This window comes from Salvelinus alpinus, chromosome 8 (assembly GCF_045679555.1).
Source record: "Salvelinus alpinus chromosome 8, SLU_Salpinus.1, whole genome shotgun sequence".
NCBI classification, from domain to species: Eukaryota; Metazoa; Chordata; class Actinopteri; order Salmoniformes; family Salmonidae; genus Salvelinus; species Salvelinus alpinus.
The window spans coordinates 42,376,081-42,478,694 of NC_092093.1; the positions used below are offsets into that span (position 1 = coordinate 42,376,081).

Genomic DNA, 102,614 nt, shown 5'->3' on the forward strand with positions numbered 1-102,614 from the left:
GCTGGACCAGACAGGACTGGCAAAAAGTGCTCTTCACTGACGTGTCACGGTTTTGTCTCACCAGGGGTAATGGTCAGATTCGCATTTATTTCATCGAAGGAATGAGCGTTACACCGAGGCCTGTACTTTGGAGCATGATTGATTTGGAGGTGGAGGGTCCATCATGGTCTGGGGCGGTGTGTCACAGCATCATCGGACTGAGTTTGTTGTCATTGCAGGCAATCTCAACGCTGTGCGTTACAGGGAAGACAGACTCCTCCCTCATGTGGTCTGCCATGGCCAGTGAAGAGCCCGGATCTCAATCCCATTGAGCACATCTGGGACCGGTTAGATCAGAGGGTGAGGGCTAGGGCCAATCACCCCAGAAATGTCCGGGAACTTGAAGGTGCCTTGGTGGAAGAGTGGGGTAACATCTCACAGCAAGAACTGGCAAATCTGGTGCAGTCCATGAGGAGTAGATGCACTGCAGTACTTAATGCAGCTGGTGGCCACACCAGATACTGACTGTTACTTTTGATTTTGACTCCCCCTTTGTTCAGGGACACATCATTCCATTTATGTTAGTCACATGTCTGTGGAACTTGTTCAGTTTATGTCTCAGTTGTTGAATCTTGTTATGTTCATACAAATATTTACACATGTTAAGTTTGCTGAAAATAAACAGAGTTGACAGTGAGAGGGCGTTTCTTTTTTTGCTGAGTTTGTGACGTAGTCAGTACATTCTCTTTCTCTATGTCTGTCTTTCAAACCAAAGATAAAAGATAATTCTCCAAACTGACATCATTCCTTCCTTTCACTTACCTTACCTGTACCGTTTGTGAGTGCGTGCATGCGTGTGACCTCACAAGCAGTACCCATAAACACGGGAGAAGATAAGCTTTCAAAGGAAGTCTTTCACCTGTGTAGTTGTGAAGTTTTGTTTACTATAATACTGTCCCTTTTCTGCTCACCTCCTTCAGCGGGTATGGCGTAAGATTGTAAGTAACCCGAGTGCCCCTCTTACCCTTTTCAACACGCTCAATTCTAACAATGACAAACTTCCCCTCGTCTCAGGAAGAGAGGCAAGCACTAATCCTTTCTTTCTTCTGAGAGAAATGTACGTCTGAAATTAATACTGTGTGCCATAAAAATGCTGTGCTGAAAAATAATAGTTGAAGTCAACACAAAACAATACCACTCTAAATTCCTCATGCCCAGAGTGGTGTAAGATGCTTTCAGCAACATTTAGGTCATATCATTATCCAACATGCCTGTGTATTTCACCTATATCTAATTATTCTCAGTCGGTATATCTCATTCGCACCAATGAGATCAGGAATCACTCAAATTGAGGCTAAAATGAGACAAACATACACGGATGATGACAACACACTTTACACTTCCTGCAATTTGCACACCAGTCATGGCGGGTCCTTTTCCTTGGGCACTGTAATAAGGACAGTGAAGACAGACACTATTAGTCTGTCCTGAAAAAATAACACCTGAATGGAGGGAAAACGGCAGGAAAGTGTGGTATTTCTTTGGTCTCTTCTGTAAAAGAACCAGCAAGGTTCTGCTTTTCTTTTCTTAGTCAACCTTGTGTTTTCTTTGTGTTCCTGAACGTAGCCCTGTTTCTTTGTGTTCTGGAACGTAGCCCTGTCTTTCATTTTTGTTCATGGATTTCACCTGTGTTGGTTTCCCACCTGGTCTCATCAGCTCCCTATTTAGTTCAGTTCTTTCTTTTTGCATGGTTGTGAGGTATTGTTTGTTTTTGACTGCCTCCCTGTGTTTGACCATTGCCTGCCTGTGATCACGATTCCTGCCTTCTCTGAAGGCTTAATAAACATCTGCCGCACTCTGGGCGTGAATCTGTACCTTTTTCTCCCTGACTATTCATTGCAGCACTGTTGTTATTGTTTGTCAGCTTGAGATCCCTCAAAACAACCACTTTTAGAAGCAGCGGGATGATGACACTGGTTCTGCCATTTAATGGTTCCGCAAGGCGCTACAGAGGGTAGTGCGTACAGCCCAGTACGTCACTGGCACCCAAGCTTCCTGCCATCCAGGACCTATATACCAGGCGGTGTCAGAGGAAGGCCCTACAAATTGTCAAAGACTCCAGAGGCCATAGTCATAGACTGTTCTCTCTGCTACCGCATGGAAAGCAGTACCAGAGCGCAAAGTCTAGGTTCAAAAGGCTCCTTAACAGCTTCTACCGTGAAGCCATTAGACTGATAAACAATTAATCAAATTGCTACCCAGACTATTTGCAGTGACCCGTTTTTTTACGCTGCTGCTACTCGCTGTTTATTATCTATGCAGTCACTTTACCCCTACCTACATGTACATTTTACCTCGATAACTTGTACCCGCGCACACTGACTCGGTACCTGTACCCCCTGTATGTAGCCTCCTTATTGTTATGTTATTGTGTTTTTTGTCAATAGTTTATTGGATTTTTTATTTTATTTTTTAGCAAATATTTTTTTGAAAAATTCTGCATCGTTGGTTATGGGCTTGCAAGTAAGCATTTCTCGGTAAGGTTTAAACCTGTTGTATTCGGTGCGTGTGACAAATACAATGTTATTTTATTTGCTATACAATTATTATTTTAGTTTTACAATGAACTTTTGGTCAACCTACATTATTTTGTGATCCGTTGCCATTAATGTCATAAGAATAATTGTATTGTCCATCCGAGGATGGACATGTGCCTTTTGCCTCAACTCACCAGTATTAGTATACAAGCATGTATGGTATAAGGTCTAGTTTAACTGGTAAGAATCTTAGAGCCATGCACAATATTGTGGTTGCAACTAAAAGGAAAGAGGACACCAATGAATAAAAAACCCATTCTGACACAAGTTGGTGACTTAACCTGTTAACTCACCCACCACAATGGACCAGAGATTTATGTTCAAGCTGACCCACTGACCTTCTGCAGGGAAGAAGGCAGGTGGTCATCCCTCATCCAGCCACACAACAGACAGACAGGTGCTTCCTGCGAGGGTGTGTACAGGTCACTCTGTTGGTCTGGACAATGGAGAATGTGGCTACTCATTCAGAGTAATAGACACACCCACACACCCACACACATGCATGCATGTATACACATACACACTCTTTCTCTGACTAGCATACACACACAAATCATATACTCTCTGTTGTGCACAGACACACACTTACTCACACGGTTTCTTACACAAGCGCACTCTCTCTCTCTCTCTCACACACACCAGTCTGCTTAGGACACAGACGCAGGGAACAACAATAGCTCTGTGACTGACTATCTAGAGTTGACATAAGCAAACAGGAAAAGATCCCCCTTTTGTGGAGGAGGGTATTCCTGACATGAGGTCATTTAGGGAAAGAGAGATAGGGGGTAGGGTGGAAGAGAGTAGGATATAGGGGTTGTAACATCCCCTAGGGGGTAATAACCAGCAAAACACTGCTTAGTAGGTGAAGAAACTCGCAACGACCCAAAACGACCAAACACAAACAACTCGGACACCTCCTGTCCATCGCTGGCCAATCAGGAAGGACCAGAAAGCCAGCCCCCATAGCAGAGGAACAGAAATGGTGTGACCCGAGACAATAAACAAAAACACCTGTGACACCTAGGCCATTACCTGCAGGTCAAAAGTTTCTTGTTTTTTAACAACACCTTGCTTTCACCTCATCTCTCCACTTTCACTGTGCATTTTACCATAAGTGGGTGTCATAAGGTAAGTTGTCTATTGTTCTGCTTGTCAACTTTGAAAAGTGTGTCTTGGTCCATCATGACAGTTCTGATATTAGGGAACTCTGTGACAGGATTCAAATGAAGGCTTTCAATTGGAGGTTAAGCATTTGAAGTTATTGCTTATTTTTTTTTTTTTTTACTTCTAAATGGCTATTCTGCTAAAAATATATAATTCCTTGAGCAAAACTCCAGTATGCAATTAAATCTGTATCTGTGTCTTATTACCATCTCTGAAGAATGAATCAAAGTCACATTCTTACAGGTGTCGCAGTTAAATAACAAGAAAATCTAAGTTGTATAAAGCAAATCATTTGCATGATACAACTACTATTATTCAAACACAGACACACACGCACACACACATAAACACCAATACACCACACCGGTCGATGGATGATGAGGAAGGGGAGGAAAAGGAAGGGAAAATAAGACTGGAGCAGGAAAGAAGGGAGGATGAGGGATGGACAGATCCCCCTCTCTCCTCCCTGATGTGAAAGAGGTCGTGATGGAGTTTATCTGATGACACAGGGGGAGGGGAGAGCTGGAGGAGGGGAGGGAGGGCACAGAAGGACACTGGAGTATCAGACAGTGGGTGTCTTTATCATTGTGTGTGTGTGTGTGTGTGTGTGTGTGTGTGTGTGTGTGTGTGTGTGTGTGTGTGTGTGTGTGTGTGTGTGTGTGTGTGTGTGTGTGTGTGTGTGTGTGTGAGTGTGAGTGTCAGGGCCATGCACAGACCTTTCAGGGGCAGGTGCTCAAAACGAACAAAAGCCACCCCCCCCTTTTGTTTTTGCATAGGTCTATTTATTTCTGCAACAACAAACACTCATCACAAACTGTAAGCAAGTTAGTTACAGTGCCTCCTAAAGATGATGTAGATGATTCATGTGAGTCCGCTAGTTATCTAGCTCAATAATTTTTTTTATTGATTGTGATTTATCTTCAATGCTCTTAAATAATAGCTCATAATATAGCCTAATATTCATCATCTTTTAACTCATAATATATGTTTGGCTGGCTAATGGCTTGTGTGGATATTTTAGTATATACAGTATATGGTGGTTAGGTAAAGTCTGTGCTATCTGTGCTTGGTGCTTAATTTGTAAATCGGGAGGGGCAGGAATAAAAAGTGAGCGTTAGAGGGGGGTGACCTTGGGAGCTCTGAGGTACCGGAACGCATGATATATAAAATAAAATAAACATTTTAATAAAGCATTGCATGCATATCATTGTATTTGCATAGTGGCATAGAGCAGAAGTTACACACAAGTACAATTTTTTGTAGCCTATGGTCTGGGAGAAATGTGGCCTTTTATAAACGCATTTCATGCAATTCTATGTCATTTTACATGACTGGAGACTGCCAGAAACTTTAGTAAATACCATACAAACGATCGAAATGACAGGCTACTTTGACACTGACAAACTGAGAATCTGAGATCAATAAAAAACGACCTTGTCTTCAACCTATCAATATTATAGGCCTGTACTGTACAATATGAGGAGGAAATTATAGTCCTAAAAAAGCTTTCCAGTTTCATTGACTCACCCGATGATGTGCAGCTCACCAATGTGCTTGTGCCAAAAGCCTACCTCTTTCATAAAACAATGTTTGCTCAAAAGGCCTATTTGGCGTTAGTTCGTTGGCGGCCGTTGGAGCAAACAAAGGCAGGACAAAGAAGCTATGAAGAGCAGGAAAAAACGTGATTGTGGGCTCTGTTCCAAGCAGAATATCGTGCGGATAGACAAAGATTTCAAGTCCGCCCATGCTCTTAAGTATGGGACTATCAAATGGAAGCAAGCTATGCAAGCTAGCCAGCATTCTACCGCCAGACAGCAAGCCGAATCAGGGCAGCCTAGGGAACCACGTTTGGAACCGATGGAACTTCAACAAACAGCGAGAGTGATGAATTTGCCTCTGAATCGTCCAGATTTGACGGTTGAGCAATTGACAATACTTGCACCAGTCTATCCCGAGTACAGGAACTCCTCCGTGTTATGTCAGAGGGCAAGGCCGATGAAGGATTGTGTTCCCTGGATAATTACAGACGTGTTACTGGGTGGTATAGCCAAGTTGAAGACCGTGGTTTGGTTCCATCCACATTAAAAATCTACCGGGCCGATGTTTGAAGTTTCCTGAAATATCTTATTCAGTTTAAGCCGAACAGTCTGCGGGCTAAAGCCAGTGGAATTAGATCGGTGTTACTCTACTTGGCAAAGATGGATCGTGATTCCCGGCAGACCCAGGCAAAGTACAGGGCGAAATTTCGCAGGCGCTGCAGAGACGAGGTGCTCAGCGCTGCAGAGTTAAGCCGGTTTGTCGAGCTAAGTGCTCAAGCTATTCCTTCGGTTCTCAGCAGACTGGAGGTCCGAGCAACTTGCTCTCACAGACGTAGGTTTGCGGCTCTCATGACCAGCAGGTTGGCCGTATTTAATGGCACTAGACGATCCCCAGTCACGATGTTCAGTGAGAGGGATTTTCTGGAAGTAACCCAGGAAAGTGGGGGTTTTCAGCTCTGTGTTGCAAGTCACAAAACGAACTATAGCTTCGGGGAGTGCAGAATTGTGATATCGGAGGAGGAATACACTTGGCTTAAACGATTCCATCAGATCAGGCCTCATCTGAGTGGAATCTGCTCAGACACAGAAGCATTCTTTTTCACGGCCTGCGGCAAAACGTACAATAATCTCGGTCAGGATGTGGGCCAGATATTTGCCGAGTTTGGCATTGGAAGTAAAGTGACTTTCGGTACACTTCGACGAAGCGTTGCTACAATTAACTTAAATCAAGATTAGGTTACAGACTGTGGATCCGTGGCCAGCCATATGTGCCATTCCCTTGAAACACAGGCAAGGCACTACTGGTACCATAATTTGCAACATAACGCCAGCCGGGTGCTCCCATAGCGGGCATGGAGGTCTGGAACACCCCTAAATGCATTTAAAACCATTTTGAAAATATGGGCTTGGTATTCCAAAAATAATACCAGGTGCCCGAAAAACATAGTGCAATGAACAGAGATGTCTGGACTTAGTCGTTTTTCTGAAGATTTTTAAAAAACCTCCATAAATCAATAAGAGCAGCCCCCATTGATTTGGACCAGTAGTGGGGTGCTCCCATAGAGGTCTGGATCCCCCCTAAATGGATTAAAAAGCATTTTTTAAATATGGGCCTAGTAACCCATTCAATCACCAGGCCCACAGCTAGACTTAGTCTCTGGAGCGAAAGGAAAAAGTGGGCACTGTCACTTTTTCGATCAATTTCAGAATTTAAAAAAAAATTATTAAAAATACTTCCCGGGGCTCGAGGTCCCAAATGTTGCCTATAACCCTCTCTCGTGATGGGCAACAATTACCCTCGGTTTAAAAAAGTTTGCATCCATAGGAAGCTATAGGCCCCGCCACCTACGCATTTTTTCACCAACTTAAAACACGATTTTCTTTCATACATTTTTATTGAAAAACGGTTTTGATTCGATGGAAATGCTTATCTATGTGTGCCCTTTTGTGCAAAAAAAACCCAATCCAGATTGGAGTTGTACTTTTTTAGTTATTAAAGATGAAAGTTTATTTCGGTGTGCCGGGATTTGACCCCTGACGGTGGAACAAAACTGCAACTCTGTTCATATCGATAACGCGGCCTGTCCGGGCTGTACACACTCAGGCCCGGGTGGACCAGACATGTACCGGCGCGATATCAGTAACCTGGTTTTCGACAACAAGAGATCCATGTCCTAGAGAGACGGGGGTGGTGGAAAACTGCTCGGCCCGTGCAGATATTGAGAAACGGACACTTTTGAGGGTTGTGTGCCCCTCAGAACCATGGTACTTTGGAACATATCCCTTCGGCGACCGATTTGGTGGTTGTACAGCCCCAGGGAGGTCCTGACTTTTGATCCCAGTTTCCCAGCTTGGTGGTGGACGGATATTGAGCTCTGTCCTGGGCAGATGCTCTATCCCAGCTATCACCTTGTGGGTTTTGGGTCCTCCATGACCATGGTTCTAGTCCTATGAAGTAGAGGTCGACCGATTAATCGGGGCCGATTTTAAGTTTTCATAACAATCGGAAATCGGTATTTTTGAGCGCCGATTTGGCGTTTAAAAAAAATATATATATTTTTTTTTTACACCTTTATTTAATCTTTATTTAACTAGGCAAGTCAGTTAAGAACACATTCTTATTTTCAATGACGGCCTAGGAACGTTCTGCCTCGTTCAGGGGCAGAACGACAGATTTTTAACCTTGTCAGCTCGGGGGATCCAATCTTGCAACCTTACAGTTAACTAGTCCAATGCTCTAACACCTGATTACATTGCACTCCACGAGGAGCCTGCCTGTTAGCGAATGCAGTAAGCTAAGGTAAGTTGCTAGCTAGCATTAATCTTATCTTATAAAAAACAATCAATCAATGACTGTCATTGCTCCAATGTGTACTTAACCATAAACATTAATGCCTTTCTTAAAATCAATACACAAGTATATATTTTTAAACCTGCATATTTAGCTAAAGGAAATCCAGGTTAGCAGGCAATATTAACCAGGTGAAATTGTGTCATTTCTCTTGCGTTCATTGCACGCAGAGTCAGGGTATATGCAACAGTTTGGGCCGCCTGGCTCTTTGTGAACTAATTTGCCAGAATTTTACGTAATTATGACAACATTGAAGGTTGTGCAATGTAACAGGAATATTTAGACTCATGGATGCCACCCGTTAGATAAAATACGGAACGGAATAAACGTTTTGTTTTCGAGGTGATAGTTTCCGGATTAGTCAAAGGTATATGGTTTAGAGAGAAATAGTTGACGCGTTATAATTCCTGTAATAACTTGCGGCTGAATTTGAAAGGGGTTCCTTCGTTATTTTACCGTTCATGTCTTCTATAGAGAATGTCTTGATCTACTTCAAATAAGGTCTGTGTTTCGTGCAGGCTTAAACCGCCTCGACGTTTTGATACCTGTGTAAATCTCACTAGGATAAGGTAACGTTTGTCAACATATTTTCATAAATCCACTCTACAAAGAAAATGATCTTCGCTTATATTTAGCTAATATTGATCAGAGTTACCTTGTCCTATGGATATCTACACAGTTATAAAATTGGCACGGTGATGTAAGCCTACACGAAACACAGACCTTATTTTAAGTGAATCTAAAAATATCCTATGGAATAAATGAAGGAACCGCTTTTCAGATTTTGCTAGAAGGTGTCATGGGAATTATGACTCGCACTTTGGTTGTCAATTCTTACCATGCCCATTATTAAAATAGGATTTCCTGCATATAGAAATGACAGTTTTTGTTTTCAACATTCATCACAGGTAACTTAAACTCTATTTTTATTCAAACAGTTCAGAGTATTTGTCTCCTAAGCAGACTCTTCAGTATCATTGTCACTTCAGAGCTGTGTGCGTGTGTGTGTGTATTTATGTATTATATTAAGTTAAAATAAAAGTGTTCATTGTTCATTCAGTATTGTTGCAATTGTCATTATTACAAAAATGTGTGTGTGTGTATGATATATATACAGTGGGGAGAACAAGTATTTGATACACTGCCGATTTTGCAGGTTTTCCTACTTACAAAGCATGTAGAGGTCTGTAATTTTTATCATAGGTACACTTCAACTGTGAGAGACGGAATCTAAAACAAAAATCCAGAAAATCACATTGTATGATTTTTAAATAATTAATTTGCATTTTATTGCATGACATAAGTATTTGATCACCTACCAACCAGTAAGAATTCCGGCTCTCACAGACCTGTTAGTTTTTCTTTAAGAAGCCCTCCTGTTCTCCACTCATTACCTGTATTAACTGCACCTGTTTGAACTCGTTACCTGTATAAAAGACACCTGTCCACACACTCAATCAAACAGATTCCAACCTCTCCACAATGGCCAAGACCAGAGAGCTGTGTAAGGACATCAGGGATAAAATTGTAGACCTGCACAAGGCTGGGATGGGCTACAGGACAATAGGCAAGCAGCTTGGTGAGAAGGAAACAACTGTTGGCGCAATTATTAGAAAATGGAAGAAGTTCAAGATGACGGTCAATCACCCTCGGTCTGGGGCTCCATGCAAGATTTCACCTCGTGGGGCATCAATGATCATGAGGAAGGTGAGGGATCAGCCCAGAACTACACGGCAGGACCTGGTCAATGACCTGAAGAGAGCTGGGACCACAGTCTCAAAGAAAACCATTAGTAACACACTACGCCGTCATGGATTAAAATCCTGCAGCGCACGCAAGGTCCCCCTGCTTAAGCCAGTGCATGTCCAGGCCTGTCTGAAGTTTGCCAATGACCATCTGGATGATCCAGAGGAGGAATGGGAGAAGGTCATGTGGTCTGATGAGACAAAAATAGAGCTTTTTGGTCTAACTCCACTCGCCGTGTTTGGAGGAAGAAGAAGTATGAGTACAACCCCAAGAACACCATCCCAACCGTGAAGCATGGAGGTGGAAACATCATTCTTTGGGGATGCTTTTCTGCAAAGAGGACAGGACGACTGCACCGTATTGAGGGGAGGATGGATGGGGCCATGTATCGCGAGATCTTGGCCAACAACCTCCTTCCCTCAGTAAGAGCATTGAAGATGGGTCGTGGCTGGGTCTTCCAGCATGACAACGACCCGAAACACACAGCCATGGCAACTAAGGAGTGGCTCCGTAAGAAGCATCTCAAGGTCCTGGAGTGGCCTAGCCAGTCTCCAGACCTGAACCCAATAGAAAATCTTTGGAGGGAGCTGAAAGTCCGTATTGCCCAGCGACAGCCCCGAAACCTGAAGGATCTGGAGAAGATCTGTAGGGAGGAGTGGGCCAAAATCCCTGCTGCAGTGTGTGCAAACCTAGTCAAGAACTACAGGAAACGTATGATCTCTGTAATTGCAAACAAAGGTTTCTGTACCAAATATTAAGTTCTGCTTTTCTGATGTATCAAATACTTATGTCATGCAATAAAATGCAAATTAATTACTTAAAAATCATACAATGTGATTTTCTGGATTTTTGTTTTAGATTCCGTCTCTCATAGTTGAAGTGTACCTATGATAAAAATTACAGACCTCTACATGCTTTGTAAGTAGGAAAACCTGCAAAATCGGCAGTGTATCAAATACTTGTTCTCCCCACTGTATATATTGATATGCTCTTACTCAATGCTCTTACTGAGGTTTCGGGGCTGTCGCTGGGCAATACGGACTTTCAGCTCCCTCCAAAGATTTTCTATTGGGTTCAGGTCTGGAGACTGGCTAGGCCACTCCAGGACCTTGAGATGCTTCTTACGGCGCCACTCCTTAGTTGCCCTGGCTGTGTGTTTCGGGTCGTTGTCATGCTGGAAGACCCAGCCACGACCCATCTTCAATGCTCTTACTGAGGGAAGGAGGTTGTTGGCCAAGATCTCGCGATACATGGCCCCATCCATCCTCCCCTCAATACGGTGCAGTCATCCTGTACCCTTTGCAGAAAAGCATCCCCAAAGAATGATGTTTCCACCTCCATGCTTCACGGTTGGGATGGTGTTCTTGGGGTTGTACTCATCCTTCTTCTTCCTCCAAACACGGCGAGTGGAGTTTAGACCAAAAAGCTCTATTTTTGTCTCATCAGACCACATGACCTTCTCCCATTCCTCCTCTGGATCATCCAGATGGTCATTGGCAAACTTCAGACGGGCCTGGACATGCGCTGGCTTGAGCAGGTGGACCTTGCGTGCGCTGCAGGATTTTAATCCATGACGGTGTAGTGTGTTACTAATGGTTTTCTTTGAGACTGTGGTCCCAGCTCTCTCCAGGTCATTGACCAGGTCCTGCCGTGTAGTTCTGGGCTGATAACTCACCTTCCTCATGATCATTGATGCCCCACGAGGTGAGATCTTGCATGGAGCCCCAGACCGAGGGTGATTGACCGTCATCTTGAACTTCTTCCATTTTCTAATAATTGCGCCAACAGTTGTTGCCTTCTCACCAAGCTGCTTGCCTATTGTCCTGTAGCCCATCCCAGCCTGTTGCATGTCTACAATTTTATCCCTGATGTCCTTATACAGCTCTCTGGTCTTGGCCATTGTGGAGAGGTTGGAGTCTGTTTGATTGAGTGTGTAGACAGGTGTCTTTTATACAGGTAACGAGTTCAAACAGGTGCAGTTAATACAGGTAATAAGTGGAGAACAGGAGGGCTTCTTAAAGAAAAACTAACAGGTCTGTGAGAGCCGGAATTCTTACTGGTTGGTAGGTGATCAAATACTTATGTCATGCAATAAAATGCAAATTAATTACTTAAAAATCATACAATGAGATTTTCTGGATTTTTGTTTTAGATTCCGTCTCTCACAGTTGAAGTGTACCTATGATAAAAATTACAGACCTCTACATGCTTTGTAAGTAGGAAAACCTGCAAAATCGGCAGTGTATCAAATACTTGTTCTCCCCACTGTATATAAAAAAATGTTTTTAAATAAATCGGCCGATTAATCGGTATCGGCTTTTTTAGTCCTCCAATAATCGATATCGGTATCGGCATTGAAAAATCATAATCGGTCGACCTCTACTATGAAGGTGACCATCCCTTCGGCGACCGATTAGTGGTTGTTTAGCTCCGGTGAGGGCTGGCTCTCCAGTCCAGTCCCCAGCTTGGTTCACCTTGCGTCTCCATGGTTTCCCTCTGTTGTCCAGCCGGTTGAATATCTTCTGACCGATTTGCATTTGTTTTCCACCTGGGAGGGCCCCTGTCGGCCGGCCTTTGGCCGGTGTTCAGACGGACGGTTCCTCCCGCCCCATGTGGAATTGCCTCTATCGGGGGAGGCCCTGTCGGAGATGGTTATCCCCATTTCAATGATAAGCTCCAGCCGCGCCCCGTCCGTGCGAGATCCAGCCGACCCGTCTGACCCAGTGGTCGATTCTGGTATGCACAACCATGAATATCTCGGAAACAGAACCAGATAGAGACAGCCCATCTTTTTCCGTCCGACCCAGTGGCCCTACAGTGGGAGTGGTTCACCCAAGCAGCGACCCAGCGGCCAGTTCTGGTCGGTTCTGGTATACAGATCCTTAAATATCTTGGAAACGGAACCAGATAGAGACATCCCGTCTTTTTCTGTCCGACCCAGTGGCCCTACATTGTGAATGGTTCACCCAGGCAGCGACCCAGCTGGTTCTGGTCAGTTTTGGTGTACAGAAGCACAAATATCTCGAAAACGGAATCAGATAGAGACATCCCGTCTTTTTCCGTCTGACCCAGTAACCCTACATGGGGAGTAGTGCACCCAGGCAGCAACCCAGTTGCCGGTTCTGGTCGGTTCTGGTGTACAGAACCACAAATATCTTGAAAACGGAATCAGATAGAGACATCCCGTCTTTTTCCGTCCGACCCAGTGGCCCTACATGGGGAGTGGTGCACCCAGGTAGCGACCCAGTGGCCAGTTCTGGCTGGTTCTGGTGCACAGAACCACAAATATCTCAAACGGAATCAGATAGAGACATCCCGTCTTTACGTCCGACCCAGTGGCGCTACATGCGGAGTGGTGCACCCAGGCAGCGACCCAGTGGCTGGTTTTTGGCTGGTTCTGGCATACAAAACCATGAATATCTCGAATATTGAACCAGATAGAGACTACACGTCTCTTCCCCATGTGGGGGGGGGGGGGGGGTTGGTGGAGGGCAGCCACCCTAGAGTTAATGTGGTAGGCAACTCCTGGTTCCCATCCCGGTTTGGGCCACAACCCTCCGGTTACCGGTTCTGAGGGTTAGCTTGAAGCTGTGCCTTTAAGAGAAAGAGAAAAAAATCCCAGGTGGCACTCGAGCCCAATTAGCCCTGCCTTGGCCCACACCCAGGGCTCATTAAGCCCTTAATAGGGCTCCTTTTTTCTCCACTTCCTGTCTGAATGACGTGCCCAAAGTAAACTGCCTGTAGCTCAGGCCCTGAAGCCACGACATGCATATAATTGGTACCATTGGAAAGAAAACACTTAATTTGGAAAAAAAACTAATAATGTAGGAGAATATAACACAATAGATATGGTAGGAGAAAATCTAAAGAAAAAACAACCAGAACTTTTTTTTTGAGAGACCATCCTCTTAGAAATGCAAAAGAAAGGTCATATTGAAAATTAGCTCCCGGGATGCAATTCCTATGACTTCCACAGCGTGTCAGCAGTCTATGTTCAAGGTTTCAGGCTTGTAACTTCAAAAACGAATAAGAAATATCAGTTTTAGTAGAAGGACACAGTCTCGAAAATGTGTGTTTGCGTGCCATGAAGACATTACGCACCTGCTAAAATCGGTTTCCTATTGAACATACTTCTTTCCAAAATAAATATTATAGTTTGATTACATTTTAGGGTATCTGAGGAGTAAATAGAAACGTATTTTGACTTGTTGAAACAAAGTTTAGGGGTAGATTCCTTTCTCTGCATGTTGAACGAGTGGATTACTCAAATCGATGGCGCCAACTAAACTGACTTTTTGGGATATGAGGAATGGTTTTATCTAACAAAAGGACACTACATGTAATGGCTGGAACCCTTGGGGGGACTACTGTATGTACAAAAAGTGTTTTCACTTCTAAACGGGTACCCTGACATGGATTTAATACCCTGAAATTAAAATTAAGTCTGCACTTTAACCTCATAGTCATTTTATCATTTAAAATCCAAAGTGCTGGAGTACAGAGCCAAAACACTTTTGAAGCTCACTGTAAGTAATTGCTATGACATTAATGCTTTCAGAGTGAGTTAGGATCTTGTGTTTAGTTTCAACTCTTGCGTGTAAATATATCGCCTCAAATCATTATCGATTGAAATTTAGCCTGCCAAAACCCACTCTTCCATCCAGAAATCGACTAATAGACAGTGCTCTCAAGACTCTGGAGGTTGTCTTGGAAGTGATTGTGTCCAGCTAAACCAGGCTGGAGCTTAGACCCATACCACAGAGTTGCTTTGCCCGTACAGTCAGTGGCTTCAAAATTCAAGTTGATGTTTGGGAGGGCATGAGAGACAAAGTATTGTGTAGTACCCTATCGGTAGAAAGAGTTGTGTGTGTTAACGGTAGCCATGGTGCTGGAGATCAGGACTGTCTGAGAAAGTCAGGTTGAGGTTGCCAGGATCACAGCAGTACAGAAGTTGTCGTATGCTGAGGCAGTGAATAGAGTAGTAGAAGAAAATAGGTCCATGGCGAGGGATCCTGAGAGGCTCCCTGTGAGTAGGCCGAGGCCAATAGAGAGTGATAGGAATAACATGTGTTTCAGTAAGGTTGGTTTATTAGCTATCATAGCCATGGTTATCAACTGTACTGCTGAAATGGAATGTAAATCACAGAAAATAGATGTTCTGGTGACAGCTGCAGAGAAGCACTTGGGCGTACAAGATTTTACGGCAAAAAAGTTACAAGGTGTGTTGAATGATATCATCCCGTCCTCCCAGGATTTCAGCCTGGTGTAGGATCAGATAGGGCCAAGTAGTGGAATGGTAGTGAGGTTTTTTAATTGGTGTACGGTTAGTTGGTAGGGACCTTTCCCTGTCCTTTTCTTTTCCCTTTTTGTGTCACAAAATGTCATGAATTCATACTCCAGAATAGAATGTGGAAAAACACAGGGCTAGATAACGAGAATATGCTTAGCAGGGAGGCCTCATGCTCCAGTACAGTAGGCGGTGGTGTATGCACCTTTCAGTTGTTTGCGATGGGCCAATAGGTATTTTAAGAAGGTGGGCGCTTCAACAATTCGATTGGGAGTGCAATGACGAAAGCAGAAGCAATGCTTGATTCTGTTGGTGCGAGTGAAGGTAGACGAAATGAGTGGAATACTGTAACATCTAAGAATGGAGCTAAAAGGGCTAAAGTTTTAAATCAAGATAAGCCTCGGTACAATAATAACTCCAATCCTTGTTGGAGTGCGATTCATGAGCAAGGATGTTTTGCGGTCACAAAGATGGCGAACGATGCATTGGGATAAGTGGAGTCAGAGTGACCAGGAGTGCTATGATGTTGATTTCATGTGTGTCGAAAGAACAAAAGGAGAAAGACCTGTGGATGTACAAATTATCGACACATGAAGTGGAATGCTATTATCCGAGTAGGGCACCAATAAAAGGTGTCATATCTGGCGCCTCGATGGATATTGAGGCTTCATGGTTTAAGATGAACGTGCCAGGAATAGTTCATTCACGTCACTTAACCCGCACTGTGAATGGAAAGAAGAAGGAAAGCCTTTCTGTATTATTGATGTTTGCTGAAGAAGTTCTCCCGACCCATGTAAAACTGAGATATATGACCTATGCGGTGCGAGCTCATGTACAAAAGCCACTTCAATGTCATGAATGTAAAACGTTTGGCCACGTATCAAGTGTTTGCAAACGGAATATCATTGTTGACAAGTTTGAGGATGAACGGTGCTGCAATTGTGATGGGAATCACATTCCAGATTTTCCTGAGTGCCCTGTTAAGGGTGAAGGTGGTCAAAGTAGGAAGGATCGAGGCTGTCGAGAAGGTCTCCTATGCAGAGGCAGTGAAAATTGTTGAAGCAGCGAGTAGAGATGATGAAGCTATGGTAGTGGATGATGCCCAACAGTCTGTGGATGTCAGTCAGTGGAGAGATCCTAAAATACTAATCCTGAAGAAGGTTGATTTTGTAACATTTATTGCGCAGGTGATTAATTGTACAAGACAAACTAACAAAAAAATGTAAGAAACTGGACATCATTGTGAAAGTGGCTAAAAGGTTCTTGTATCTCCAGGATTTCACAGCTGAAACATTGCAGGCAATACAAAGATGGCGTCGAAGAACATGGCTGACGTTTTTTCATTCTCCCAACCAATTGTGCAATTTTGTTATTTTTTGGCATTTTGTTTAACTTATTTTTTTAACTTTTTGTGTACATAATGTTGCTGCTACCGTCTCTTATGACAGAAAAGAACTTCTGGACATCAGAAAAGCGATTACTCACCGCGGACTGGAAGAAACGTTTTCCTTTAACGAGTCCTACGAGAAGGATTTCCTGCGTTCACTGGAACAGGCCCAGATCCATGCCTTTTGCGTGAAGAAAAGACGCAGATCGGTGATCCTTCTGAGAATCCGGAGACGAGCGAGTAAACTCGCAATGCATTCCATTTTCCTTGCTAACGTGCAATCGTTAGAAAAGAAAATTGATGACCTACTATTAAGATTATCCAACCAACGAGACATTAAAAACTGTAACATCTTATGTTTCACCGAGACGTGGCTGAACGAAGAAACGGACAATATAGAACTGGCGGGATTTTCCATGCACCGGCAGAACAGAGACGCTACCGCTGGTAAGACAAGGGGTGGGGGTGTGTGTCTTTTTGTCAATAACAGCTGGTGCGTGATGTCTAATATTAAAGAAGTCTTGAGGTATTGCTTGCCTGAGGTAGAGTACCTTATGATAAGCTGTCGGCCAAACTATCTACTAGAGGTCGACAGATTAATTAGGGCCGTTTTCAAATTTTCATGACAATTCATGACAAAAAAAAAATGCCAACCATAATTGGCATTTTTGGATGCCGATTATGGCCGATTACATTGCATTCCACAAGGAAAATGCATGGCAGGCTGACCACCTGTTACGCGAGTGCAGCAAGGAGCAAAGGTAAGTTGCTAGCTAGCATTAAACTTATCTTATAAATAACAATCAATCTTCACACAATCACTACTTAACTACACATGGTCGATGATATCACTAGGTTAACTAGCTTGTCCTGCATTGCATTTAATCAATGCGGTGTCTGTAAATTTATAATTTAATCACAGCCTACTTCGCCAAACGGGGGATGATTTAACAAAAGCGCCTTCGCGAAAAAAGCACAATCGTTGCACGAATGTACCTAACCATAAACATCAATGAATTTCTTATAAATCAATACACAGAAGTATATATTTTTTAACTAGTTAAATATTTAGTTAAAAGAAATTCATGTTAGCAGGCAATATCAACTAGGGAAATTGTGTCACTTCTCTTGCGTTCATTGCACGCAGAGTCAGAGTATATGCAACAGTTTGGGCCACCTGGCTCGTTGCGAACTAATTTGCCAGAATTTTACATAATTATGACATAACATTGAAGGTTGTGCAATGTAACAGCAATATTTAGATTTAGGGTTGCCACCCGTTCGATAAAATACGAAACGGTTCCATATTTCACTGAAAGAATAAACGTTGTGTTTTTGAAATGATAGTTTCCAGATTTGGCCATATTAATGACCAAAGGCTCGTATTTCTGTGTTTAATATATTACAATTAAGTCTATGATTTGATATTTGATAGAGCAGTCTGACTGAGCGGTGGTAGGCAGCAGCAGGCTTGTAAGCATTCATTCAACATTTTCTGCGTTTGCCAGCAGCTCTTAGCAATGCTTGATCACAGCGCTGTTTATGACTTCAAGCCTGTCAACTCCTGAGATTAGGCTGGCAATACTAAAGTGCCTATTAGAACATCCAATAGTCAAAGGTATATGAAATACAAATGGTATAGAGAGAAATAGTCGATGCGTCATAATTCCTATAATAACTAAAACCTAAAACTTCTTAACTAGGAATATTGAAGAACTGGGAATATTGAACCACCAGCTTTCATATGTTCTGAGCAAGGAACTTAAACGTTAGCTTTTTTACATGGCACATATTGCACTTTAACTTTCTTCTCCAACACTGTGTTTTTGCATTATTTAAACCAAATTGAGAATGTTTCATTATTTATTTGAGCCTAAACAGATTTTATATCTGTATTATATTAACTTAAAATAAAAGTGTTCATTGTTCATTCAGTATTGTTGTAATTGTCATTATTATAAATATTCTATATATATTTTATATATATATATATAAAAATCGGCCGTTTAATTGGTATCGGCTTTTTTGGTCCTCCAATAATCGGTTTCGGCATTGAAAAATCATAACCGGTTGACCTCTACTATCTACCAAGAGAGTTCTCATCTGTATTATTCGTAGCCGTCTATTTACCACCACAAAGCAAAGCTGGCACTAAGACCGCTCTAAACCAATTCTAAAAGGCCATAAGCAAAGACGAAAATGCTCACCCAGAAGCGGCGCTCCTAGTGGCTGGGGACTTTAATGCAGGCAAACTTAAATCAGTTTTACTTCATTTTTACCAGCATGTCACATGTGCAACCAGGGAAAAAAACATCCTAGACCACCTTTACTCCACACACAGAGATGCATACAAAGCTCTCCTCCGCCCTCCATTTGGCAAATCTGACCACAATTATATCCTCCTGATTCCTGCTTACAAGCAAAAACTAAAGCAGGAAGTACCAGTGACTCGCTCAATACGAAAGTGGTCAGATGAAGCGGATGCTACACTACAGGACTGTTTTGCTAGCACAGACTGGAATATGTTCCGGGATTCATTCAATGGCATTGAGGAATACACCACCTCAATCATCGGCTTCATCAATAAGTGCATCGATGACGTCGTCCCCACAGTGACTGTACATACATATCCCAACCAGAAGCCATGGATTACAGGCAACATCTGCATCGAGCTAAAGGCAAGAGCTGCCGCTTTCAAGGAGCGGGAGACTAATCTGGACGCTTATAAGAAATCCCGCTATGCCCTCAGAGTAACCACCAAACATGCAAAGCATACGGAACTAAGATTGAATCCTACTAAACTGGCTCTAACGCTCGTCGGATGTGGCAGAGCTTGAAAACTATTATGGACTACAAATGGAAACCCAGTCGCGAGCTGCTCAGTGACGAGAGCCAACCAGACGAGCTAAAAGCCTTTTATGCTCGCTTCGAGGCAAGTAACACTGAAGCATGCACGAGAGCACCAGCTGTTCCGGATGACAGTGTGATAACGCTCTCGGTAGCCTATGTGAACAAAACCTTTAAACAGGTCAACATTCACAAAGCTGCTGGGCCAGACAGATTACCATTACCAGGTCTTCACTGACATTTTCAACCTCTCCCTGACCGAGTCTGTAATACCTACATGTTTCAAGCAGACCACCATAGTCCCTGTGCCCAAGGAAGCAAAGGTAACCTGCCTAAATGATTACTGCCCCGTGGCACTCACATCAGTAGCCATGAAGTGCTTTGAAAGGCTGGTCATGGCTCACATCAACAGCATCCTCCTGGACACCCTAGACCCACTCCAATTCGCATACCGTCCCAACAGATCCACAGATGACGCAATCTCAATCGCACTCCACACCGCCCTTTCTCACCTGGACAAAAGGAACACCTACAGTGGGGAGAACAAGTATTTGATACACTGCCGATTTTGCAGGTTTTCCTACTTACAAAGCATGTAGAGGTCTGTAATTTTTATCATAGGTACACTTCAACTGTGAGAGACGGAATCTAAAACAAAAATCCAGAAAATCACATTGTATGATTTTTAAATAATTAATTTGCATTTTATTGCATGACATAAGTATTTGATCACCTACCAACCAGTAAGAATTCCGGCTCTCACAGACCTGTTAGTTTTTCTTTAAGAAGCCCTCCTGTTCTCCACTCATTACCTGTATTAACTGCACCTGTTTGAACTTGTTACCTGTATAAAAGACACCTGTCCACACACAATCAAACAGATTCCAACCTCTCCACAATGGCCAAGACCAGAGAGCTGTGTAAGGACATCAGGGATAAAATTGTAGACCTGCACAAGGCTGGGATGGGCTACAGGACAATAGGCAAGCAGCTTGGTGAGAAGGAAACAACTGTTGGCGCAATTATTAGAAAATGGAAGAAGTTCAAGATGACGGTCAATCACCCTCGGTCTGGGGCTCCATGCAAGATTTCACCTCGTGGGGCATCAATGATCATGAGGAAGGTGAGGGATCAGCCCAGAACTACACGGCAGGACCTGGTCAATGACCTGAAGAGAGCTGGGACCACAGTGTCAAAGAAAACCATTAGTAACACACTACGCCGTCATGGATTAAAATCCTGCAGCGCACGCAAGGTCCCCCTGCTTAAGCCAGTGCATGTCCAGGCCTGTCTGAAGTTTGCCAATGACCATCTGGATGATCCAGAGGAGGAATGGGAGAAGGTCATGTGGTCTGATGAGACAAAAATAGAGCTTTTTGGTCTAAACTCCACTCGCTGTGTTTGGAGGAAGAAGAAGGATGAGTACAACCCCAAGAACCCATCCCAACCATGAAGCATGGAGGTGGAAACATCATTCTTTGGGGCTGCTTTTCTGCAAAGGGGACAGGACGACTGCACCGTATTGAGGGGAGGATGGATGGGGCCATGTATCGCGAGATCTTGGCCAACAACCTCCTTCCCTCAGTAAGAGCATTGAAGATGGGTCGTGGCTGGGTCTTCCAGCATGACAACGACCTGAAAGACACAGCCAGGGCAACTAAGGAGTGACTCCGTAAGAACCATCTCAAGGTCCTGGAGTGGCCTAGCCAGTCTCCAGACCTGAACCCAATAGAAAATCTTTGGAGGGAGCTGAAAGTCCGTATCGCCCAGCGACAGCCCCGAAACCTGAAGGATCTGGAGAAGGTCTGTATGGAGGAGTGGGCCAAAATCCCTGCTGCAGTGTGTGCAAACCTGGTCAAGAACTACAGGAAACGTATGATCTCTGTAATTGCAAACAAAGGTTTCTGTACCAAATATTAAGTTCTGCTTTTCTGATGTATCAAATACTTATGTCATTCAATAAAATGCAAATTAATTACTTAAAAATCATACAATGTGATTTTCTGGATTTTTGTTTTAGATTCCGTCTCTCACAATTGAAGTGTACCTATGATAAAAATTACAGACCTCTACATGCTTTGTAAGTAGGAAAACCTGCAAAATCGGCAGTGTATCAAATACTTGTTCTCCCCACTGTATGTGAGAATGCTGTTCATCGACTACAGCTCAGTGTTCAACACCATAGTGCCCACGAAGCTCATCACTAAACCAAGGACTCTGGGATGAAACACCTCCCTCTGTAACTGGATCCTGGACTTCCTGACGGGCCGCCCCCAGGTGGTAAGATTAGGCAACAACACGTCTGCCAAGCTGATCCTTAACACTGGGGCCCCTCAGGGGTGTGTACTTAGTCCCCTCCTGTATTCCCCGTTCACCCACGACTGCGTGGCCAAACACGACTCCAACACCATCATTAAGTTTGCTGACGACACACCAGTGGTAGGCCTGATCACCGACAACAATGAGACGGCCTATAGGGAGGAGGTCAGAGAACTGGCACTGTGGTGCCAGGACAACAACCTCTCCCTCAATATGAGCAAGACAAAGGAGCTGATCGCGGACTACAGGAAAAGGCGGGCCGAACAGGCCCCCATTAACATCGATGGAGCTGTAGTGGAGCGAGTCGAGAACTTCAAGTTTCTTGGTGTCCACATCACCAACGAACTAACATGGTCCAAACACACCAAGACAGTCGTGAAGAGGGAACAACAACCTTTTCCCCCAAAAGAGACTGAAAATATTTGGCATGGGCCCCCAGATCCTAAAAAGGTTCTACAGCTGCACCATCGAGAGCATCCTGACCGATTGCATCACTGCCTGGTATGGCAACTCCTCGCCTGGTAAGGGGTGCTAAAGAGGGTAGTTCGAACGGCCCAGTATATTACTGGGGCCAAGCTTCCAGCCATCTTGGACCTATATAATAGACGTGTCAGAGGAAAGCCCATAAAATTGTCAGACTCCAGTCACCCAAGTTATAGACTGTTTTCTCTGCTACCGCACGGCAAGCGGTACCGGAGCCCCAAGTCTTGAACCAAAATGCTCAACAGCTTCTACCCCCAAGCCATCAGACTGCTGAACAATTCATAAAAATCGCCCCCTAGTAATTTCGCACCCACCTACATGTACAGATTACCTCAACTAGCCTGTAACCCTGCACACTGACTCGGTACCAGTGCCCCCTGTATAAAGACTCATTATTGTTATTCTTATTGTGTTACTTTTTATTATACATTTTTATTGTAGCCTACTTGGTAAATATTTTCTTCTTCTTGAACTGCTCTGTTGGTTAAGGGCTTGTAAGTAAGCATTTCACGGTAAAGTCTACACTTGTTGTATTCAGCACGAGGCAAATAAAGTTTGATTTAATTTGATTTGAAGATGCTTCCCCCTCTCAGGCCCCAGAGCCTGTGTAGGGATCTGACTACATTTGACTAAGTGAAGGAGTACATTGACCTTTTTAGTTTTTTGAGGATAATATGAGGAAATTATTAGAATTTTTTGTTGTTATATTATTATTATTTTGTATATATTTTTGTTAAAGTAGTTACATTTTTACCCCACCCAATAGGTGGCGGCAATACACATTTTGGGATGTAGTCTGTCAATAAATCCTTGAAGAAGAGTAAGACATTTTAAGAAGAAGTTGATGTTTGGACGGATGCAGAAAGTCATATCCAAACAGTTATTTAAGTCTTTGACACAACTTTTCTTATTACGGAATTCAAGAACAGTCACTTCTAAAATGTCTTTCCAGTACCCAAATGCTTACCGTGACGAGGCAGTTGTAAGTAACAGGCTAGCTTGTCATGTCGCTTCCAAGTGAATGGGGAGGAGCTAGCCACTTGCTAGCTTGCCATGTACCGGTACTTGCTAACTAGCTAGCGCTCTTTGTTTATTTGGATAGTTTGAGGCTACTAAAATAAGTTGGCATTTGAACACATGCACATTGCTAGCTATGAACCGAGTTCGCGAGCTAACAAATGAACATTAGCTAGCTAGCTGTTAGCTTGTAGCCTAATGTTACCGGCATGGATAACCAAACCTCAAATGAATGAATGAATGAATGAGTCAGCCAGCCAGCTAGCTAGGCTTCGTTCGCCTTTTGTTGGCTTTGTCTCATGTTAGCTAGCTGCTAGCAAAGCTTTTGCATAGGCTGGCTAGCTAGCAAGCTAACCTTAGCGCTGTCATGTTATCGCATAACATCCAGCAGCAAATGATCAAAGTTGTTGGGTGACTGCTGCCGCACATTATGGATTTCACCTGCTTGTTATTTATCACAGATGGATGACTACCATGGCAATACGATTCCAGACCCGTACAGTTGGCTGGAAGACCCAGACAGCGAAAAGACGCAGGTAAACGCCCATTTGCCATTCATTCAACACTGGTTGAAGGAATGTTATCGCAACGTTACCAGTTGATTTCGGTCAGGGAGTCCTTAGTCGGGGGCAATATTTTCAATTCTGATGAAATTCACATTAATTTGTATGTTATTACTTTTATCAATTGATAATAAAGTTAGCTGAGTTGGTCACTGTAGAATGTGCCACTGCCAACTCCTCCCCACAATCAAAGGGGAAAAAAACAAATTAAATTTGAGTCACCAACTTAGCACATCTACCTAAAATGTCCAACCAGTATTGATAAAGGCTACTGACACAGTAGGTACAGTTGCAACCAGCACCACCACCTGTGAATTAGTGGTCGATGCATTGATGTTGATATGTCTTGTTTCTTCCCAGGCTTTTGTCAATGCTCAGAACCAGCTGACACTGCCCTACTTGGAGCGCTGTGAGGTGCGGGACCTGTTCAAGGAGCGCATGACGGAGCTCTACGACTACCCCAAATACAGCTGCCCCTTCAAGAGGGGGAGCAGGTGAGAGGAGTAGGGCTGGGGTTGGGTCAAGGTTAGCGAGCACATCCGACCCGCTTGCTTACAGCTACACTAGGGTCAGACAGCCATCCTTTGTAAATTAAGAAACTGCGGATATGGCTCGGAAAATGTCCCTCATTCCAGGGATGAGAAAGGTGTCCCATTATCCCAACTGTTACACTGAGAATATTGAATGACTGTTAAGTGTTCTGGAAAAATGGCCACAGCAGTCATTCCGACCCTAGTGCAGCTGTAAGCAAGCAGGTCGGATCTGCTGGCTAGGTCAATTTGTGGGAGTTTTGAGGAGTTTTGCTGCACCCAAAAACACAGGGGCATGTAACAGAAAATGTCTTAAATGTTCTGCAACAGAAAAATAAAAATTAGCATTTCTTATTGGACAGCTCCAGAGGTGTATTCACTAGAAACCCAACAGAAGCAAACTATCAAATGGCGGAGGGACCTAGCTGCATTTGTCAAATAGAAAAATGATTCTGCTTCAAAATGTTTTTCGTTAAGAAAAGTAATGACTACACCCCAAGTAGGCCCTCCCGGTTTGGTTTCTTGTGAACACGATTTAGCTGCTCCTTGAAGGGGGCAAACCAATTTCCATCAAATTGGTTTGGTGCATTTTTTCCCCAGAGCTCTTACCCCCTTATTTTGCTTTGTTTGGACTGGTGTGAACACTGCACTCAGGAACGCACTAAACGATCCACCATGGTTCGCTCAAAAAGGGTAGTAGTGGTCCGATTCAATTCGAACCCTGGTGCAGTTCGCTGCAGGTGAAAAAGAAAAATAACCAGAGTCGAGCACTATTATTGGTTGTTTGACTGCGAGCATTTGATGAAATGCACACAGCATCATAACTTGAGATCTCTGAAACATTCTGTGAGTAGCAGCGCATTTATGAGAGCATCCTATGCAGATTAGGGGAGACGAGGGCTACACCAGGGTTATAGGCTTTTGAATATAGCCTATTCACGTCGGAGTTAGAGCATCTATTTCCCTGTTTCCTGCTGCATGTTGGAAGATCAAAGTGAAAGTAATATGAAGATTGGGACAAGTGATGCTTCATGATAATCATAAATGGATTTAACAAAAGACGTGCATGGACACGTGGTTTTGTTTAGACATTTTAGTTTGTTTGACCTTTTTTAGCAATGTGAAACCTACCAGACTAAAATGTAAATAATACAAAATAACAAGTAGGTGATCTCTGATTCGAACTGTAGCTCAAAACTGTGTGAAAATGCCCTGAGAGGCTCAGGGGGACTTGTCTCTTGGGAATACTGGGTAGTGCGGTTCCGTTGATGTCTGGCTTACATTCCTGGCCCCCTTTGCAGGTATTTCCACTTCTACAACACGGGTCTCCAGAACCAGAGTGTGATGTATGTTCAGGAGAGCCTGGAGGCAAAGCCCACAGTCTTTCTGGACCCAAACACTTTCTCTGAGGACGGGACTGTTGCTTTACAAGGTGGGGGACTGAAATGTGTACAAACAATATTAATATTTAAAACACATTTGTGTAGAATACTTTCTTTATTGACAATACTACACAGATGGCCATTGTCTTCATGATACATTCTCTATTAACAATCAATGTGTGTCGCTGACTGTATTAGAGGTCGACCGATTATGATTTTTCAACGCCGATACCGATTATTGGAGGACAAAAAAAGCCGATACCGATTTTAATCGGCCGATTTATATAATAATAAAAAAAACGTTTTTATATATATATATATATCATACACACACACACACACACACACACACACACACACACACACACACACACATATTTTCGTAATAATGACAACTGCAACAATACTCAATGAACACTTTTATTTTAACTTAATATAATATACTGCTCAAAAAAATAAAGGGAACACTTAAACAACACAATGTAACTCCAAGTCAATCATACTTCTGTGAAATCAAACTGTCCACTTAGGAAGCAACACTGATTGACAATAAATTTCACATGCTGTTGTGCAAATGGAATAGACAAAAGGTGGAAATTATAGGCAATTAGCAAGACACCCCCAATAAAGGACTGATTCTGCAGGTGGTGACCACAGTTCTCAGTTCCTATGCTTCCTGGCTGATGTTTTGGTCACTTTTGAATGCTGGCGGTGCTCTCACTCTAGTGGTAGCATGAGACGGAGTCTACAACCCACACAAGTGGCTCAGGTAGTGCAGCTCATCCAGGATGGCACATCAATGCGAGCTGTGGCAAGAAGGTTTGCTGTGTCTGTCAGCGTAGTGTCCAGAGCATGGAGGCGCTACCAGGAGACAGGCCAGTACATCAGGAGACGTGGAGGAGGCCGTAGGAGGGCAACAACCCAGCAGCAGGACCGCTACCTCCGCCTTTGTGCAAGGTGGAGCACTGCCTGAGCCCTGCAAAATGACTTCCAGCAGGCCACAAATGTGCATGTGTCAGCATATGGTCTCACAAGGGCTCTGAGGATCTCATCTCGGTACCTAATGGCAGTCAGGCTACCTCTGGCGAGCACATGGAGGGCTGTGCGGCCCCACAAAGAAATGCCACCCCACACCATGACTGACCCACCGCCAAACCGGTCATGCTGGAGGATGTTGCAGGCAGCAGAACGTTCTCCACGGCGTCTCCAGACTCTGTCACGTCTGTCACATGTGCTCAGTGTGAACCTGCTTTCATCTGTGAAGAGCACAGGGCGCCAGTGGCGAATTTGCCAATCTTGGTGTTCTTTGGCAAATGCCAAACGTCCTGCACGGTGTTGGGCTGTAAGCACAACCCCCACCTGTGGACGTCGGGCCCTCATGGAGTCTGTTTCTGACCGTTTGAGCAGACGCATGCACATTTGTGGCCTGCTGGAGGTCATTTTGCAGGGCTCAGGCAGTGCTACACCTTGCACAAAGGCGGAGGTAGCGGTCCTGCTGCTGGGTTGTTGCCCTCCTACGGCCTCCTCCACGTCTCCTGATGTACTGGCCTGTCTCCTGGTAACGCCTCCATGCTCTGGACACTACGCTGACAGACACAGCAAACCTTGCCACAGCTCGCATTGATGTGCCATCCTGGATGAGCTGCACTACCTGAGCCACTTGTGTGGGTTGTAGACTCCGTCTCATGCTACCACTAGAGTGAGAGCACCGCCAGCATTCAAAAGTGACCAAAACATCAGCCAGGAAGCATAGGAACTGAGAAGTGGTCTGTGGTCACCACCTGCAGAATCAGTCCTTTATTGGGGGTGTCTTGCTAATTGCCTATAATTTCCACCTTTTGTCTATTCCATTTGCACAACAGCATGTGAAATTTATTGTCAATCAGTGTTGCTTCCTAAGTGGACAGTTTGATTTCACAGAAGTGTGATTGACTTGGAGTTACATTGTGTTGTTTAAGTGTTCCCTTTATTTTTTTGAGCAGTGTACATAAATACACACACACAGCTCTGAATTGACAATGATACTGAAGAGTCTGCTTAGGAGACAAATACTCTCAACTGTTTGAATAAAAATAGAGTTTAAGTTACCTGTGATGAATGTTGAAAACAAAAACTGTCATTTCTATATGCAGGAAATCCTATTTTAATAATGGGCATGGTAAGAATTGACAACCAAAGTGCGAGTCATAATTCCCATGACACCTTCTAGCAAAATCTGAAAAGCGGTTCCTTCATTTATTCCATAGGATATTTTTAGATTCACTTAAAATAAGGTCTGTGTTTCGTGTAGGCTTACACCACCTTGCCAATTTTATAACTGTGTAGATATCCATAGGACAAGGTAACTCTGATCAATATTAGCTAAATATAAGCGAAGATCATTTTCTTTGTAGAGTGGATTTATGAAAATATGTTGACAAACGTTACCTTATCCTAGTGAGATTTACACAGGTATCAAAACGTCGAGGCGGTTTAAGCCTGCACGAAACACAGACCTTATTTGAAGTAGATCAAGACATTCTCTATAGAAGACATGAACGGTAAAATAACGAAGGAACCCCTGTCAAGTTCAGCCGCAAGTTATTACAGGAATTATAACGCGTCGACTATTTCTCTCTAAACCATATACCTTTGACTAATCCGGAAACTATCACCTCGAAAACAAAACGTTTATTCCGTTCCGTATTTTATCTAACGGGTGGCATCCATGAGTCTAAATATTCCTGTTACATTGCACAACCTTCAATGTTGTCATAATTACGTAAAATTCTGGCAAATTAGTTCGCAAAGAGCCAGGCGGCCCAAACTGTTGCATATACCCTGACTCTGCGTGCAATGAACGCAAGAGAAATGACACAATTTCACGTGGTTAATATTGCCTGCTAACCTGGATTTCTTTTAGCTAAATATGCAGGTTTAAAAATATATACTTTTGTATTGATTTTAAGAAAGGCATTGATGTTTATGGTTAAGTACATATTGGAGCAATGACAGTCATTGATTGTTTTTTATAAGATTAATGCTAGCTAGCAATTTACCTTAGCTTACTGCATTCGCGGCACAGGCAGGCTCCTCGTGGAGTGCAATGTAATCAGTGTTAGAGCATTGGACTAGTTAACTGTAAGGTTGCAAGATTGGATCCCCCGAGCTGACAAGGTTAGAAATCTGTATAGTCAAAGGTCCTCAGCTGTCCAATCCATGTCCCTTTTGCAGAATATCAGTCTGTCCCTGATGTTTTTCCTGGAGAGAAGTGGCTTCTTTGCTGCCCTTCATGACACCAGGCCATCCTCCAAAAGTCTTCGCCTCTCTGTGTGTGCAGATACACTCACACCTGCCTGCTGCCATTCCTGAGCAAGCTCTGTACTGGTGGTGCCCCGATCCCGCAGCTGAATCAACTTTATTAGACGCTCCTGGCGCTTGCTGGACTTTCTTGGGCACCCTAAAGCCTTCTTCACAACAATTGACCTGCTCGCCTTGAAGTTCTTGATTAACCGATAAATGGTTGATTTAGGTGCAATCTTACTGGTAGCAATATCCTTGCCTATGAAGCCCTTTTTGTGCAAAGCTATGATGACGGCACGTCACTTTGCAATTCATCTGATCACTCTTCATAACATTCTGGATTATATGCAAATTGCCGTCATACAAACTGAGGCAGCAGACTTTGTGAAAATTAATATTTGTGTCTTTCTCAACTTTTGGCCACGACAGTACTTTGCTCCGTTCATCTTTCCCTCGATCCTCCCTAGTCTCCCTGTCCCTGCCGCTGAAAAACATCCCCACAGCATGATGCTGCCACCCATGCTTAATCGCAGGGATGGTGCCAGGTTTCCTCCAGATGTGATGCTTGGCATTCAGGCCAAAGAGTTCAATCTTGGTTTCATCAGACCAGAGAATCTTGTTTCTCATGGTCAGATGCCTTTTGGCAATCCCCAAGCGGGCTGTTGTGGCTTTTACTGAGGAGTGGCTTCCGTCTGGCCACTCTACCATAAAGGCCTGATTTGGTGGAGTGCTGCAGAGATGGTTGTCCTTCTGGAAGGTTCTCCCATCTCCACATCGGGTTCTTGGTCACCTCCCTGACCAAGGCCCTTCTATCCCGATTGCTCAGTTTGGCTGGGCAGCCAGCTCTAGGTAGAGTCTTGGTGGTTCCAAACTTCTTAAATTTAAGAATGATGCTGGCCACTGTGTTCTCGGGACCTTCAATGCTGCAGAATACTTTTTTTGTACCCTTCCCCAGATCTGTGGTTCAACACAATCCTGTCTCTGAGCTCTACGGACAATTCTGTCGACCTCATGGCTTGGTTTTTGCTCTGAGATGCACTGTCAATTTTGAGACCTTTTTATATAGACAGGTGTGTGCCTTTCCAAATCATGTCCTATCAATTGAATTCACCACAGGTGGACTCCAAGTTGTAGTAACATCTCAAGGATGATCAATGGAAACAGGATGCACCTGAGCTCAATTTTGAGGCTCATAGCAAAGGGTTTGAATACTTATGTAAATAAGTTATTTCTGGTTTTTATTTTTAATACATTTGCAATAATATCTAAACCTGTGCACTTTGTCATTATGGGGTATTGTGTCTAGTGTGATGAGAAAAACATTTAATTCATTTTAGAATGAGGCTATAATGTAACAAAATGTAGAAAAAGCCAAGGGTCTAAATACTTTCCGAATGCACTGTGTGTGTGTGTGTGATATAGTACCAGTCAAAAGTTTGGACACGTACTCATTCCAGGTTTTAAAAAATTATAATTTTAACTATTTTTTACATTCTAGAATAACAGTGAAGACATCAACTATGAAATAACACACGGAATCATGTAGTAACCAAAAAAACTGTTAAACAAATAAATATTTAACATCTAAGTTTCTTCAATGTAGCCACCCTTTGCCTTGATGACAGCTTAGCACACTCTTGGCATTTTCTCAACCAGCTTTACCTGGAATGCTTTTCCAACTGTTTGCTGCTTTTCCTTCACTCTGCGGTCCAACTCATCCCAAACCATCTCAATTGGGTTGAGTTCGGGTGATTGTGAAGGCCAGGTCATCTGATGCAGCACTTCATCACTCTCCTTCTTGGTCAAATAGCCCTTACACAGCCTGGAGGTGTGTTTGGTCATTGTCCTGTTGAAAAACAAATGATAAGCGCAAACCAGATGGGATGATGTATCGATGCAGAATGCTGTGGTAGCAATGCTGGTTAAGTGTGCCTTGAATTCTAAATAAATCACTGACAGTTCCACCAGCAAAGCACCCACACGCCATCACACCACCACCTCCATGCTTCACGGTGGAACCACACATGCGGAGATCATCCGTTCACCTACTCTGCGTCTCAGAAAGACATGGCGGTTGGAACCTAAAATCAAATTTGGACTCTGCAGACCAAAGGACAGATTTCCACCAGTCTAATGTCCATTGCTCGTGTTTCTTGGCCCAAGCAACTCTCTTCTTATTATTGGTGTCCTTTAGTAGTGGTTTCTTTGCAGCAATTCGACCATGAAGGCCTGATTTCATGCAGTCTCCTCTGAAAATTTGATGTTGTGTCTGTTACTTGAACTCTGTGAAGCAATTATTTGGGCTGCGATTTCTGAGGCTGGCAACTCTAATGAGAGGTAACTCTGTCTTCCTTTCCTGTGGCAGTCCTCATGAGAGCCAGTTTCATCATAGCGCTTGATGGTTTTTGCGACTGCACTTGAAGAAACTGTCAAAGTTCTTAATTTTCCAGATTGATTGACCTTTAATGTCTTAAAGTAATGATTGACTGTCATTTCTCTTTGCTTATTTGAGCTGTTCTTGCCTAAATTTGGACTTGGTCTTTTACCAAATAGGGCTATCTTCTGTATACTACCCTACCTTGTCACAACACAACTGATTTGGCTCAAACACTTTAAGAAGGAAAGAAATTCCACAAATGTACTTTTAACAAGGCACACTGTTAATTGAAATGCGTTCCAGGTGACTACCTCGTGAAGCTGGTTGAGAGAGTGCCAAGAGTGTGTAAAGCTGACATCAAGGCGAAGGGTGGCTACTTTGAAGATTAAAAAAATATATATATATATATTTTGATTTAACACTTTTTGTTTACTATATGATTCCATATGTTGTTTCATAGTGTTGATATCTTCACTATTATTCTACATTGTAGAAGTAAAGAAACCCTGTAATGAGTAGGTGTGTCCAAACTTCTGACTGGTACTGTATGTCGAGAGAACTTCACCTGTCGGCCAAATTGTCTGTGGACCATAAGTCGGAATCTTGGCATAGCTTAACTCATTGTGCTCTCCAGTGTCTCCTGTTATGTCTTCACTATAAAAGTCTTACTTGGTTAAATAAAGGCTTTAAATCAGCTTCTGTCAATCCTCAGGCTATGCGTTCTCAGAGGATGGCGAATACCTGGCGTATGGTACCAGCGCCAGCGGCTCGGACTGGGTGGAGATGCACTTCCTGCAGGTGGAGGGGGCTGTGGCCCTCAAGGACAAACTAGAGAGGGTTAAGTTCAGCTGCATGTCCTGGACCCACGACGGCAAGGGCCTCTTCTACAACTCCTACCCCATGCAGGAGGGCAAGAGCGATGGTGAGCATCCTGGCTACGTAGACACACACTGAACAAAAATATAAACGCAACATGTAAAGTGTGGGTCCCATGTATCTTGACTTGAAATAAAAGATCCCAGAAATGTTCAATACTCACAAAGCTAATTTCTCTCAAATTTTATGCACAAATTATTTTGCATCCCAGTTAGTGAGCATTTATCCTTTTCCAAGGTTATCCATCCACCTGAGAGGCGTGGCATATCAAGAAGCTGATTAAACAGCATGATCATTGCACAGGTGCACCTTGTGTTGGGACAATAAAAGGCCACTAAAATGTGGGAGCATGCAATTGGTATGCTGACTGCAGGAATGTCCACCCAAGCTGTTGCCAGAGACTTGAATGTTAATTTCTCTACAATAAGCCGCCTCCCAAGTTTTTTTTGTTTGGCAGTACATCCAACTGGCCTTACAATCGCAGACCACTTGTATGGCCTCGTGTGTGTGCGAGCGATTTGCTGATGTCAACGTTGTGAACAGAGTGCCCCGTGGTGGGGATATGGGCAGGCATAAGCTACAGACAATGAACACAATTGCATTTTATTGATGACAATTTGAATGCACAGAGATACCGCAACGAAATCCTAAGGCTCATTGTCTTACCATTCGTTTGCAGTCATCACCTCCATGTTTCAGTATGATAATGCACGGCCCCATGTCGCAAGGATCTGTAGACAACTCCTGGAAGCTGAAAATGTCCCATTTCTTCCTTTGGCTGCATACTCACCAGATTGAGTATGTTTGGGATTCTCTGGATCGACGTGCACGACAGCGTGTTCCAGTTCCCGCCAATATCCAGCAACTTTGGACAGCCATTGAAGAGGATTGGGCGACAATCAACAGCCTGATCAACTCTATGGGAAGGAGATGTCACGCTGCATAAAGTAAATGGTCACACTAGATACTGACTGGTTTTCTGATCCAAGCCTCAACTTAAAAAAAAAAAAAGGTAATCTGTGAACAACAGATGCATATCTGTATTCCCAGTTGTGATTAGGGCCTAATTTATTAATTTCAATTGACTGATTTCCTTACAAGGACTGTAACTCAGTAAAATTGTTGCTTGTTTATAATATGTTAGGGTCCTCCCATTGCCACAATGCGGCAGACATGGTACATTGACGTCTCTCTCTCCTCTAGGCACGGAGACGTCCACCAACCTGCACCAGAAGCTCTACTTTCACGTTCTGGGGACCCCCCAGTCCCAGGACTGCCTATGTGCTGAGTTCTCCGACCACCCCAAGTGGATGAGCGGTGTCGAGGTAGGATGGAGTCACTATTACTTAAACGCTCCTCAACAGACAGGTTGAGTGCTTGACTTGGTTCTAAGCTTAAATAGGCACCGAAGCAGAAATTACATTATTTGAGTAATGTTATCTTTAATGTAAGTAATATTTTCAGTTCATTTCGCATCTATGCCAATCCTGTTCTCCTCTACACACAGTTTTGCTGTTAGCAATTTCTCTGGTATTTTGTTAGGGTTAGCCGAAGAGTTTTGTGGTCAGAGTGCTTGACCAGTGTCGCTCTCTCCAGGTGTCCGATGACGGGCGCTACGTCCTGCTGTCCATCAGGGAGGGCTGTGACCCGGTCAACCGGTTGTGGTACTGCGACCTCCAAACCACTCCACAGGGCATCACAGGTACCCCTTGCCTTCATAATATATTATAATAATCACAAGTACCCTCGCCCAAAACTATGGTTCCACTGAAGCTTTCTGTAGCTTCTGAATTTGACGACCCCCCCCCCCCCCGCCATATTTGTTTTAGAGCATGGCTTTTCAGTTAAAATATTGTCAAATTGTATTTGTCACATGCGCCGAAGACAACCTTACCGTGAAATGCTTACTTACAAGCCCTTAACTAACAATGCAGTTCAAGAAATAGTTATAAAAATATTTACTAAATAAACTAAAGTTTTTATAAATAAAAAGTAACAATAAAATAACAACGAGGCTATATACAGGGGGTACTGGTACGGAGTCGTGCGGGGGTACAGGTTAGTTGAGGTAATTTGTACATGTAGGTAGGGGTAAAGTGACTGCATAGATAATAAACAGCGAGTAGCAGCAGCGTTAAAAAAAACAGGTCAATGCAAATAGTCTGGGTAGCAATTTGATTAATTGTTTATCAGTCTAATGACTTCACGGTAGAAGCTGTTAAGGAGCCTTTTGAACCTAGACTTTGCGCTCTGGTACTGCTTTCCATGCGGTAGCAGAGAGAACAGTCTATGACTAGGGCCTCTGGAGTCTTTGACAATTTTTTGTGCCTTCCGCTGACACGCCTAGTATATAGGTCCTGGATGGCAGGAAGCTTGGCCCCAGTGACGTACTGGGCCATACGCACTACCCTCTGTAGCACCTTGTAGTCAGATGCCGAGCAGTGTCACCATACCATACTGCTCTCTGGTGCAGCTGTAGAACTTTTTTAGGATCTGGGGACACATGCCAAATCTTTTCAGTCTCCTGAGGGGGAAAATGTGTTGTCGTGCCCTCTTCACAACTGTCTGCGTGTGTTTGGGCCATTATAGTTTGTTGGTGATGTGGACACCAAGGAACTTAACTCTCGACCCGCACCACTACCTCCACGTTGATGTGAATGGGGTTGTATTTGGCTCTCCTTTTCCTATAGTCCACCATCAGCTCCTTCGTCTTACTCACTTTGAGGGAGAGGTTGTTGTCCTGACACCAGGTCTCTGACCTTCTCCCTATAAGCTGTCTTATTGTTGTCGGTGATTAGGTCTACCACTTGTCGTCAGTAAATGTAATGATGGTGTTGGAGTTATGCTTGGCCACGCAGTCGTGGGTGAATAGGGAGGACAGGAGAGAACTAAGCACGCACCCCTGAGGGTCTCCAGTGTTGAGGATCAACGTGGCAGATGTGTTCTTGCCTACCCTTACCACCTGGGGGCGGCCCGTCACAGGGAAGTGTTTAGTCCTAGGATCCTTAGCTTATCGATGAGCTTTGTGGCTACTATTGTGTTGAACACTGAGCTGTAGTCAATGAACCACACACTTACATAGGTGTTGCTTTTATCCAGGTGGGAAAGAGCAGTGTGGAGTGCGATTGGCCCTGTGACCTTGTGAATGTTGACCTGTTTTAAAGGTCTTGCTCACATCAGCTACGAAGAACTTGATCATGCAGTCATCCAGAACAGCTGGGGCTCTCATGCATGCTTCAGTGTTGTTTACCTCGAAGCTAGCATAAAAGGCATTTAGCTCGTCTGATAGGCTTACGGCACTGGGCAGCTCGCGGCTGTGCTTCTCTTTGTAGTCTGTAATATTTTGCAAGCCCAGCCACATCTGACGAGCGTCAGAGCCGGTGTAGTAGGAATGATGCTTTGCCTGTTTGATGGTTTGTCTGAGGGCATAGCGGGTTTTCTTAAGTGTCCAGATTAGTGTCCCGTTCCTTGAAAGCAGCAGCTCTAGCCTTTAGCTCGGTGCGGATCTTGCCTGTAATCCATGGCTTCTTGTTGGGATATGTACGTACGATCACTGTGGGGACAACGTCGTTGATCCGCCTATTGATGAAGCCGGTGACTGAGGTGATATACTCCTCAATGTAATTGGATGAATCCTGGAACTTACTCCAGTATGTGCTAGCAAAACAGTCCTGTAGCTTAGATTTCGCATCATCTGATCACTTCCATATTGAGCGAGTCGCTGGTACTTTCTGCTTTAGTTTTTTATTGTAAGCAGGAATCGGGAGGATAGAATTATGGTCAGATTTGCCAAATGGAGGGCGCGGGAGAGCTTTGTTATACGTCTCTAAATAGCAGCCTCTCTGTGTTAGTGATGGCTGTTTAATAGTCTGATGGCCTTGAGATAGAAGCTGTTTTTCAGTCTCGGTCCCAGCTTTGATGCACCTGTTCTGACCTCGCCTTCTGGATGATAGCGGGGTGAACAGGTAGTGGCTCGGGTGGTTGATGTCCTTGATGATCTTTTTGGCCTTCCTGTGACATCGGGTACTGTAGGTGTCCTGGAGAGTGGGTAGTTTGCCCCCGGGCAGACCGCACCACCCTCTGGTGAGCCCTGCGGTTGTGGGCGGTGTAGTTGCCGTACTAGGCGGTGATACAGCCCGACAGGATGCTCTCAATTGTGCATCTGTAAAAGTGTGTGAGGGTTTTGGGTGACAAGCCGAATTTCTTCAGGTTCTTGAGATTGAAGAGGAGCGGTTGTGCCTTCACCACACTGTCTTTATGGGTGGACCATTTCAGTTTGTCAGTGATATGTACGCAGAGGAACTTTAACTTTCCACCTTCTCCACTGCTGTCCCGTCTGTGGATAGGGGGTGCTCCCTCTGCCGTTTCCTGAATTCCACAATCATCTTAGTTTTGTTGATGAGTGAGGTTATTTTCCTGACACCACACTCCCAGAGTCCTCCCCTCCTCCCTGCAGGCTGTCTCGTTGTTGGTAGTCAAGCCTACTCCTTTTGTGTCGTCTGAGTTGGAGGCATGCATGGCCACGCAGTCATGGGTGAACAGGAAGTACAGGAGGGGGCTGAGCATGCACCCTTGTGGGGGGTCACTGGGGTGGAGATGTTGTTTCCTAGCTTCACCACCTGGGGGTGGCCCGTCAGGAAGTCCAAGACCTAATACCCAGGGTCTCCAGCTTAATGATGAGCTTGGAGGGTGCTATGGTGTTGACTATAGCTCAGCATTCAATCTTACATAGGTCTTGCTCTTGTCCAGATGGATAGGACAGTGCATTGACACAGATGTCACGTTTTGAGGAAGTGTGCAATTGGAATGCTCACTGCAGGAATGTCCACCCAAGCTGTTACCAGAGAATTGAATGTTCATTTCTCTACAATAAGCTGCCTCCAACACCGTTTTAGAGAATTTGGCGATACGTCCAACCGGCCTTACAACCTCAGACCTTGTGTAACCACGCCAGCCCAGGACCTTCACATCTGGCTTCTTTACCTGCGGGATTGTGTAAGACCAGCCACCTGGACATTTGATGAAACTGGGGAGTATTTCTGTCTGTAATAAAGCCCTTTTGTAGTGAAAAATGTATTATGATTGGCGGGTCCTGGCTCCGCGGTGGGTGGGCCTTACTCCCAAGTTTGGTGGACCTATTCTCTCCCTGGCCCACCCATGGTTGCACCCCTGCCCAGTCATGTGAAAGCCGGGCCCGCAAGCAGATCTGTTTTATATCATGTGCTTTCTCATCTGCTGCATACCGACACAGCTTGGCTAAATTGTAACCATGAAGCGGCCATGGTGTGCTCGCATAGCCTGTGGGGCTCAGCCAGGACTGTTGCTTTTGTAACTGAATGAAAACATTTTAACAATGCGATTTAACCTATTTGAAGTTTGGAAAATAGATGGCAAAAATTGTTAAATGCTTGTAAACTGCTTACGAGCTACTCCTTGACCGCTGGCAAGATACCCGACGTGCAGGTTTCTGCTAAGGTGCAACCTTTGGTAGGTTGATGACAGCGTCGGTCTGCTATACAGCGACGCCTAATCAGACATGCCCATGCTCATTATGGTTCTTACAGGGAAAATGAAATGATCCATATAATTTGCTTGTGGTTCACGCAGCTCAAATTATACTGTATGTAACAATTCCATTGGACTTGAAACAGTGATACAAATGTAACAGTACAACAAAATAGATTTTAAAATGTTCATTTTAAACTTCAGTGGTGCAGCTAGTGCTATGAACCAAAACATTCATCTTGAGGCGACGGGTGGAGGGGGTGTAAAATGCAATCTGTTGTTATATCATATATAACATGGACATGCTGTGTTTATTTTATTACAGACTACCTCAAAACATTACTTATCATTGAAAGTGACAAATTACCCAATGGATCATGATCATTTTCTGGTAAAAAAAAGAGCATTAGGCTAAAGCGTAGGCTGCTGATGTGATTAATTGTCAGCAAACATTTTAATTTGAAGTCAATCTACATGGTGGGGAATTTATTTTGGACTAATTGGTTAATTATGTTAGATTCAGGCCTGGACAATTCCATTCCTCTGGGGCCTGATTTGATATCACACTTTCCCCCCATCACTAGCAAACACACCTGATTTTTAAACTAATTGCATTTTTAACTGAATCTGTTTAGTTAATTATTGGAGTCAGGTGTGTTAGCTGGGGCAAAAGTGTGACACCAATCAGGCCCCCAGAGGACTGGAGTTGCCCAGGCCTGCATCATGGTATGCACACGTGACAATTAATTCACACATGGTGCCATCTTGGCTATAGAAATAAAATAACTTGGCCAAATCTCCCTAGATTTCTTTCTTCATTTGAGCTCAATGGGAAAACCTGGTTAAATGGGCGAAATCCATCCATAAGCAGATCTTTTGATTGGCCCTCTGTGTGCATCGCATTAGAGCACTCATTGTATCCCCTTGTATCTCTTTCTTCTCCAGGCCTGTTGCCGTGGGTGAAGCTGATAGACAACTTTGATGCGGAGTACGAGTACGTGACCAATGAGGGCACGGTGTTCACCTTCAAGACCAACCTGGAGGCCCCGCGCTACCGCCTCATCAACATAAACTTTGCCCAGCCTGCCCAGGCCAACTGGAAGGAGCTTATCCCCCAGCACGACAAGGACGTCATCGGTAGGTCACAGACAATGAAAAGAGAGGGTTTTACGCAAATAAAATACTTTATACAGAAGCTAGACAAAAATATATACTAAAGAGGAAAACATTATTTTCATCCACTGCTTGCTACTACCAACAAGTGATCTTTAAAAGGCAGCCTAATAAAGATATTTTGATTAGGTCGAAGTAATTGTCCGTAGAGCTCCGAGACAGGATTGTGTCGAGGCACAGATCTGGTGAAGGGTACCAAAACATTTCTGCAGCATTGAAGGTCCCCTAGGTCACAGTGGCCTCCATCATTCTTAACCTGATGAGGACAGAGGGCGCTGTTTTCACTTTGGGGGAAAATCGTGCCCAATTTAAACGGCCTCGTACTCAATTCTTGCTCGTACAATATGCATATTATTATTACTATTGGATAGAAAACACTCTCTAGTTTCTAAAACCGTTTGAATTTTGTCTGTGGGTAAAACAGAACTCATTTGGCAGCACACTTTCTGACCAGGAAGTGGAAAGTCTGAAATCGATGTTCTGTTCAAGGACCTGCCTATAAATGGGCATGATACGTATGACTATACGTGCACGTCATACACCTTCCCCTAGATGTCAAGAGGAAGTGAGAGAAGAAATTAGCTGATTATCTCGGTCTGAGATGGAAAGAAACCTCTTGGAACGACGTGTCCTCCATTTTCTGTTTTCTGCAAGGTGCATGGAGGGACCTGTTATTGCCTTCTGAAAAACTGTCGTTATAGGCGAATACTATCTCCGGCTTTGATTTTATTTGATACATGTCACAATATCATCGTAAAGTATGTTTTTTCAATATAGTTTTATTAGATTATTGAAAATTTTTTCGGGACGTTAGGCGTGTTGCTTTGTCTGCATATGTTCAGGAAGGATAGCTTCGCGCCACTAGGCCAGTGTGCTTGCTAATTCAAGAGGGAAAAAGAACGTTCTAATACCAAACAAAGACGGTTCTGGACAAAGGACCCCTTGTACAACATTCTGATGGAAGATCAGCAAAAGTAGGAACCATTTTGTGATGCTATTACATATATCTGTCGAACTGTGTACTAGTAGCTTTGCGCTCAGGTTTTGGGCATTCCCTTACCATAACTAAGTCTTATGTCGTAATGAAGATATTTTTAGAATTCTAACACTGCGATTGCATTAAGAACTAATGGATCTATCGTTTCCTATACAACATGTATTTTTTTGTAATGTTTATGAATGGCTATTTGGTCAGAATAGGTGAGAGTCTAATAGAAATATCCGCACATTCTGGGAAAAAGATGCTACGTTAGCACATTGTATAACTACTGATTTCAGCTCTAAATATGCTCATTTTCGAACAAAACATAAGTGTATGTATAACCTGATGTTATAGGACTGTCATCTGAGGAAGGTTTATGAAGGTTAGTGAAAATTAATATCTTTTGCTGGTTTATTCGCTAACGCTAACGTGCCTATTGCTATCGCTAACGTGCCTTGATGAATGAATGCGGTAGTGTGGTAGGCTATTGTAGTAAGCTAATATAATGCTATATTGTGTTTTTGCTGTAAAACACTTAAAAAATCGGAAATATTGGCTGGATTCACAAGATGTTTGTCTTTAATTTGCTGTACACCATCGATTTTTCAGAAATGTTTTATGATGAGTATTTAGGTAATTCACGTTGGTCTCTATAATTACTCTGGCTGCTTCGGTGCTATTTTTGACGGTAGCTGTGATGGTAGCTGAAATGTAAAACTGATTTATACCTCAAATATGCACATTTTTCGAACAAAACATCGATTTATTGTGTAACATGTTATAGGACTGTCATCTGATGAAGTTGTTTCTAGGTTAGTTTGGTTGGATCTTGGTTAGTTATGTTGGTTTTGTGCATGCTACCTGTGCTGTGAAAAATGTCTGTCTTTTTTTGTATTTGGTGGTGAGCTAACATAAATATACGTGGTGTTTTCGCTGTAAAACATTTAAAAAATCGGACATGTTGGCTGGATTCACAAGATGTGTATCTTTCATTTGCTGTATTGGACTTGTTAATGTGTGAAAGTTAAATATTTCTAAAAAACATTTTTTGAATTTCGCGCTCTGGCTTTTCAGTGGAATGTGGGAGGAGTTCCGCTAGCGGAACCCCAGAGTCAGACAGGTTAAAAGGAAGAAGTTTGGAACCACCAAGACTCATCCTAGACCTGGCTACCCGGTCAAACTGAGCAATCGGGGGAGAAGGGACTTGGTCAGGGAGGTGACCAAGAACACTGATGGTCACTCTGACAGAGCTCTAGATTTCCAATGTGGAGATGGGAGAACCTTCCAGAAGAACAATTATCTCTGCAGCGCTCTACCAATCATGCGTTGATGGTAGTAAAAGGCACATGACAGTCCGCTTGGAGTTTGCCAAAAGGCAACTAAAGAGAAACAATATTCTCTGGTCTGATGAAACTAATATTGAACTCTTTGGTCCGAATGCCAAGCATCACGTCTGGAGGGACCTGGCACCATCATGTTTTTCAACTGCAGGGACTGGGAGACTAGTCAGGGTCGAGGGAATTGTTAACGGAGCAAAGTAAAGAGCCTTAATGAAAACCTGCTACAGAGTGCTCAGGACATCAGACTAGGGCGAAGGTTCGCCTTCCAACTGGACAACGACCCTAACCACACTGCCAAGACAATGCAGGAATGGCTTCGGGATACGTCTGAATGTCCTTGAGTGGCCCAGCCAGAGCCTGGAATTGAACCCAATCGAACACCTCTGGAGAGACCTGAAAATAACTGCAGCAATGTTCCCCATACAACCTGACAGCGCTTGAGAGGATCTGAGAAGACGAATGGGAGAAACTCCCCGAATACAGATGTGCCAAGCTTGTAGCGTCATGACCAAGAAGACACTGTAATCGCTGCCAAAGGTGCTTCAACAAAGTACTGAGGAAAGGGTCTGAATACTTTTGTAAATATCCGTTTTTTTATTTGTAATACATTTGCAACTTTTTCTGAACCTGTTTTTGCTTTGTCATTATGGGGTATTGTGTATTGATCGATTGGGGGGGGGGGGGATTTAATACAATGTAGAAAACTTTAACTTAACAATGTTGAAACAGTCAAGGGGTCTGAATACGTATCGAATGCACTGTAGGTTTTTATCAAAATAACACTTTTTGGCTGCAGCCAACAGTGATGACAACTTTTTTTTTAATAATAATAAATATTTGTATAGCGCTTTTCAATACAAGTAACAAAGTGCTTTACATCATAAAATAAAAGTACTAACAAAGACAGGATGAAGGAGAATTTAAAATAATACAATTAAAACATCTTTAAGTGTGTCTTCAGCAGGGTTTTAAGAGGCACTGAATCTACAAGTCTGATCTCCTCTGGCAGATCATTCCAAAGTCTAGGGGTCCTAGTGGTAAATGCCCAGTCTCCTTTAGTTTTCAACCTAGACTTTGGAGTGGTCTACAGAGCCCTGTCAGAGGATCTCAGGCTGCGTTCTGGCTCGTGGATATTCAAGATCAGAGATATAGGATGATTTAATAAAACATTTAAATCTATTCTCAAAGTGAAGAGCCAGTGTAGAGAAGCTAAAATAGGTGTGATATGGGTACATTTTTCTTTTGCCTGTTAAAAGCTGAGCTGCAGCATTTTGAACTAACTAGACCAGGGATGTCAAACTAATTTTGCCCCGTGGGCCGCATTCTATCGTTAACGAGGTCCGAGCTGAAAGTTGGTTATATTTCCTTGCTGTCAAAATTTGCAAAAAGTGGTCCTCACAGTTAAAAATATATAATGTTTACTCCAACCAACTACGGGCTGGATTGAACCCCTTTTTAGGCCTAATGTTTGACACCCCTTAACTAAACATTGCAGTGATTTCTGGCAGACATTTATACAGAGTTAATTTTATTCCCTCACGCCTAGATTACTGTATGTATAACTTTCTCCAGATCAGTGACTAAAATAAATACTTGACTTTAGCTGTCTCTTAGATGATAAAAGCAGGACAAACTTCTTTACATGCAGCTCGAGGTTTAGGTCAGGTTTAAAGAAGACACCAAGGTTTCTGGCCGCAGGCTTTACATTGGTTGACTAATGACCAAGGTTACTTACAATATGGGTCCTAGCAAGGTGTGGGACAAATATCATTGAGCTTGAGAAAAATGGTAAGACATACAACGTTTGATGTCAGCAAGACACTTAAGGGTAGCTACGCTAGGTTGGTCATTGGGTCTGATTGGTAAATACAGCTGTGGTCAATCATAACTAAATGTTATGATTTGCGAATGATAAGGGGAAGCATGTACAGAGAAAAATGGATGGGGCCCAGAATTGACACCTGAGGGACACCGTAGTGATTGGGGACAATACTGAACCACCCATGCTCACTGAGAAACATCTACCACATAGATATGACCTGAACCACTGGTGGGCAACGTGAGAGATTTCTACCCAGCCGGTCAACAAAGATGTTATGATCAATAGTATCGAACGCGTGACTGAGATCCAAAATAACTACAATAGAGCTGACGTGACTATCATTAATGTGATCACTGCTATTCAACGATTTAATTACCTACTATGTTTAATTATTACTCGATTGAATTAATCATGTAACAATGAACTCATTAGGAATTTGGGGCACCACGGGAGGAGTTTGTTTAATGAGTCACCATTTCCCGAATTAACTCAAGAATATAGATATACTAGTCATCAATTAATCATTTCCTCATATCAGTCTCATTCTGAACATCGTAGACTCTGCACAAATCTGGGTCTCACTAATCATTCCATACCACACACATTGATTTGATTATTTACTAACAAGATAAATGAATGAATATACACTGTTCAAAAAAATAAAGGGAACACTTAAACAACACAATGTAACTCCAAGTCAATCACACTTCTGTGAAATCAAACTGTCCACTTAGGAAGCAACACTGATTGACAATAAATTTCACATGCTGTTGTGCAAATGGAATAGACAAAAGGTGGAAATTATAGGCAATTAGCAAGACACCCCCAAAAAAGGAGTGATTCTGCAGGTGGTGACCACAGACAACTTCTCAGTTCCTATGCTTCCTGGCTGATGTTTTGGTCACTTTTGAATGCTGGCGGTGCTCTCACTCTAGTGGTAGCATGAGACGGAGTCTACAACCCACACAAGTGGCTCAGGTAGTGCAGTTCATCCAGGATGGCACATCAATGCGAGCTGTGGCAAAAAGGCTTGCTGTGTCTGTCAGCGTAGTGTCCAGAGCATGGAGGCGCTACCAGGAGACAGGCGAGTACATCAGGAGACGTGGAGGAGGCCGTAGGAGGGCAACAACCCAGCAGCAGGACCGCTACCTCCGCCTTTGTGCAAGGAGGTGCACTGCCAGAGCCCTGCAAAATGACCTCCAGCAGCCCACAAATGTGCATGTGTCTGCTCAAACGGTCAGAAACAGACTCCATGAGGGTGGTATGAGGGCCCGACGTCCACAGGTGGGGGTTGTGCTTACAGCCCAGCACCGTGCAGGACGTTTGGCATTTGCCAGAGAACACCAAGTTTGGCAAATTCGCCACTGGCGCCCTGTGCTCTTCACAGATGAAAGCAGGTTCACACTGAGCACATGAGCACATGTGACAGAGACTGGAGACGCTGTGGAGAATGTTCTGCTGCCTGCAACATCCTCCAGCATGACCGGTTTGGCGGTGGGTCAGTCATGGTGTGGGGTGGCATTTCTTTGTGGGGCCGCACAGCCCTCCATGTGCTCGCCAGAGGTAGCCTGACTGCCATTAGGTACTGAGATGAGATCCTCAGACCCCTTGTGAGACCATATGCTGACACATGCACATTTGTGGCCTGCTGGAGGTCATTTTGCAGGGCTCTGGCAGTGCACCTCCTTGCACAAAGGCGGAGGTAGCGGTCCTGCTGCTGGGTTGTTGCCCTCCTACGGCCTCCTCCACGTCTCCTGATGTACTGGCCTGTCTCCTGGTAGCGCCTCCATGCTCTGGACACTACGCTGACAGACACAGCAAGCCTTTTTGCCACAGCTCGCATTGATGTGCCATCCTGGATGAACTGCACTACCTGAGCCACTTGTGTGGGTTGTAGACTCCGTCTCATGCTACCACTAGAGTGAGAGCACCGCCAGCATTCAAAAGTGACCAAAACATCAGCCAGGAAGCATAGGAACTGAGAAGTTGTCTGTGGTCACCACCTGCAGAATCACTCCTTTTTTGGGGGTGTCTTGCTAATTGCCTATAATTTCCACCTTTTGTCTATTCCATTTGCACAACAGCATGTGAAATTTATTGTCAATCAGTGTTGCTTCCTAAGTGGACAGTTTGATTTCACAGAAGTGTGATTGACTTGGAGTTACATTGTGTTGTTTAAGTGTTCCCTTTATTTTTTTGAGCAGTGTATATAAATATATCTCACACACACAAGGTATAGGTTATTGATTATAACTTAATACAATGACAACAGGTCCCTAGCGGACCAACACAACATGACATGTGTTACACAAGATGGAGATTTAGAGAGGTAGAGAGAGAAAAGCAACACTTGGATACATTTGGAAACTATACTTATAATAGCCCTAATACCTTGCCCCGATCTGCCGCTCTTATGGGTAAGAAGTGTAATGCATGTATTTATGTGTTGAAGGTCTTCGTTGGTTATCTTTGTTGGGCCCAGGCCTTCGCGGGCTGAGTTTCGCTTAGTGAGAAAGGTTCGACGGAGGCCTTGTTCTTTGGCTGACCGTCTCCTTCGTTCTCGGGTGTAAGTATCTGATTGCTCACAAGATGTCACAATGTCCTTTCTCTTAGTTGTCTGTTTACTTGTACTCGTTCTGGAAGAGTGGTCTTCTGAGGATGGCTAATCAGCGTAGATGTTCCCAGCGTGGGGATGAAAGCAGTGTAGACAAACAATGACTTGAATAGACAAACGATGACTTGAAGAGAATAACCAGATGGTCCTGCTTGAATTCACCTTAGATACAGTACTCAACCGTAGCATTGATTGTTAAGAGGTTCCTTTGTCTTCAACCTCGTGTTGCGTTTTCAGGGTCGTGACTAATCGTAGACCTCGGCTGCAGCTCGTGGTCATCCTAGTCTGATATATTAATTATTAACTCAAATGCTTTATACCCTCGAGTAAAAAGGGGGCGTTTCCATCTTGCTGACTCCTTCTCTGGGTTCCCTGGGGGCGTAGCTAGTTACAAGGCAAGGTATCAGAATTTACTATGATCTCGTTTAGAGAACTAAAATCACAATTTTTATCATCACAAAAATATTATCTTTATCCTGGATATTTCACGTTGTGTGGAAAATATGTAATTATGATATAGACCGTATGAAAACTCTTCAAGTTAATGTTTTTGTTATAACATCTTAATTTAATGTTTAATGACATGACAAAATAGACATTAATCTTCCACATTCCATCTCTCATCATTACCAAAATTCGGAGGATGAAATATATTGTCTTCCTGGTGTTGAGGGAGAAGTTTTTGCTCCTGCACCACACTGTCAGGTCATTGACCTCCCTGTAGGCTGACTGATCATCACCGGTGATCAGGGCAACCACCATCGTGTCATCAGCGACCTTGATAATGGTGTTGGAGTCGTGCTTGGTCACACAGTCGTGGGTGAACAGGGAGTACAGGAGGGGACTAAGCACACATCACCTCCACCACGCTGACCCTTAACACAGGGATGTTGCCTACCCTCACCACCTGGGGTCAGCCCGTCAAAGTCCAGGATCCAGTTGCATAGGGAGGTGTTCAGACCCAGAGTCATAAGCTTGGAGGGGATAATGGTGTTGAACGCTGAGCTGTAGTCAATGAACAGCATTCTCACATAGTATTCCTCTTATCTAGGTGGGTGAGGGCAGTGTGGAGAGCAATTGAGATTGATTGTGGTCATCTTAAAACACCCAGTCCTCTGGGTCAGTGACGGCCCTCACCCGGTTCGATGTTGTCAAAGCGTGCATAAAATGCATTGAATTCGTCTGGTAGGGAGGCGTCGTTGGGCAGATCATGTTTGGGTCTTCCTTTGTACTCCGTAATAGACTGTAGCCCATGCCACATGCGTCGGAGCCTGTGTAATCTGATTCCACCTTATTCCTGTATTGTCCTTTTGCTCTTTTGATGACTCTGTGGAGGTAATAGCGGGCCTTCGTGTACTTATTGCTGTCTTTGGCTGTAGCATCCTCATTTTCTGCTATAGCTCTTGTGTGATGATTTACCAGTCAAGTTTGGACACACCTACTCATTCCAGGGTTTTTCTTTATTTTTTCTATTTTCTACATTATAGAATAATAGTGAAGACATAAACTATTAAATAACACATGGAATCATGTAGTAACCAAAAAAGTGTTCAATCAAAGAACTGTTGTAAGAAATAATAGCAGATACATTGCATGTAAGTAGACTAAAAATAAACAAAATATTTTTCACAAAATAGCGAAGTTGGGTCAGAGCTTGCAAAACGGTGGCCATCCAATACGGCGCCATGCTGAAATAGGCTGGAAAGGAGCCAGAGGTCAGGAAGCTATTTACAATAAACAGAATGTTGGTGCCAACAGTAGGCATAACCTCTTTTAGTGGTCTAGTAGGGCTCACGTACATGGAGTTGCCACAAGTGCTTCCTGACCAGAAATGCTGGTATGGTGTCTGCTACTGTCAATCGGGGTTCAAATATTTTCTGTAAAGAATCGTAAAAAGTTTGCAGAGATCAGGTGATGCGAGCATGTCACTGTTAAGGCAGCCGCATGCTTCCCACCCGAAACAGTTCGGTACAGTTGGTTCATATTATTAACGTTTTGGTTCGGGTTTTTTCGGCTGTTCGGGCACACATTTTTTTCTCTACGCCTCTTTGTCCGTGATTGAGCAACTGCAGGGGTGCTTCTTGTCGATTCAGCCCAAAACTCGGTGTGGATACAGCATGGCGAACGACAACGTCATGCATCGATTGACTGATACGATTCTAGCCATGCATTATATAAACACCACCATGTAAATACCAATTCATGGAGGGAGATCCACTCCGACCCAACCACTTTTTCAAAAAAAGTGTTCGCAACCAGTTCGTCAAGGCAAAGAAAAGAAACAAGGGCCGCAGTGGAGATGCTGGTGGAAAGGCTTCTCCAGGAATGTTGCTGCTGGCTTTTACGGCAGGCGAAGAAACACGCCATCTTCACCAAAGGATGGGGTATGTTGTATTTTTCTATTGTACTTAACGAAAAGGGTAGCCATGTTTTGCCAACAATAGCGAGCCAGCTAGTGCTAGCTACTTGGCTGGCTAATGGCTAGCTAGCCTAGCAGAATAGTCGTGCAGGGGAAGCAAGCCAACCAACTAAACTAAAAGATCTTTTCAACTTTTGATTAAACAATTTTGCCATAGAAGGAAAAGCATAAGCTTCCCAAAGTCAATGTTTGGTAGCAAGGTCCAGCTAGTCAAAATGTTGCAAACGTTTGAGCAGAGTTGAGTAGCTAGGCCAGGCCTGCTCAAACGTTTGCAACATTATATAGTCTATTGTGGTCTCGTTTAGTGATATTTGATGTTCATTAATGTTTTGGAAATGTGTACTAAATAGCCCTCAAATGTTTTATTTTCAAGGCACAAACACCAGTGAATGGAGACCGCACCTGGTTTTGTTCTCTACGCCCCAGCACTTCCTGTTCACCAAGCACGACCTCTGTCCCCAGTACTGACTGGTGATCGGCCCCCACCCCATCTCCCGCACTGAGTTGCAGTGCAGAATTAGGAACAATCTCCATGCGGGACTTGGGCAACTCTCCTGGGCCCACTACTCCACCGGCTTGCTCCTCACCGACGCTTGCTCCTCACCGACGCCACAGAGCAGCAGTAGTAGCAGGGGTGTGAGAAGTAGGGAGAAAAGGGCTGCAGAGTTCGTCTGGACATCAAGATCTGGACAACATCATGCACCAAGCCACCAGCTTGTCCCAGAGGTAATAAATAAAAATGTCAGACTTTACTCTGATCCCCTTTCCTCTCTTCTGTATTCTTTTTTTCCTCTTCACCGTGCACACTCTCCAGACACTCCTAATTTCCCTGCTCTTCTCATCCTCCCCACAGAGTCGTGGCACCTATGGATGAACTCTCGCCAAAACTCTGGGAGGAATTCGATCACCAGCTGCATGAGTTCGTGCATGACGAATATGGACCACAGTGAAATTAACAACTTGTTCTGTTGTTCAGATATCTCAGAAGTCAGACACTAGACCCTTTCATTTTATTCCATACACACTTGTTATTTACATGTCTGTTTTACTATTGTTCTGAAATATTTATATTTCTCTTAAATATATATATCTACACTCTTGACACTATATTTGACACTTTTGTTGTTTACATGTCTGTTCATAGCAGACACTGTTGAACTATTGTTCAGAAATATTTGTAACTACACTTTGACACGTTTTATTCCATAGACACTTGTTTTACATGTCTGTTCTCAGCAGACACTTTAGTATTGTGGTATATTTTCAGAAGCAAGAATAAAGGTTTATTTGTGTGCTGAAAAAGCACTGACATTTCTTCATTTCAATACAAGTTGTTTCAATGGATTATATTTGAACATCAATTGCTGACAATGACTTTACAGGCTTGTGGTGTAGTTCGGTCTAATCTAAATTACTGCACACTGAGGCGTCCCAGAATCAGGTTGAATTTTATTAACAAGATTTAAAACTACTGGTTCACAGTGCACACAAAGAACTAAGTGCACTAACAAGAATCTCATCCTGGCAGCGATGATGCCGAATGCATACTCTAACTCTCCGACAACGAGAGGGGGTAGTTCCAGGTATGCCCAGGTTTATTGAGATGTAACCTGTCATTCAGGAGGTGTCCAAGAGAATGTCATATTAGGTAAACAAAATACCATTTTCCAGGAACCAAAAGCCTTGATAAAATTGCACTTGTCATAAAGAGATGTATGCAATAACAAAGGAAATTAGAAACAGAAAAGTGAAATTTATTCCAACATTCTATTATCAACATACCTGGATAAGGGTTCTCGAGTGAAGTTCTCATGTAGGGGAAAAGCTTAATCTCTGAGGAAAATGTGAGGACTTGGCGTTGTGGTACCTAGCAGGACAGCTGGTGGTGGTAAATAAAGGGTCTTCTGCAACAGTTTGGACTCAAAATAACTCTTAACACTCCCATAGCTCTCTCGGCTGTATGCACCTACATACACCATTGTCAACCTGTAGCGGGCATCTTCTCTGTGTTTTGCCTATTATACAGTGCATTCGGGAAAGTATTCAGAACCTTTGACTTTTTCTACATTTTGTTACATTGCAGCCTTATTCTAAAATGGATGAAATAAAAAAAAAAATTCCCTCATCAATCTTAACACAATATCCCATAATGACAAAGCAAAAACATTTTTTTTAGAAACATTTATTGGTTACATAAGTATTCAGACCCTTTGCTCTGAGACTCGAGATTGAGCTCAGGTGCATCCTGTTTCCATTAATCATCCTTGATGGTTTTACTTGATTCGAGTCCACCTGCGGTAAATTCAATTGATTGGACATGCTTTGGAAAGTCACACACTTGTCTATTATAAGGTCCCACAGTTTACAGTGCATGTCAGAGCAAAAACCAAGCCATGAGGTTGAAGGAATTGTCTTCTGCAGCATTGAAGGTCCCAAGAACACAGTGGCCTCCATCACTCTTAAGTGGAAGACGCTTGGAACCACCAAGACTCTTCCTAAAGCCGGCCAAACTGAGCAATCGGGTGAGAAGGGCCTTGGTCAGGAAGGTGACCAAGAACCTGATGGTCACTCTGACAGAGCTACAGAGTTCCTCTGTGGAAATGCGAGAACAGGATAACCATCTCTGCAGCATTTCACCGATCAGGCCTTTATGGTAGAGTGGCCAGACGGAAGCCACTCCTCAGTAAAAGGCAGTAAAATTACAGCCCGCTTGGAGTTTGCCAAAAAACACCTAAAGGGGGCATCCCGAGTCACGCAGCGGTCTAAAGCGATGCGCAGCGCTTGAGGCGTCACTACAGACCTGGGTTGGATCCCAGGCTGTGTTGCAGCCGGCCGCGGAGCACAATTGGCCCAGAGTCGTCGAGGGTTTGGGCGGCCAGGATGTCCTTGTCCCATCGCGCTCTAGCGACTCCTTGTGGCGGGCCGGGCGCATGCATGCTGACTTCGGTCGCCAGTTGTACGGTGTTTCCTCCAACACATTGGTGCTTCTTGGTTAAGCGGGCAGTGTATCAAGAAGCAGTGTGGCTTGGCAGGGTCGTGTTTCGGAGGACGCGTGGCTCTCAAACTTCACCTCTCCCAAGTCCCATCGCTGCAACTCCTGTACGGACAAGACTGTACCTACCTATTTGGATATCACAACATTGGGGAGAAAAAGAGGTACATGTGTCTTATTTCATCAAACAGGAAGCTTAAATCATCAGACAAGTTCAATGCATGTAGTTGATTTTATTAAAACACCTTAGGTGTGTATATATGGAAAAATACATGTTTAAACATTTCCACCAATCAATTGGTCGAAAGAACAGATGACTTTCGGTTGACCAAGATTTAATTTAGTCGGGGACAGCCCTAAAAGGATGTATATTTGGCAACGATTGGGCGCTTGTATCGCTGTCCTCTAGAGTTTTAGTTTAAATTGATAGACCGTGTCGCCTGGGATCTGCTTTAACCATGAATTCTTTCCCCACTCTCTCTGGGTCTTCACCTTCATCCTCTTTATTTCCGTTAAGCACCAGATTTTCGTGCATTGATCTAGTCTGTATATCAAGTAGGGATCTGCTCAACAACTTGTTCTCTCTCTTAAGTTCATTCATGTCAGCTTCGTTAACTTTGACTGTACCCTTCAGCTTTTGAGTTTCTCTTTCCAGTGTTACGTAGTTCTCATCACTCATTTCAAGGCATTCATCTCATGTACACTACCGTTAAAAAGTTTGGGGTCACTTAGAAATGCCCTTGTTTTCCATGAAAACATACATGAAATGAGTTGCAAAATGAATAGGAAATATAGTTAAGATGTTGACAAGGTTATAAATACGGGTTTTTATTTGAAATAATAAATGTGGCCTTCAAACTTTGCTTTTGTCAAAGAATCCTCCATTTTCAGCAATTACAGCCTTGCAGACCTTTGGCATTCTAGTTGTCAGTTTGTTGAAGTAATCTGAAGAGATTTCACCTCATGCTTCCTGAAGCACTTCCCACAAGTTTGGCTTGATGGGCACTTCTTACATAACATACGGTCAAGCTGCTCCCACAACAGCTCAATAGGGTTGAGATCCGGTGACTATGCTGGCCACTCCATTATAGACAGAATACCAGCTGACTGCTTCTTCCCTAAATAGTTATTGCATAGTTTGGAGCTGTGCTTTAGGTCATTGTCCTATTCTAGGAGAAATTGGCTCCAATTAAGGCGCGCCCACAGAGTATGGCATGGCGTTGCAAAATGGAGTGAGTCTTCCTTCTTCAAGATCCCTTTTACCCTGTACAAATCCGAGAGACTGAAAAACAGCTTCTATCTCAAGGCCATCAGACTGTTAAACAGCCATCACTAACATTGAGTGGCTGCGGCCAACATACTGACTCAAATTTCTAGCCACTTTAATAATTACAAATTGGATGTAATAAATGTATCACTGGTCACTTTAAACAATGCCACTTTATATGTTTACATACCCTACATTACTCATCTCATATGTATATACTGTACTCTATGCCATCTACTGCATCTTGCCTACGCCGCACGGCCTATGTTTCTCAAACTAGACACTCTAATATACTTGTCCTCTTGCTCAGTTGTGCACCGGGGCCTCCCACTCCTCCTTTCTATTCTGGTTAGAGCCAGTTTGCGCTGTTCTATAAAGGGAGTATTACACAGTGTTGTACGAGATCTTCAGTTTCTTGGCTATTTCTTGCATGGAATAGCCTTCATTTCTCAGAACAAGAATAGACTGATGAGTTTCAGAAGAAAGTGCTTTGCTTCTGGCCATTTTGAGCCTGTAATCGAACCCAGAAATGCTGATGCTCACATTAAAATATACAAGGTGGGCTGTTTCTTGTTCAAGCAAAAGATAACGCTTTCAAATGACGAAAGTTCGCCAAGACGCAGAGCTACATATATACTTGTCCCTATGAATGACTGCTACCCTATCGCCACGGCCAGACGGCCTTGGTTTCTGTAGATAAGAAAAGGCTGGAGTGGTAGTTTCATTTGGAGAACTAAAATCATTGGGTTTAAGCCAGGTTTCAGTTTCATATGAAAATATGAATACAGTGTTTTTTCACTTGCGCCGGCTGTCGGTTATACAGCTATTTAGACTCATTTTTAGCTGGATTAACTAGGCTACTTTTCAATTCGCTAGTCAGAAAAGTCTGCCGAGCCCTCCCCTTTAGAATGAACGATATGCATCTTCTAGCGACCTATTGATAGGACAGGCACCTGACCGTCACAAAGTGAGCGATGACAAGGAACACTGCTGGTTTAACAGTCTGCCATATGTCCCGCCTCTTGGTACCTGGGTGTGTGTGTTGTGGTCATGGTCAAATTTCTTTACACGGGGGGAGAGAGCATACATTTGCAAGTCCTATATAATGTGAGTGAATTTGCACGTCCCATATAATATAACTATGATTCGGAATCCACTTTCCTGGCACATTTCTTTTCTTTTGCGTGCAGTGTCCTACATTAACGATGGCCCGCTGGCCGAGAAGGGTGCAATTGTGGCCTGCAATTCGGGGCGTTCCTGTATGTGGGCATTCCTGCGGGGGAACCCCCCCGAGCAAAAATAAGCGCATGTCGACTTTATTTTAGGGAAAGTTATTTACAAAAGTAAACCTTCGATAGTGAACATACTAGCAATATGCTGGCTACTGTTGATGGCCTGCAGAAAGAAGGCCACAAAAAGACCTAACATTTGTCTTGGCTAGCCTACTTTAGCCATGTAGATATCTCTTGGAACAGTTGTCTTAAAGGAGCAGCGACCCATTTGAAAATGTTCTCAAAATGACATGCTTTAGAAAGAAAAATGAATGCAATTAATAGAATGCAGTTCTAAAGAATGAAGTAATGACTTGCATTGCTAAATTATATTACACAGCTTTTTAATACATATCATTATAACCAAATGTAGCCTATTAATTGCTGAATATAGAGAGAAGATAGGCAACCCTGTTCCGGGAGTGCAGCAGGGTTTTGTCCCAGCTAGGAACCACATTGAGCTACTTAGTTAATGCGTCAGTTCAGTGATTGCCTAAATTCAACACACCTGGTCTTCCAGGGTTGCCTACCTCTGCTATAGATCCTGCATTTAAGAACCACACCTTGTCCAGGCCAGTAGAAATTCTGTTCGGGCCAGTCGAGTTTTGACCGACTGGGCCAGTGAGAAAAGTTAATGTTGGACTCTGGCGTGTTTCATATGCAGCCAGGTATCGAACTGACTGAATAAAGTTGATCTCATATAGCCTTTCCATTCATAAATCATACAACGTAGTTATATATTCATGGTATCGCATATAAAGCAAAGATCTCGTTTTTATTTTCGATATGAAGTCCATCAGGACTTGCCAGACAGTGGTGTTAAAGTGAGCGACTCATCAGTAGCCTACTGAATTGCATCGGTAAGAGCTGTTCATTTGGCTCCCTAATTTGCATCCTGGTAGGCTTTTTGCCAATTAATCTGCAGATAAATTATGAAAACATTAGATGACGATGGTGAATCCTCCTCACTGCAGGAACAATATGTAGGCTGGTGGAGAGAGAGCCTCACTCTGGTCCAAAATATGGATTTTTTTTTAAAGCTAATGATACTTATATGATATTTTCAAAGATATTGATCTGGGTCTAGTGATTTAATGAAAAGGTTGACAATACGAGTAGTCTGTGTAGTTAAGGCCATGATTAACACCTGCTTCATTTTTCAATCAGTCCTGTATGGCAGGTAGCTGAGAAAATGCCTCTTAAAAGGAAGGCCCACCGCATTCCAAATGAAAATGTCCCTGTGTTTTATATCATATTGTACAACAGCTGATGAAACTAACACTTTCAAAGTGAAAATGTGTCATCAGTGTTATTTCCTGATAGTTGCAGGTTGAAAATACAAGCTAGCATTTGAATGTACCAGAGACCACCAAAATAGTGCCTGTTCTGCAACGACAACAAAATGCCCAGGGGAGCCAGGCTGGCTACTTTTTCTATTTGGCTGGGTACTCCATGTGCTTGTGGAAAACACTGTCAATCATTGCATATGAACTACTTACTATTTAGATATCTTACATTCAATAAACCAATCTTGACATGGATAGCTGCCAGATTGACAGAGGTATTCAGGGGAGTTAAAGGAACATAAATTAAGTGATTTACATTAACCACACTACGGGACATAATATGCTTTCCATGTCCTCTGTTGCTAATTATGACAGGGAGGACTGGAGCACTACCAGGCCGACAGTCAGTCTCTATTGGTTTTGATCAGGTCCTCAGTAAATAACAAATGCCATATACTCTCTAGGAGTATTCTGTTAACCACACGATCACGTTTTTTTAAACATTTAGATTGTTTGACGAACCCTTCTTGCGCTCTCTCCCATTCACTCCCTCTCCCAGTGTTTGCCACCTGTACCTACTCCAGCCTCCTGTTCGTGTGTTTCCTGCACGATGTAAAGAACGTCCTGAAGATGTACCGTCTGAGCTCGGGGGAGGAGCTCAGGACCTTCCCCCTGGACGTGGGCTCTGTGGTGGGCTTCACCGGACGCAAGAGGGACTCTGAGATCTTCTACTACTTCACCTCCTTCCTCTCGCCAGGTAGGCTATCAAAGACCAGGGCTCAATACTGCGAATAATGCACTCACATTTGTGCAACACCTATTCTTAATTGGTCGCTAGGGTGCCAGTGGGGGGGGGGGGGGGGTTGTTTTTGTTCATGTTAGTTTTTGGTTCAATGTGATTTTCTTACCTACATGTATTCAAACACAATGGATATGCAGAACAGGTAGCCTATTTAAAACGTTTTTTTTCTGAAGTTGAATCTTTGCGATTCGCTATTGTCGTCATGCACTGTTTGAATATGCATTTCTAAAAACATCCCAAAAAAACGTCTCAGTTAAATGTTGACTAAAGAGTAGGCCTACCTGGCAGAATGATATCATGATGATTTGTTTCAATGACAGGGCATTTGTTTTGGAAACTCCGCCATCACATGTAGCCTAGCCTACACTGTACAGTACAAAAACACTGCTAGCCAAACACAACGTGTTCTTGGACGCTCCGGCCCAAAAATCTTTTGATTGTTCCCAGACCTCAAATGTGCTTTAACCTGGGCTGCGTCTCAATGGGCTGCGTCTCAATCCACCACATCCGCCGATATCGTCCTTCCACATCTGTGGTGCAAGGTGGCAGAGCTAGAGCAGTGTTTATCAGACCATAAGACATCCTGAAAATCGGTCTTCTCTCAAAAACGTCAGGAGCGTCCGAAAGGTTTGGCCGACAAACTATTATGAACACTATTGAAAGCTGACTCTCACGAACACAATGGTTTTCCATTTTGCCCACAAGACTTCCCTGGCCAGTTAAAAAAATGAATGGAACTACAGTGCATTCGGACAGTATTCAGACCCCTTGACATTTCCACATTTTGTTACGTTACAGCCTTATTCTAAAATGTATTAAATCGTTTTTTCCCCCCTCATCAATCTACACACAATACCCCATAATGCAAAGCAAAAACTGGTTTTTAGAATAGTTGTAATAAAATAAATTGAAATCACATTTATACAAGTATTCAGACTCTTTACTCAGTACTTTGTTGAAGGACCTTTGGCAGCGCGACTACAGTCTTGAGTCTTCTTGGGTATGATGCTACAAGCTTGGCACACCTGTATTTGGGGAGTTTCTCCCATTCTTCTCTGCAGATCTTCTCAAGCTCTGTCAGGTTGGATGGGGAGTGTCGCTGCACAGCTATTGTCCGTGCTCTGGCTGGGCCACTCAAAGACATTCAGAGACTTGTCCCGAAGCCACTCCTGTGTTGTCTTGACTGTGTGCTTCGGGTCGTTTTTCTGTTGGAAGGTGAACCGTCACCCCGGTCTGAGGTCATGAGTGCTCTGGAGCAGGTTTTCATCATCTTTCCCTCGATCCTGACTAGTGTCCCACTTCCTGCCGCTGAAAAACATTCCCACAGCACGATGCTGCCACCACCATGCTTCCCCGTAAGGATGGTGCCAGGTTTATTCCACACGTGACGCTTGGCATTCAGGCCAAATAGTTCAATATTAGTTTCATCAGACCAGAGAATCTTGTTTCTCATGTTCTGATAGTCCTTTAGGTGCCTTTTGGCAAACTCCAAGCGGGCTGTTATGTGCCATTAACTGAGGAGTGGCTTCCGTCTGACCACTCCACCATGAAGGCCTGATTTGGTGGAGTGCTGCAGAGATGGTTGTCCTTCTGGATGGTTCTCCCATCTCTACAGAGGAACTCTGGAGCTCTGTCAGAGGGACTATCCGTTTCTTGGTCACCTCCCTGACCAAGGCTCTTCTACCCCGATTGCTCAGTTTGGACAGGCGGCCAGCTCTAAGAAGAGTCTTGGTGTTTCCAAACTTCTCCCATTTAAGAATGATGGAGGCCACTGTATTCTTTGGAACCTTCAATGCAGCAGAAATGTTGTGGTACCCTTCCCCAGATCTTTTCCTCGACACAATCCCGTCTCGGAGCTCTGCGTACAATTCCTTCAACATCATGGTTTGGTTTTTGCTCTGACGTCAACTGTGGGACCTTATATAGACAGGTGTTTGCCTTTCCAAATCATGTCCAATCAAATGAATTTACCCCATCTCAAGGATGATCAATGGAAACAGGATCCACCTGAGCTCAATTTAGAGTCTCATAGCAAAAGGTCTGAATACTATTTCTGTTTTTTACATTTAATAAATTAGCAAACATTTCTAAAAACCTGTTTTCACTTTGTCATTATGGCGAATTTCATGTAGATTGATGTGGGGGAAAAGTAGATGGATCCATTTTAAAATAAGGCTGTGACTTAACAAAATGTGGGAAAGGTAAAGGGGTCTGAATGCACTATATATATGGAGATAGTTTAGTAGCTAAAATAAGGGGATAAATGCATGTAAAAAAAAAAAATGTAAAATGTAAATTTTTCCTGGTCTTTCTTATACTGTATCTCTCAGATATAGGACAGACACTTCAGGACAAACTTCCATTCGATTTTTGGGAGGACTGTATGTTGTTCCATGTAGTGAAACTGTTATTCAATGCATTTCTATTGGCTAATACCAGTAATGCCAAATCCAATATTTCCATTCCATATTTTTTGTATCTATTCTTTTGATCCCTTAAGAGTTCTTAAAATTCAAAATCAAATATCTAAATGATGCTTGGTATGACCATCTTAAAACAATTCCATATGTTAGCTTATGTCCCCCCCCCCCAGCTAAAAACTCTGAAACCTAGAAAAACAAAACCAGGAAAACGTAATTTAGCAAAAGAGAAAACTGCTTTCATAGTGTACTACAACAGTAGAGTGACTTCAAAATCGCTAACAATAACACCCTTTATATCAAATTTAAAAAATGGTTTGTCATTTTTAGCCTGGTTCGGAAGGAATCCAGGCACATTATGGGACACAGGTCAGGACATTATCGCTGCGCAACGGCACAAAATTGGTGCGACCAAATCATGTGCTGGTGCCGTCAACTGAAAGAGTTGGTGCCACCAGTGAATCAGACACAGACAGACAAAAAAACACACACACACACACCCTGTGGTGGGCTTCAGCGGATGCAAGAAGGACTCTGAGATCTTCTACTACAGAGTGACGCAGCGGTCTAAGGCACTGCATCTCAGTGCTAGAGGCGTCACTACAGACCCTGGTTCGATACCAGGCTGTATCACAACCGGCTGTGATTGGGAGTCCCATAGGGCGGCGCACAATTGGCCCAGCGTTGTTAGGGTTTGGCCGAGGTAGGCCGCCATTGTAAATAAGAATTTGTTCTTAACTGACTTGCCTAGCTAAATAAAGGTCAAATAAAATAAATAAATAAAATGCTGCTTCACCTCCTTCCTTGCGCCACGTAGGCTATCATATTGCACACATTCTGAGTTAGAGACCGATACACATGCATACACGCAGACAGATGTTCTACTACTTCACCTCTTTCCTCTTGCCAGATACCCCCCCCCCACCACACACACACACACACTTTCTACTATTTCACCCCCTTCCTCTCTCTTGTCTCTTGTTATGTACAAATGTCATTCAGATGTGATTTTTTCTACAAATAAACAGAATCTGAAAAATATAACATGACCTGTCCCTCCTCTCTGTTCCGTCCAGCCGTTATCTATCACTGTGACCTGACCAAGGAGCCCCTGCATCCCCACGTGTTCCGGGAAGTCACTGTCAAAGGCTTTGACCCCTCTGACTACCAGACCACTCAGGTGAGATACCTACCGTATTACATGTACATGATGACCCTTCAAAGGATGGTATCCTTTTACACACTGTACCAATGAAAAAGAAAGTGGATTTAATTGACCAACATTTCGGCTAAAGATTAAATGTTGGTCAAATATATCCACCCGAAGGAGAGATGAGTGTGCAGCTTTTTCCTTTGTGTAGTGTATCTTCTGTTAGTCAGCACCTCACCTAAAGGGTGTGTTCTTTATTTTATTTACTTTGTGCTTTTCTTTACTAACACAAATCACCAGAATTGACTGATTGGATGTGTGTGGTTTGTCACTTCAACAAACCTCTGTGTATACACGGAGTGTGCAAAACATTAGGAACACCTAATATTGCATTGCACCCCGTTTTGCCCTCAGAACAGCCTCAATTCGTCGAGGCATGGACTACAAGGTGTTGAAAGCGTTCAAGTTAGCTGGATGTCCTTTGGGCGGTTGACCATTCTTGATACGCACGGGAAACTCTTGAGTGTGAAAAACCCAGCAGCGTTGCAGTTCTGAATGGCACACATACACAATCCATGTCTCAATTGTTTCATAGCTTAAAATCCTTCTTTAACCTTTCTCTTACCCTTCTACACTGATTGAAGTGGATTCATGGGATCCAATAAGGGATCATAGCGTTCTCCTGGATTTACCTGGTCAATCTGTCATGGAAAGAGGATGTTTTCTGCACTCAGTGTGTATCTGTTTCCAGGTATTCTACCCCAGTAAGGATGGCACAGAGATCCCCATGTTTATTGTCCATAAGAAGGGCCTGAAGCTGGACGGCTCTCACCCAGCCTTCCTCTACGGCTACGGAGGGTTCAACATCTCCATCACTCCCAGCTACAGGTACAACCACAAGTCACACTGCTAGCTACAGGTGAAACCAGAAGTCATACTGTTAGCCACAGGTCAAACCACAAGTCAGACTGATATCTACAGGTACAACCACAAGTAATACCTGTGTTTCCCATAAGCGCCGTTCGTCGGCTAAATTGACAATAACAGACTCATTGCTGTGCTGGCTACTTTTCTCACTTCATTAAGATGGTCATACCAAAATATGTAAAAAATTATTTGATACAATTTTGAATTTGGGCTTCATTACTATAGCCCATAGAAATGCGTTGAATAACACATTCATAAATGTAAAAAGAGGCCGTCTCTATAAAAAATTCAATAAGGTTTTAAAGTGTCTGTTCTATATCTAGGAGTGATATGTGACCCATTGTAAATTGATGGGTCATGTGAAAGAAATGCTATAACCACCCCTTAGCCACATCTAGCTAAGTAGATGGGTCTCTATTGTTTAGACCTGTTCGCATGTTCATGAAATACAATAGATGGCAGTCATCACCCCCAGACACACCTGGCTAACTTGATGGGTCATGTAGTCATCTGCTGAAGTGGAGTCTTTTGTTTAGACATGTAAGTTAGCAAGCTAGCGAAACAATGAATCATAAATCCCAACCCATACGGTACTAGCAATACAAACTGATTGTCATAGCCAGCCACCATGCATGAAATGCTGTATGAATCTGCAGGTAGCTAACGCTAACCAACTATGTTCGATGTTAGCTAGCTAGCTAATATTAGGCTATAAATAGCAATGCAAATATATTTCTGCAATACGAATAATATTACTACACAGGTCATACACGTAACATTAGCTAGCAAGCTAACGTTAGCTAGCTAGCTAACAGTACGCCATAACTTTGCAATGAAAAAGAGTTTCTGACGAAAGTAGGAAATTCCACAGATTTCAAAACTCAGTCTAATTCTTCCATGAGAACAACACTGTTGATCATTGTTTATTCCCCATTACTGTCATCAGAAGACTACAATGTCTGGTTCAAGTATATATTTTTTTACCTAAATCGGGGATTTCCTCATTGTCTCATAAAATTTTTATTTTTAGAGAGTGTCAGCATGGCACGGTCGTCCTCCAGAAAGTAGTCCATCACAACTTTTTCCCACTGATCTTTGTCGATAGCGTCTGCTAAATTCAGGGCAGCAATGTTGTTGAGAGCAGTAGCAAGACTTGCAGTTCTCCATATCTTTCAAAACAGCCACGGTAGCAAGGATTATCTACACATATGAGAAGCTCATGTTAAAGACAGAAGATGCTACATGGCAGACCAATCTGAACTCATCTCTCGGCATGTCCAGCCCATCCATTCTCTCAGCCAATCATGGCTAGCGGGAAGGTTCCTGACTTTTTCGTTGGCTAAACCAACTAGGTATGTAATTTAACAATTGTATTCGCACATGTTCCAGAAGGCATTTCTGCCCAAAAGCACATTTTGATTTAAAAAAAAAAAATTGTAAAAAAGCCTCTCCTGTGAGGTAGTAACGTGTGACATACACCTAGGTTCTTGAAACGGGTCACATATAATAAAGCTCAGGAAATATTTGGTTGTTGTTGGCAGAAAACTACTTCCATACTTCCATTCATTTTTAAAACCAGTACCGGGTTACCTTCAGACAAGTTCTGTGAGGGTTGTAAGAGCAAAACAGAGTACACCATTTTGTTTGTGAGAGTCTCATCTTTCCTTAGTGGCCAAATCGCTCGGCAATACAGACGTTTTTGTGAGAAGACCGATTTTTGGGATTCCTGCTGGTCTGGCAAACAGAGCTGTAGCTCTGCCACTTTCCACGGCAGATGCGGAAGGCCGATATAGGCGGATTGAGTCGCAGCCCATGCAAAAAAAAAAAGGACAGATTTTGTTCATTAGATTGTCGCATGGGTGCTTCAATAGACTCTTAATGAAAATATATTTTTATAGGCCTACTGATTTGATTAGTATTGACAATGGAGTAGTTAAAAGCTGCTGTATGTGTATCAAAGCACATGATTAGCACCTGCTTCATTCTTCAATCATACCTGTAGGTCTATTCATGGCCGCCTGACTTTGTATAAAATTGGAGGTGCACAATCTGGCAGGGGTCTGGGGGTCCTCCCCTGAAAATGCTAGCATTTTTAAAACCATTTTCCTACAATTCTATATTAGTTCTCAACAGGGAATCTATGTTTACTTGACAGAACACAACCCTTTTTCTTAGGTTTTACCACAACAAACTAAATTGAAAGAGCAGGCTAGAGTTAATATTTGCCATAATAAATGTAGTAAAAGGGTAGACAAGTCTACTTTTTCTGACTAGATTAGTAGTCTACCACCTTCCCTCAAAGTCCTACCCACAGTGATTTTTTATTTATTTTTTATTATTTATTTTAAAATTATTATTATTATAATTTTTTTAAATTTTATCCCCTTTTCTCCCCAATTTTTCGTGGTATCCAATCGCTAGTAATTACTATCTTGTCTCATCGCTACAACTCCCGTACGGGCTCGGGAGAGACGAAGGTCGAAAGCCATGCGTCCTCCGAAGCACAACCCAACCAAGCCGCACTGCTTCTTAACACAGCGCGCCTCCAACCCGGAAGCCAGCCGCACCAATGTGTCGGAGGAAACACCGTGCACCCGCCCCCCTCGGTTAGCGCGCACTGCGCCCGGCCCGCCACAGGAGTCGCTGGAGGGCGATGAGACAAGGATATCCCTACCGGCCAAACCCTCCCTAACCCGGACGACGCTATGCCAATTGTGCGTCGCCCCACGGACCTCCTGGTCGCGGCCGGCTGCGACAGAGCCTGGGCGCGAACCCAGAGACTCTGGTGGCGCAGCTAGCACTGCGATGCAGTGCTCTAGACTGCGCCACCCGGGAGTCCTCACAGTGATTTATTGACAGGTCTGAAACCCTACCAAATCTGTGACTCACAAATGTCCTGCCCCCTCCCACCCACAGCAATTGATTGACAGGCCAAACTGTTAAAAGGTTGGTTGACCCAAATTACAAAATGACACAATGGTTTCCTTACCCTAAAAGGCGGCTGCGTGGTCCATCCGACGTCTGCATTGGCCGTGCAGCATTTACGGCGATATGACCTTCACAGAGCTGATTTGAAGGAAATTGTCAAGGAAGTGAGTTTGTGTTTATACTGGACATTCCGCCCCCATCTACCGTCAACCAATCATGTCAATGCGGAGCTATATGGAGCCCTCCGCATTGTTATAACATTTGGGAGGTGTACGGCGATGCGGTACGGAGCTCAATTTGGCCTCTGCATGCCTCTGGAGACTCCGCAATTGCGTCACACCCTCCATACGGAGCCTCCGACCACATTTTCAGATCAAGCATAAACCGGCGAACACATAAATGTTCAGTCATTTGAATTGGAAAGTCACGTTTTTCTGTTCTATACCTCAACTCATTTTACCAATCTGGTAGCTAAAGTTGTGAAAGTATTCCATTTAGCTGTGTATTTTCGGATGGAATCAAGGCATTAGAATGAACCAGAGGCCACCAAATTAGAGCTTGTTCTGCAATCTTTTCCCCCTAGAACTCACTGGTTGGCTACTTTGTCTATTTGGCTGGCATACTGGGAGCTACGGGTACAACCACAAGTCACACTGCTGGGCCACACATTTCATGAAGCTCCCGACGAACAGTTCTTGTGCTGACGTTGCTCCCAGAGGCAGTTTAAAACTCGGTAGTGAGTGCTGCAACTGATGACAGATGATTGTATCTGCGCTACGCACTTCGTCACTCGATGGTCCCTTTCTGTGGCCTACCAGAAATAGCTGAATCCACTAGTTTGAAGGGGTGTCCACATACAACATTTTGGTTAATCGTTCAGCACTACCTTGACTACTACAGATGTATTGTTGACATTTAAGGCTGTTTAAGGTAGCATTATTTGCAAGCAATGTTTACATTTAGCGTCTTTTTGAAGGAGTATCATATCTTGGCCCTTCTACACAGTGCTTTCTATCTACCTTGACTTGTTTAGACAGAGTAAATTAAGTAACAGGATGTTAAATGTTGTTTTTTTCAGTGTGTCGCGGCTGATCTTCGTCCGACACATGGGAGGAGTCCTGGCGGTAGCCAACATCAGAGGAGGAGGGGAGTATGGAGAGACCTGGCACAAAGGTAACACAGACACAGGTTGCCAGTCACTTGAGAGAAGAGGACTCCAGTTATAAATTCCAGACCTGCCAACATGCACTCATTTTGCCTACCAACTACGCAATTCTCTGTCCACGTACGCAGGTACGAGATCCGAGTTAAAAGTACGCAGAAATTAATAGGGCCTGATTTTTCATAGAATTTTTTACATTTTAATAAAAAGTAAATCCACTGAGTAAATCTAACATCCCAATTCTCGAGCTGCAACACACAGACATGTACGGAGTTTGTGTCAACGGACATGGAGATTAATACATCATTATTCGACGTAGCTATCCCGTCTGCCCAGCCTCCTGTTTGATGTGATGCTGAGTTTGCCGACTGTCAGCTGTACGTAAACACATGGACAAATCCCTTTTTGACTTTGTGTGTTGTGGAAAGGTTGTTGTTTAATTGTTTCAAGCTAACGCTAGCAAACATAAGATGGACATTCAGTGGGCTCTAAAGTGCCAGCAGTTCACTCGCATTTGCTAGTGAAAGAAATGAAATGCAAATACGAAAAGTAACTGGTCGCATTTGTGTGAGTGTGATATACATTTAATTCTGCGTCCCGTTAGTTGTATTTTCCACGTAACATTACGAGGATCACGCAACCTGATAGACTGTAACTGTAATTATGAGCCACATCACAAAAAGCATTACAAAAGTATAATAAAAAATAAGTTGGGAGTTTAGAAGACTGCGCGATGAAGAATGAATGAGTGTCTGGTATTAGCTATAGAAGCGATGCTTCTAATATGCCTTTGCACTAGATTTGAGATTTTATCAATTAAAAAATCTGAAATGATGTATGCGCTGCAAAGAAATCCAATAGGCACCTTTACCTAGGCTGAAACACCGGACTCTTCCAGCAAACAGTGGTCAGATTCCCTTCGCGGTAGTCTACTAAACAGTGTTCAGATTCCCTTTGCGGTAGTCTACTGAACAGTGGTCAGATTCCCTTTGCGGTAGTCTACTAAACAGTGGTCAGATTCCCTTTGCGGTAGTCTACTGAACAGTGTTCAGATTCCCTTTGCGGTAGTCTACTGAACAGCGTTCAGATTCCCTTTGCGGTAGTCTACTGAACAGCGTTCAGATTCCCTTTGCGGTAGTCTACTGAACAGCGTTCAGATTCCCTTTGCGGTAGTCTACTGAACAGTGTTCAGATTCCCTTTGCGGTAGTCTACTAAACAGTGTTCAGATTCCCTTTGCGGTAGTCTACTGAACAGCGTTCAGATTCCCTTTGCGGTAGTCTACTAAACAGTGTTCAGATTCCCTTTGCGGTAGTCTACTAAACAGTGTTCAGATTCCCTTTGCGGTAGTCTACTGAACAGTGTTCAGATTCCCTTTGCGGTAGTCTACTAAACAGTGTTCAGATTCCCTTTGCGGTAGTCTACTGAACAGTGTTCAGATTCCCTTTGCGGTAGTCTACTGAACAGTGGTCAGATTCCCTTTGCGGTAGTCTACTAAACAGCGTTCAGATTCCCTTTGCGGTAGTCTACTAAACAGTGTTCAAATTCCCTTTGCGGTAGTCTACTAAACAGTGTTCAGATTCCCTTTGCGGTAGTCTACTAAACAGCGTTCAAATTCCCTTTGCGGTAGTCTACTAAACAGCGTTCAGATTCCCTTTGCGGTAGTCTACTAAACAGCGTTCAAATTCCCTTTGCGGTAGTCTACTAAACAGCGTTCAGATTCCCTTTGCGGTAGTCTACTGAACAGCGTTCAGATTCCCTTTGCGGTAGTCTACTGAACAGCGTTCAGATTCCCTTTGCGGTAGTCTACTGAACAGTGTTCAGATTCCCTTCGCGGTAGTCTACTGAACAGTGTTCAGATTCCCTTTGCGGTAGTCTGCTGAACAGCGTTCAGATTCCATTTGCGGTAGTCTACTAAACAGTGTTCAGATTCCCTTTGCGGTAGTCTACTAAACAGTGTTCAGATTCCCTTTGCGGTAGTCTACTAAACAGTGTTCAGATTCCCTTTGCGGTAGTCTACTAAACAGTGTTCAGATTCCCTTTGCGGTAGTCTACTAAACAGTGTTCAGATTCCCTTTGCGGTAGTCTACTAAACAGTGTTCAGATTCCCTTTGCGGTAGTCTACTAAACAGTGTTCAGATTCCCTTTGCGGTAGTCTACTAAACAGTGTTCAGATTCCCTTTGCGGTAGTCTACTAAACAGTGTTCAGATTCCCTTTGCGGTAGTCTACTAAACAGTGGTCAGATTCCCTTTGCGGTAGTCTACTAAACAGCGTTCAGATTCCCTTTGCGGTAGTCTACTAAACAGTGTTCAGATTCCCTTTGCGGTAGTCTACTAAACAGCGTTCAAATTCCCTTTGCGGTAGTCTACTAAACAGTGTTCAGATTCCCTTTGCGGTAGCCTACTGAACATCGGTCAGATTCCCTTTGCGGAAGCCTACTGAACAGTGGTCATGTTCCCTTTGCGGTAGTCTACCGAACAGCATTCAGATTCCCTTTGCAGTAGCCTACTGAACAGTGGTCAGATTCCCTTTGCGGTAGTCTACTGAACAGCGTTCAGATTCCCTTCGCGGTAGTCTACTGAACAGTGTTCAGATTCCCTTTGCGGTAGTCTACTGAACAGCGGTCAGATTCCCTTTGCGGTAGTCTACTGAACAGTGTTCAGATTCCCTTTGCGGTAGTCTACTGAACAGCGGTCAGATTCCCTTTGCGGTAGTCTACCGAACAGCGTTCAGATTCCCTTTGCGGTAGTCTACCGAACAGCATTCAGATTCCCTTTGCAGTAGTCTACTGAACAGCGGTCAGATTCCCTTTGCGGTAGTCTACTGAACAGTGTTCAGATTCCCTTTGCGGTAGTCTACTAAACAGTGGTCATGTTCCCTTTGCGGTAGTCTACCGAACAGCATTCAGATTCCCTTTGCAGTAGCCTACTGAACAGTGGTCAGATTCCCTTTGCGGTAGTCTACTGAACAGTGGTCAGATTCCCTTTGCGGTAGTCTACCGAACAGCATTCAGATTCCCTTTGCGGTAGTCTACTGAACAGTGGTCAGATTCCCTTTGCGCTAGCCTACTTAAGCTCTGTGTAGCCAGTTTGCTGTCTGTGTCGATGCAATCATTTGTTTTTGTTTTTTCAAAATGATTTTGTTTTTGTGTTGATTAGAAACCATGTCTAAAAAGACAACACTTGTGAGCTGGCCCTAGTGATTGGCCCTGTTTGAGAGGTGACAAGCTTTCCTCTACTATAGAGACTTGGGGGCATGTGCTAAGAAAAACGTTATAGATAATTATCTCCATTCTACACTGTACACGTAATAGAATAAACATACAGGCAATCTGTGCTAATTCCACAAAACATATATTTATTTGATATGTTCTGTAAAATGTTTTGTAAATACCTTTGCAGAGGACTGAACCAGGTGTGATTCATAATGTTTGTCTAAGCACATGTGCTGATGAAAAACAAGTAAGCGTAGGTCCCATGCAATAACAAAATGAGCAGCTAATTTAGCAAATCATTGTTACTGCAGCCAGTCAGTAAAGCTATGTCAGACGATGAGAGTGAGGGAACTGAGAGAGACAGACAGAGCAGCAGCAGCAGTAACCCCGAACCCAACAAAGTAGAGTGCATGTGCCTCAAAGCTCCTGGTATCGAGGAAGGAAAAGTGGTCATGCTTGATGCAATCCAAGCTATCATATCATGCATTTTGTACTTTTTGCAAGTATGATGTTGACATCAGTCATCAAGGAAGCTCAGGTAAGTGCTTTCATATAAGGATGCTAAATGATTTGATCCTAAGATATACAGTTGAAGTCGGAAGTTTACATACACTTAGGTTGGAGTCATTAAAACTCGTTTTTCAACCACTCCACACATTTCTTGTTGACAAACTATACAGTCGTGGCCAAAAGTTTTGAGAATGACACAAATATTAGTTTTCACAAAGTCTGCTGTCAGTTTGTATGACGGCAATTTGCATATACTCCAGAATGTTATGAAGAGTGATCAGATGAATTGCAATGTCCCTCTTTGCCATGCAAATGAACTGAATCCCCCAAAAACATTTCCACTGCATTTCAGCCCTGCCACAAAAAGGACCAGCTGACATCATGTCAGTGATTCTCTCGTTAACACAGTTGTGAGTGTTGACGAGGACAAGGCTGGAGATCACTCTGTCATGCTGATTGAGTTCGAATAACAGACTGCAAGCTTCAAAAGAAGGGTGGTGCTTGGAATCATTGTTCTTCCTCTGTCAACCATGGTAAACACGTGCTGTCATCATTGCTTTGCACAAAAAGGGCTTCACAGGCAAGGATATTGGTGCCAGTAAGATTGCACCTAAATCAACCATTTATCAGATCATCAAGAACCTCAAAGAGAGCAGTTCAATTGTTGTGAAGAAGGCTTCAGGACGCCCAAGAAAGTCCAGCAAGCGCCAGGACCATCTCCTAAAGTTGATTCAGCTGCGGGATCGGGGCACCACCAGTACAGAGCTTGCTCAGGAATGGCAGCAGGCAGGTGTGAGTGCATCTGCACACAAAGTGAGGCAAAGACTTTTGGAGGATGGCCTGGTGTCAAGAAGGGCAGCAAAGAAGCCACTTCTCTCCAGGAAAAACATCAGGGACAGACTGATATTCTGCAAAAGGTACAGGGATTGGACTGCCGAGGACTGGGGTAAAGTCATTTTCTCTGATGAATCCCCTTTCCGATTGTTTGGGGCATCCGGAAAAAAGCTTGTCCGGAGAAGACAAGGTGAGTGCTACCATCAGTCCTGTATCATGCCAACAGTAATGCATCCTGAGACCATTCATGTGTGGAGTTGCTTCTCAGCCAAGGGAGTGGGCTCACTCACAATTTTGCCTAAAAACACAGCCATGAATAAAGAATGGTACCAACACATCCTCCGAGAGCAACTTCTCCCAACCATCCAGGAACAGTTTGGTGACAAACAATGCCCTTCCCAGCATGATGGAGCACCTTGCCATAAGGCAAAAGTGATAACTAAGTGGCTCGGGGAACAAAACATCGATATTTTGGGTCCATGGCCAGAAAACTCCCCAGACCTTAATCCCATTGACAACTTGTGGTCAATCCTCAAGAGGCGGGCGGACAAACAAAAACCCACAAATTCTGACAAACTCCAAGCATTGATTATGCAGGAATGGGCTGTCATCAGTCAGAATGTGGCCCAGAAGTTAATTGACAGCATGCCAGGGCGGATTGCAGAGGTCTTGAAAAAGAAGGGTCAACACTGCAAATATTGACTCTTTGCATCAACTTCATGTAATTGTCAATAAAAACCTTTGACACTTATGAAATGCTTGTAATTATACTTCAGTATTCCATAGTAACATCTGACCAAAATATCTAAAGACACTGAAGCAGCAAACTTTGTGGAAATTAATATTTGTGTCATTCTCAAAACTTTTGGCCACGACTGTAGTCGTTAGGACATCTACTTTGTGCATGACACAAGTAATTTTTCCAACAATTGTTTACAGACAGATTATTTCACTTATAATTCACTGTATCACAATTCCAGTGGGTCAGAAGTTAACGTACACTAAGTTGACTGTGCCTTTAAACAGCTTGAAAAATTCCTGAAAATTATATCATGGCTTTAGAAGCTTCTGATAGGCTAAATTACATCATTTGAGTCAATTGGAGGTGTACCTGTGGAAGTATTTCAAGGCCTACCTTCAAACTCAGTGCATCTTTGCTTGACATCATGGGGAAATCAGCCAAGACCTCAGAAAAAAATGGTAGACCTCCACAAGTCTGGTTCTTCCTTGAGAGCAATTTCCAAACGCCTGAAGGTACCACGTTCATCTGTACAAACAAAGGTACGCAAATATAAACACCATGGGACCACACAGCTGTCATACCGCTCAGGAAGGAGACGCGTTCTGTCTCCTAGAGATGAACGTACTTTGGAGCGAAAAGTGCAAATCAATCCCAGAACATCAGAAAATGACCTTGTGAAGATGCTGGAGGAAACGGGTACAAAAGTATCTATATCCACAGTAAAACGAGTCCTATATCCACATAACCTGAAAGGCCGCTCAGCAAGGAAGAAACCACTGCTCCAAAACTCCCATAAAAAAGCCAGACTACGGTTTGCAACTGCACATGGGGACAAAGATCGTACTTTTTGGAGAAATGTCCTCTGGTCTGATGAAACAAAAATAGAGCTGTTTGGCCATAATGACCATCGTTATGTTTGGAGGAAAAAGGGGGTCGCTTGCAAGCCGAAGAACACCATCCCAATCGTGAAGTATGGGGGGTGGCAGCATCATGTTGTGGGGGTGCATTGCTGCAGGAGAATCTGGTGCACTTCACAAAATAGATGGCATCATGAGGAAAGAAAATTATATGGATATATTGAAGCAACATCTCAGGACATCAGTCAGGAAGTTAAAGCTTGGTTGTAAATGGGTCCAAATGGACAATGACCCCAAGCATACTTCCGAAGTTGTGTCAAAATGGCTTAAGGACAACAAAGTCAAGGTATTGGAGTGGCCATTACAAAGCCCTGACCTCAATCCCATAGATAATTTGTGGGAAGAACTGAAAAAGTGTGTGCGAGCAAGGAGGCCTACAAACCTGACTCAGTTACAACATCTCTGTCAGTAGGAATGGGCCACAATTCACCCAACTTAGTGTGGGAAGCTTGTGGAAGGCTACCTGAAACGTTAGGAACAATTTGAAGGCAACGCTACCAAATACTAATTGAGTGTATGTAAACTTCTGACCCACTGGGAATGTGATGAAAGAAATAAAAGCTGAAATCAATCATTCGGAAATGTCACATTCTTAAAATAAAGTGGTGATCATAATTGACCTAAAACAGGAAATATTTACGAGGATTAAATGTCAGGAATTGTGAAAAACTGAGTTGAAATGTATTTTGCTAAGGTGTATGTAAACTTCCGACTTCAACTGTACATAGTCTCTGGGAATGATACCACTCTTTCCCCACGACCTTCATTTATGAGCCCTCACCGGTCTCCACCCCAGTCACGTTCCTTCCCACTTAACAGCCTTATGTAAACCTTCTGTCTCAACCACAGGCTCCATGTGTACCTCGCCTCCTGCTACAGATACATTTGCACATATATCATTCCATCTAACCCATAACACATTAGTCACTACTCCTAATGCACTTATACAGTTATAAACATACTACAACATTCTCAAATCAATTAGTCAACATCAGTCCCTCCTCTGGAACAATGATATGTTCCACGACACCCACAAACATATTGACTTGAAAGAGAAAAAGTACACGTTGAATAATTTCACACCACCCTTGATGGGAGTAAGACTGGAAACAGAACCGTCCATCCGTTACGTTCCATGCCCATGTGATGCTGGTCTCCATGCCCGTCTCCTTCATTTTAATCCTTGAGTGTTAACGCAAAACGCAGACTATTAGCCTTGTATGCAACTAATTGTACCGTATCATCCAGCAATCTCTATGTATTGATGCGATTTAACACAAAAATTCTGATGACATGGTAAAACAAAAGAAAAAGAAAACACCTTCATGGTTGACCCAAGCTATCATCCAGTGAGTTCTCCCACAACCCCCCTAGAGCCTCCCTAGGCCAACTGAATTCGACCAGTGCCCCCACCCCCCACAGTTTGAGAGCAACTCTCTCTTGCTGTATCCGAATCATAACTAAATCATTTTATAAATTACCCAAATTCAGAATGACAGTGCTTACTTTGAGTCTATGACTTAATTCAAGCTTCTCAACCTAGCACACATCATCGCTGTTAGAATGTACATTTATAAACGGGACCTTTTATTGCCGGTAATAACTCTTCTCATTACAACCCCCGTTTGTCCCTGTTTTCCTCTCGAGTGGCATGGTAATGAAAGATTGGTATCTCAATGCATTCTCAGTCTAAATTGTTTGCAGTGTGTAGACATCCCCCCCTTCTCCCGACACTTATCATTCTAGCGTGTCTTCTTCAGATAGCGTTACATTTCATCTTCCCAACGGCACATGTAACTCTTACCTGTCAGATTTGATGGCCCTTGATAATGTCCCGATTTCAAAATCCAAATAGGTACATCAATTTTTTCCACGTACACCAATCTGTCTGGTCCATTTTCGCACACCAGGAGCACGAGAGATGTTTGCATGTAGATAACAGCTCTCCAAGCTCACTCCACATGTGCAGTCTCAGGACTCTGGTGCACTCCTGCTGCCGGTACCCAGGTTAATGGCTTGGATTCAGATAGGAGTGTTAAGTCACTGTCGCATTGAACGCCTTTGTCGCTCTTTCTTCAGCCGGTTAGGGAGGGATTTGCAGTTCACGCACACTGTTTGTGGCCAAATTATTCCTACTTGCATTAAGACACCATCTGACGTCACCTTCCATGATAACCTCAAGAGAGGACAGATTAGAACAACAGTTTAGTTCAATTAATTTCTGTTTCAGGAAATCCAGACAAGCATCGATTATGACAAATTATTGCATTCCCAAATTTCTTAATAACATTATCTCTATGACAAATGTCAAAATGCAGAACAACATACGGTTAGTTCATACGCCCTTATTTTACTGGCGACCTATCGGAAGAGTTATCAGATCAGGGAGTTAACACTAACCCTTCGGGGATCCCAACAATCCAGCAGACCCAATCTGGTGAAATTTGTATCGAAACAAAAACCCAAAATTGTATCAGCAATACACATATCACAATCCATTTGGAGTAACTGTCAACGTTCATTAACATTTATTTTTCCTTCTATATGCAGACTGAACAAAGTACATTTGTATATTTACCCAAAGACCAGGACCCCAGGGAACTGATTAAATCCCATCTGTTCCGATCATTTCTAGTGAGCTTGATCAGGTCTCACCAGAAAGTCAGGATACAGGGCAAATATTTTCTCTCCCTTTTCTTTCCCTGTCCTTCAGAAACAATTTTAAAACATTTCAAAGTTTTCCATCCTGCATACCAAATGTAAAACTGAATTGAAAAGACCCTAAAAAATACATCCCACAGTATCAACACCACTAACGCATATTCATAACCGGTAAATTGTGTGTGCGTGCTCGTGTGTGTGTGGTAAACCGTAGGTCAAAAACACATGCCGTACTTATCTGGGAACTCCGTTTATGGCCTAATCCAGATACCTTTATACTTAAAACTGCCGAATATCACTAGCTGCTCTCCCCAATACCACAGTCTCAGGGACATTCCAAAGCGAGATAATGAAACCCCCTCTTCTGGAAAAGAAAGTGTACATTTCGTTAGCATTCACTATTCTACATCTTAATCAGCAATCCAAAAGCTTTAATTATAAACCAAACATGATAATGGTAAATCCCCTGTCCTTACTCCAATCATTAAACGTTTGTTTTAATCCACCCCATCGTTTATGTATCTTTTATTTAGCCTGTACTACCCTTAGACACGGCGACTTTATCTCGCCACCGAGTCCAATGATTGACTGTCTCTTTTCCCCATGATTCTCCATAACCACCGCACGCACCACCATGTTCATGAACCAAAAAAAATGTAAAGTTAATTTTAGGTTTGGTAACCCCTATGCTAATTCCTCGTGACCCCTCCACCCTTTCGTCCATTCTAGAAATCTATTTCTAGATTAAAAAAACTCCCGAGGTGTTCTGAGTTTGCAAGGAGTGTTTGGCCACATCATTTAAATTTGTTACCTCTGTAGAATCCATCCCCCTGGCATTTCACCTAGATTCTTCAACCCAAAATACTTTTTCTTGTGGCAAATTTAGCCAATATCTCATTATAAAAAATCTGCAATATTTGTTCCCTGGCATCTATTAAAAAGTTGGGAGGATTTGTTGCTGCTCTTTTGTAAAAAATAAATCAAATGCTTGCATGGCAACATTTCCTCCGAATGCAGCAGGCTCCATTCCTACTTTACACTCCCTTTTCCAATGACCAACGGCCCTACACCTAAAGTAGGACTCCGTCTCCCTACGCTTTGGTGTTTTTCCACTACGTTTCTTTGTCTTACCTTGGCCATTGAAACCACTGTTAGTGCCTTTCACTGTGGCCGTATTAACTCCTCGCACGTCTGCGAAGTGAGTGGAGCTATATTCCACTCTCAAAGCATCATGCCGTTTTGATCACAGGTTTCAAACCTGCCATCAAAGCTGAAGTGCAAATTCTATCAATGCACTCCCGTACCTAGTCTTTCTGTAGCTGAGTACATTTACTAATTCCCCATATTCGAGCCGAATTGGTAGATTGTTCATGCACTTCTTTCAGTGCCTCCATGGCTTTATTAAAATCCCCTAGCTCCACTTTACAGGGAGAAACGGGGCAGTCTGTCAACATTTCAATAGTTATTATTCCGAAACCTCTCCCGACGGTGTCCAGGGTGTTTAGATGTCTTTACTCCCGTCTCTAATACACACCTTCTATTAACTATTTTCCAAGGTATCGCTACCCACTTCCCCAGAGAATCGTTATGGTATTTGTGCCTATTAATAGGTCCCGGCACTTAATACCTTGTATTAGAACCAATACTATAGTGTCTGAAAATGTATTACTGGAGAATACGGATGTCCTGTCTCATTTCAGTGTTGCGCCTCAAATATCACTGCTGTTGATAATACACATTACCGAAATGAAAATAATCTGTCACGGTTCCCCCTCCCCAGAGATCATAAACCAACCTTTCTCTTCTTGCTACCGTTAATACAGACGTATCTTGTTCAAACTTTCATACACACACGCTGCGGCCTCACGGCCACTGCGACTGGGCTTCCACCCTCCTTACGGGTCTGGCCAATACATTACTACAGTAGGGTTTTACCCTCCACAGGACCACCCTGTTCGGACTTCCCCTCTCTCTCTTTGAGATTTACCCTCTACAGGAACTATCCTGCTCGGGACTTACTCTATACTTTATGGTACTAGCTGGAACCAACCTACTCGGGATTTACCCCCTAGGACTTACCCTCTACAGGTACCAACCTGTTTGGGTTTACCTTCCGGAACTTACCATATACCACAAAGCTACGACCGGTCGTTACTTATTGTCCCTACTGAATAAACTCAGGCTTTCTAGGTCCGTATCCTATAATTGTTCAGCCTACGATTTTCATCGCCCCAAGATGTCAAAATGAGAGGAAACAGGTGTAGGAACTATGCCTACCTTGTTTGTTGTGCCGGCTCCTGTTCCACTGATCTGGACTCTCTGGTTTGACTGCAAATCGTGAGGAACCCTGCTCGCGGCGCCAACTGTTAGAGTTAAAAACTCAACGAACAATATGAAAGCTCAAACCAAGTTTATTCTTCCCAGAGGATCAATACAGCTGCATTAGACAAAGACATATTCACACAAGCACTAATATTTAACCCTTTCTCCTATGCTGAGTCTCCTACACATCTGAACAAACATTGCATCTTTATTGCTAGGCAGGAAACTAAGTGAAACGGGCCATAAACTTTTCTTTCTCCCTTAACGTGACCTGACCTCGACCCTTTGAAATCCAAACTAGAGGTCGACCAATTTATGATTTTTTTCAACGCCGATACCGATTATTGGTGGACCAAAAAAAGCCGATACCGATTAATCGGACAATTTATTTTTGCCACTCTTTCCCTGCATTGTTCCTGAGGGAGCCTCTGTTGATCTGGTGGAAGATGAGTTTAGACTCTATTAGGCAACACCATTTGAGCAGAGTCTGGTCAACATGCGCACAGATCAGGCCTGGAGAGAAATTGGCACAATGAAAAGGGGAGGCAGCCTGGTCTACTTCCACCTTCCGGCTGTGATGCTGGGGATATTGGTCATATTCCACAGCAATGCAGACTGCAAATGAATATTCAGTCTTGTTTCCAAGAACAAAACCCAGTACAGAGCCTCCATCAGTACAGACATGCTGAGTGCCCTCGTTACCAAGGTTTCAATGATTGCCAGAGGAACTGTTTGCCACAGAGAAGTCTACCCTGATGCCCTGCTGCGTAAGGCTCAATCTGCTAACTACCAGGCAAATCTGTCTAGGAAATGACTTCCTGAACATGTGACGGTGTCCATAAGATTTGTTCTCACCCACTGTTTCCTGTCATAGATTTTTGTTTTTTTATTATGGAGAACATGTTTATATGATACTGATGCTCTGCTTCAAACATTTGTTCTCATCGTAACAGTTTTTAAAAAGTTATCGTGGATAAGACGTTTGTACATTTTGTGCCTAAACAAATAACTTGTGTGTTTAATAAAATATAAAAACTCCAAGAATAAAGGCCCTTTGTGTGTTCTTTCTAACTAGATCTTGTTAGTGACTTTTACCATATGTGTAAATGGAATGCTGTCAAGAAAGTATTCCAACCTTTTATAGACTTGATTTGGTACAATTCTAGAATTGCGATCAGACTCACAAACAGCGGGGGGAAAGAAAACCCAAATTCGGCGTGTGCTAAATCTCTAATTTGCCGCGCGGGTCTGATACTCTAAAAAGTTGGACAGGGTTGGCAGGTCTGAAATTCTGATTCCTGAACTTTACACACACACTCACCCGTTCTGTTTCTGTGTGTGTGTGTCTTTGTTTCTTTAGCGGGCATGCTGGCCAACAAGCAGAACTGCTTCACAGACTTCCAGTGTGCAGCAGAGTACCTCATCAAGGAGGGCTACTCATCCCCCTCCAAACTCACCATCAACGGAGGGTCCAACGGGGGCCTGCTTGTAGGTAGGGCCCGCAATGATAACATCACTATTGTTTGTTGTTGATGCTTTTAGACAGTGAGCTCACGCCCAGTCTGAAAACTAACCCTGGCACTACCCTAACCTGTTGAGATCCTCCTCACCTGTGTGTGTGTGTCTCTTGCTGCCTGCTAACCTTTTTGGTGCATGTCAAACTTCTCACCTGTGTGTGTGTGTCTGTCAATCCCTTTCTGTCCCCCAGCGGCGTGTGTGAACCAGAGGCCGGAGCTGTTTGGCTGTGCCGTTGCCCAGGTGGGCGTCATGGACATGCTCAAGTTCCACAAGTTCACTATTGGCCACGCCTGGACCACCGACTTCGGCTGCTGCGATGTCAAGGAGCAGTTTGACTGGCTCATCAAGTGAGTGCTCCTCCTTGTTCAAAATCTTGAGGCGACAGGGGAAGTAGGTTTGCAAAATGCTATCATATCATGCAATTATACCATTCATAAATTGGTCAGATACATTAGGAACACCTTCATAATATTGAGTTGCACCCCCCCCCCCCCCCTTGCCCTCAGAACAGCCTCAGTTTGTCTAGGCATGGACTCTACAAGGTGTCGAAATTGTTCTACAGGGATGCGGTCCCATGTTGACTCCAATGGTTCCCACAGTTGTGTCAAGTTGGCTGGATGTCCTTTGCGTGGTGGACCGTTCTTGATACAAACGGGAAACTGTTGAGCGTGGAAAAACCTGGCAGCATTGCAGTTATTTGAAAATAAAGGAGAGCCGCACACTCTAGGAGCTCAGATGCAAAAATGTAATATCCAACGTTTCGACAGCCAAGCTGTCTTCATCAGGGTATAATCACAAACACTGCAGGATGACTCGTTTATATAGTGTCAGAAGACACACAGGTGTCTGTAATCATGGCCAAGAGTGGCCTAATATCATTGGTTAATTCTCAAATATTAAAATGGCATACAAAGAACAGCATACAAAAAAAACAAATGGATAGCATACGATCATAGATTCATTTTAGACTACACAAGCTTATAAACAATTACAATGGCAAAGTCACAATAATCACAAGAATGGCTTCATATCAAAGTCTACGTTGAGACCGAAGGGAGCAAGGGTCTTTAAGTTAAAGATCCAGGCAGCCTCTCGTTTTAACAATAAATTATCAAGGTCACCCCCTCTCCTAGGGAGGGTGACATGTTCGATGCCAATTTAACGTGGCCTGCCTCCAAAAAGTGGGCCGCAACTGGGTAAGTCAAGTTTTTGCACCTAATGGTGCTACGATGCTCTGAGATACGTACTTTTAATTTGCGCTTTGTTTTACCCACATCATTTTTACCACAAGGACAAGTTATAAGATAAATAACTGCCTTAGTGGAGCACGTAATAACACCTTTGATTGGGATCGATGTCCCTGTTTGTGGGTGTTTGAAGGATCTACATTTGTAAGTGCCATTGCATTGAGCACAGCCATTACACTTGTAATTTCCATCCAGTAGGGGCGCAAATAGACGTTGGTCTCTGAGATTTCTGCCCCGCGAGAATACGACCAAGGGAAGGTCCGAAAACACATTACCGATACTATCATCGGATTTTAGAATGTGCCAATGTTTGTGAACGATTCCCTACATTTGTTCAGAGCGCTTTGAATAGCGGGTAGTTAGAATGCAAGAATGCGTCTTTTTGCGAGACTGCCCTTGAAAAAGGTCATGTTTTGTTTTGAATTTTCTCAATGGCAATATTAATCTGATAATTTTTGTACCCCCTCTCCTTGAACTTTCTTTGCGTCTCAGCCATATTTCTGACGAAATCTGATAGTTTTTTGCAAATTCTTTTGATTCGACAGAATTGGCTGTAGGGCAAACTATTTTTCAAGGGAAGTGGGTGACAACTGTCAGCCCTCAACAAACTGTTACGATCAGTAGGTTTCCTGTAAAGATTAGTGTATAGAACATTATTTTCACACAAGATCAGAAGATCAAGAAAACTGATTTGACGTGTATCAGATTGCATAGTAAATCTCAAATGTTCAGAACAGGAGTTAAGAAATGCATGGAATGCCTGGAGCTGTTTTGCATCACCCCTCCGTATAACAAAAATGCCCGCTACAATAGGGGCCGTTACTGCATCAATGCCCACTACAATAGGGGCCGTTACTGCATCAATGCCCGCTACAATAGGGGCCGTTACTGCATCAATGCCCACTACAATAGGGGCTGTTACTGCATCAATGCCCGCTACAATAGGGGCTGTTACTGCATCAAATGCCCACTACAATAGGGGCCGTTACTGCATCAATGCCCGCTACAATAGGGGCTGTTACTGCATCAATGCCCACTACAATAGGGGCTGTTACTGCATTAATGCCCGCTACAATAGGGGCTGTTACTGCATCAATGCCCGCTACAATAGGGGCTGTTACTGCATCAATGCCCACTACAATAGGGGCCGTTACTGCATCAATGCCCGCTACAATAGGGGCTGTTACTGCATCAATGCCCGCTACAATAGGGGCTGTTACTGCATTAATGCCCGCTACAATAGGGGCTGTTACTGCATCAATGCCCACTACAATAGGGGCTGTTACTGCATTAATGCCCGCTACAATAGGGGCTGTTACTGCATCAATGCCCGCTACAATAGGGGCTGTTACTGCATTAATGCCCGCTACAATAGGGGCTGTTACTGCATCAATGCCCACTACAATAGGGGCTGTTACTGCATCAATGCCCGCTACAATAGGGGCTGTTACTGCATCAATGCCCGCTACAATAGGGGCTGTTACTGCATCAATGCCCGCTACAATAGGGGCTGTTACTGCATCAATGCCCGCTACAATAGGGGCTGTTACTGCATCAATGCCCGCTACAATAGGGGCTGTTACTGCATCAATGCCCGCTACAATAGGGGCTGTTACTGCATCAATGCCCACTACAATAGGGGCTGTTACTGCATTAATGCCCGCTACAATAGGGGCTGTTACTGCATCAATGCCCGCTACAATAGGGGCTGTTACTGCATCAATGCCCGCTACAATAGGGGCTGTTACTGCATCAATGCCCGCTACAATAGGGGCTGTTACTGCATCAATGCCCGCTACAATAGGGCGCCCTGGAGGTTTTGTAACATTCTTGTGTAATTTCGGCAAAGTATAGAAAGTGGCAATTTTAGGGTGTTGAATAGCCAAAAAGTCATGTTCTTTTTTGGTTATCGGACCAGAAGTTAAATACCCATCTAGGACAGTAAAGATAGTATTCTGAAATTGGGAAGTAGGGTCACTTCTGAGTTTCTTGTAAAAGGTGTTGTCAAGCAGCTGTCTATGACACTCATTTACTTACATAAGCTGTCTTATCCATGAGTACAACCGACCCACCCTTATCAGCAGGACGAATTAGGACTGACGTATCGGATTGTAAATCAAGCAAAGCTTGTTTTTCATCCTTAGGTAAATTATGGAGAGATTTGGACTCCTGTTTGTTCTTAAGGAGATGAGCAACATCTTTTTCAACAAGTCTGCAATATGTCTCGATAGAGTGGTTGCGATTGGCTGGAGGTATAAAATAACTCTTGCTTCTAAAAGTTGTCGGAGTATGTGCAGGTGAACAAACTACTGGTTCAATAGAAATGTCAGGATTAGGGGAGATAAAGTATTCCCTTAAACGGATGTTTCTAAAAAAACTTAAACATGTCTACCTTCACATCAAAGTCGTTGCACTGGGTTGTAGGCACAAAATATAAACCTTTATTAAGCAAAGACATGGGCAGGGCTCATCTTGCTTGATAAATTAAAGACACTCAGTCCCGTGGGTTCTGGGACCGTGTGAACGGTCTCCTCTGCCTCTGGTAGTCGTTTCTTCTTACCCCGTCGGGTGCGGCATCTCGTCGATGCGCGTGCCTGCGGCCACCTCCGCCCTTCCAGTCTCTCGTTGAATAAAAAACTACCACTGGAAGCCGATGAGGCGCTGGTTGTAGAGCGTTGATCAGACGGGGGTGGATCGAAGTAAGCGGCATCCCTCCTGCGTCTGCCATGGAGAGGAGGAGCAGGACCTCCCTTGTCAGGGTTTCTCCAGAAGTAGACTTCATCCTCGGCCTGGTCTTTTTTGTCTTGGTTGAATTTCTTGATTTTAAGTTCCTTTATTTCTGTAGACAACTTGTCCTGGAGCGCTTGGTTAGTTTTCATCAGTTCATTGAATATGCCATCATCAACAGCTATTTGTAGAGCTGTGCGTTTGTCTTTAATCGTGTTATCCATTTCAATAAGATCCTTTTTCAACTGGTCAACAATTAATGTCATTAAATCAATAGAGCATTTGTTCAGGATGGCACACCAGCGCTCACAGAAATCATCTGTGCGCTGTCCCAATGTCCTAAATAAAGGTGAAATAAAAAATAAATAACAATGATGGTTATTTTTGCCACCTGAGTCCCCGTGGAATAATGCCGTGACGCACATAATCACTAAGAGTGACTATATGTAGATGCGTTCTCGTCTGGCCATTAGATAAATGTAACAGCTCTTTAGAGAGGTCAGAATGATCTTCCGGCATGTCAAAAAGGGACTCCGAAACAATGATCTTATCACACTGCAGTTATTGACACAAACCGGCTGCCATACCCCGTTCCAAGGCACTTAAATCTGTTGTCTTGCCCATTCACCCTCTGAATGGCACACACACACAATCCATGTCTCAATTGTCTAACGGGCTTAAAAATCCTTCTTTAACCTGTCTCCTCCTCTTCATCTACACTCATTGAAGTGGATTTAACAAGTTTTAATAGCTTTAAACTGGTTTGACCTGTTTTCACCAATCTGTCAGGGAAAGAGCGGGTGTTCTTAATGTTTTGTATACTCAGTGTATAGTCTCACAATAGGGGTTGTCATGTGTTAGTGTGAAAATGTGTGTGCAGTCTCAGTTACTTCGTTTTTGATCAAGTTTATCTGGGTGTATTTTAGCTCAAAAATAGAATCAAGCACACTGTAATTTTATGGGTATGATTGTTCCTCATTGATCAGGAACCCCTGCTTTTCTGACATAGGCTTCTAATCATACATGATACATCATTGAAATGTACCTTTGGCCAAACCAATCGATTTTTTGTTCAGATTTGTTGTTCTGTTCACATCCCTATTTTTTGCCTGTTAATGATGGTGACTCACCCACACGTAGATGTGCATTGACTTTGACCAATGCCCCAATCCTCTTTTCTGTCTTCTGATGTCCCCCTCCTCTCTCCGCTCCCGCCAGATACTCCCCGCTGCACAACATCCACGTTCCCGAGGGCGAGGGTGTCCAGTACCCCTCGGTCCTCCTCCTCACAGGTGACCACGATGACCGTGTTGTTCCCCTGCACTCCCTCAAGTATATCGCCACACTGCAGCACGTGGTGGGCCGCTGGGCGGGCCAGAGTAACCCGCTGTTCATCCACGTGGACACCAAGTCGGGCCACGGTGCCGGCAAGCCCACCAGCAAGGTCATCCAGGAGGTGGCCGACACATATGCATTCATCGCCCGCTGCCTCAACATCTCCTGGGTCAAATGAGGTGGCGGAAGACCTCCGACACATACGCCTTCATCGCCCGCTGCCTCAACATCTCCTGGGTCAAATGAGGTGGTGGAAGACCTAAGTCCATGGAGCGCTGTGGTTCTAGTTCCCCCTTCTCTCTTTCTTTGTGGAACTCTTCCTGAAAGTATCTTATTTCACTGGTTGTCTTTTTGTCTTTATCACAAAGTTTATATTCAGCTGTTCCCCTCTCATCTTCTTTCTTTGTATATCTCTGACTTGAGCAGTAATCAATGTCAACACACTTTAACCTGTGTTTCTGGTCTGTTTCTCTCCCGCTCTGTTTCCCAAATATGTATTAACCACCCCTCAAAACGTGTGCTTGTTTTGGGCATGCACACCAGAAGTATAGAGTTACCGCCCTGTCTCCATCCCTCATCCTTCTGTCCCCAGTACCCTACCCCGCAGGCGCCAGCCCCGGCACATAATCCCCCCCCCCCATAGCTCTTCCTCTTATTTGTCATTCTCCTCTGTATTATACTCCATGTGTATTTTGGTTCTGATCGGATAACCCTTGTTTGTTCAATGTCGAGAGATAGGTGATACAGGGTAGGACTTAAAACACTTAGTTATCAGCCTAAAGGTCAAAGGTTAAGGCTGCAAATGTCATCAGTAGGGGGTCATAAAATGAAACAGCCCCCAATTGGTGCAACCCCCTACACACTACAGACAATTGTATGTATTTATCATTCGGAGTGCATTTGGAAGGCTGTTGCTCAGTAAAATCACTAGGTAAATTATTTTAGGATTTTAACTCTTCACAGTGTTGGCGTGAATGGGTTTAGATTTAGGTTATTTTGTTGTGTGGCCAGGAGGCGGGTAATGCAGAAAGAAAGTGTGTGTCCGTGTGTGTCCACATATCCTCTCAGACTGATGTTAATTTCTACCTCTTGACATGTGCTGATTGTTTATCAATTAAAAGGGATATAAACAACTAACTGCAATGCCACAACTTCAATAAAAAACATTTTGAACAGTGCTTTTTTGTCCATTGTGTATCTCTCGTTACCTAATACGTAGCTGATAAACTCTTAAAGGGCAGTGCAGGTAAAAACGCATTCGTCCTGTTTTTTTTATTTATTTCCACGCTGAGGTAGAAATAACAATCAGAAATTGTGAAAATTATGATAATGCCCTTTTTGTGTAAGAGCTGTTTTTAAAAAATCACTGGGAATTTCAGCCTTTTCTGGTGGGATGTAATTTTGTGCCACCGCATAACGTCACCTGCGATCTGATTTATAATAGACCAATTAATGTTTGTTTATTTGAATATTCCCTCCTAGTTTTGGTGCTGGTCCCGCCCAAAAGCAAGAGAGACTGCAGTATGGCTACCTTTGCAGTGTTTTCCGAACAATCACTGTCTGATTTGGCTGCGATTAAAATAAAACAATCAACGGTCAGAGAAGTCCAGTCGAACCTCATGTACAGCACACTTTGCAAATCAGGCTAGGTGCACGTGGATTTCCCAGCAGCTCCATCAAGCATCGCATGGATCTTGAAATCGGCAGCAGCAGCAACCATTCATGAAGTGTTAATGTAGCGTGGTTCGTTCTGCGTTATGTGATTTAATTAGGACCCTGCCACAACTGGAGGTCTGCTTGTTGGATTTTTATTTGCCCTGCACATGAAGAGACAACACACAATATGTTAGCCCTTGACGCAGTCACAGCTCTCAGGCACCTCGCTAGCTGAAGGTCGGGCAAAAGAGCGAACCAAAAAGAAATAACATGTGCTGCGTGCACACATTCAGTGCACAACAGCACACCGTACAATACAAGTAAAATGATATACAACATAATTCGGACAAAATAAAAGACACAACTGCACACGAAGAGACAACACACAATACGTTAGCCCTTGGCTCTCAGGCACATGCGCGAGCACATGGAAACTCACTCAAACGCTGTCCCAAGTGCACACAAGTTACAATAGATACCCTAGTTAGCGAGCTCGGTGAAACTTGTTAACATAAATCTTTATATTGTCCACATTGTAACCAAACTTCTGGTTGCATAACAGCACATTGTGTAACATTACCACGGTTTTATATTGAAAAATTGTGGCGCCAAGGACAACATACCTCGCTAGCTGAAGGTCAGGCAAAAGAGAACAATAAGGGGTAACGGAAATACAGATAACCCGCTATGGACCAAACCAAAATATACAAAACTTTTACAATCAAGTGTATTTACAATATAGATATGAAAAAGTGTTTGTACATCAAAAAAATAACATTAGCTATGCAGCTGTAATTACATAAAAAAAAACACTGAATTATTATTATTATTATCAAATGATTAACATCCCATCTTGACCTGGCCTATTCGAACTGGTCCTTGGTGCATAATCTAGGGGAACAACATCACACTGCTACATGAATATAGTAATTTCTCTATTATAAGTAAAGGACATGCTATGGGTTGCATGCTTTGTCACAAAATTGTTTAAAACGTTCTCTTGAGGACTGATGCCCGAATGAACGTTCTACTAGTTACTTAATGGCATTCTCTGAGCTGCCGTGTGCTGATGGTGCAAATCATTAGTAGGTCAACCTTTTGCCATCGCTGTGATGTCGCAAGATTGACTTTAGATGAAATATAACTTTAGCTAGCTAGTTAAGATTGAGGGACAGGACCGGATTTTAGCTAGCTAACGTTAGCATTGCGAGCTAGCAATATTTGACTAACTTTTCTAGCTACGGCAATTGCCATTCCTCTAAAGTAAATTTGACAATATGATAAATAATGGCAAAGTTGTTTTCTACTAATTAACGTAAACTCACCCCAATCCGTACAAATATGCACAACCGCGACATTCAAACGAGGCTGCAAAGAAAACTAATGGGACTGTGTTGACTTCAAAATCTGGGGTATGAACTAAGTTTCTATTCAAGCGTTGATCGACATGGTAATGGCTCTATAGTATTGGAGAATAGTTGAAAAAACGGTCCCTTCGTTACATCGTGACGTGTCATGCCGTAACATACAGCACGCATAAATCTACTATTTCTGTCTTACAATCTCTCTCCACCAGGTGTAGCACTTCTCTCATCGTTTAAAAACAAGAAATGGACAGTGACGGGGTAAGGGGGGATAACGAGTCATATTTTGCATCGTCACTGCAAGCGATCATGACTCTCAAAAAAACGGTTTACTTCTGAAGATCACTTTAGCACCGTCCTAAAAACCTGATTCAAATTCGACACAAACCTTCAAATAGGTATGTCATCACACATTATATAAACTCTTTATAGTGTTTTACTTACATTTTAGAGGCAATAAGGTGATAAGTTGGACAGATCGAGTGAAAAAAAGCAATTTTCCCACACAACATCTCTCCTCACTATCACGCATTAGTTTCGCTTCCCCACCCGCCATTTTTAAAAAGACCCGACGGTGCTCATTGCCTTCTTGAATTATGCAGAAACGGGCAGTGTTTAGGTCATATAATTGATTCTGTTGGAAAGGGGAGAAATTGTGCTTTGTAATGGTATTGACATTAAAGTTGATCTGGAAGTATTACGTTTTTGGGGCGTTAAAATAAGGTAAATTGTACGGACCAAGGCGATGTACAAAAGTGAGTGCGTTTACGTTACTTGCCTGCTTCAGCAATGTCATCGTATTTCCAGTCCACTATAGTGTCCCCTCAGATGTTAACTAGATTGCCTGCTACCAGTCTGTGAGCTAATTAATGGTAGCTAGCCTGTTGACTGTTCTTCAAGCTGTAGTCATTCACCCAAAACGGACCAAGGTAGCCTACTTAGGGTTCTCCCCAAAGAATGTACGAGAGGCGCTGGGAATCTAGATTGCAGGAAATGGCAGTTACAAGTGTTTTAAAAAATCCCATCCCCCCCTCCCACCTTGTTAAAAAATCCTGGGGAGAACCCTGCTACTTGATTTAACTTGTCATCTTTTTTATGTTTGTGTTTTCTTTGATGACTGTATCAATTGCTCAAATTTACAATTTGAAGAGTACTTGTCATTAGGTATTAGTGCTAAAATAAACTGGCTTGTGATTGGATTTGTAGCTACTAGCCTACCAGCCAGAAGAGAGAGGGTAGCTATTATGATTATTAGCTACCTAGCTAATTGTATGTTTATCTGTGTAATGACGCCTAACAAATAGTAAGCCTTCTGGCTGAGAACGCAATAACTCATGTATAACCCTTATCTATGAGAAATGAAATTATGTTTCTCAAATGTCAGAGTGAAAACTTTAGAATGATAAAATGTAACTTTGTCACCTTGCCAACAGGTTGATAACTTGTAGCTACACAGTCCTTCCATTCATGATCCCATTATGTGCTAAAGGATGAGGAGGACCATGAGGTCATGGACCTCTTGGAGGAAGATACTTTTGATGGGGAGCTACTTGGTGAAGAGTATGAGACACACAGACAGATGAACTGGTTTCCCCCCTAAACGTCCTAGGTTGATGCTGGTGGGTGCTGCTGTACATACCGAGCTGGTGGTGCAGGTCGTAGAAATTCTATAGCCTGGTCCTAGATCTGTTTACACGGTCTAGCTAACTCCTAATGTATGCTTGGCTATACATAGGAGTTGGCTGTATACAATGGTGTAAAGTTTTTGGGGGTATCTGTACTTTACTATTTATATTTTTGACAACTTTTACTTCACTACATTCCTAAAGAAAATATTGTACTTTTTACTCCATAAATTTTCTCTGACAACCAAAAGTACTTATTTCCTTTTGAATGCTTAGCAAGACAGGAAAATGGTCAAATTCCCGCACGTATCAAGAGAACACGTGGTCATCCCTACTGCCTCTGGACTGGCGGACTCACTAAACACAAATGCATCTTTTGTAAATAATGTGTGTTGGAGTGTGCCCCTGGCTATCCATACATTTAAAAAACAAGAAAATGGTGCTGTCTGCTTTGCTTAATATAAGTATTTTTGAATGATTTATACTTTTACTTTTGATACTTAAGTATATTTTATCAATTACATTTACTTTTGATGCTTAAGTATATTTAATGCACACCCCTTGACTTTTTCCAAATTTTGTTGTGTTACAGCCTGATTTTAAATGGATTAAATAGAGAATTTGTGTCACTGGCCTAAACACAATACCCCATAATGTCAAATCAAATTTTATTGGTCACACACATATGGTTAGCAGATGTTATTGCGAGTGTAGTGAAATCCATGTGCTTCTAGTTCCGACAGTGCAGCAGTATCTAACATGTAATCTAACAACTCCACAACAACTACCTAATGCACACAAATCTAAATAAAGGAATGGAATAAGAATATATACAGTTGAAGTCGGAAGTTTACATACACTTAGGTTGGAGTCATTAAAACTCGTTTTTCAACCACTCCACAAATTTCTTGTTAACAAACTATAGTTTTGGCAAGTCGGTTAGGACATCTACTTTGTGCATGACACAAGTCATTTTTCCAACAACTGTTTACAGACAGATTATTTAACTTATAATTCACCGTATCACAATTCCAGTGGGTCAGAAGTTAACATACACTAAGTTGACTGTGCCTTTAAACAGCTTGAAAAATTCCAGAAAATTATGTCATGGCTTTAGAATCTTCTGATAGGCTAATTGACATAATTTGAGTCAATTGGAGGTGTACCTGTGGATGTATCTCAAGGCCTACCTTCAAACTCAGTGCCTCTTTGCTTGACATCATGGGAAAAATCAAAAGAAATCAGCCAAGACCTCCGAAACAAATATGTAGACCTCCACATGTCTGGTTCATCCTTGGGAGCAATTTCCAAATGGCTGAAGGTACCACGTTCATCTGTACAAACAAAGGTACGCAAGTATAAACACCATGGGACCATGCAGCCGTCATACCGCTCAGGAAGGAGATGCATTCTGTCTCCCAGAGATGAACGTACTTTGGTGCGAAAAGTGCAAATCAATCCCAGAACAACAGCAAAGGACCTTGTGAAGATGCTGGAGAAAACAGGTACAAAAGTATCTATATCCACAGTAAAACGAGTCCTATATCGACATAACCTGAAAGGCCGCTCAGCAAGGAAGAAGCCACTGCTCCAAAAACCGCAATAAAAAAAGCAAGACTACGTTTTGCAACTGCACATGGGGACAAAGATCGTACTTTTTGGAGAAATGTCCTCTGGTGTGATGAAACAAAAATAGATCTGTTTGGCAATAATGACCATCGTTATGTTTGGAGGAAAAGGGGGGAGGCTTGCAAGCCAAAGAACACCATCCAAACCGTGAAGCACGGGGGTGGCAGCATCATGTTGTGGGGGTGCTTTGCTGCAGGTGGGAATGGTACACTTCACAAAATAGATGGCATCATGAGGAATGAAAATTATTTGGATATATTGAAGCAACATCTCAAGACATCAGTCAGGAAGTTAAAGCTTGGTCGCAAATGGGTCTTCTAAATGGACAATGACCCCAAGCCTACTTCCAAAGTCAACAAAGTCAAGGTATTGGAGTGGCCATCACAAAGCCCTGACCTCAATCCCATAGAAAGTTTGTGGGCAGAACTGAAAAAGTGTGTGCGAGCAAGGAGGCCTACAAACCTGACTCGGTTACACAAGCTCTGTCAGGAGGAATGGGCCAAAATTCAACCAACTTATTGTGGGAAGCTTGTGGAAGGCTACCCGAAACGTTTGACCCAAGTTAAACAATTGAAAGGCAATGCTACCAAATACTAATTGAGTGTATGTAAACTTCTGACCCACTGGGAACGTGATGAAAGAAATAAAAGCTGAAATCATTCTCTCTACTATTATTCTGACATTTCACATTCTTAAAATAAAGTGGTGATCCTAACTGACCTAAAACAGGGAGTTTTTAGTTGGATTAAATGTCAGGAATTGTGAAAAACTGAGTTTAAATGTATTTGGCTAAGGTGTATGTAAACTTCCGACTTCAACTGTACATATAAATATATGGTGCTCTCGATTGTGCATCTGTAAAGGTTTGTGAGTGTTTTTGGTGACAAGTCGAATTTCTTCAGCCTCCTGAGGTTGAAGAGGCGCTGCTGCACCTTCTTCACCACGCTGTCTGTGTGGGTGGACCATTTCATTTCGTCCGTGATGTGTATACCGAGGAACTTAAAACTTTCCACCCTCTCCACTACTGTCCCGTCAATGTAGATAGGGGGCTGCTCCCTCTGCTGTTTCCTGAAGTCCACGATCATCTCCTTTGTTTTGTTGACATTGAGTGTGAGGTTATTTTCCTGACACCATACTCCGAGGGCCCTCACCTCCTCCCTGTAGGCCGTCTCGTTGTTGTTGGTAATCAAGCCTACCACTGTAGTGTCGTCTGCAAACTTGATGATTGAGTTGGAGGCGTGCATGGCCACGCAATCGTGGGTGAACAGGGAGTACAGGAGAGGGCTGAGAACGCACCCTTGTGGGGACCCAGTGTTGAGGATCAGCGGGGTGGAGATGTTGTTACCTACCCTCACCACCTGGGGGCGGCCCGTCAGGAAGTCCAGGACCCAGTTGCACAAGGCGGGGTCGAGACCCAGGGCCTCTAGCTTAATGATGAGTTAATGACGAATAATCGGTGAACAGCATTCTTACATAGGTATTCCTCTTGTCCAGATGGGTTAGGGCAGTGTGCAGTGTGATGGCGATTGCGTCGTCTGTGGACCTATTGGGTCGGTAAGCAAATTGGAGTGGGTCTAGGGTGTCAGGTTGGGTGGATGTGATATGGTCCTTGACTAGTCTCTCAAAGCACTTCATGATGACGGAAGTGAGTGCTACAGGGCGGTAGTCATTTAGCTCAGTTACCTTAGCTGTCTTGGGAACAGGAACAATGGTGGCCCTCTTGAAGCATGTGGGAACAGCAGACTGGGATAAGGATTGATTGAATATGTCTGTAAACACACCAGCCAGCTGGTCTGCGCATGCTCTGAGGACACGGCCGGGGATGCCGTCTGGGCCTGCAGCCTTGCAAGGGTTAACACATTTAAATGTTTTACTCACGTTAGCTGCAGTGAAGGAGAGCCCGCAGGTTTTGGTAGCAGGCCGTGTCAGTATTGTCCTCAAAGCGAGCAAAAAAGTTGTTTAGTCTGTCTGGGAGCAAGGCATCGTGGTCCGCGACAGGGCTGGTTTTTATTTTGTAGTCCGTGATTGACTGTAGACCCTGCCACATACCTCTCGTGTCTGAGCCGTTGAATTGCGACTCCACTTTGTCTCTATACTGACGCTTAGCTTGTTTGATTGCCTTGCGGAGGGAATAGCTACTCTGTTTGTATTCGGTCATGTTTCCGGTCACCTTGCCCTGATTAAAAGCAGTGGTTCGCGCTTTCAGTTTTCCGCGAATGCTGCCATCAATCCACGGTGTCTGGTTGGGGAATGTTTTAATAGACGCTGTGGGTACAACATCACCGATGCACTTGCTAATAAACTCGCTCACCGAATCAGCGTATTCATCAATGTTGTTGTTCGCCGCAATGCAGAACATATCCCAGTCCACGTGATCGAAGCAATCTTGAAGCGTGGAACCAGATTGGTCGGACCAGCGTTGAACAGACCTGAGCGCGGGTGCTTCCTGTTTTAGTTTCTGTCTATAGGCTGGAAGCAACAAAATTGAGTCGTGGTCAGCTTTTCTGAAGGGAGGGCGGGGGAGGGCCTTATATGAGTCACGGAAGTTAGAATAACAGTGATCTAGGGTTTTGCCAGCCCTGGTAGCACATTCGATATGCTGATAGATTTTGGGGAGCCTTGTTTTCAGATTAGCCTTGTTAAAATCCCCAGCTACAATAGGATATGTGGTTTCCAGTTTATATAGAGTCGAATGAAGTTCTTTCAGGGCCGTCGATGTGTCTGCTTGGGGGGGAATATACACGACTGTGATTATGATCGAAGAGAATTCTCTTGGTAGATAATGCGGTCGGCATTTGATTGTGAGGAATTCTAAGTCAGGTGAACAAAAGGACTTGAGTTCCTGTATGTTGTTATGATCACACCACGTCTCGTTAATCATAAGGCATACAACCCCGCCCTTCTTACCAGAGAGATGCTTGTTTCTGTCGGCACGATGCGTGAAGAAACCAGGTGGCTGTACTGACTCAGAAACAAAGAACGTGAAACAAAGAACGTTACAGTCTCTGATGTCTCTCTGGAATGCTACCCTTGCTCGGATTTCGTCTACCTTGTTGTCAAGAGACTGGACATTGGCGAGTAGTATGCTCGGGAGCGGTGCGCGATGTGCCCGTCTACGGAGCCTGACCAGAAGACCGCTCCGTCTGCCCCTTCTACAGCGCCGTTGTTTTGGGTCGCCGGCTGGGATCCGATCCATTGTCCTGAGTGGTAGGCCAAACAGAGGATCCGCTTCGTGAAAGTCGTATTCCTGGTCGTAATGTTGGTGAGTTGACGTTGCTCTTATATCCAATAGTTCCTCCCGACTGTATGTAATAAAACCTGAGATTTTCTGGGGTAACATTGTAAGAAATAACACATAAAAAACGAAATACTGCATAGTCTCCTAGGAACGCGAAACGAGGCGGCCATCTCTGTCGGTGCCGAACAGCAAGGTTCTACTGTTGGTTCATCTGAAACTTGATGATTGAGTTGGAGGCGTGCTTGGCCACGCAGTCATGGGTGAACAGGAGAGGGCTGAGCACTCACCCTTGTGGGGCCCCAATGTTGAGGATCAGCGGAGTGGAGGTGATGTTTCCTACCTTCACCACCAGGGGGCGGCCCTTCAGGAAGTCCAGGACTCAGATGCACAGGGCGGTGTTCAGACCCAGGGCTTCAAGCTTAATGATGAGCTTGGAGGGTACTATGGTGTTGAATGCTGAGCTATAGTCAATAAACAGCATTCTTGCATAGGTATTCCTCTTGTTCAGATGAGATAGGGCAGTGTGCAGAGTGAAGTGGATCAATTGGGGTGGTAAGTAAATTGAAGTGTGTCTAGGGTGGCAGTTAAGGTAGAGGTGATATGATCCTTGACCAGCACTTCATGATGACAGAGGTGAGTGCTACGAGGCGATAGTCATTAAGTTCAGTTACCTTAATCTTCTTGGGTACAAGAACAATGGTGGCCATCTTGAAACATGTGGGAACAGCAGACTGTGATAGGGAGAGATTGAATATGCCTGTAATCACACCAGCCTGCTGGTCTGCGCATGCTCTGAGGACGCGGCTAGGGATGCCGTCTTGGCCGGCAGCCTTGTGAGGGTTAACACGTTTAAAAGTTTTTCTCACGTCAGCCACGTGAGCGAAGGAGAGCCCAGAGTCCTTGGTAGCGGGCCGCGTCGGTGGCACTGTGTTATCCTCAAAGCGTGAGAAGAATGTGTTTAGCCTGTCCGGAAGCAAGACATTGGTTTCGGCGACGTGGCTGGTTTTCCTTTTGTAGTCTGTGATTGTCTGTAGTCCCTGCCACATACGTCTCGTGTCTGAGCCGTTGAATTGCGACTCCAATTTATCTCTATACTGACGTTTAGCTTGTTTAAATGCCTTGATGAGTGAATAACTATACTGTTTATATTCTGCCATATTACCAGTCGCCTTGCCCTGGTTAAATGCGGTGGTTCGCACTTTCAGTTTTGCGCGAATGCTACCAGCTATCCCCAGTTTATGCTTAGGGTAGGTTTTAGTAGTCACCGTGGGTACTACATCTCCTATACACTTACTTATGAACTCAGTCACCGTATCCGTGAATGTGTCTAGATTATTTCCGCAAGCTACCTGGAACATATCCCAGTTCACGTGATCAAAACAATCCTGAAGCGTGGATTCCGATTGGTCATACCAGCGTTGAAAAGTACAAAGCACGTGCACTTCCTGTTTGAGTTTCTGCCTATAGGACGGGAGGAGCAAGATGGAGTCGTGGTCAGATTTGCCAAAATGGCCTGGCCCACCACAAGAGTCGCTAGAACGCAATGACATCCCTGCCGGGCAAACCCTCCACTAGGCTGAACGACGCTGGGCCAAATGTGCACTGCCACATAGGTCTTCCAGTCGCGACAGAAACTGGACTCGAACCAGGATCTCTAGTGGCACAGCTAGCATTGCGAGGCAGTGCCTTAGACCACTGCGCCACTCGGGAGTCAGACAAACCATTTCTGTATGGACCTCGCTTTGTGTATGGGGGCATTGTCATGCTGAAACAGGAAAGGGCCTTCCCCAAACTGTTGCCACAAAGTTGGAAGCACAGTATCCTCTGGAATATCATTGTATGCTGTAGCGTTAACATTTCCCTTCAATGGAACTAAGGGGCCTAGCCCGGAACATGAAAATCAGCCCCAAACCATTATTCCTCCTCCACCAAACGTTACAGTTGGCACTATGCATTTGGGCAGGTAGAGTTCTCCTGGCATCCGTCAAACCCAGATTCATCCGTCGGACTATGTGAAGTGTGATTCTAGAAACCCATTTCATGAAGCTCCCGACAAACAGTTCTTGTGCTGACGTTGCTTCCGGAGGCAGTTTGGAACTCAGTAGTGAGTGTTGCAACCGAGGACAGACAATTTTTACGCGCTACACGCTTCAGCACTCGGTGTTCCTGTTCTGTGAGCTTGTGTGGACTACCACTTCGCGGCTGAGCCATTGTTGCTCCTAGATGATTCCACTTCACAAAAACAGCACTTACAGTTGACTGGGGAAGCTCTAGCAGGGCAGAAATTTGACAAACTGACTTGTTAGAAAGGTGGCATCCTATGACGGTGCCACGTTGAAAGTCACTGAGCTCTTCACTAAGGCCATTCTACTGCCAATGTTTGTCTATGGAGATTGAATGTCTTTGTGCTTGATTTCATACAACTGTCAACAACAGCTGTGGCTGAAATTGCAAAATTCTTCTAATTTGAAGGGGTGTACACATACTTTTGTATATATAGTGTATACACTACCGGTCTAAAGTAACTCCTACTCATTCAAGGGTTTTCTACATTGTAGAATAATAGTGAAGACATAAAAACTATGATATAACACATATGGAATGTGTTAAACAAATAAAAATCTGTTAAACAAATAAAAATATATTTTGTATTTGAGATTCTTCAAAGTAGCCTTGGCATTCTCTCAACCAGCTTCACCTGGAATGCTTTTCCTTCACTCTGCGGTCCAACTAATCCCAAACCATCTCAATTGGGTTGAGGTCGAGTGATTGTGGAGGCCAGGTCATCTGATGCAGCACTCCATCACTCTCCTTGGTCAAATAGCCCTTACATAGTAGTCCCACTAAGTGCGAACCAGATAGGATGGCGTATCACTTTTTTGGTTACTACATGATTCCGAATGTGTTATTTCACAGTCTCATCGTCAACAGTGAAGAGGGGACTACGGGATGCTGGCCTTGTTGCAAAGAAAAAGTCATATCTCAGGCTGGCCAATAAAAATAAAAGATTAAGATGGGCAAAAGAACGCAGACGTTGGACAGAGGAATTCTGCATAGAAGGCCAGCATCCCGGAGTCGCCTCTTCACTGTTGACGTTGAGACTGGTGTTTTGCGGGTACTATTTAATGAAGCTGCTAGTTGAGGACTTCTGAGGCGTCTGTTTCTTAAACTAGACACTCTAATGTACTTGTCCTCTTACTCAGTTGTGCACCCGGGGCCTCCCACTCCTCTTTCTATTCTGGTTAGAGACAGTTTGCGCTGTTCTGTGAAAGGAGTAGTACACAGCGTTGTACGAGATCTTCAGTTTCTTGGCAATTTCTCGCATGGAATAGCCTTCATTTCTCAGAACAAGAATAGACTGACGAGTTTCAGAAGAAAGTGCTTTGTTTCTGGCCATTTTGAGCCTGTAATCGAACCCACAAGTGCTGATGCTCCAGATACTCAACTAGTCTAAAGAAGGCCAGTTTTATTGCTTCTTTATTGATCAGAATAAGTTTTCAGCTGTGCAAACATAATTGCAAAAGGGTTTTCTAATGATCAATTAGCCTTTTAAAACAATAAACTTGGATTAGCTAACACAACGTGTCATTGGAACACAAGAGTTGTCACGTTCTGACCTTTATTTCCTTTGTTTTTGTCTTTATTTAGTATGGTCAGGGTGTGAGTTGGGGTGGGCAGTCTATGTTTGTTTATCTATGTTTTTCTATTTCTGTGTTTGGCCTGATATGGTTCTCAATCAGAGGCAGGTGTTAGTCATTGTCTCTGATTGGGAACCATATTTAGGTAGCCTGTTTTGTGTTGGGTTTGGTGGGTGGTTATTTTCAGTCTTTGTGTGTCTGCACCAGACAGAACTGTTTTGTTTCGTGTTATTCTCGTTTATCGTTATTTTGTTTGTTTGTTTAACGTATTCTATTCAAATGGATACTTTTCACGCTGCGCCTTGGTCCTCCTCTCTTCCTCCATACGACGAACGTTACAGGAGTGATGGTTGCTGATAATGGGCCTCTGTACGCCTATGTAGATATTCCATAAAAAATCTGCCGTTTCCAGCTACAATAATCATTTACAACATTAGCAATGTCTACACTGTATTTCTGATCAATTTGATGTTATTTTAATGGACAAAAAAATTGCTTTTCTTTCAAAAACAAGGACATTTCTAAGTGACTCCAAACTTTTGAACGGTAGTGTATATACAGTATATATAAAAAATACAATTATTTGATGAAACATTTGCCTGCTATTAGCCTATAGAAATGCATTGAATAACATATTCATACATGGAAAAGCAAGGAAGTCGTTTTGAAGTGTCTGTCCTATATCTGAGAGGTATTGTCAAAGACAATAGTTCTTTCTGCTATCGCACAGCAAGCGGTACCGGAGCGCCAAGTCTATGTCCAAAAGGCTCCTTAACAGCTTCTATCCCCCCAAGCCATAAGACTGCTGAACAATTAATCAAAAGGCCACCCGGACTATTTACATTGACACCACCCGATTTGATTTGATAGGAAAGCTACATTTTTGTATTACATTTTTTACCATGAAATGACCCGTATACCTTTGACGTGGAAATGCCCTATTCACGTCCATTGCTTTTTCGGCCAGGTACCGGGTAACCGTGACACTTGGGTCGCAGAGCAAAACGGAGAACATCATAGCGTTCGTGAGTCTCTCATCTTTCCATTAGTGTGTACCGAAACCGTTCGGGCGCTACAGACATTTTCGTGAGAAGACCGATTTTCGAGGTTGTCGCCTGTTCTGACAAACACAACACTGTACCTCTGCCACCTTCCACCGCATATGCGGAAGGCCGACATCGGCGAATGCGGAGGATTGAGACTTGAAGAGACGCAGCCCTTGCAAAAACAACAGATATATCTAACTTAAACAGACATTTTGATGGGAATGTTTGTATTATGTTAATTAGATTTCCACACGGGGGCTGACATCAACTCTGTTTATTTATTTTTTTAGAAAAACTATTATAGTAGATCAAAATATATTCACTGTTACAGAGACATTAGTAATGCAGGGATCGAGGAGGCTGTCAAACTTGGCCCTTTTATCAAGGTAAGGGGAAAAGAAGACATGAATGAAGATCAACTGACACTCAAGCCAGCCTGGTTCTCATATACACAATATATAGTTGTGGGGATTTAATAGCATAAAACAATAGTACAAAACATTTATCCTATTACCGCCATTATCCCTGACTGTAGACTATAACATATTCTGTGCCTTTGGAAAGTATTCAGACTTTTTACACATTTTGCTACATTGCAGCCCTATTCAAAAATGTGATGAAATCGTTTTTTCCCCTCGTCAATCTACGCTCAATACCCCATAATGCCAAAACAAAAACTGTTTTTTAGAAATGTTTGCTAATTTAAATAAATACATAAAATATTACATTTACATAAGTATTCATAGCCTTTACTTTGTTGAAGCACCTTTGGCAGCGATTACAGCATCGCGTCTTCTTGGGTATGACGCTACAAGCTTGGCACACCTATATTTGGGGAGTTTCTCCCATTCTTCTCTGCAGATCCTCTCAAGCTCTGTCAGGTTGGATGGGGAGCATTGCTGCACAGCTATTTTCAGGTCTCTCCAGAGATGTTCGATCAGGTTCTAGTCCGGGCTCTGGCTGGGCCACTCAAGGACATTCAGAGATTTGTCCCGAAGCCCTGTTGGAAGGTGAACCTACGCCCCAGTCTGGGGTTTTCATCAAGAATCTCCCTGTACTTTGCTACGTTCATCTTTGTCTCGATCCTGACTTGTCTCTTAGTCCCTGCCGCTGAAAAACATCCCGGTAGCATGATGCTGTAGCCACCATGCTTCACTGTAGGGATGGTGCTAGGTTTCCTCCAGACATGACGCTTGGCATTCAGGCCAAAGAGTTCAATCTTGGTTTCATCAGACCAGAGAATCTTGTTTCTCATGGTCTGCGAGTCTTTAGGTGCCTTTTGGCAAACTCCAAGTGGGCTGTCATGTGGCTTTTACTGAGGAGTGACTTCCGTCTGGCCACTCTACCATAAAGGCCTGATTGGTGGAGAGCTGCAGAGATTGTTGTCCTTCTGGAAGATTCTCCCATCTACACAGAGGAACTCTTGAGCTCTGTCAGAGTGACCGTCAGGTTCTTGGTCACCTCCCTGACCAAGGCCCTGCTCCCCCGATTGCTCAGTTTGGCCGGGCGGCCAGCTCTAGGAAGAGTCTGGTGGTTTCAAACTTCTTCCATTTAAGAATGATGGAGGCCACTGTGTTCTTGGGGACCTTCAATGCTGCAGAAAGGTTTTGGTACCCTTCCCCAGATCGGTGCCTCAACACAATCCTGTCTCGGAGCTCTATGGACAATTCCTTCCACCTCATGGCTTGGTTTTTGCTTTGACATGCACTGTCAACTGTGGGACCTTATATAGACAGGTGTGTGCCTTTCCACATCATGTCCAATCAATTGAATTTTACACAGGTGGACTACAGTCAAGTTGTAGAAACATCTCAAGGATGATCAATGGAAACAGGATGCACCTGAGCGAAGGGTCTGAATACTTATGTAAATAAGGTATTTCTGTTTTTTATATTTCATAAATTTGCTAAAATATGTTTGTCATTATGGGGTATTGTGTGTAGATTGCTGAATATTTGTTTTTTATTTCATCAATTTTAGAATAAGGCTGTAACGTAACAAAATATGGAAAAATTCAAGGGATCTGAATACTTTCCGAAGGCACTGTATGAATTTATACTTATGATTAGATGTATGCAGATCACAATTGAGAAGGGTTTTCGCTATAAAGTTGCTCATCTGTGGGAAAAACTGGAAGGAAGAAAAGCAGGTGTAGGCTGGGACGTAGTTTATACCATCAACTTGTTGTGTTGTTCTAGTAGAATCTTAAAGTAGATGGAAGGGAATCTGAACATGAATCATTTATAACGTAATGCTTTTCTTGAGTTAGCTTGTGAGGAGTTAGGTTACTGATGCCATAGCTTCTTTCAGTGTTTTCCTCTTCGATTGTGGCACCCGCTGTGGGTTGCTGGCACGGACTACATGAGAATCAGGGCCTTGTCACACTGACTTCAAGTTTACTCCAGAGGGCAGTAGACACACACTGATCACAGGGACATAGCAGACATAGCTGACATAGCTGTGGTGCTGTATGGAGAAAAGTGCATCATCATGTTGGGAAAATACAAAATAGCACGCTGCGTGGTTTTGACCATTTAGGAGACATTATGTCTTACTGACTCTTATCATGTGACACTTTCTACTTGTTGCTTTGCTCGAATACTTCAACACTTTTGTCAACTTGCTAATGCACAATGGTATTCTATGATGTTTGGTGTTACGGTACGTGTTTTGGGCAAAAGTAGTGCACTATAGTGTAGGGTGTGGGGTATCAAGAGAGATATTTCCTGAACCTTGTGGTCTGCTCTGAGTCTGACAGAGATCGAGTAGGTATTGGTGAGAATAAGGGCGAGCAAACAATATCATCAATTATTTTAAAGTGTTGCTCCCTTTGTGTTTGCTGTAGGTCTTGATCTGATCTTTTCTCTCCCCTTTCTTATTTTTCCTCTACTTTCCTCTTTTTCCTCTCCTTTCCCCTTTTTCCTCCCCTGTTCCTCTTTCTCCTTACTCCAGCAGGTCTGCATGGAGAGCAGAGGGTGATCCATGTGCATGTATCCCAACCTGAGGTTCCTCTCCTGCACCGCTGCCTTACTCGAATTCTGGACCACTTCAACCATCTCTACCGTCACAGGTTTCTCCAGGTGTGCAGGCTTGCTGCTCGCCACGCCCTCCCACCACTATTCCATCCCAGCGGCAAACGTGGAGAACATCTCGCCACCTGCTAATAGGGCTCCAGCCCCGGTGAGGCCCTCGTCTCCTCCAACCGCAACAGCAATGGCTCTGGTTGCAGCTGAGTAACACAGGGTGAGTCCTTGTCCCCTCCTAATTAATTTCATTGTAATTATTTAGCCGGGATAGTCCACTAAGGAATACATTTGACACTGTTTACCAGGGAGTCCTCCTCCCTCTCCTCTGGTATCTCCAGACCACTATGATCAAGCTGGCATAGCTCAGGAACTGGGAGCAACTCAGTACTGCACGCTCTTACCAAGATGCCTAATGAGGATAGAAGTTGAGGACTTTTAGTACGCTACATAATATTGATAAATATAAAATATAAAGTAGATGATAAGATAGTTGATATCATTTGAATAGAAAGTCGTTCATTTGCAACTATCAAACTGTCAACTGGTTATTCATTACAGTATGAACTGTAAAATGATTGGGACAAACGCAACACAGCTCGCCTCATGGTGGTTTTTACAAACAGTACAGCACCACCCTCACCCAAGAGGTCTGTGATACATGAGTCTACAACCTTATCATATTATCAATAATATTGGAATATTTACTAATCATTGTAAAAAAATGTGGATTTGTTATTTGGGGAATACCAAAATAAACCGAAGGCCGACCCAGGTAAAATCAGGGTCATATTCATTAGGGTCGACCATAGACAAATATTTTGCTAAGGAAAACAAGAGTTTCTTATTGGAGAAGTTCACATTCCCTCCCTGTTTCAGTATGTTTTCTTATGTTTGGTGCATAATGAACACTGCCCAGGGTTATTAGTCTGGGCCAGATGTATCATGGGTCCTAGAGCAGCACTCCTACTCTGAGACCCTTGATACATACAGCCTCTGGTGTATTTGGAGTTAAAAATGTCACTGTTCCTGATCATTCACAAGGGGGCAGCCTCCACTACGAATAGAAAGTGACTGTCTGTACGTGAGATATGGGCTGCATTGCCATAGTCTAAAGTGGCTTCATCTGTTAAATCTCATGTACACTGAATCTGATGTGAAAAAACTGGACAAGTGGAAGCAAATGCCTAGTAGAACTCTACCGTAATGATTTTACCTAGTCTGTTTTCACATCAGGGCAGATGGAGGAGATGAGGAGAGAGGAAGGGAGCCATTTTGGGAAATGGCCGATAGGGAGCGATCTATTATGACTTCTGTCTGTTCTCATATATTTGTCTTCAAAACTTTCCAGTTTCAATTAGTTGATGCTCTTCCAGTATTATCTGTACATCTACACTTTTTACATTTTGTGTTTGAAAATTAAGAAATTCCAATCAACATTTTGGTCAATAGACCCTTCATTCGTTGAAAGCCTGAAGAAGATCTGCGGTGTATTCATTACGCCGATTCAGTTGCAAAATGTTTCTTAAATGGAAGCAAACAAAACAAAATGGGGAGGGACCAACCTGAATTTGTCCTATAGAAACTTTCGTTTTCATTGCAAACGCAACTTTTTGGATGAATGATTACACCCCTGTTGACTGAAATGTTGCTCGGCGTTTACTTCTTTTCGAGTGCAAAATGTGCAAAACATTATGTAAATGATGAAAAAGCTACAGTGATTGAAACGGTAAACTTTTGAGAGCAAATATATCAGAACTACCCTTTTGTGTTCTTCTGAGATAACTAAAAAAAAATTTGGAAGACTATGCCAGATTACCAGTGTGCTGGAGCTTCTTTCGTTTCAAACAGGTGTTTTTCTCCATTTACCTGAAAATGCACTAGCATTAACTACAGTTTTTTAAAGTACATTTTCTATTAGTCATGGATGATGGTCACTGCATCTATATCAACAACGTCTTAGTCAAAACTCCATCAACGTCACAACCCTGGATGGTCATGAAATTGTAGACTGACCAAAGAGATGGGATATAATGTTTCACTCACCGTTCTATATTTTACACCCATATATTTTCTCTGTCATGAATATTTTACTCCCATTACAGAATAGTGAGAACATAATAGAATGGATTGTTGTGGGAGATTGATGCCAGATCAGAAGATCTAAAAGATCGATTTCCAATGTACAGTACCAGTCAAAAGTTTGGACACACCACATTCAAGGGTTTTTCTTGATTTTTTTACTATGTTCTACATTGTAGGATAATAGTGAAGAATGAAAACACATATGGAATTTTGTTGTCACCAAAAAAAGTGTTAAACAAATAGAAATATGTTGTATATTTGAGATTCTTCAAAGTAGCCACCCTTTGCCTTTATGACAGCTTTGCAATCTCTTGGCATTCTCTCAACAAGCTTCATGAGGTAGTCACCTGGAATGCATTTCAATTAAAGGGTGTGCCTTGTTAAAAGTTCATTTGTGGAATTTATTTTCTTCTTAATGTGTTTGAGCCAATCAGTTGTGTTGTAGGCCAATCAGTTGTGCTGTAACATATAGAAGATAGCCCTATTTGGCAAAAGACCAAGAACAGCTCAAATAAGCAAAGAGAAACGACAGTCCATTATTACTTTAAGACATGAAGGTCAGTCAATGCAGATAATTTCAATGACTTTGCAGTCGCAAAGACCATCAAGCGTTATGATGAAACTGGCTCTCATGAGGACCGCCACAGGAAAGGAAGACCCAGAGTTACCTCTGCTGCAGAGGATAAGTTCATAAGAGTTAACTGCACCTCAGACTGCAGCCCAAATAAATGCTTCACAGAGTTCAAGTAACAGACACATCTCAACGTCAACTGTTCAGAGGAGACTGCATGAATCAGGCCTTCATTTGTGAATTGCTGAAAAGAAACCACTACTAAAGGACACCAATAATAATAAGAGACTTGATTTGTCCAAGAAACACGAGCAATGGACATAAAACCAGTGGAAATCTGTCCTTTGGTCTGATGAGTCCAAATTTGAGATTTTTGTTTCCAACCGACGTGTCTTTGTGAGATGCAGAGTAGGTGAACGATCTCAGCA

The 102,614-nt window shown here is 43.3% G+C and overlaps 1 protein-coding gene across 1 annotated transcript; it reads left to right on the forward strand.

The window, feature by feature from the left end:
- The first annotated feature begins 22,960 nt into the window (after positions 1 to 22,960).
- LOC139583174 (prolyl endopeptidase-like) lies at positions 22,961 to 83,489 on the forward strand. The gene is made up of 15 exons (XM_071413986.1): positions 22,961 to 23,180; positions 23,677 to 23,751; positions 24,139 to 24,272; positions 25,610 to 25,740; positions 32,062 to 32,271; positions 33,429 to 33,550; positions 33,822 to 33,927; positions 38,676 to 38,867; positions 55,456 to 55,653; positions 59,195 to 59,298; positions 60,020 to 60,156; positions 64,202 to 64,296; positions 76,845 to 76,976; positions 77,193 to 77,349; positions 82,195 to 83,489. Exons 1-15 carry the CDS (start codon positions 23,043 to 23,045, stop codon positions 82,487 to 82,489), a joined length of 2,226 nt encoding a protein of 741 aa, XP_071270087.1. The 5' UTR covers positions 22,961 to 23,042; the 3' UTR covers positions 82,490 to 83,489.
- Positions 83,490 to 102,614: the final 19,125 nt, after the last annotated feature.

What these genes read in the sequence shown, in the direction of transcription:
- LOC139583174 (XM_071413986.1), top strand. Translation starts at nt 23,043, where the DNA reads ATGTTTGGACGGATGCAGAAAGTCATATCCAAACAGTTATTTAAGTCT. An exon ending in CTTACCGTGACGAGGCAGTT is followed by an intron (nt 23,181 to 23,676) that starts GTAAGTAACAGG and finishes TATTTATCACAG; the next exon opens with ATGGATGACTACCATGGCAA. An exon ending in CAACGGGGGCCTGCTTGTAG is followed by an intron (nt 76,977 to 77,192) that starts GTAGGGCCCGCA and finishes TCTGTCCCCCAG; the next exon opens with CGGCGTGTGTGAACCAGAGG.